This window comes from Vidua chalybeata, chromosome 2 (assembly GCF_026979565.1).
Source record: "Vidua chalybeata isolate OUT-0048 chromosome 2, bVidCha1 merged haplotype, whole genome shotgun sequence".
NCBI classification, from domain to species: Eukaryota; Metazoa; Chordata; class Aves; order Passeriformes; family Viduidae; genus Vidua; species Vidua chalybeata.
In genome coordinates, this window is record NC_071531.1 from 12,385,817 (window position 1) to 12,529,995 (window position 144,179).

The 144,179-nt window shown below is 36.9% G+C and overlaps 1 protein-coding gene across 1 annotated transcript; it reads right to left on the minus strand.

Annotated features, from left to right (window-relative positions):
* Window positions 1-12,355: 12,355 nt before the first annotated feature.
* On the minus strand, window positions 12,356-94,613 carry LOC128783121 (uncharacterized). The gene is made up of 4 exons (XM_053933712.1): window positions 94,453-94,613; window positions 66,111-66,399; window positions 13,522-14,053; window positions 12,356-12,728 (listed from the first exon to the last, which is right to left on the minus strand). Exons 1-4 carry the CDS (start codon window positions 94,611-94,613, stop codon window positions 12,610-12,612), a joined length of 1,101 nt encoding a protein of 366 aa, XP_053789687.1. The 3' UTR covers window positions 12,356-12,609.
* Between the last annotated feature and the right edge of the window lie 49,566 nt (window positions 94,614-144,179).

Consider the following 144,179-nt stretch of genomic DNA (forward strand, 5'->3'; position numbering starts at 1 on the left):
TAGAACTTATTCAGGTACACTGATTTCCCGACTACGGCCATACTCTGGTTTCAGAGTATTCCTGAACTCTGGTTCAGGAATACAAAACACATGATGATAGAAAACATAATGAAAAATTAGGAAGCATTTTTCCACTCACTATTTCTCATCTGAACCTTCTTGTGATGCAATGGTAGATAGAAACATGAGGAATTATTTCCATAGTACCATACAAAGCCTTTATGTCAGTGTAACTTATGCACATTTTTGGTGCATTTAGATGGGGAAATACAGATATCCTATAAAACATAAAGCCTGGTAGCTTCAGTTTTTTTATTGCAGTGTATTCTTAGACTCATTTTTTTGCTTACCTAACTCACCTAAGTTTGATAAAGCCTTTTAATTTTCCATTTGTATCAACTAAAATTTGTTTTACGAAGGACGTCATAAATCTCAAATGAAGTGTAGTCGAGTCTTCAGTTGTGAAAAATTCCCATAGGATTCTTCAGCATACAATTATTTTTGTGTTCTATTTAATTAACCATGTAAATTATTTGCTATTTTATGGACCTTTCACATTTGTTTGCAGAAAGCATTTATTACAGGTTAAGTAAAAAAACAATGAAGGAAAAAGAAACTAGCATTAGGGTAAGACACTCAGAGGACTCATAATTAATACTGGGTACAAAGTGGGAACATTGGTAACAGTTTGTGATCTATATTCAAACTTGGATGAGGAATATTATGTAATTTCTCTCAAAGCTCTGTAATACACATTTAAGTAATAACAAGGCAGTCAGTATTAAATAGGAAACATAAAAATGGATCTAAATAACATACTTGTGATATAACACAGTCCTGTTAAATAAGCTGGGATATGAAGGAGGAATACCCAGGTTAGCATCTATCTAGCTAACGTCTGCAGATTGTGTTCAGTTCACATTTTATTAAGAGTAAGAATAAATTTTAAGAATTGAAGTACATAAAAAATGCCAAAAGCACTTAGGTCTTGCAATATGCATCCAAAAAAAAAAAAATCATGCATCTTGACTGTTCTATGGGTTTTATATTTTGTTTGATTTAATATGAAAAAGCCCAAACACAAATCAGCAATGAAAAAACTTCCCTGAAGCTGAACGAACCTGAACTCTAACAGATAAGTAAAAGATAGAAGACTATGGCTTTGCTGGCCCCACGTTGGGCTTCTCCCTGGGGGCTCCCCTGATGAGAGAAGCCTTCCTGGAGCAGTTCTGTGTCAGGAACGAGAGATGCATTGGACTTTTCTGGTCTTCAGCTTCTGTTTATTGTTATCTCATCAAAACTTCAGCACGCCGTCTGCACCAGACTCTGCATGCAGGAAAAACAGCACAAAAATGGCCACAGATGTACAGTTTCAAGGTCTTTTAAGGTTGAACTAAAACTAAACTAAACCCAATTGAGAAATGACACCTAGATTATTTTCCCTTTTAACCCAATAACTGATCCCTCAAGGCCTGCAATGCAGACTTTTCTGTCCAATTGCAAGATACCACCCAAACCCATGAAGAAGGAAGAAGAAGGTAAAGAAGAACAACCTGCCTCCACCCTAAAACCTCCATCTTGCTTCATATCCATTACTATATTCTAAAAACCTAAACTCTAAGTTTTCCACCCACTGATATTACACACTTCTAACTAACTACATACCTGTAATCCCAGTGCTATTAATCAGTTTTGGAAGTCTTCTCCACAGCCTCAGGTCAAATGCAGTGCTTTCTTGCAAGTCTGTGCCTTTCAGCACAGAAAGTTTAAAATTCTCAGCATCCAAGATTCCAACAGAAGACCCCTATGAATATACTAATATGTAATGTATTTCCAGCACACCTGTAGAACAGCTATCTGTCTGTAGAGTAGTTCACCAGCTGTAGCCCAATAGGAAGAAAGAAATATTTACAACTGATTCCCTGAATTCATAGATGTAGTGACCAAAGGTTACAATCAGGGAAGATGTATTGTGCTCTTTATTCAGTGCCAGTTTGTGACACTAAGGTAAACTGGTAATGCCAGTTTGTGACACTAGGGTAATCCCATCTATCTCAGCCATACTTTAATTACCTAGAAATTAGAAAAAAATCCTTCATACTGAGCATTTAGAAGCATACTTGCACCCATTATTTAAGTGCTGAATACCAATACCATGATTTACACCAAACCCAGGTGCAAAGTTTGCTGCTTTCAAGGTACAATTGTAATGCAATTCAACTATAGCACATTGTTTCCAGATGCAAATTTTAAAAGCCTAGAATAGGAAAAAAGTGATAAACATCTACAGAAGGGACAAAAATATGCTTGGTACCTTCCTGGAGGTAAATTCCTGGAGGTGATAGAAAACAGAATCTCCACCCTCCTCTTTCAGCAGAATATGACATATTTGACATCCATGAATGTTCTCTCAAGAGCTTTGAAAGAGGCTGTATTACTGCCAATATTAACCAGATAATGTATTGTAAATCTGACACAGACTCCAGCTGAGTTACTTGAAATATTAAGCCCAAGGTAATATATTACTCAATTTCCACAATAGCCAATGCTGATCTCTACTTAAGCAGTCCTGTAGGAAACACAATAAAAAATCATGTAAATTGCAGTTGCTGCATGCTGTTCTTATTAGGAAGGTATACAAATAAGACTGAATGATACAGAAGATTAAGAAAGGTATTTTAATAATGAGCATTATTAAATTTTAATGTTGAAGATATTTAAATTTTGTTCATTTTTATTTAAGTTCATGGTGAATATTTAGTCAGTTTTTAAAATAAGTAGCTGCCTGAGTGCAATTTGGTTCTGAAAAAAATCTTCTATTTTTATTTTAAAAGAATTTTTAAAAAAACAATCTGTCTGAGAAAATCAGAATTTTTTACCTTCTAGCCTGGTGCACTTCTTTAGTCTATCTCAAGAACATCTAATATCAGTTACAGGTATCCCTGAAAGAGGAACCATAGGCCACCCTTCTTTCTCTTGATTTTGAGAATTCAAATTGTCTTTTCTTGGGCAGTAATTACTATACATGTGCTTATTTGTAGTTTTAAATCCTCTTTCTCTTTCCAAATGGTACTGTCTTTGTACTTATAATTCATTCTCTGAGATGGGGAGAAAGAATTGGTGTATGGGATCTTCTGCTGAGCAGGAAGGAAAAGGCAACTTTCTGAGTGCTCTTGACCATCATTACATCTATGGTATAGATCAATTTATCCTTATGTTATTCATTTTCCTTTAACAGTAACAAAGAATTTCACTGTTTCTATTTCACAAATATGCTTGATGTGAATTACATGGGGAAAGGTGTGAAGGGAAGAGAATAGAGCAGGAAATAATTGCTGTTTCAAAGAAAAATCCTTCAACACAGGTAATGGGGTTTTTGAATATTAACTCACCAAAATATCATCTAGAAAAGTGTATTTTAATAGCATGAAGAAATCAAAACTACAGCAACATCATTCTTTTTGTTCTTCATAATTATCCTTGTGGCAATTCTAATTAAAACAGATGTTATTGAGTATAAATAGCAAGTACATTTATCATTCTCTTGATAACAAAAATAAACCATTCTCTTTATGGCTTGAAATTTTCCTGGGTTTTTTTTTTGTTTTTTTTTTTTTTTTTTTGTTTGTTTGTTTGTTTGTTTGGTTTTTTTTAAGAACATCTGAAAATAAATCAGCAAAGGCCAAAAAATTATTAGGACATTGTTCTATGCTTCCAGTTTTATGCAAAACAATGGAGCGAATAGAGACATGAGGAAAAAAATAAGCCCCCTTTTCATGCACAGGTTTCTTTACAGAGGACTGTGCTTTTACCACAGGCAGAAAACCTCTAATATTCAAAGTACTTTTGTTCACCTTTCAAAACCATCTTTCATTCAGATGATTTTCTGTTAGAGATGAATGGAAGGAGTTTTGATACAGTTTTAATTAACTTAAGCCAAGACATACTCTCCTTACTTTGCTTTCCATGCTCTCAGAAGCAGCTTCTCTTGTGCTACATCACAAAACAGAGGGCTTTGGCAGACTGATGCCTGCAGAACAAAGATTCTCTAAAGATCAACTGGCATCTGCAGTCTGAATTTACTCACCTAAGACACATGTGTGAAATTAGTTCTCCAACACAGTGTGCTTCCAGTTTGTACAAGAGGAAGATGGTGATTTTAAATGCATGAAATACCAGATTTGTATTAAAAAAAAAGGTATAGCCTAATATAATCAATATAGTTAATAGTCTCATTGAATATCTTTTGCACTCTATTAATAAAGGCAATGACCAGTAATTCATGTATAGCATACATTACATTGTTTTTCTAGATTTTTACTTAAAAACCAGTTTGGGCTAAATATTAATTTTATTTTTTTTCTCTCTACAGTGGTAAGAAGTTAAATTCTATGTTGCAACATTGAAGCTGAATGTCTTTTAGCTCCATGGAAAAATTGATTGAAATAACACTGTACAAAGATACGCATTGCTGATAGAGGGGCCAAAGTCTTAGTCCAAAGTTCAGACATGAAGTTTGTAAGTCAGAGTCCATCGTCTACAGAGCATAATGGCTTTGCAAATATATTAATTTCTCATTGTTTTTCTTTGTTACCATCTTAGTTTGGTTTGTTTCCATGGATTGGGGTTTTTGGGAAATTTCATCTGGGTTCTGACTTTCTACAATGTCTTCTTTCCATTTCTGTTACAATGGTGAAGGAATGAGGATGCTCTAGGGCTCAGAAGTTTGGGCCCAGATATGCCAGTGTCCAAAGTCATGCTGCAGTTTTTGCTTACCTGATAATATGAGGCAGTAGCAATTTTATACTGTGAATCTTTAGTTTATGCTTTTCTTCATATGTGATTTTTCTTCGAAGAGGAAAAGCATACATCAATTTTTTAACTTTTGTTTAGACTATTCCATGTGTAATACATATAAGTAAAGTGTTTCCTGTGAGAAGCAACTGACTTTTATCAGGAGACCTCTATAATTATTTGGCCTCAAAATCCAATATTCTTGAAAGAACTCCGAAGGTATTAAAAGAAAAAGTCCCTTCAAAGGAAGAAAGGCCTAAGTGTAAAAACATTCAAAAAAAACCCCAACCAAAAAAACACAAAACACCGGTAAATAGAAAAATAAAAATTTTAAGTTACATTAATATAAAGAAGCACAGGCAAATGTAGAACAAACAAGCAGTAAATTGTAAACTTGCTATAAGGCTGTTTGCTGTTCATGAGTGATGTAGAAAGGTGATTTTTCTTACTTAAAGTAGCACAACTAATTAGTTACTTTAAGCGCAGTCGGCTAGCAGAGAAACAATGACTAAAATAATAGAACGAAAAAGAGCTAAATTAGATTGTGTGATCACAGCAAAGCAGGCTCTGGCACAGTGGTTGACAATGAAAAAAATGGAGAGCGATGCAGTGAAAAAGGAGGAGGAGTCAGATTGCCTGCCTGCTTCCTGCATGTGAGCATATCAACTGGAAATTAATGCATATAGGTCTGAAAGAAAGTCAAAGAGACTGAAAACAATTTTGTCAAATGGAACTGAATTAAAGAACTATTAAGAAAAATCACAGCTCCTTTGTTAAAAGAATAATTTTTCTGTGAATAGAACTGAGGTTTCTGAGACTGTCTATACTGTCCTGGTCCTGTCCAGAGTATAGGCAGTAAACATTTGAGTAGGGCAGTGCATCTAGTATTACATTATCCTTCACATGTCCTCTAAGAAAAAGTCTCCATTCATTCCTGTGATAGGACAAAACAGAGTGCACCATAAGGCAGACCTATCCATAGTAAAGGTGCAACATTGTTATTAAAATCAGTTTTCCATTTCCTAAGCAGTTTCTACCTTGGAATATCTATTGACAGGCTTTTATATTTATCTAAACCTTAGGGTTAAACTTTCTGGGGTACTTGCATGGTCAAACCTTTGGTGAATGATTTGGCTTGATAACCTGGTGAAATGAAAATTTAAGAAGTATTATGTATATCTGGACTGAATACTCAAAAGTTTCTAAATCCATTTGCCTAAATTGATCTTGTAAAGTGGAGGACAATCATCATCAGGATTAAAAAGTAATCAGAGAATTACGAAGCTTTTGGTACAAAGTAGGAATTAGCCCGATAAGATGTATAAAAACAACATGGAGAATTCATATCAGGAGGAAGAGGCCCTAGAGTGGAAACATCAGGAGTGAAACCTGATTTGGCACTTCCAGAGGACTCTTTGTGCTACCACAGATACTGCCCAGCCCAGACAGAGCAGCCTGAGTGGCCTCCCTGGCCCATGGGAGTGCCTGCTTCCTTTGGGGGAGGGTCATTAATGGGCACACGGAGCTGTGGCTCCCACATCTCCAAGGGTGTGACAGCAGGACAGACCCACTGCGGGGACACTGGGGTGTGACTGCCAGCCCACACGCTCTGCTACAGGAGCTCTGCCTGTAACCCTATGCATGCCTCTGCATTTGCTCACGTATAATCACAATCTAGTGTGATTAGAACCTCTGGAGATAAATTTGTGACAAGATAAAGGCATCTATAAAACTGTACAGGTTTAACATCCTGCATCCACTAGTGCAGCTATTCTGTTTTATTATCAGTATTGAGTCTGTATGTACAGTTCACTGATTGTTGGGTAACTGCGTGTTGTTTATGTGTCAAGAAATTGTTTCAATCCCGATCTCATTTAAGTTACTTTTACTTTGACAAATTCCAAGTGTGAGAGCTCATTTAGTGATATCACAAAGGTTTACTGGTGAGAGAAAACAAGATCTGTTAACTAAAAACTCTATATTAAAAATGGTGGTTTGTTTTGTGAACTATTTTATTAAAATATCAAAGAATATCATGAAAGAAAACTAGTCAAGCAAATGAAGAAGGATATCATCATAATTTACCACTGATCGCTATAGTCTTTCCTATTGACTGCAGTAATTGTTACTGTAGTGCAACTGAAAAAACTAAACAGCATGAAGTCATTATTCAGCACTCTGTTCACTGATGTAATAGTTTCTCTTCATGTTGGTGACCTGAAATACCTGGGCTTGTCTCTAGCTAGAGTGATGAAGACTCTAGGGAATCTCATTTACATGAAGGTCTATTTTTTCCATATATGTATCTAGAGAGAAATTTTTAAAACAACTTCAGTATTTTTTAATGAGTTTACAAAAAGAGAATCTGCATTTTTACTTAACTTTTCAGGAAATCTTTAGAGCTTTTGGTTTTCCTTTATAGCAACAACAAACTGCTAAAAATCATTAAATTTAAGAACAATTGCCCAATGTTCTTGATAGCTCATTATCACCATTCAACATTTATTTCTTTCTTTTCCTCACTTTGATGATACTTTAATAAATCTCCTGGATGCTTTCACTAGATAGGATGTAGGTTGCATCTGAATAAACCAAAATGACAATATTATTAATAAATTAAATTTATTATTATTCATTAAATTATTATTATCAAAACAGGAATATATGATAAAGTAGTGAGAGAACAGTCAGAAGAAAGTTGGAGATATTCAAGTTGGCAGGATTTGATTAAATTCTCCTAGGAGCACTAAAGGAACAAGCTGATGCAGTGTCCAAACTGTTAGTGATTAATAGAGTTCTTGGAATAGAAGGAAGGTCCCAGAGGGCTGGTGGAATAAAAACCCAAAACTTACTTACATTAAGAAAGACAGAAAAGTAGGGTAAATAGAATTACAGCGCAGTGGGTCTGATTTTGTTTTCAGAAAAAAAGTTCCTAGAAGTTATGGAATAAATTATAAGTTTATAGAGAAAATTATGGCAGTGAGGGAAAGAGCTCAAATTGATATATTTAGACTGAATAGAAGAAAACCATTTAATTTATTTGTTTGACAGGATAATAATGCTGTTGGGTGAAGAATAATCAGTAGATGGCTTAAACCAGCACTTTGGAAAGGCTGTTGATGTTTTTATGGCAACCTCTTCAATATTTGCCAGAGTAGGTACGTAATTAGGTGAAAAATTACACTCCAAAGACTATTAGCTTTCAATCAAGGTGGAGAAAATATAATTTTAAAAATCTAGTAAAGGATCATTTTCTATAAATTTTTGCTACTGCCCAGGTTGACTGGCCAGTTGACTGAATAGACAATACATGTATTGCATCTGCTGTGGTTAATGAGTTCCAAGCACTCTGTAGGGAAGAATTCGAATCTGAATCATCTTAACTATTTGGAAAAAGCATCCAAAATTAACAGTATAAGTTTAGTGAACACTAGTACAAAGAACTGAACTGTGGGAGGTTTGAGTTAAAATGAGAAAGATTAAGATTGTGTTGGACTTAGAACAGACAAAATGTACACGATACAAGAAGGAAAATCTTAATCTGGACTGTAATCAGCAGAATATTGGATGAGGAACATAGAACATGTATGTTTTTCTTTGTCCCGCTTAAGACTTCTAATAGTGTACTGCATCTGCTTTAGGTAACACAGTTTTTAGAAACACAGCTAATGGAAGTCCACAGAAAAGGGAAAAAAAACAAATGAAAATGTTCAAAGAATGAGATTTCTTATTTTGAAGGGTTGAATAAATGTATTTTAGCTTTAAAAAAAGGAAAAAGGCATAGGGATAGTGCTAATGGTCTTCTAGCATATAAAATATGACTAAGAAGACGATGATGCTGAGTCATTTAGTGACCACTGGATTTATCTATTCAGGAAAGGACAAGAAAACAATCTGGCTTTCAAAACAGAGGAATTAGACATTAGGAAAACTGTGAGGTTTTTTTAGTGCAACAAGTGACAAAATAATGAAAAAGGAAACCTAAAAAATATCTCTAAGTCTGGAAGTTTCAGGTAAGTTTAGCAAACCTCTATCAGTCACTGTCCAAAGGTTACCAAATACCACTGTTCTGAAACAAAAGACTAAAACATCCTTTGATATCTTGGTGTTCTTCTCTACACCTGATGCTGCCATTTTCTTGACATTCTGGAAAATTTCAAGTGGTTTAGAGTAACCACAGGATTTATTTTATTTATTCTTCAAATCTTGTACATTTTAGTTATCACAAATCCATTTGAGATAATAGTACTTTACTCAACATCATTGGTTGCACTCCAATTATGTTTTTATTCTCTGGAAAACCTTTCATAAAAACATGAGCTTTGAGGTCAATTTCAGTAATAAATATAAAACCAATTGTTGATTAAATTATCTATCCTGCAGAGCAAAGTACATTAGTAGCGTCTGATTTATTTGGTTTGTGTGTCAGTCTGCATTTTTTAACTGCATCACTTATTTTTCTAGAAAAGTAAACCTACAATTTAATTGCTGGGGATCGTTTTTTACTTGTAGATGAAAAGAACTGATGTTTACTATTATTTCCTTTAGAAAAATGTACACAAAATAATAAATCTAAAACTTTTAAGATCATTCTCAGTCTGAAACTACTGCTGTATTGAACTTCACCACAAATGGAAAGTAACTTTACTTGTCTAGAATAATTTCAAATAAAAAACCAATATAGGCATACTTTTTTTTCTTTTTTGATTGAAAAATTGCCTCATTCCTGGTGTGTATGTGTATATATACACAGTCATTTTTAGTAATTAAAGATCAAAATATGAAGATCATTCACCAAAGTTTACGTATAAGGCAGTGGAGAATTAATTCTATATGTCAGTGAATTATGAATTATATATGCATCTATGATAATACTTTATGCAGTTTTGCTTAACAGTGTGTTAATATTGTAGTTCTTCCAGAGGAATATATTTGACGAGCGCTGCACATTTAGCAAACTTCAGATTTGCCCCTGTAATTATGAAAAAGTAAAGAGACAATGTATTTATCAAGAGTTGCAAATCCAAAGTTCATTAATTTGTAAAATTGTTTCTCAGAATGCTGAAATTAAGCAGAGCAACTGCAGAGTGCAGATTTATTAAGGTGCACTGACACATCCCTAAACTGAGGTCTGAAGTTTAGCCAAGTGAACTGACCATGAGAAACTGGGATGTAGGAGTAAGAAGCTTTAATGGTTCTCTCTATAAGAAATGGTTGCATTTTTCTGGTGGTTAAGGGAGGGCAAGGCAATAGATAGGCAAACCCCACAGGTAATTAATTGGGAGAATTGGAGACCTCCTGGGGAGTCAAATCTCCCAATACCATGTGGGAATCTACCACAGCCTTGGTAAGCTGGCCTGAGCTGTGTCACTCACAGCTCAGAAGGCTGGAATGCCATAGGTAACCATAATAGAAGTGGCAATTTTAGCTATAGATATAGCAAAACTGTGACTAATTTAGAAAGGCCTTTGTACCAGGGAAGAGACAAGGGTGAAAAAAGGAAATTATCAATGTGAATGGAGGAAAAATAAGAATGGGAAGTGGAGAAGAAAGAGGATAAAGGGGTCCAGATGAGCAAGAGAAAATGCAGATGAACGCATTTGCTTAACTGAGGCACTTGACCACTGTAGGCTGTCTTGTTTTCTTATTAAAAGCACTCCTAGCAACTTTCTGTGTAAACTGCTGTGACCCCTCTCTGATCTCAGTGTGCATTTACATGTGTGTATGTATAGTTTTTGCTATTAAATTATGAGCTGGGCTAGCCAGTGAGAGGAAACAATAAAAAAACAGGCCTGAGCCAATGACTGCGTAAAGGGATGGGGATCTGCATAGGGATAGGTGCGGCGTGGGTTTTTCCTCTCCCCGGCTGCACGCAGCTCTTGGGAGCCCGGCTGTGGCGTAGCTTCCACGTGCTGCCGGGGTTTGCTGCCGCGGGTTCCCGGACACGGCTCCGTGTCTCGGGTGCGTGGGCCGGCCAGCCTCTGTTGCCGTGCGCTAGGGACCCGGTAAAGAGGAAGGAATTTGTCCATTTACTCCGTGCTTGGCAGGAACGGTTTATTGGTCACGTGGCGCGGATCGATGGAAAAACGCGACCGCTCCCAGCACTCGCATGGGAGCAAATGGCGTCTGACTGCCGGCGGGATAGGGCTTTATAGAGGGGCGGGGCGAGAGGATCCACGGCCTGCCGGCCAATAGGGGCGGCTGCCGTGGCGGTGACGTCAGCAACAGCGACCAACCAGAGAACCCCGCAGGGGCGGGCACCGAGCCAGAGCGGGCTGAGCGGGACCGTGTGGCTCGGCGCGGCCAGCACGGGGTTTCCCGGGGCCGGACGGCAGGGTGCTTACAGGAGCGGCAGAGGGGTAAGAGCCGGCAGCAGGCAACATGGGGGCAGAAACCGCGGGGGGGGGGGGGGGGGGGGGAACAACGCGGGGGAACCGCGGGATTACAGAACTTGGCTTATTTTAACATAAATTAAAAACCCTCATCTAAACCCAAACTCCGGGATGCAACAGATAGGAAAATAAATAGACTATGTGGTAACATTCCAGGTTGTTTGAGAATGTCTCCCCGCTTAATAAAATATAAAAAGAAAGCAGTGGTGTTGATTCAGTCTCTCAAGCGGTGGCCTCTTCTCCCAGCTGCTGCTGCAGCTGCGGTGACTGACTGCTACGCAGGTGGAGAGGGCCTGAAGATGGTGCTGGGGTTGGTTCTTTTCCGGGTGTTTAGGGATAGGGAAACTGGGAGGCAACTTTATTACAAACATGGGGATTTGGGACACACACAGACTGGGGCTTTGGGGAAAAACATTTTTTAAGGAGATTGTAGGGTCCTTTTTCTTTTGTGTCGCCTGCGGTTTGATGCAACCCCCCGATTGGTGGGGTCATCTGCCACGCTCAAAGGCACCCTGATGTTCTGAACTACCACCTGCACAGTTACTTGATAACTCACAGCTCCCCTTAAGGTGCTGTGGCCTGCCTTACTTTTATCTTCACGCGACGCAGGTGCGCGTTGTTTCTTCAGTTTTTTGGGGGAATGGGATCTCCCTCCCCCCCTCTCCCCCCTCCCACTGTCCCTGGGGGTGCCCTGCCCAGAAACGGACATTGAACCACAAAATGTCCTCTCTGATTGCAGTGGAAGCACTGGCGTCTTGCTGGAGGCTGCTTCGGACCAGCGTTCTTTGGGGGCACGGCATCCAAGGCAGCAGTGTTCATGGATGCTGCTTCCAGGACAAACTTGTCCTGAACCTCCGATCCCTCTACATGCCTCTCATCTGTCGGCTCGACCCATTCCACGGAACCTGGAAAATGCTCAGAAACCCACATCCCCCTGCTTCCCTCCCTCCCGGGTCTCCGGGAACCATGGGACTGCAGAGGCAGGGGCTCCGATTCCCCCCCCCTCTCCTTTTCTCTCCCGCCCAGACGTCTGGGGCCCATGGGAACTTGGAGGTAGGGGTTCCCGCTCCTCCCTCCCCCCTCTCCTCTTCCCTCCCGCCCGGCTCTCCGGGGCCCATGGGAAGATGGGGGTAGGGGTTCCCGCTCCTCCCGCCCCCCTCTTCCCTCCCGCCCGGATCTCCGGGACCCATGGGAAGATGGGGACAGGGTGAGGGCAACAGGACGGGGGCTGCCTCCCTCAGGCAGCGGGGTGGAGATGGCAGAGCTCTCCCCGGTGGGGGAGGGCGGAGTCGATGACTCAGCAGGGACGACATGCAAAGGACTGGAGGGAACACCCACACGAGGGGGAACAATGGGTGAGGGAGTAACCTGACCTCCCGAGGGGGCGGCGCCCATGCCCACAGGGAGGCAGGTGGGGGTTGGGTCAAAGGCGGGGACACCGGGAACAAAGAACAGAAAGGGGTTGTGGGAAGAAGAGACCCTGCCATGTGGCCGCCCTCCATCTTGGGAAGACAAAGGGATCAACCACGTGGCCTCGGCCTCCTCAGAGGAACAAAGAAAGGGGTTTAAAGAAACAGAACTGCGCGGGGTAGCGCCGAAACTGGGATTTTCAACTGGGGAAAAAGGGATTGGAAAAGGGGTTTAGGGTCGTGGCCTCAGCGAATCGACCGATCTCGCTAAGGCAGGGACGCCGAGATGGCTTAGGGGAGCCAGGAGCACAGTCCACATTTGTGGAGCTGCCCTGCGTCTCAGATCGGCGGGGTGCTCCCCCTCGCCCAACCGGGTTAGGGGAAGAAGGGGTAGGAGAAGGGGATGGGGAAACAGATTCAGAGGGAGTAACAGATTTTCTGGATGGTTCTTTCCTTTCCCCAACCGAGTTTCGCGCGTTCAGATGTTTTACTACATCTGTGATCAACAAATGGAATTTAGGGAAGCAGTCATCTATGGAGGGATCCCTACCGATCCCCTCTGCTAGCTTTTTTCCCACTTGCTCCGAAAATTCTGTTTTGCGCGCGTCCTCGGTAGACAGACGGGGGAAAGCAAAGAACAACCACCGGACAAATTTCTCAACTAAATTTTTTGGGTATCGGCCCTTCACCAAAAGGATTTCTTTAACTTGGGAATAAAATTCCTTTTGTTGGGAAGATAGCACGGTCCCCATGCTTCTTCCACCCAAACCACCTCACCCCTGGGGCAGTAAAAAGGAGAAAAAAAGCAAAAAAACGCAGGCGACTCCAGCGGCTGCCGTTCGTGCTGCGCGCCGCACGTCCCAACCTCGGGAACACGGCCAGCCCTCCCCGTATTAGCTGGACACGTTTCCACGACTAATACTTACCAGACTGAAGTCTCTGCAAAGCAAAGCTGCCACCAGGGTCCGGGAGTCCCGGGAAGTGTCCTTTCTTCTGCCCTCCTGGCTGCGAAAGTTTGCACTTCCTGTCCCACGCGGGACACACTGTCTGGTCCCCCGTGGGCGACGGAGACTTCACTGACGTACTTTGGAGAGCCCCTGCTCTCGGTTTCCGTCCGGCACGGAGCTGTGGTCCGGCGCGGACCGCTGCCCGCTCTGGCTTGGCGGCGGCGCTCCCCCCTTGGCGGCGGCGCGGCCCCTGGCCGGCGGTGGCGGCTCCCGGCGTTGTTCCTGAAGCTCCGCGGTGAACCTCCGTCCACGCGATCAGCTCAGCGCTGGCCTCGGCACCACGTTCGGGCGCCAATTGCGGCGTGGGTTTTTGCTCTCCCCGGCTGCACGCGGCTCTTGGGAGCCCGGCTGTGGCGTAGCTTCCACGTGCTGCCGGGGTTTGCTGCCGCGGGTTCCCGGACACGGCTCCGTATCTCGGGTGCGTGGGCCGGCCAGCCTCTGTTGCCGTGCGCTAGGGATCCGGTAAAGAGGTAAGGAATTTGTCCATTTACTCCGTGCTTGGCAGGAACGGTTTATTGGTCACGTGGCGCGGATCGATGGAAAAACGCGACCGCTCCCGCCACTCGCATGGGAGCAAATGGCGCCTAACTGCCGGCGGGATAGGGCTTTATAGAGGGGCGGGGCGAGAGGATCCACGGCCTGCCGGCCAATAGGGGCGGCTGCCGTGGCGGTGACGTCAGCAACAGCGACCAACCAGAGAACCCCGCAGGGGCGGGCACCGAGCCAGAGCGGGCTGAGCGGGACCGTGTGGCTCGGCGCGGCCAGCACGGGGTTTCCCGGGGCCGGACGGCAGGGTGCTTACAGGAGCGGCAGAGGGGGAAGATCCGGCAGCAGGCAACATGGGGGCAGAAACCGCGGGGGGGGGGGGGGAACAACACGGGGGAAACGCGGGATTACCGAACTTGGCTTATTTTAACATAAATTAAAAACCCTCATCTAAACCCAAACTCCGGGATGCAACAGATAGGAAAATAAATAGACTATGTGGTAACATTCCAGGTTGTTTGAGAATGTGGCTGTGTCAGTGAACCAAAAGATTTAGGGCATGTGTATCCTTCACCGAGAGACCCTAAACTCTGATCAGCCAGAGAGGAGGAACAGATCTGTGCTGTCTGTGTTGGCCCCCTTCAAGCAGTGCCAGTGAAAACACTGCTTTCTGCTTATGCTGGTTTCTGTGGCTGCCCAAGTTTACACCATGAGTGGGTGGGTGATGAGCACCTGCCAGGAATACTTGCCACTCTTGGCTGGACCTGGGAGCCATGGCGACCTGGTTATATCACACTGGGTCTGAGTGAACCATGGGGTCTGAGATAAATCTGACTTTATTGGAACAGGAAGGAAAATTTCCCTTTGTCCCAAAGCCCACATACTTGGCTCCACATAATAGAGTTTGTATGAGGGATTCAGGAAGCATGTTTCCAATAGTTTTCCTGGTCTGCTATGGACTCAGGGATGAGAAGGAACCCATCTCACTACAACCTCCTTTCAGAGAGCTGTAGAAGTAATAAAGTCTCACCTGAGCCTCCTACTCTCCAGGCTAAACAACTCCAGTTCTCTCATCTACTCTTCATAAAGCTTGTTCTCTAGAACCATCACCAGCTTCATTGCTTTTCTTTGGATGCACTCAGCTCACCACTAGAACTCACATAATGGTATCCCACAGCAATATTGGTCGTATTCCAATAATCCCTAAGGGGCATTGGAAATACACCTTCTCTGCACCTTAAACTAAAATGGATGGGTTACATCTGCAAGGATATTTAGCTTGAGATTTTTTCAGAACATACCCATTTCAGGCTGCAGCCTGCTGCTTTCCCTCACCTTGCAATAGGTGTACTTACTGACACCTGGTGCAACTTATGTTGTTTTTACAGTCCCTCAGAATTCTTATCTTTCAGTCATCAGGTACAGAAAGGATAATGCCACAATGGGCATAGGCAAAACAATTCTCAAAGTAAAAGTGTTTGCTTATTCATGTGACAGTCCTAAATACCATTTATAGAGCTATAAATGACAAATGTAAGGGATTGAGGAACTTGTGTTTCCTTCTGCTATAGAGCAACACATCTTTTGCAAACTTCCTGGAACAGGCTGAAGGATGCAGCCATAAGCAAAAGCAATCTAATAATTCTCTTCTGGACTGTCTTGGGTGTTCTGGCCCCTGATAATGATTAAAAATCATGCATTAAAACTCTGGACATCCAGATGAACAATTTTGAAGTAGAATTTAAGAGTGCTTTAATCAATTATATTGCCAAACCTTGATTAAAATGTGTCTTGGGTAAAAAATTAATAAAAATATTTTACATTCTGAAAGTAGGAGTGACTTTTTCAGGTGAAACTGATGTGAATTCCATATGAAATATAAACAGATAAAAGACTTGCTGTGTTCAGGACAGTAATAAATGTGTGATATAACTGTTAAAGTGCTGAGCAGTTTTATAAATGCCCAATTCTAAAAAGCCCACAGGGTAAAATAATGACTGCTAAAGAAAGCTGTAATTAATTAGGGGAAAAGTAAATGAATGTTTGCAATACTTATAGAAGAGTCTGCTGATGTTCAGAAGATCATGAGAAAAATAATTTATTTGTAGTGCTGTAATTCTTTTTCTAAGTTGGGGGGGGTGAACAAAGGAAAAGGAAAGCTATACAGCAAACATACTAATGAACGGAACTGAAATGTCTATCCCTTACAGCAAATTTCTATAAGAAAGGGAAACTTGAGAAGGGAGTGTCTAAATTTTATATAATCTAATTGTGTCAGAAGTTTCATCAATAAAGACAAGAATATCAGGAATTAAGTCACTACTTCTGCTCACCTCAAGATAGAGAATATTTTCTATGGTGAATTTTGCATCTTTGTACTCACAGCAACATATGGTACTGCAGCTATAAAGCAATTTAAATATACTCACAGTCAGCTGAAAGAGATTGTCAGTGTTTTAATGTAATGAGCTGCTATCATATTCCAACAAACTTTAAAAATTTTCACTCTCTTGATAGAAAAATAGTCCTTGAACATTATTACATAGATCTACTACCTAGACATTATTGTGCATTTCTTGCTTTAATTTACAAAATTGGTTTTATAGGAGTTTCTTTTTATTCACAAATACTCCTTCTGTTGGTTGATTCACTTAGTGATGTCACAACTCACTCTTTGTAGTATCATAGTTGCTTCCATGGAGATGGCTTGTGATACCACCAGCACAGACAGTTAAGGAAAATGACTCAGAAGGGAAATGCCTATGGATCATTGAGATATATATCTATATCTATATCTATATATACATATATACATATATATACACACTCATAAGAGAGATCAAATCAGAGCTATAACAGATGCAAATGAAAAATAGTAGGTGTAAAAGTTATCACTTACTACAGGAAGAGTATCACTATATCTATGTCTGCTGCTGTCAATTTACTCAATCTCAGAACTAAAGAATTAAGAAACATACCCAAGAGTCATCATTGTAAAGTTTTATGAAAATTTTTATTTATACTTTATTAATCAGGTACTACTGCACTTTCTAGTCTAGCAAAAAGGTTGTAGAGCACAACCTATGCAGTCCAGAAATTCTACAAAAGAGTCACATCTGAAACAAAGGGTAAATTCCTATATAACCATGAGGATAGAGGTGTAAAGGTTATCTGTCGTTGCAAGAAAATCAGTCTCTGGACATAGAAGCAATAACCACTGGGTGGGTTTTTTTGTTCCCAAACCAGTAGTATTTAAGGCCCATTGGAATTTAAATTCTAAATGGCAGTCTTTTGTAGGACCATTTGTACTCTTAGTTGATCCTGCTTTTGCTAAAATACTGTCTGTACACCAAAGAATAGCAGACATCCACATTCTCTGCTACAGTTGTAAACTGATTTTGATCCTGTTACTTCCAAATGTACTTTCTTTAGTGTTACCTAGTTTTAGTATATTATTGCATAATAACATGTAATTAGTATTTATAAACATATAATAAAAAACTCATATTCACTGGAAGTCAAAAGCCTTTCTCTTTGTCTTTTTGCTGAAGAGCTAGGCAAACCATATTTACATTCAAATTGAGCTGAAGTCCTAAAGAGTCATAAATGTGATTGGTAAGTGATCTCCCTATCCTTATCTCCTTATCTGTCTGCACTGTATCTGAAGAACTGTCCTGTTGATGGATGCAAAGACATTATTGAGACCTTGTTCTGTACAGGAAGATTATAAGAAAGATCAAAGTGTCATAGAATGGTTTGGGTTGGAAGGGAAATTAATGATCATCTGTTTCCAACCCTCGGATGAGAAAGATTTTATATCAAGGCGTGTAGTAAAAGACAGGACGAGAGCTGACGAGAAACAACACTTTTAAACTGGAGGAAGGTAAGTTTAGATTGTACATAAGGAAGAAATATATTATGGTGAGGGTGGTGAGATGCTGAAACAGGTTGTCCAAAGTAGTTGTGGATGCCCCTTAATGGATATAATCAGGGTCAGATTGGATGACACTTTGATTAATCTCTTATAGAGAAGGATATCCCTGCCCATGAAGGGGAGTTGGAACACATGGTATTTAAAGGTGCTTTTCAACTCAAACTATAATGTGATTTCATGATTAAGAACCATATCTTGTTAAGGAAAAAAATTCATGAAAGGATGTCTAAATTTTCTAAATAAACAAATAGATTAATTTCAAGACATCTATAATTCCAGTATTGTCTGTTTCTCTTAAATTTAATGCATTGTGAAGGACTATTTTCTTTAAAAAAAAATTTAAAACCCCATGTGCATAGAAGTTTTTTCTTTGAACAGATGGCAACCTAAACTATATGTCATAAGAGTGCTCATGCATGTTAATACAGACTACCTACTCCCCCAGGCCCCAGAGGAACAAAGCAGTTGGAACGATGTAAAATAAGGTTGACTTAAATACATGTCACATTGTATTCTGCAAAAAAACTAAATGCAGGAGTCTGTCAGGAATGGCACATCAAAATTACAAAATCTCTTTTTAAATAATCAAAAGCTCTCATTTTAAAAAATCTACAGCACTGTTAAGATGGCATTGCCTTAAAAACCTATAAAGTCAAGTGGACCTGTCCAAATGATTCCTATCATATTGAATTTTTGTCCTTAAAATACTTTTAATCTTACAGAAAGTTACTATTCCAATTCTGGATGAAAGAAAGTGTCTTCAAAGAATGCTTATTAATAAATCAAAATGAATGGACTGCTTAATATTTTACCGTTTCATTCTCCTACCAATCAGCAGCCTACTTTTACATAGTGAGAAAAACAACAGAAAGTAAGATATATTTTATTACTCTAGTTAATAAAATGTAGCATCCTGTCAATACCAAATGCGTGAAAAAAATGGCCATATCTAATGTAATGTTCAATAGTAATAAATTCAGGTAAAGTAAAGCCCATATATCTCGCACTGAGAATTACAATACAAAATGGGCATAGGCATAAAATGAATGAGCTACAGTAGACAATATGAAATGATTTTTTAAATTGAAATGTTAATTTCATGCTGTCAGAAAATAGGACTCTGGATATACGATCAAATTGTTTTAGTGGAAAATGTGTATCACCTACAACTCCCTCTACTGAAAAAATAAACAATAAAGTTTGGATGTCCCTAGACTTCTTATAGTCTCAGTGAATGGTCAGGTAAAGACAATAGTCTACTGATAAGTTTTCAAAATTCATATGGTATTCTAAGAGTTAGGATCCCTGTTGTTTATTTGAACATGTATTTTAATTAATTAGCTCTGCAGAAATCACAGACCGAGCAGTGAAGCTCAGTTGGCTTTTGAACAGAGGCAAAGCCTCCAGAGAGGTCAGTTATGTACAACATTTCCTGTAGAAGCCTGTGAAACTGTTTGCAGTCTTGCATTTAACCAACAGCCTCAGCATGGACAGAGATCAATAACTGTAAGGACAGGGTGACATTTTGGATATGACAATTATTTTATGGCAAAAGCACTGAAGTGAATAGAATTCTCTGCTGCAATAATATGTATTACCCTTATATTGACATTTTATATGTTCCATACTCAGTGACAGGAAATTGTATTTTATCCTGACCTATGCAATTTACATTATATGTTTAGAGTTAAACACAAGAGAAATTCAAATTTACTTTATGCACTTTACAGAAATTGCCAAGAGAACATTCCATCCTCTTTTTTTTTCTTTTTTACATTCTGTAGAAATGGTGACACAGCACTGGTGTGAGGTCTATTCTGCAGTACGTTAATCACCTTAAACACGCACATAGTGTGGCACAGCCTCCTGAAATACTTCTAGTGCTGCTGAAGGGAGAGGAACATGTCTATGTGTCACATGTATGCTGCTACATCTCAAAAAACCTCTGGTTTAATTCTTGTATCTACTAGAACCTAAATAGTACTTGCAGCTTTGGTCACTACCAGAATCTCTGCTGAGTCACACCTCTGAAAAAAAGCCCAGGTTGTAAGAAAGCAGTCCATTATAGGTACAGCTCAATTCCCATTTTAGAGAGCCTTCTTTTTCAAACAGTCCTGCATTCTCATGCCACACCCAGGGCATGGATCAGACATGGGGGGCCAGGAGGGTTGGAGTTCACCATCAGTTGTGTGACATCACTGGCTGGACACAACTACTGTCTTGTACCTTTGACTCTGGAGAGAACACAATTAAGGTTTATTTCTGATGTTTAGATGTAGAGAGTTGAGTGAGACACAACATTTCAAATATAATACACACATTCCTAACAAGCTAATAAATGGGTCAAATTCTTGGTCTCTATTTCTATGTTCCCATCAAAGTAAAGATGTCTATTTTCCACTTGTCTCAACTGAGGAACAAGTTGTAAGACAAAAGCCATAGAAACACACCTAAATTTATCTCTTCAATTGACAGATAATTAAATGGAAGTGGGCCCATAGACAGTTTTTGCAACATGATATGTACTTAACAGCAATCAAAAAGATGATGTGAGATGCACATGCAGGAAATTGCTTTGTTTCATCCTCTCAACATGCAAATTATGCTACTTACATGGATTTTCCAATGTGTAACCTGGTGTGATGGCTGCGAACCACTGTGATAAAAGTTGAGTAACTTTCTTTTCAGGGAACAGTTTATTATGGAAAATTGGAGAGTAGGGCAAATTGTGGACGAGCTTGGGAAATCAAGGCTGAATAATCTCTCTCAAAAATGTTTTAATTAAAATAGGGTACCCATAATACAATAGTATTTATCGTAGTTAAAGGACACTTTCATTTCTGAAACTTCCATCAAAGTCTGAACTCTAACTTTTACAAATATATTAAAAAACACCTTATTTGTCCTTCATCTCTTTTATTATTTTTTGAAAATTTCATAAGTGAACAAATGAAATAGACAAAAAAAACTTAGTATCCCATTAAGTATATAACTTTGTTCTAGTATGTTTTTATAACTTTTCCACTTTTCAAAGAAAGTAAATGAGAATGTAAAAAGCACCAGATGTATGCTTTTTTAGATTATTCAAACCCTTTATATCTTCAGAAAAAAAAAAATTAAAAATCCCCAAAAATCTCCTCTTAGGAGAAGAAACTGAGGGAGCTGGGTCTGTTTATTCTGGAGAAGGCTGAGAGGGGAGCTCATTAACACATATAAATATCTCAAAGGTGGGTGCCAAGAGAACGGTGCCAGACTCTTTTCAGTAGTGCCCAGTAACAGGATGAGGAGCAGTGGCCAGAAACTAAAACTCAGGAAGTTCCACCTCAACATGAGGAAGAACTTGTTTACATTGAGAGTGACGGAGCACTGGAATGGCTGTCCAGGGAGGGTATGGAGTCTCTCTAGAGGCATTCCAAGCCCTGGACACATTCCTGTGTCACCTGCTTTTGGTGACCTTGCTTTGTCAAGGGGTTTGAACTGGAGGGTCTCTTTTCCAACCCTAAAAATTTTGTGAGGCAGTGAAGTAGTAATTAAGGATATTAATACTGAATATACCTCAGTGTGCAAGTACTGATTTAGCATAAAAATTAGATCTGTGAATTGTCATATCTGTACTATTAAAAAAAGAAAGGTCAGGGAGAAGTCCTGACCCTGAAGCCAGATGGCCTCTGCTGGCTTTTATCCATTTGCTGAGGGCTACACCTTTCTAGAGCATGTTGTCTGTGAGCACTTCTGTGACCTCTGGGTACCACTGGTTCTTTTGTGTCCCTTATCTCAAGGTCACAAAAATGGAAGAACTACTGAAATCACTTGCATCAGTACAATGACAAAATTTTAATAGACGTGTTTGTTTGGAATAAAAATAGATTAGAATGGAAAAGAGGAGTTAATTGAATCAAATATATTGCAATGGTTTACAAAGGAGAGAAATATCTATATCATTGTGGAACTAATGGAGGAACTGAATGCCTAGAGGAAGACCTGTGGCAGTGATGGAAAGAGTTATTCTGCCATAAGCAATGCTGGAATATTTATACAGCACAGGAGAACTTTCTGTTAGAATAATTTCCTCAAATGAACTTGTTAGAGGCAACATTTTAAAATTGCTTTAATCTGATCATCCTATATTCATTAAGAAAAGCAAACAATTCATAGTCTAACATTTCACATTTCACCTCACAACTCAAATAATTACCAAAGAGCAACAAAATTTAAGTTGCACAAGCACTTGTGTCACCTCTGCATGTTGCAGTGGGTCTATGCTCCACTCTTCCATTGCAAGATGTTCTCAGTAATTTTTGTTTCAAGGTGCTGTTCCCTGTTTTGTACAAGTTGCACAGAGAATGAGGATCAGAGTTACTTGAGTGATTGCCTTAAAGACTGCTTCTCTCTTCACAAGTTCCATATCTGAAAAGTAGATATGGAATGTGCTCTTGGAATGAAATCCAAGTTGAGCAGGCCAAGGGAGTTTGGGTGTGCACTCCTGTCTCCTGGTTTTTCAGTGACACTGCTTCCTTGCAGGCAAACCTCATTACAGCTTTCCCAATCTGCTACAGGGAATGCTGGGACACCTGCCATCACAGTATGAACCTCATTTTAAACAAAAGCTCTTCAAATAAACCAGTGGAGGAGATGCATAAACTTTCTCTTTTCCAAGATCACTGTTTTTGGGCGCTGTTGATCATGATTATGTTCTTTCAGAGCCTGCATTTTCTCACTCCTTAAGAATTTCTTTCTGCCAGATTCACTAGCTAAATGGCCAAAGTGTTTGCACAGATATTTCCAAGCTCAAACAAGTAGCAAAATATATTTCAGGCTAAGGAGTTTTTTTTTTTTTTTTTTTTTTTTTTTTTTTTTTGTGCACATTTGCTAATACTTCCCTGTTATTTTTCTTCTTGAGCTTTTATCCAGCAAAGTGGGAAAGCACAGGAGAAGATACTCTGCCTTCTCATTGTGTGAAGATTTCATTTCCAAGTAAAAGCATTCTTTTATAAGTATGCACTAAACAAACATCATCTCCTTTGAGAGCCAACACTGCAACCAGAGTTAGCAATATAGGGGTACTTTTTAGACTGAAAAAGAGAGAGTACATATTTTAGAACATAATATTTGCTGAACTGAAAGCAAACTATGTTTCTTGGCAAAAGCAAACTACTAACATTTTAGGAAAATATTTAATTCTTAAGCTGTTACACTGAATCTTCATGATATTTTCATTTAAAATATGACTTTTAACTATTTTTAACTGTACCATAATTTCAAATATATTTACAGATTAACAATTATGATCATGGTAAATATTTAAAAGACAAAATATTTTCTACTCCCTGACTGAAGTCACTTAAATCTTTAAATTACACTTGAACTTCTTTTACTTCATATGGAACAACTTTGAAGAAAAATAAAAATTAAGAAAATTAAATGTTGCATTTCAACTTATCATAATGTCTTCTATTGTTCTTTCAATTTGCAGTCCTTTACTGCATCAGAGCTGCCTCCTCAGGAACTGTTTAAATATTGAAATACATGGGAAGCATTTACTCTTGACTACAATAAAAAAAAAAAAGCCCAACAAAATCTATAGTTTAGTCCTAATAAAAACATATAAAATATGTTAAAATAAAGAGATGGCAGGAGGCATGAGGGCAGACAGAGAGACTGTGGATCACAAGAGTCTAAAAGAAAAAAGCTAAAAAAGGCAAAAGCTAAAAAAGTTAGATGAAAATGAGAATTGGATACTCTACAAATGGAGAGAAAGACAAGCAAAAATAAGAAACATAAGATGAAGTCTACAAGTTAGTGACTGTTGCTCACAATTACAGTGAATTTTCAGAGTAGCCTGAAAGAACAGAAATCTGCTACAAAGATCATGGAGACAAATAGCTTATATTTATATTTTTGTAAATAATAGGTATCCAACACTGTGTACACATAATACAGTTGAATATTTTAATTAACAAGATTCAGAGGAATAGTTATGGAGGAATGGAAGAACTTAAGAGAAAATTGGGTATTTTACCATTTATTTTTGGGGTATTTTAACATTTATTTTTGGGGTATTTTAATCCTTTCATTTAACTGCAAGATATTTGTCCTTAGTCACTACAGACTTATCTGAGATTTGGAAGTCCCAGTTGCATCTTTTTTTTTAACCTGCTCATCTGTTGGATTCCTCTCACAGCCAGGTGTGAGGCAGTGAAGCATGGAAATCTGCCGCCTTCTTCACCTTCTGGGCCTCCTGTTTTGTGTTTTTAAGTATTTTAAAGGGATTTCTGTTCCTGCTAGTCACATGGTTCATTTACCAAACCATTTAGTGTATTTCAAAGGTGCATGCATAAATCACCAAAGAGATTTTTGTGGGAAATGCAATTTCATACATAAGGTGCACTGGTGATGCCAGCTGGCTGTCCAGATCTACTGCACTGCATACCATTTGCAGCATTTCTGGACAGCTCATGTTTACTAAAGAGCTTATTGCCAGAGGTTTTCTTCAGCTACTGTTTCCACCCCCTATCATATGAATTTGTAAAAACAAAGGTGAGTGTTTTCGGGGTGAAAATTAAGCTTTGAAATAAATGCATAATAAATCTGAATTGGATAGTGAAAAATATTACCTTATTATATCTTGCTTTCACAGTCTCATAATGTCACAAAATAAAACACTGATGACTGTTCTTGTTCGAGACTTATCCTCTGAAGTTTTTCCTTACTCTGGAATTTACATTTATCTTTTTCTGTGATTGTCACAGGCCTTTCTTTCTGCCTTCAAAAATCTTTTGCATAGTGTCCTGGAACAGCACTGGTCTGTGCTTCTGTCACAGCTCTGCATAATTTATAATCCTGGCATCCACCTCCTGAACAGTAGTGGAAAAGATTCTGAAGATTAATGATTGCATCTACCCAAGCTCAAGTCACTGTTAAATTAGGAATTTTCAGGTAGTTCCTTGAAATTGATTTAAATATGGATTTTCAAAAATATTTAGGTGGGGAATCCCTATCATGCACATTGTGATATTTTAAAAATGTGAGTTTAGGCTTTGGAAATCTTATTTAGCAGATGTTTTTTTATGGGTATCTAAGTATCTGGAGTGCTTCTAGGCATTTTTTTTAGGAGCATTTGCCAGAACATATAAAAATCTGGGCCTTGCTAGCACAACTGAAGAAATAAGCACATCAAGTGTCTTTGCAGTCACTTCTGCTGACTGTCAGATCCTCAGTGTGGTGACACAGTAACAGTGGCACTGTACTCTATTTAAACTCTCTCTTTGCTGAGCTTGTGGAGGGTGCAGTCATAGCAAAATACAGTGTCCCTTACTAAATCTTCCTCACTAGTGTTCTCCACTATTTCCATAAAATATTTGTAAATTATTTGCAGGGTTTTTTTTTTTTTTTTTTTAAGAAAATATTACATTAGGAAACATTCTTTTAGACAGATATGATTTTCTACATATCAACGGCAGACATTAATTAGTCATTTGTCCCAACATGTGAAAATATCATTACTTCGTGTGTAATGAATTAGTTCATTACTTTAGCCTTTGTATTTTAAACATTCAAGCCCACATGAATTTTAATTTTTTGATGAAAAAAGAAAATACGTGAGACATGTTTAAATGTGCTATTTTTTACTCTGATATAAATATGGAATCAGATTTATTGGAGCATTTTTCTCTTGCATTGATGATGAGTCTCAAAGCATGATCTCTTAGGTGCTGCAGCTTAACAGTTACTCCTTCCTAGCATCTGTTGCAGTGAAACCACTGCAAGAGGTGGCAAAACCTTCATTAGTTGACCCTTACCATGACATTAATCACTGTCTGTTTCATTAAGCTCAGCTGGTGGAGCAAAATGTTTCCTGGAGATCACTGTAGAATTGTATACCTATATACCATAAGAACCAAATATAAATTTTGTGATTGGATCATTAAGATTTAAGAAAATTTTACTTCAGTCACTCACTCTGGGCTGAAGAGATCCAGTGAATTCTTTGGGCTTTTTAAAAGATATTTTCCTTTGGTTCCTTTAGTATTTCAGCTTATCTCTTAATACTAAAACAATTATTTTTTAAATAATATTATCTTTAAATTTAACAGAATAGAATCAACTCATGAGTTGTCCTAGTTTATTTTCTTTTACAGAGCTACATTGTAATATTGCTACTAAAACCAATATTAAAAGCATTAGCTCCTGGCAATCATTTCCTGGGAAAAAGAAAAACCCTAATATTATCAGGAGACTTTTTCCATAATTAGGAACTTAAACCTCTGGATAAAAATGCGGCTCTGAGGAGTAAGTTTTTTTCCTAATAAGATCTTAGATTTCTCTATTCACATCAAAATCCTGTCTCGAGAGCTATAGAGGAGTACTAATATTATACTGAAGAAAAACATCTTTCACCTTTATCTGCAGATCTTTCTGTCTCAAAAGATTCCTTTATGTGTAGCATCCTGTCTTATTTCTCTGGAGTACAACACTAGCTAATTCTATGCAGAAGGCTCACAGAGAAAAGGGTATCTTAAGTAACTTTAAAATGCCTCTTTTGATACACCTAAAACATCAATCTACTGAAAAGCCTGTTAGTTCTGCCCAGTACAAATGCCATTTGTGTGGGATCATTTCTTCATCTGCTGTGGAACTCTCTTAGTTGTGACAGGGTAAATAATAGAAGATGTACAGATACCCTAACTCCTGACAAATGAAACAGGCCAGTAGTTTTATATCTAAATACACACACATACCTTCTCTGCAGAAACAGGAAATACTTTGCATAAACAGGATTGGAAACACAGACATGCCTTAACAAATCCCAGATTATTAAAATGCTTATAATTTATAATACTTTGCTAAAAGTATCTTTTGACCTACCAAATTATTAACTATTCAGATAAGCTCATACTTTGGGAAGCAGATAGCACCCTCTCTTTCTCATCTAAAAAGCCAGTTGCTGCATATGACTTGACAAAGAGGGCAGCATATTGTGTATATGACAAGTGGATGCTGACTTCAGCGTCCTGACTCCTGAAACTCATTGCCTTTTCTGTTTTCCAATAGAATATGGAACTGTTTACACCTAGGCTTTTTCAGTGCTCCTTCTGTAAGGGTCCTGTAAGTAGCCATGGATATCTGGATTTTCACTGTCCCATAGTTTAGTGAGTCAATCCCATCCTGTGACTTGGTTTTTAAAGAAGTTTTTACGCACACACACACACACACACACACACACACACACACTCTCACGCACACACTCACTCACATTTAGCGCCCTTGCATTTTTGTTGCTTCAAATACAGTCAGGTATCTACTCCACAGTTAGCTGCTTGGTTTTCCATGCTGTAATATGTGCTCCTGTTTTGCTTTCTGTACAAGTTGAAATAGAGAAATTCTGGTTTCACTGATGCATTATTGACAGCTTCTTCCATACAGTCCTTTTTCTGGATATTTAATATCTGATTTTCTTTCATATGTTGACACTAAAAAGAGATATGAAATATCACATTGAGAAGGCCAGCAGTCATTCTACCATAGACTTCTTGACAGTCCATGACATTGCTGCAAGATTAAGATAACATCTTACACAGCTTGATGGGTTTTTTTTTTTATGCCTAGAAAAATGTCTTAATCTCTTGTATTTGTGTTAGGTCATACAGAATCATTTATTCCACTTGAGTCTTTCCTGTGAGCTCTGTGATTCGTTAAGCCAAATTAGCATCCATCCCATTTGTACAGATCTGCTCACATCAGCTGCTTGTAGTTTTGATTTGTTTAATAGAAGAATTTGAAGAAATTTTAAGTGATTATTTAAATACTAATACTACCTACATTAATTATTGTTAGTAATAATAATTATTGTTAATAATAAACCTATTTGAAATTTGAACTGCATTGTTTAGGAAATTTTCACTAGTCTGTTTAGAGATCCACATGAGTATGGCTATCAATCACCTGTGAGTCTTTTCTCATTGCACTATTCACAAAATGTCAGCAATTATAAAGGCAGGTAACAGGAAAGTATTTTGACAGAACTGAATATATTCTCTGGAAATAAATATCACCTGAGAAATCTGTGGGAATTTATTAGTGTCAAATGTCTTAGAAACAAATTTACCTTAAAGAAGAAGAATTTTATGTTTTCAGAAACAGTAAAGGGATAGATATATTGCGCTTTTTCTGAGATATTGATAGTAAGAAAAATATATTAATCAAATTTGATTGTTGTTTGAATTACTCAAATCTGCTAGGGACAATATTGTCTAATAATAGAAGCAAAGAATTATAAGGTGGGAATAGAGGATCTCTAGCTTGTATGTATATAGCAATCTGCCATTGACAAAATTGCACAGATATTTAAGCATCACTATGCAAAAGTTTTCCAAAGCTAACAATGAGAGTACAAAGCCCCATAAAATTAACAGTGTATTCTGTACAAATTATTACTATGCTGAAATAATTGTAACTCTGAAATCAACTTAAAGCTGATGGTTAATGATGGTGACTTTATCCCCTCTTGGAATAAAGATCTGCTTTTCCATTCAAACTTTTCACATTTCTTATTGATACCTAAGGAATGGAACATTGTGCAGCATACAGTCATTTGTATGCTGCACAATGTTCTATTCCTACTTATACAGACTGAATACTACCATCATGTTACTTAAGCAGTGGCAAGCTTAAAGCTGAATTAAATCCAGATTTTTTGATAGGAAGAATTTTTTATGAAAAAAGCACAAAGTACAAAAAACCCATAATGGTGACATGTGCACAGACACATACAAATATGTATAGAAATTCAAGAAAAAACTAATGAAATATACTGAACTCACAACCTCAGTCACTCAAATACTCCTTAATATTCAGAAAAATTTATTTCTTAACTTGCACCTCTAACTTTCCCAGTTATTCGTGATGTAGAGGAAATATTTTCACTTTTGAAAAAGACACATTTAATTTCCACTTATGCTTAGAGGCCAGTAAACAGTTTGACTGTTGTTCTTCCAGCAGAGATGATAGCACAAGTTCCCTTACAAAGACGAGCTCATATTAGGACTTAATGGTTTTTATCACGCAGAACATACAGTCCTGCATAAGGTTTGTTCTTTGGTGAAACAATGTTTTTTTCCAGTGACTGCAGACCAAGGATCATATTTAGGATCAGCACTCTATATAGAGTTTATTTTTTTTTAATTTCCATTCTCTGCAGCCTTGCATAAACTATTTTCCATTTTCTGTTATCTTTTGGTAACACAGCTTTTCTTCTTCTGTCTCTTCAACCTAGAGCAACATCTTAGTGAATCTCCACCTGAACAACCTTCCAATTAATTTCAAATTTCTCCTGAAAAAAAAGAATATCAGTTTTTTTCCTCTTAATTTTTTGCTGCTTTTCCTGGTAGAGTTGATTCAGGAGCTACAAGATACGCATGGCAACTTGATTTCTTTTGAGACAAATTAGCAACCATCCCTTTATTCCTTCCCATGCTTGTGCTGTGCAAAACTGCAGCAGAAAAAAACTTAACCTGCTACAAGCTGACTATCCAAACCAAGAATAATTTTCATTAGTTGTCATTTTTATTTTTAAATAACTTTTAAATAACAGGATAGTAACCCTAAAGAGTCAGCTGAAGCCAGGACTAAAGAGTAAATAAGTTTCCATGACACTTAAATGCAAGATTAAAAGAAGTAGTGCCCACCAGTCATAGGAAAACCAAAATGTGTCTGTTATCCAGAGCTGTATGGGCTATGATAAGAATACAATGCAAAAAAAAAAAATTACATTTGTCATATATCCTCAGATGCAATCAAGTAGCTGTGCTGAGTAAACTGCATTAGGGTTTGTCTTTTGTTCCATGTAAAACATATGAAAATTAGTTTTCATTCTTCACAAGCTTAGATGTAAGACCTTCCAAGAAACCTTAAGGATTGCAAAGCTTCTGTCTTCTTTGCACCAACAAGAGAGTATAGAAATACCATGTAAAACATGAATAGCTGAATTTTTTCTCCTATAGTCAAAATATTTTTCTACTGCCTACATTAAATAACACTTTTCAGTACATCTCCTTGAGATGCTTTTTGTGCCAGGAAGATTTCCATAAAAATGAAAACAGGCTTGTAATATTTGCTTAGAAAAAAACCCTCTCTTATCAAATAATGATACTGGTAGGATATGTTCAAAGTTGTTGAGTGTGTTCTGCTGACTCATATCACACTACTGCAAGCAACTTGTTACAGGAGGCAGGATATGAGACAGAAGAAAGTGAGAAAAGATTTTTAGGAATTCTCTCTCCTTTAGCTCTTTCAAAACTAAAACTGTCTCAGCTGATTTTTTATTCTTCCATCTCATCTGAAACGATGGATTGGAGAAAGACAAATACCAAATTGTTGCTACCCATATTAAAACCATCTTAACAATTGGCTGCAGTGAAATTTTTCTCCCTTTTACAAGGGAGAACCTAAAGAGGTACATTAATCCCAACCTTAACATCAGAGGAATCATCTGAGTAGTTTAATAAAGACAATTATTATTGCTATTACTGTCTTTTGCAGGTAACTCGCAACTTTTTCTTTAACCTAAGCAACTATCATGAGTCGTTTGAATGGCTGCAATGTGAATTTATAGCAGAATGATACTTTTTAACTTTTCCTTTCCTGATCAGATATAGAGAGAAAACACTTCTGTTAATAGCCTACTTCTCAAACTTTGTGCTTCATTCCACCAAACTCCATAAACAAAGAAAGGCTCTTATATTTCTGATGATGTTCAAATAAACAGCAACTAAAAAAGATCAACTGGAAAACTGAATTATCAAGTTTTAAACATATTAGAATATCTTTCAGATATAGTTCATGCCAGTTAAAGGAGATGATTCTTGTGTAGCTCTTATCCTTTTTGAAATGCAAAATTATCATTCTGAGATGCAAATAAGATGCTGAGGCCAGATCACCTGAACGAGAAACAAAGACCAAAAAGGAATTTAAAAAGAAACAGCTGAAGGTTTGGGTTCAAACCTTATCAACTTATGAAAGAAGAGAAAATATAAATAAAGCCAATGAACCAGAGCAGTGCCACCAAGATTTTATTTGAAACTAGGGGTTATCTGTCACCCTGTTTAAGGCCAGCTCACTCCCTCAGTTATTGCAGGGTAACCAAGTACAGAGACAGGTTTTCAGGCAGTATTTCTCAGCAGAAACACAGTTACTCAGTTTGTCTTACATGCTTGTGTTAATGTAAAGACCTGGTGGCCAAACAGTTCAGCACACATTTCAAAAAATTCAAGCTCTGTATTCAACGCCTGTTTGTTTCACTCCTGCAAGCAAATGCATACTGGAAGTGTTTGTATTTATAAATTGAACAGAATTTGACCTTTAATGTGGCACTGTGTTAAAAGAAGTCCAGTTAGTTCAAAGACAATGTAGAATTTCTGGAATCTTAAGGCACACATTTTTCTATTTAATTTTCTTAAGATTGGGAAGATATTCAAAATTACACTTATTAAGAATGTTAACTGTCTAACCATACATTGTACAGCAGTGCTGTGAAGAAACAGAGATGCTGCCAAGAGCTTCAGGCTAAATTGTTTTTGATCCTAACTCATCAGGAGGCTTCTGTTCTGAAATGCTCCACAGAGCTGGCAGGACAACCAAATAAAATAAATCAATAAATTCTTAGAGCTGGTTTTAATTGAAAACTATTAACATTTCAGAAAAATATAGGGACATGAGGAATTTAAAAATAATGTAGTAGAAAAAAATGCACAAAGAAAGCAATGTAATAAAAAACACTGAAAGAAAATCAAAACAACTCAGCTTAATTCTGGCAAAATATCAAAATGATGAGAATAAAATTAAAAACATCCTGACAACTGTGAAGAGTGTGAATGCATAAAGTATGAGAAAATATGGGACACTAACAAAGGTTTATTTTAAAAACCTTGAATGTTATCAACATTGTACGAACACATTTTATGAATATTTCTACAAATACTTATATTTGCTTTAGAAATTAAAAGAAAAGCTAGCTGAGTTGTCATGGTTACTACCCCACAGATATAGCACATCAACAGTGTTGTTAGCTTCTTCTTTTTTTTTTATCATTACAACAGTTAAGACATTAGAGTAATACTATTTTGAATATTGTGTTTTCTGTCTGACAATATGCCTTGAGATCTTGCTATCCTAAGAAATCAATGGCAGGGAGTCAACATTCTGATCCACTCAAATGACTGCATTCAGATATGTAACTCATTCTTGGTGTTCATTCTATACACAATGGAACAGGGGGAATATACTCCTATTCACCTGATAATAAAATTTTGTCTTTAATGGCATAGGCATAATCTCTCTACATTCTTTCCAACATATATATTTTTAAAGAATATTCTAATTTCTGGAAATCTCTTGTCCACAGTTTTCCTTTCTATTCAAAGTAAAAGGTTCTCATCAGTTTTTCCAAAGTCTGTTTGGAAGACAGACTGTTTTGGAGAGGGGAGGAGGATTTTCAGGCAACACCTTTCTCTTTGTCTCACAGACTACATCTGTAACCAGATGTAAGGAATTTAATGCAAGATGGGGGAGTCCTAATGAGATATTTCATCATCAAATAATGGGGGGCTCCTCAGTAGGATAAATACTCCGAGGAATTTAAAGCACACTTCAAATAGACATCAAAATTATTTTCATTAGTGCCTTCCATTTGTTTTCTAGTAATAATAGTAATTAAGATTTTTAAAGACCACTTTTTCTTAAAAGACATTGTTGATCTCAGTTAGGGTAGTGAGCAGCTCATTTATGTGGCCTCTTGACGCACCCCCGGTGAATTTCTAACCTCACAGCCCAGCTGAGTCCTTGCCTCCTAAGCACTATTTGGCTTAGACTTGTTTTAATAAAATGACCACTTAATCAGATTTTATAGTATCTGCATGAACAGAAAATGGTATCTTTCAGCATCACACTATTACTACCAGTACAAATAAATACTTAACTATTCTTACTGTTAGATTATCTAGAGTTTATCACTATTATTATGCTGAGATAGGTACTTGTTAAATGGTTATGAGTCTTTATGAGTTTATGCATTTAAGAGTTTTCCATTAGGCATGTTTTTAAAATTGTATAAGGATAAATGCAAGCCTTTATTTATATATCCAGAACAGTCAATCCAGTTGCAACTAAATGTAAAATTCATAGATGAGAAAAATATCTTTAGATAACTCTGAAGACTAAACTAGAGTCAGTCCTTCACCTCTATTAACTTGCTTTGTGAGGAGGTGATAGTCAAGGACCAAGGATTCACACAGTGATGGTCCTTCTTCTCCTCCAAGAAATATATTTTCTCTTATGGTCAGTCTTCCCTTCAGCACATGCCAGGGATCCTACCCACATGCTCTCATTCCAGAGCCATCCAATCCTCTTTTAATGGGAATGAGAGGTTTTCAATTCCAGAGGGTTTTTTTTCTATAGAATTTCCACTATGTCAGAGTGGAAGTTCTCCCTTCTATTCTTAGATTTTCCTTTTCACTAGAATGAAAGACTTGGTATTCGTCATTGAGAAATGCAGAACTTCACAGAAGGTATGAATCTGTGCATTAAAAAATACTTAATATAAACTTGCAGCCATATGAATTATATGCAGATTACCAGGAAAACTTGGTTAGTACAGACACTGTGGCAATCAGCCACGCTGAAATGACTCATCCCCAGCCAATTCCTCTAGGCTTTTTATGACAGCAAGCAGTTGTATTTCTCCAGACAGAAGTGTTTTTCTGCAACTTGCAGACTATTTGCATCAGAAGCAGTCTCTACACTCCCACTATTTCAAGCATGTCTAACAGAGGACCTCAGGAATTAGATGCCAGCTGGCTGGATGCCATATTTAAGTTAAGCAAATTTTAATGAAACTATTAGCAGGAAGATCTGCTCCGGAAGATCTATCATTTCCATTGACTAGTGATGGGAAATGCTGCCCTTGACACAATCTGCCAAATCAGGTTGTAAAACAGACTGTGCATCTTGGATTCATGATGTATTGATGGTGTATCTATTTCAAGTTGTTATTTGTAATTAAAGCTTAATTGTCAGCAATCATAAACATTCGAACAATTCTTTTTATGACATAAAAAATATTCTTTAGAAGAGAAATCTGAAATTCAAGCTTCCTTATTCTCTCTCTTTCCTTCCTCTCCACTCATAAGTTTGAGTGGGGATATTTAATCAACTAAATTACAATTTAATTTCCCAATGTGAACTATTAATTTAAGATTTAAGTGTTAAATTTCATTTTTCTCTATGCATCTCCAATTCCACAATTTCCTTTATTTTTTGTGTCTAATGGGAAAAAACCCCAAACCCAACCAAAACCAACATACCACTCCCCCCAAAGCATTCCTTGATTTTCCATCTTCCAAACACTTTCATCACGCTCTAATACCGCAAAAAAAAAAAAAAAAATTACACAAGAATTTCCCTTTTGTTGATCCTGAAATGCTGAATCCTGTATTACAAAGTCAACTTATACATATTTGATTAAAACTAAAACTAGTTACTTCTATGAAACAGAATAATTTTTACTTTTATCAGTAAAAGTTCACATGTAAAGCTTTTGAGGACGGCAAATAAATTTATAAATCTAGAGTACTGTTATACAAGATGAACTAAATTATTATATAGATAGAGTTCCTTTTAAAAGAGAATAGCTTCACTTCAAGAACCAATAGAGCAGATGACAATAAATGTAATGTCCCTATTCCAAGAAATGGAACATTTCACACAATTAGCTGCTCTACTCAACATTGTTAGCTGTGGCACATGAGGACTGCTACTCAAAATATGATAGTAAAAGGCAATAGAGATGGTTATTCTTCTCCTTTCAGTAATTTTAATATTTTGAAATGTTCTGTGAAAGTGGAATTAAAAAGTAAAAATAAAATCTAAAAATGATTATGACATGAGACAGAAAAATGTAATGAAAAAATCTAATGTTAATGTTTTGACAAATTTCAAAATATTAAATACAAGATGAACATGAAAATATATTACACACTGAACAGCCTAAATGAGTTTTTGCACCCTTCTACAGTTTCACTACTATTTGGAAAGGATTTTGACTGTGAAAAGCTGTCTTTTCAGACAGAGAAAATAATTCCTCTGATTATGGCATATATGAGACACCCTACTTAGAAACTTTTAATGCATTCTTTATTCATTATAAATAGTCCAATAATGCTGAACAGTAAAACCACTACTTATTGCTTCTAGCACATCGAAGTTGGGGTGGTTTTTTGGGTTGTTTGTTTTTTTTTTTTTTTTTTTTTTTTTTTTTTTTTTTTTTTAACTAAGCACAATATTTTGTGGGAAAAATACTTAAAAACTGTTTTGTTGCTACATTATGGAAAGAAATATATTTAGCTGGAATTCCAGAAGATTTCTTCCCCAGTGTTGCATTCCTTACTGGGGCAGGTGGGTTGGGCATTACCTTTACCTGCAGCCAACAGAGAGAGGCATTGCCATCAGGGACTCAGCTAAAACGTGGTGTCCACACATAACTGGATGGGGATCTGCCATGAGCAGGTTCCTACTTCAGCTAATAAACAGATTTAGGTACTTTGGGTAAAATCCATGGGCCTGTGGGGTGGGGTTCTTTTAATGCAGGTTATCCTGAAGCTTTAGTGTCAGTGTTCCACAAGTGTCTATCTAAAGTTAGAGAAGTCCTAAAAATGTTAGCAAATATTGTCCTTCAGACCAACACTTTGATTGCTCTTAGAAGTTTTTGTTCGCAGGTATTAAATCACAGATGCAGGCTTCTTCTGTCATCTTGTTTGGCACCTCTGAAAAAAACCCTAAACAATACCTAGATAATCCTGTACTGTAATACCTTTATCCTAGCAAGCATAATTTCTGTATATCTTCTATATTTCTTTTTTCCCTAGTAAATTTCTAGAATATACATACACTAAATAAAATAACACAGACTATTTTTTTAAGATTGTAAAGCAAGATATTCCCAAAAAAAGATTTTGTGTGGTTTTTAATAAAATAATTTATCTTTTAATTCCAGTAAAATGTAAAACTAGTATTTTTTTTTAAAGTGAAAAGGCTTCTGTACATATCTGTGTGGCTGAACATGTAATTGCTTAGGATTTATGTTCTATCCATTTTAACTTTGTTCTCTTATTTAAATTTCTACATTAATTTTCAGATGCTGTGCTCCTGGGTTTTTTCCTCCTCCCTAGAACAGGATGGAAAGTTAAAATTCAAGCAACTTTCGCTTGTTCTGTTTTAGGTAGGAATGGTGGAGAGTTTTCTGAAGGGGAATATGGAGGTGCTGGTTCTCATCCATCGGGGCAAAGAGATGCTGTGGTTTAACCCTTGCTGTGCCTTTGCTGGCTGCTCTGCCCTCTGTGGAAAGCCCCACTGCCTCTGTTCAAGCTGTCAGGGGCAAACACCTGCCAAACAAAGCAATAGGAGCTGCATTTTGCCAGCCAGGGCTCATTTAGGAAGTAACCCTCACATGCAGCCACAGCAACAGGACCTCTGTCACATCTTAAAAGCTATTGCAGGGAGATTTTCCAGGTGTTATCTGTCAATGAAACCTTATCTGATGTTGTTTTTTTTAATTGAATATATGCTTTGCCTCAGTCTAGGAGTCTAAACAGCAGCCTATGGAGCAAGAGGTCTGAATTATCTAAAAATAAGAGAGCCTGAAATCTGACTGACTTTCCAGTTCCTAATAGGAATATCTGAGAGCCATAGTTCCACTGTGTTGAACTCTGTAAATACTTTCAATTAATTTCATTATTTACAGAAGATGATGTGTTGATTTATTATTCACAATGATTATTGTATTTTTCCTGCTGAAGAAACAGGACTGTCAAATGATTTTGAACCCAGTTGATGAAAACACAGTATAGATATTATTATAATGACAATGGAGGGAAAAAAGGTTTCCATCTCTCTGAAAAGACTGTATTATTACAATAGTAATGAAGTAGTACCTGTATAATTTTGCTTTTTTACAGTAAACACGCCCCAAATATTTTATAATGCAGCTTACATCTTATGTAAGAGGAAACTTTTACCACTAACTTGACATAATATATAGCAAAACACATTTTCTGATTTATGCATATGTGTCAATGGAAAGCTGAACATGAGTCAGCAGTGCCCTGGCAGCCAGGAGGGACATCCCTGTCCTGGGGGGGTATCAGGGATAGCACCAGCTGGGCAAGGGAGGGCATTGTCCTGCTCTGCTGTGCCCCTCGAGTGCTGGGGGCAGTTCTGGGTGCCACAACATAAAAAAGAAATCAAGCTATTATGTCCAAAGGAGGCCACAAGGATGGTGAAGAGTCTGGAGGTGAAGCCATGTGAGGAGCAGCTGAGCACACTGGCTCTGTTCAGCCTGGAGGAGATGAGGGGAGACCTCTCTGCAGTTACATCTTCCTCCTGAGGGGAAGAGGAGTAGTGAGTACAGATCTCTTCACTCCAATGACCAGTGACAGGAGTTGAAGAAATGGCATCAAGCTGAGTCAAGGGAGGTTTCGTTTAGATGTCAGGAAAAGGTTTTCCTCCCAAAGGGTGGCTGGGCACTGGAATTTGCCACAGGATTTCCAGGGTAGTGGTCACAGCACCAAGCCTGAGTTCAAGAAACATTTGAACGGTGCTCTCAAGTGTGTTTCTTGGGGTGTCCTGCACAGGAACCAGGAGTTGGATTCAATGATCTTTGTGGATCCCTTACAATTCATCATAATCTATGATTCTCAGATTCTGTGATATACTTTAGTACATTGCTTTGATGTTCCTGTAAGAGTGCTTAACATTTTTGCATTCCTCAGCATTGACGGGGGCATCTTTCTCACATAAAGATTGACCACAGCTTCTAGAATGCTGCCATAATCATGAGTGCAGACCTGGGGTGCTAACATCCAAGCTTATTGTACAATGAACAATTTAGATAGAAACTGCAAACATTTTTAACTCAGAATATGTAGTGAAACCGTCATTTGCTTGAAGTTTTCTTTAGGATGGTGCTTAAATACAGTTTCTTTTGTTTCAATAGAAAAATGTTTCTCCCTGTATCACTGTAGACTTTGACTCCAGATAAATTGAGTTCATTAGATACCTTGGCCTGTGCTGAGATTTGCTAGCATCGTTGGAAATAAAAATAAATTTAAATTCAGGCATTATTTGAAACAACTGTGTGATCTAACCTGCCAGATCCCCACATCAAAGCCTATTTTGGAAATATACAACATTAATACATTGTTGGAATTAAATAAAAATTAAATAGGTTTCTAAAAAACAAAAACAAAAACAATATATACTATCTACAGCCACAATCTGGTCAGTACTATCTAGTCCATCACTCCACTTTTCAACAATGGGGGAGCCTTCCAGAGTAAGATGAGCCAGAATGGCAGTCCTCACTTAGCTAGAACTAAATCCAAAATTCAGGAATCCTAGCCTGAAATCTGACTGACTTTCCAGTTCCTAATAGGAATATCTGAGACCCATATTTCCACTGCCATGGGAATCAACATTCTGACTATGCATCCTTTGATGATTGCAAAGTCCTGGAGAACTTCTCCAAAGTTGTTACTGCTGTTATATTCACAGAATAAAAAATTCCAAAAGGGCATAGTCCACTCAGGTCCCCTAAACAAACCATACTGATCTGCCTGTGTTTATAAATCTGCTGGCTAAGCACTGAGAATAAAAGCTGTTCTCTTCTCAGTAACCCATACCGTGGGGTAGAAAGGAAAGCTACTTTGCCATATCTTCCTCATGGGTGCCATCCTGTGGTTTTAAATGAAAATTGTTAAAGGTGCTCAAACACTTGGCTGAGTCTCCAATTGAACTGCTCCATATGAGGGCTGAGCTCACAGGGGTGCAACTTACAGTGCACCAACTGCACATGAACCTCACTGTTCATGTGTAGATTGTCCTACCCAAATGATCCATCTGATTCTAAAGAAAAGCTGAAACATATGAACTGGTTTAAAAAAAAAAAAAATAAAAAAAGCCTTCCAAAACCCCCAAACTCTTGCAGTCTTAAGCATCTCAACATGTCTTTCAGCACAGGGAGGGTGACAGAGGATGTGGAGGCTGGAAGTGGAATCTGTGTTTTTTTAAATGTTCCTTATGTTTCATCACCTTTGAGAGTCATTTTGCAGATATGCAGTGTGGCTTCAGAGAATTTTTTTCAAGCACAAGAGAATATATTAATTTTAAGTCTTAACATTTCCTTGGAAATTCATTCTTCTGAGCATTCTGAAGGAGTTTGAGACATCAGACTTGTTTGAAGAGAATAGCTATATACCAGAACAATACAAGCTACAGCAATATTTTGGAAGAAAAATAATGTATCAAACATTGAGTCTCTTTAACATGCATAAATTATACTCAATGAAAACGATAGGTAAAAATTTTTAGTATAATCAACATAGCTGTGCCAATACCCAAATTATATGAATCAACTTAAACTACTAAGCTTTCTCAGTGAGAATTAGCCAAAATATACCTGTATAATTTACCACCTCTGTTTTGCTAAATGTGCCCAGGAAGTTGCTGAAGCCAAGAAACTAAGCAGAAAAGCAATACTTTCTTTGTATCTCATGATTTACAATGTCTGTTTTAAAAGCAGACCTTTCGATTTGATGTACAAATAGTAAATGCACTCTGGGGACAGTTTCCAATGGATTTCTCAAGCTTATCCATCTACTTGAAACACTTAAAGGCAAATCACTTGACAAATATTTCCTCTCAAATACTACAAGGAAAACTTTTAAAAAAGGCATTGCATCTTTTTACAGTCCAGGAACAAATTTAAGCATTCAGTCAACCCTTAAAATAGGTATCTCATAAAATAGTTCAGAAAAAAAGAACCCAAACCATTTTAAACCAAGTTAAATCAAAATTGTTGCTTGAAGGCTCAATATGCCATAAAATTAGTAACCATCAGTACCAAGCTATAGTAAGTACTCTCAAATAATAGAAAGGCAATGTAACTTGAAAAAATCAGGGCATGGAGGAGATGTAGAGACAACTCTTACAAGAACAAATAATTCTTAAAATATGTTAGAAAACTTGCAAGGACCAAATTGTCATAGTATGAAGAACATCACAAAGCAACTGATTAGATTTGTGGGCATGGAAAGACTTGAAAATTATGATATTAGAATTCAGCAAATATAGCTATTTACAGTGGTGCTATTTTCAGCTGACATTCTGCTATTAAGGTGTATGTCTAGTGATTAAAAAAACAACAACAGCAAAAAAGAAATCTGGAAAACTGGTCGTGTTTCAAGCAAAATTGGATAGCAGAAAGCACGCTTGACTGGGCTGACTATCTCCTCTTTTCTTCTGCCAATAATCTTCATGCCAATGAATAATAAAGGATGACATGTAAAAGTATGACTGCCAGCAGCCAGTCACTCTAGGGTTTTCAGTTTAAAAAATTGGAAGAAAAAGAAGCATTAGACTTTATAAGTTATTGTTATATAGCAACTGCAAAGCAGAGTGCATCTTTCAAATGAAGATGTAAATATCAAGAAAAATACATAAATGTTTCCAGTCAAGAAAAGGATTAGTAAGAAAAAAAATTCTGATACACACCTTTCATATTTAATATTCGCCTTTTTCTTCTTTGTTTATCGACTTTCTTCTCTGTTTATTGGAATAAAATTGAATATTTTGAAATTTTATTCCAAAGCATCTTTCAGGTCTCCAGATATTTACCCATTGCTTGAAAATGAGTATGGAAGTTCTCCAATAATTTTACTAGTAAGTATTTTGTTAGTTGACTATACCAAGATAAAACCAATTAGAAAGATGTATTTTATAAATATTAATAACATCCAGAGAACACATTATGCCAAAACTGCATAGAAACAGAAATTATATAGTCATTATCTTATCTGAAAGAAAACATTACCCATTACTTTTGTGAAAACCAAGAGAGAAAGAATTAATTCAATAAAAATATGATGAAATTGCAGTGATTAATTTCACAGCCAGCCACTCAAAGGCTTGATTTACTTTCTTTTCTTTTTCAGTAGAGGATTATACCCCCTTAATTTAAAAGTTAGGAATTAAAATTGATTTTTTTTTCTACTAATATTACTGTGAAAATAGACAGAATTGTGTAAAATTATCACAGACATTATGTCTAAGTCATAAATATGCTTTCCCTATGTATTCAGTTGTTTTACCATGTTAAGAAAGTTGGTATCTTAAATACTCTATATTTTCCATATTATATGCTATATGCTTAGCAGAAAAGGAGGAAAAATGAAAGTTTACTTACCAATGTAGAAAGGCCAAATGAATAAAAACCTTCTTTTGAACTCATCTCTGTATAATTTGAATTAAAATAACTTTAAGAACATTACAGTCAGACACTCAAAGGCATTTAGGTGTCTAAAAATAGCTGTCTGTAGGGTTTTCCCAGAGACCTTAAAAAAGTTAGGAACTCCCACCTTAGAGCTTCTTAATGCCTTCGGCAGTGCTCATTTGCTGGAGAGAGTCCAGCAGAGGGTCCCTAAGCACATTAATAGATTGGAACACCTCCCGTAAAAGGAAGAGCTGGGAAGGCTGAGACTGCTTAGCCTGGAGAAGAGAAGGCTCAGGAGAATCTTAATGTGCATAAACACCTGCAGGGAGGGTGAACAGACGATGAGGCCAGGCTCCAAAGGTGCCCAAACTTAAGCACAGGAGGATCCCTCTGGACATCAGGAACCAATCTTTCAGTGGAAGGGTGACTGAGCCCTGGAACAGGTTGCACAGAGAATTTGTGAGGTCTCCCTTCTTGGAGATGTTGTTAAAAATTTATCCAGACGTGGTCCTGGACAATCTAGGTGGCCTAGCAGGCCCTGCTTAAGAAGGGGGTTGGATCAGGTGACCTCCAGATGTCCCTTCCAACTTCAATCTGTCTATGATTCTGTTTACAAGGCTCAGAAAAGTGAAAAAGGAGCTTAAGCAAAAGTACAGCAGACACAATAAACCTTATACAAAAATATTTTTACATTTAAAAATATTTAATTATCCACAGCACCATGCTGCCATGCATTTCAGGGAGAACAAATATACAAGATCACAAATGCAGTATATCTTCCTCTGCCTATGAAGAATGCATCATCATTCCTTGAATTTATTCAATATCCAAATAATCTATATAAGGAAAACTACAGCAATTAAAGGAAGTTGATGGTAAGATCAGTTAAACACAATAATTTCTAAAGTAAGGTAAGATTCTATGTTACTTTCCAAAACCACATGATTAAAAGCAGTGACTAAGAGAAGACTGTAAATTAAATGTCTCCTGTAGGCAATGACAGGGGCTTTTTAATTTCTCCAGATACCTATGCAGGTGACTAATCAAAGCACCAGTACTAGACCAGAAGGGTTGTGTTGTGTCCTTCTCAAGGCCAAATCGCTCACTAATAGAACAATTCTTGTAGCTCCACAGTTTTTGGTTGTGGCCAAAAGATGCTCAGGACAGGATACAAGAGCAGGGTAAGCATGGCATAGAACTTCCTCAATGTACATAGGTTTTAACAGCAGAACACTGAGGTTCAATAAGAAGATTTTTATTATTAAATATTAAAAACAATAAAAACAACCTTACATGCATTTTTCCTACTTTGCTTGTCTAGACTTTCTTTGATATTATATATAGAAAAAAATCTGAAGTATAACATCTTGTGGCAGAAGATTTCATTATTTAATTATATATTTTTGTTAAAAAGTTGTCTTTTAAATTCATTCTGGAGTTTTGTTCCTATTCTTTGCTTGCTACTTAAACAGCTACTTAACATCAAATACATACATAATCCTTTCATGAGAATGTAAATTAATTATATGCTTGAACATAAAGCTGAATTATGGTTTGAGTGTATAAAAGTATTTTCACTCTGCTGATTAGCAAAAAGTTGCAATAGTTACAGGCAACTAGAAAATCTGGAGAATGGAAAAGTGATGCCTAGTTTTAATCTTGCTCAAATTGTTCTGTGAGAGATTAGATCACACTCCTGCTTTGCAGCTTATCTTTTTGTATTGCTGAGTTTTACAATCATTAATTGTGCAATCATTTAGAATCAATTTCTTTCAGAAATTAAAGTTTAAAGATGTTAAACTGCAATGTAGAATCAATAGGGAGGATGTGCTGATTCTCTGAAGTTTCCCTTCTCAAACTGAGAGCAACATAATTTCTGATCACACAGGACTGAACAGGAGCAGGTCACTTACTGATTCACAGAAGTAGTGCCCCTGCTTCTCTCATGTAGCACTCTGGGTGAACTGAAAAAGGGAGAACAAAGAGCTGCTTGTAACCCAGGATTTCCTCTGGTAGATTTGTTCCTGAGAGCAGCTCAGACCTCAGGTAGGCATCAGAAAGAGACACCATCATCAGTACCTGAACCCCATTAACTTCAAATCACTTGAATCCAGGAGCAGCTTCACAAGCTGGAGGCACAGGCTGTCCCAGTCATTCCCACTGTCCACAGACTTCAGAAACATGGACACACAATACAATGGGCTGGAAAGGTGCACTAGGAGCTTCAGGGATAGTCTTCCTTTTTTCCAAATATAAACTCTATGTTTCAACTGATTTTTCATATTCTTTTCCTGAGAACTGTGATAGGGCTTAATATTTTATATTTACATTAGTTTGCATTTCAATTCCTTACTTCAAACTCAACTACTCAACTGCTGTCATTGACCATTGAAACAAAGCACACAATAATACTCAGAAAACATGGCAAAATCATAGTCAATGCATATACTTTTTTTAGTATTTTGTAATCTTGAACTTTAGCCATAGAAATATCTTGCACCAGAGCTTGCTAGTTACTGACAAGGTCTTTTTTGGTCCCCTGCTGTTGCAGTAATGCATTGATAAAGACATGCATTTCTGAAGGAGTTTTATTTTTGTCTCCCTACAATTTACTTGCATGGGTAGACATTTGAGTATCACTTAATAGGAAATCTTTCATTTGCACATTTTTAAATGATGTTGGGGACTTAATTATTTCTCATTGATGCCTTTATTTTTTTTCTTTTTTTTTTTTCCTGAAAGAATAGAAGAAATAAAGGAAAAAATATGATGGAGAGCAGGGGAGAATGAAATAAGAAGTTGATATAATAATGATCTGATACAATTACAATAATGAGCCATTGTGATTCTAAATAATGCAAAATATACTGTTCAAAACAAATCTTCAGCTATTCAAGAAAATTAGTGCACCTTTTAATCCACTTGCTGAGCATTTGATGAATTCAAGGTCCATATTTTAAAAAGTCATTGAAGAAAAGCTGAGAGAGATAAGAAGGATGTGAGTGTTTTTTTTTTTTTTTTAATTGAGTCATCATATGGCACTTCATCCACTGTGCACATGCCAACCTGTTTGGGACCAATGGAAGACAAAGCTCATCGATGCTAGAGAAGTCTATTGTGTGACTCAAGTGGTGGTAATTAAATTAACAGGAAATTCAAACTGGTGATATGATTGATCTACTAAAATTATATTAATTTACTATGCTATATCTATGGAAAAAATAAGGTTTTGCTCTAAGCAGAACCAAACAAAATTTAATATCTGTTTTAGTAAATATTTATTCATGCAGTTTCCATTCCTTGCACCTGCATTATTACTCTCATAAAAGACTTAAAATATATATAAATTGCTATTTTCCCTCTGTAGCTGTACTCTAAACTACTATTTATCCAGTTTTCTGCCTTCTACAGCCCTGTGCTTGACCATGTATGACATTTTCATATCACAAATCAACAATATAATGACAGATAAAGGTTGAATACACTCGAATTGGCACAACCAAAACCAAGGTCTGCTTCTTTGTCCAATGGATGTTGTTTTGAGTAACACTTCAGGTTTAGCTATTGTCCTGACCTCCACACAGCTTCAACTAATGTACTATGTAAAGCAGAAGCTAGAACATTAATAAGGCATCTTAATTTTCAACAATTATTTCAATTCACCACTGCTTTAAAGATAAAACTTGGTGTTTTGACTTTGCATATTGCCTTTTTTTTTTTTATTTAACTCCTTTTAGAGAGTTTTGTTATTGCACTAAGAGCTGAGGTATGGAGGATTTCTACAGAAGCAGCCTTTTGTGATTCAGTTTTTATTTCTCATGATGAAGCCATGATTGCTCTTGGGGGGACCTGGCTTTCCAGAAAGGAAGAGAACACTACAGTGGGAACAGGGACCTATGCCAAAGGCAATATTGCTCATTCATACTACACTTGTATCTCTGAAAGCCCAAGTAACTGTTCATATCTCTCCTTTTGTTGTTAAGCATTGCAACAAATCACTTGTTTTTCTTGTCCTGAGGCTCCAACTGCTTTCATGGTTATTTCATTGCTCTGTTTCTACCTTGCTGCATGTTTTCTGCAGATGGGTATTTTCTTGACTATACTGTCAGTGCATAATGGCCCTTGGCACTTCCACTTTAGTGCCATTACATTTAATGGGAAAATGCTTCAAGCAGCTGCAACTTGGCTACTGTATCTTCGTAGGGCCAAATGGTTTCCTGGTGCACAAAAATCGTGAAAAAGAAAAAATGCACTCAGGATCTGTGTGGATTGCCATGTCAATTAAAAGGTGCATACATATGCACCTAGTCACTCTAGAAAAAACATTTCTGTGTCCTGAGAACTGCATTTTGCATCTGTTATTATAGCAACTATGAGTTATCAAGGACAGTCTACTGGGTTCAGCATTATCTTTTGAACATTCCAGGATGTGTTCTGACTTGAGATTCTAATCCCAAACTTAGTTCTAGATTGCTCCAGGACATGCTGATCTGTTATGATCTCAGTAAGAAGGAAACTCAGAAAATCCAATTTATTAGAGCGTGTACCCCAAGGACATAATAGTATGGGCAATCTTAAATCTCTATAGAACTCCATGTGGTTTTGCCTCTCATGGATCTCCAATCCATGTACAGCACACTGAGCAGACCTCATCCATAAAAGTTCTCCCATTTCAGTCACTGGAATTTGTTCTTATAAGATAATGCATTTACAGCACAGTGAAGTGCAATACAAGCATGAATTTCCCTTTTTCCCTAAATGTACTTACAGAAAATTAACATTATTGAATTACAGTGTCTTGAATAACATTACTATGAATTCAAATATACAATTTTTTATTTAAAATTAAAAAAAAAAAAAAAAAAAAAACCTGAAGGTTCTACAATAATTGTGGATTTTTTAAATTATTATTTTTCTGGAATTTCCAGCAAATTAAATGAGCCATAAAGTCCTTTGGAGTTCCCTTCTCAATTGAAAAACAGATTGAATATTCTACAGCTATTGCAAATCATATATTGCATCTAAGCAGTAACTCACTCAGCTATTGCTTCTGGTGGTAAGGGAAATCTCCTAAATTCTATGTGGGATACCCAAAAGATTCAAACAAAGGAGGTATGTTTCAGATTGCCATATTAGACATTATCTATTTATGCACATTTCCAAAACAAGATAAAGATAACACAGATATTTATAGTGAAGGAGATGTAAACCTGGGACAGTTTCATTTAAGAAAAGCTGGTGTGATATTCTGACACCACACCACCCTGCATGCACACCACCCTGCATGCAATTCACAGTTGGTATTTTCAATACAAAAAGCCATAAAAAGACACATGTGTCCCCTTCACCTTCTCACCCATTAACCTTATTCATCTGTCACTGGCTTCCCCTCACCCAAAAAATCTTTCTTGTTGGCAGAAGCCAAGTGACAGGCAGCAAAGCTGTAGTGTATTCATGTCCACTTGGCATCTCTTTAGAGAGATCCCCTTATGAACTCTCTCCCACCATTGCTTCATCCCTGCCAACACAGCTTTAAAAGTATAAACCCCATATTTTACAAAGACATCTAAATAGGGAGCTATTTTGAGAGTGTAATATGTCAAACTGTCGCAGCAGTTTGGACATATTTTCTATGGACAGGTTACATGATTTAAAAATAATGTAATTATATTTATTTTAAGACATTTTCCACAATTAATGTCCATTTCTTCTATGATAGACTTCCCAAAGACATTGCTACAGACTGGATTTTCTCACTTGTTAATAAAAATTTATATTTGTCCCCTATCCCATTTCAGCAGGGTATATTAGAAAAACACTGAGCTGGTAAAAGTAAATAAGAAACTGTAGAAAGCAAGTTATTTGTATCGATAGTTTTGTTCCCATACATATAGTTTTGTTCTGGAACTTGTTAATGGAAATAAAATACACAAAAATCTAGAAAGAAAACAAAAACAAAAACGATACAAAATCTCCTATAAAAATGGACCAAAACAAGGCCATGGAAGAAGGACTCTTCCATCTTCTGACTTGTTATCTACATTCCTAAAACCAGCAAAAAGATTGAATTAGAGTAGAGTAAATTAGACTAGATTAGAAAGCAGGGGGAGGAGGTAAGGAGGAAAACTTATGGAAAATTGTCCCAAAGCTCTCTTTTAAAAAGGATGAAGTCATTGTCACATTAGGTGAATGACAATTCAGTAACAAAACTGCCATCAACTTGTATAAGACCAAAATTTTCAATCTATTGACACAAATAAATACACACTGAAATACACAGATATTAAAAGGGAAAGTGTGGGAAGCAAAGATTCCCCCTAGCTCTCTAATCATATTTTTGTCAAAGTTACAGAGATAACACTGCAGATTTGTGGATTTTAAATTATGTTGCATTTGTCCATACATAAAAATTTCCACTGGTCTCTAGAGAGGGTCCTATCACTGCCAAAGGCATTGGGTGGCACTCAGAAAGAACTGCAATCTCACCAGAAGTTACAGACACAGCTTTTTAATGCTTTAGCTTTACTTTGGGACACATTCGATCCCACATGTTTCATTTTCACCAAATCTAAGGTGTTCTTGGGAAGAATGCGACAGTCCTCCAAAATCCTCCTCTCAAGACAAAAGCAAAACAAACAAAACAAAACAAAAAACCAAAGCAAAACAAAACAAAACACCCAAACAGAAAAAAAAAAAAAAAAACCAAAAAAACACAACAAAACAACCAAGCCAAACAAAAAACCCAAACACAAAACACAAACAAAAACCAACTGTCATGTTTCTGCTACAAAACGATGCAAGTCTTTCTGTTTGTGCATAAAGTGTAGTGCACAATTTCACTGTCCTCCTGTGGAAGTGATATGGAACATGAAATCACATGTAACGGTCTATAAGGAGGTAATTCTAAGGTGAGTATTGGTCTTTTCTCCCAAGTAACAGGTGACATGATGAGAGAAAATTGCCCTAAATTGTGCCAGGGGAGGCTTAGATTGGCTATTGGGAAAAATTTCTTCACAGAAAGATTTGTAAAACATTGGAATAAATTTCCCAGGGAAACGAAGGAGTCACCACCACTGCAAAAATTCATAAAAGGTGTGGGAATGGCACTTGAGAAAGGATTTGACAGCATATATGGTAGTAGTGCTAGGATTACAATTGACTGATAATCTTAAAGGTCTTTTTCCAATCTTAATGGCTTTTTGATTCTATGATATATGTCCACACTTACACTAGTCTTTCTAGTTCCACTTACACTCAGTGTCAAACAATAAACTGCTCAAGCGTCTGAATGTTAAGAGCATGATTGACCATCTTAAGGTAGATATTTAAAATTAGCCAGCTTGGTAGGAATCTGTATGTTGTTTTGTTTTTTTTTTTTCTTTTTTGATGTTAAAGGGACCATAAAATTACCAGTTCATATATCCAGAAACTACATACTGTGCATCTATTTATACATATGTATTCATATAAAAAGCACTTGTAATGTCCTATGAACAGTTTCAAGAAGCAAAAACAGCTGCCAGAGATTTATTTTATATAAATGCTCTCTCCTCACTACATTTCAAATAGCTATGGTCCATTCACCAACTGCAAAATGGAAGAAAGATAGAAAGATCTTATAACCACCAGAGAATCCATCTAAAATTATAATCCTCAGAAAAGGGACTGTGCTTTCACAGCTGACCTGCTTCACAGGTATAATTCAGACTCCAGTATGTAAAATTCACAATTTCAACATGTTACCAAGAATTCCTTCAATGCATCAGTAGCTATCAGGAACATTCAGATACTAGAACTGAATGTATTTATTAGCTCACAGTTTACACCATTTCTGAGTTCAAGGGGTATGTTAAAGGACTTGTACATATCTGACTCACCTTGCTTGATGCATGATCTTCTGCAGATGGCATAAATGCAAGTTGTTTTCTAGATATATTGGCTACTCTGTACATACACAGGAAGCTGGGCCAGTTTGCCCCTAAAACCAGATGAAATGTGTCTTTAAGCTGTATGTGCTACCCTACCTTTCAGTCGTTATGCTAGCCTAATCCAATGAGACACAAGCACCTAGTCTGTTGCTACCAGAGAGCTGGAATATGGGTTTGTTGTCTGTGTTAGGTAAAGTGCCTCCTCTTTAAGATACTCTTCACAAAAATAAATAGTAATTTATATATTAAAAAAAAATCTTGCTTTTCATTCAGTTCTTAAAATCTTTCCACCTTTTTTGTAAGTAAACAACTTGTAAAAGAAAATAAAGTTAGTCCTTACAGATTACAGTAATAACAATATTTATTTGTCTTAATCTGCATAATTTTATCAGAAATAAGTATTTTCTATTCTTGTACTTTGTCAGAAATATTAAAATAACACTGTTGTTCAAAAAGGAATTGTGGAAAAGTGTAATAACTTGTGGATACTTAAACTACACATTTTACACTTTTACCATCTGAAAAACTCTGAAAAACTTGTGTAAATTATTTGGCAACAAGAGTAGAATTATTGAGATACAAGCATAAAATTATGCTTGCTCTGTAGTTATATTTTTGGTGCAGGTGAGCTTCACAGCAGTTGTGCCCCCATGCATATTCAGGACACTTAAGTGGTCAATTCCCTGGGTAGACCAGGAACACCCCAACTGTCCCCAGATGAGACAATTTGTTGATAAGAGACAATAGATTGACTTTAGCCAAGGTGCCTGATTTAGCTATTCTCTGCCTACACCACAAATTATTGGACTAATTCATACTGGATGTCTCTAGGTGTGAATTTCAGCCAGTTTTAGAAATTCCCCCAGGCATCTCCTGTTGGATTTAGTCCCTTTTGTATTTTTCAAGTGATTTTCATGGCAGAGAGGACCAAACTGTGGGTACGTAAAATGCAGCCAGGTCAGCAGAAACTGTTCCGACAGATGCAGAAATGGACAAGCAGGATATTCCTGCCAGGGATTTGCAAGAACAGGGGTGGGCCAAGGTGAGGAATGAGCCAGGGGCACAGCCTTGCTGGCCACAGTGCAGTCCCTCAGGGCATCAACAGGGCTGGCAGGAGCAGGGGCTGGTAACACCATCTGCCAACATTCAAGACAAGCCATTATCAATGAGATTTCAGAGTCCATCCAGGGAATCTTTTCAAAAGCAGAAGGAGATGGGACCACGGGTCTGTTACAGCTTTTTACTTCAAGTTAAATTCTTGATTTATGGAAGAAGGGAGGTTTCTAAAGTCAAATAATGTGACTATTAAGTGTGGGAGTAATCTTTCTGTCTTGTACAGGAGGCGGGAGAACACAACAGGGAAGGTGATTTTCTCAGGATGAGGTTCATTCTTTGCAAGAGGGCTGTGCTGGCCCCTGGAGTTTCCCTAAAGGACAGCTCAATTGCACAATTCATGGCGGGTGTTGTAATGCAGAGACAGAGATTTTGAAATTTGTCTGAGCTTGCATGAACAGTTTCTGGTTTTGTTGTGTTTTGTCAGTAACACATTTTAGACTATCTTCTCTATAAAATATCACAACACAAAAATGGAGGTAGTGGCAGAAAGGACTTAAATCCTGTGTCTTGTATTTTACCCTCTATCTTCCAAAATATATTCTGAGCACAGCTGTATCTTTTTGTCCTGAGTGAATAAGGAATGTCAACAAATCTGTCTCACAAAGAAAAGCAAAATAAAACTTTGAAATGAGAGGGTGAGACTATTACGGCATTGTTGGTCCTTCAGTCCTATTTTCTGGAATTATCAAAAACCTGCTAATTCCCACCCAACCCAAAAAACTATGCTTAGTAAGTTCAAGCCTTCAGCAGAAAATAACTATGGGCTTCTGAATGGAAAACTATCTTAATAAGATTCAGTTAAAAAAAAAAAAAAAAGATACATTTAATTTCATAATCACAGTCTGCTTACTATCATTAATGATGTTTTGCTTATATCCCCAAACAAATCATGATTAATAGCAAAAGGCTCCAGGATATAAAATGTAATTTATTAATTATCAGAGTTCTGTTAATTAAGAGATATTTATATTGTACCAACATTAGTATAACATTGTTTTAGTATCACTGACATGAAGAAGAGCAAGATTTAAGTCTGAGACTCATCTCATCCGTATGAAAACTGCATAAATTACTACTTAAAGCATTAATATTCTTCCAATATATCTCTATGGCAAATATGCAAATTAATATGAATAATGTCATGTACAGACCAATGTCTTATTCTAATATAGAAACATTTCTATATACCAGTCGTTATGAACATGTGGCCTCACACGTTATAGCAGAGGAAAAACAGAGGCATGCATCCTAATTGTTGTCTTGGATCCCATAGGGATTGGATCCCATCTGTGGATGAAGAAGCATGCATCTTCTTTCAAAAAAACATTTCTAGTGATACAAATCCAGTAAAAGAATGATGAGAAACCAGAATTGAAGCCTAGATTAAAACCATGTGGTACAACAGAAAAAGAAACTCAGTATTTTATTTTACTGAAACAATGTAAGGAAGGATATTGCACATAATCTCATGTACCCATGCCCACATTACAGTATCAAAATCTCTGCAGAGCAATCCAGTAAATGTTTATTTCTGCTGTTGGTAAATGTCTTTAACAGGTAATCCCCTTTTCCTTGTAATCCATGTTATGAGTGTGGAAGGTGCATTCATAATATGAGCCTTAGCTATCAGCAGAAAAACATGGATCAAAAGCTCTGAAAAAAAAAAAGTGAGAGAAGGTTCCTCTGAAACTGACATCCAAACTGCAAGTAAATACGTGGTTATATAATAATGTGTATTTATTATATTCATGGGTAAGATTTTATGCTGTTCTTATTTGAATGCATGAAAAACTAGATTCAAAATTAAGTTTTTTCACCACAGGCTTAAGGGAAAATGGCAGAAGACCTTTAAAATTAATTTTGTACATAGTTATTTTATATCTAAAGCTCTGACCTGTAGTTATTCAGGGAAGACGGGCACTAACAAACAATGACAGGGGAACAAAAGGGTTTTTTCCCATGTGCAAGATTTTCATTTTTCCACGTTCTTTTTCTCTAATCAGTTTTTGAGTGAGATGAACAAAAATATCCAATAACCTCAGAATTTCCTGTCCTGCTCTTTTCAATGATACAATTTTACATGAAAACAATTCCAAAATCATGTCACTCATGCAAGTACAACTGCAGTAAGATCAAACTGATTTTCAGGAATATGGCCTACCTACAATTTACAACCATACTTCTACCACTTCTCAGGGACTAGCACAAAAGGCAGAAAAGCAAGGAAATTATTTGATTTTTGGACAACAGCTTTGCTTTGGCCAGTGATACAGTGATAAAGCTGTTGACTAGAAAAGGTAGAGACACAGCAAGAGAATGCTGCTAGGTAAGGGACATATTTCCTTCAGGCTCTTCTGCTCTGAAGTAGGGAAACAGTTTACCTGCTCTGACAGCTGAAAAAGAGGAAAATCATTTGTCTCCTGGGTGGTAGCGTAGCAGTGTCACAGTGCCAGGCAGAGAGGGCAGAGCTGCCTCAGTGCCACCGCAGCCCTGGGACTGGGCAGGTTGAAGCTTCCTGCTGCAGACATTCCCTGGGTTGCCACTGGGCACCAAGGGACGTGTCCAGGGCCAAACCGGGAGCTTCTGTGCTGACTCCAGCTGTGCCAAAGGGCTTTGCAAGCCTCACATGAATGGATCTGGGCTGAGGTAAGTTTTGCTTTTGTTTCTCCCTTGGAACACAAGACCTCCGACTTCATCCACCTTGCATCGCTTTTGGTTCTGCCGCCAGAGGGCACGAGGAGCCAAACTTAAGTGCCTTCACAGTGAAACTCTTCCTGCAGAAGGAACAGAGTGACTACACTGTACACTGAACATACCCTTGTGCATACCTTTATTTATGAGTCTTTCAGTTTGCACGTTTTATCTTCTATATCCCAGATGTGTTCGGGAAACAGACACTGCTTTGTCCCCCTAGCTGTGGGAATTAATTCCTCCAGAAGGAAAAGGTCACATTATGCACCTGTCAATGATCTTTTTTCTGCTGCCTTGTGAAGCGTGCCAAAGGGAATGTGGCCCTATAGTGGTATATTGGCTTTCTCTTCCATGTGATGCGTGACTACTGCCTTTATCATGACAGAGGTGATATCCACAGGTTGGATATTCAGAAATTCTATAGGAAATTGGGGCTCATCAGTTTGGTGACTACTTAGCTGAACTGTCAAGTAAGTTTCAATTTGATGAACATATCACCTCATTAATTTTTTCAAGATCAAAAACATACAGGTCCTCACAGCTAGAGGAATGACTTCCTTAAATTTAAGGGTATCATTCTAAGTGCATCTAACAGAAAATTAAATTCTGAGGTGTGGAGGAGCTTCATGTTGGTGTCTGTGATAAATCCTTATTGTGCCCTCCTTAATAATGTTTTCACAGAAGAGGAGGATGACAGGAACCATGCCCCTTCTGAATATGCAGAGGGGGGTCTGTAGGAAATAGGTAATAGTTGAAAATGGTAACAGCAGCCTTTACTGTTTCTCTTGTCTATTTCTGATGACCTAGAAGTTCTAGAAACACTCTTTTATCACTATTCTTGCAGGGTCACCTAGCTACAGAAAGTTTTTTTGAAATGTTCCTTGGAAAATGATGATCAGTTACTTTCTTTAACACCTGAAAATACTGTATGTGTTATAGTTTCTCACAATTAATAGATTAGAAAGCTTTCAGTAAATTGTAAATGTCTCTTTTTCAAATTTGTGGGGAATTTAACTGAAGTCCTGATGGTAAATCCCTTATTTCCCCAAATAAAGTAAATATGATTGTAATGATTTAATTAATTCTGCTTGTGAAGTGTCAGAACTGAGAAAGACTTTTCCAAGTATGCATATCTTAGTGTCCTTTTTAGAATCCAAAATGATTTTGTCACGTAGAAAGAGTTGCAGCATCAATCTCAACAAAATACATAGTGCTCTTTATTACCCCTGAGAGACGTTCCAAACCTTATCTCCAGACAGATGTGTCATGGGAAGACACACTCTTCTTAGAAGTGTCCAAAGATGTTTCTGCATAACCATATGGGTAATTGTTTGTTGTTTTAAACATTTATGACCAGAGGTTTTAGGCTGAGAACAGGACATTTTTACCTGAAAAAGCAGCTTTCCATTTTCATATTTGGAAAACCAACACTCAGAAATAAAAATATTTTGGTTTGATCCAAAATACTTGCATTGATATCAAGGTGGGAACATGAGTATGATGTCCCAGTGTCTGAACAGCTTTTGCTCCTCCTGGAGCTGTTGATCTCTTCCCCACAGACAGAGGAAAGCTATTCTTTGATCTGTTTTTGATGACCTGATAAAAGACATTTCTGAATTTCCCTGAATACCTTGAAAGAGAATGTCCTCTTAATGTCTTGCCAGATACATGTGCTGAAAAGCTGTCACAAATTCATTAAAAACCAGGAGACTAAAAGTATGCTTTTCAAAAGAAAAATATTGTTAGTGAAACAAGCTGGAGGGTTTATTATCCTCTAGGTTTTTAATTTGCCCATTTCCAGGTTTTTCTGTTAAGTATTGATAGAAAATATGAAAAAAAACTACTTGGTATCTGCAAACCAGCAGGAGCAGCTAAGGATACCACCCATACCTGGTGAAGACACTAGGGATGACACTTCACTATTTGGATGTAGAAATAAGGGAAAGTTTCCAAAACCTAGGCTTAACAGGATGTAAAAGAGCTGAGATGTACAGCAGAGCTCTTCAGCAAACCTTGATACGTGGAACAGAATGATCAGGAAAAGTGAGATGAAGTTTCAATCTACTTGGACAACTAAACAGAAGTTGTAGACCATGAGAAGAAACATGTGTAACCTGACAACATTTTTCAGGAAGTATTGGACAATGTGCAGGATAAGTCAGGGCAACAGAAGCATATTCCTTCTTGAGACAGCCAGGAAAAATTCTGTATTTAGCAAAGAAGTCCAGTCACACCACTACACCAAATATTCATTTGTTCTTTCCCATTCACTGAAAGTTTATTGAATATTTTTGTGAATTTTTAATTAATTTTATATTTTTATCCTTCTCAGGGCTCACTTTCTAGTTCCTAGGGATAAAAATTCCTTTGCTGTGTTTGTGACTGTAATCTGCTATGTGGTACATATGTATTTAATGCCCTTTCACCTGGTTTCACATACCATAAATATTTTTTTCATAAAATGTTTTTTGTAATTTCTTTTATGAACTGATTGATGCCACATCTCACTTTAGCTCTAGTTATCTTCCTGTTCTCTGTCTTTCAAAGATGTATAATTTCTTTCATTTTAAACCTCACAAGGATTGAAGGTTTCACTTCCATAGGTCTGTATCTGACAGTGCTGTGGAGGAACATACCCATGTAACAAAAGGTGTTACATGTAAAATACATCCACATCATAGGCTTTACTGTCTTGTTAAAAGAGTTGAGGTGGAAGTTTTTTACTGTATTATTAGTAAAAAAAAATATTCTGCTTTAATATCTTCTTTTAATTTTTTTACAAGTTATTTTTCACAGTCAGTCTTTACTTTCTGAGGCACATGTTCCTACTAAAGCTGTTTTTAAAAGCCATGTTTTTTTTCTGAATCCATCTTGCCTTTTGAAAGTACAGTCCAAGAATACATGGATACTATGTCTATCAGAAATATAATGTGCACAGTGTTGTCATTCAGTTTGGAAAAACAATGTTTATGCACCAAATGCACCTACTTTTGAGCACACAGATCACAATCACTTTATTACTCTCAAAGTTGTTTTTCAGTGAATTAAGAAAATTGTACACATCCTGGTTTGCAAGCCATGGTGCCACTTGGCTTCTTCTAATATCAGCTGTTCAGATGCTTGAAAAATTGGAATTACACCAACAAAGTTTTCTACCTCCCCAGGAACATAGGAAATGTCTTTTAATAGATATTCTGGCAGACATATCTAGTAAAACACAGCTAAAACATGCATGTAAAAACTTCAAACAGAAGGTGAAGAAATAGGTGTTGAAGAGCCTTTATTAATCAGGGACCAGAAGAGGTGATGTTATGTTTGGTATTTTCAGCCTTTTTTCTTTCTTCCTTTCAAATATTCCTGTATTTGCTTTGATAATTAGGTCGTCTTTATAAAATGAGAGTTGGCCACAAGCACATGTTCCTGGGAATTGCTCCTTTTTTTCTGGCTTTCAGTTTCTGTAGGAAATGTGACCTGTATATTGAAACAGAGGGAAGTCTCAGGCACCAGGAGGTACCACCCACTCTGGCTGCCCCTACACAGTTGCTGTGGGACTCCTTCAACTCTGCCCATGGCCTAGGACCCCATGTCAGCCCCCTCAGCTACCATCTTCTGTCCCACTGACACAGTAGCAGAACTGGTCCCCAGTTCCCCACAGCCCTGACCTGACCAGAGAGGGGCCATGTCAACCCAAACCCAGTGGGTCTACATCCTGGTGAAGCCACAGTCCCCTCCTGAGCAGCTCATGGTGCCCAGGGCTGAAGCTGTCCATGTGCCCCCCAGGTGCCCTGCTTCTGGCTGGGTGTGGAATGGACCTTGGCTGCCAAGTTCTATCCCGTAGGAAATCCCTGATGCTCCCAGTCCCTGGCCACAGGGAGCTGCCAGCCTGGTGGTGACAGGGCAAAAAGACCCCAGGCTGTTGCACTAATACTGTGTGACCACAATAGTGTGTGGCTGCCTTGGGATGAATGAGGAGGTGCCTGATCAGATTCAGAGAATGGTCTTCTTCTGTGGATAGAAAATGATGGGATAGGATGGGGTGGGATGGGATGGGATGGGAGGCAATGCGATGTGATGGAACAGAGTTGTGTGTTGGTCTTCTCAAACTCACAGGGTCGGACATTACCCCACACCTCCTCCATGTCACTTCCACACGGAAGAGTTAAACTGGAGTGGCAGCCTTATAAAACAGTGGCCCATAGCCTGTAGTTTGCTATTTGATTTTATTTTGCTTTCTCAGTTAAACTGACTTCATTAATGTCACTAAAAGTTGCTAAATAGGTGACAACATCACTAAACAGAAATTTTCATGGCACACAATACTGTGCCAATAGTCTGCATAAATTTGTAAAAAAGGCCTGGCCCTGATCTCTTTCTTAAATCTAACAAGGTCCCTGGGAAGACATCCCTCTGAACTGATCTGAACTCTGGGACACAAATGGGTCCTCTTCCAAAGGAAAGTCTTCCCACAGCAAAAAAATATGTTCCCTGTACTGAACATATGGATTACAAAAGGGGAAAACAGAAAGACTCATAAATAAAGGTATACACAAGGGTTTCCTTCTTGGATTTCCTTCCTTCAAAAGGAAACCTCCACTTTCTTCCTTCTCAACCAGCAGCTGATTAGGGACTGCAGAGATGATAAAGCACAGTTTAGTCACTCTGCTCCTTCTGAAGGAAAAGGAGAAAGGTTTTGCTGTGAAGGCACCAAAGTTTGGCTCCTCGTGCCCTCTGGCGGCAGAACCAAAAGTGATGACAGGTGGATGAAACCAGAGGGAATGTCTGCAGCAGGAAACCTCGACTTCCCTGACACCAGGGCTGCGGTGGCACTGAGGCAGCTCTGCCCTCTCTGCCTGGCACTGTGACACTGCTACGCTACCACCCAGGAGACAAATGATTTTCCTCTTTTTCAGCTGTCAGAGCAGGTAAACTGTTTCCCTACTTCAGAGCAGAAGAGCCTGAAGGAAATGTGTCCCTTACCTAGCAGCATTCTCTTGCTGTGTCTCTACCTTTTCTAGTCAACAGCTTTATCACTGTATCACTGGCCAAAGCAAAGCTGTTGCCCCAAAATCAAATAATTTCCTTGCTTTTCTGCCTTTTGTGTTAGTCCCTGAGAAGTGGTAGAAGTATGCTTATACATTGTAGGTAGGCCATATTCCTGAAAACCAGTTTGATCTTACTGCAGTTGCATATGTGTGAAATTATTTGGGGCATAATGTAGTCACTTCCCTAATTTTTCTGCTCTCTCGTGTTTGATAATGTTTTTAAACTGACTTGGCCAATCCTGTTGTAAATGTGTCATTCCTTATAGGTGGATTATTCCAATAGGCTGGCTACTGCCTCTGCCATACTCCATTTCAGAAGCAGCATGCTCTGAAAGAGCTTAAATCAGCTGTCCAGCCATGCTGGGAAGGGCAGCCAAGGGCTGTTTCAAATGAGACAGGAATGGCTGTACATTGCATTATTATCCCATGACTCCTCAGGGATGCCAGTAGAAAATTAGATTTACACAAAAAAAGTGTCACAGAAAAGAGCAGGTCAGGAAACACTCAACATTTTGGACATTTTGTCTGTCTCATTCAAGAACTGATTACAACAAAAGAAACTGGAAAACTGAAAATGTTGCATGTGGGAAATATCTTTTGTTCCCTTGCCTTTGATTCTTGGCTCCCCTCTTCCCAGAGGAAATAGCAAGAAAGTTAGAAAGAAAAGAGAGCAGCTTCTGATCAGAATTTTAGGTAGAGTAGCTATGCTGATGGTAGATTTCAAAGTCCTTCTGTCATTTGCCTTTAGCCCTAGAGTGCAACAGTTTCAAACCTATCATTAATTTATTATGAAACAAACTGAGTGGAACTAAATCCCTATGGGAATCTATACAACTACAAAAATGCATATTATTGTAATTGTCATGTGTGACTGCATATTGGAATTTCACCATGTTGAGTTTATTTCATGCCAGAACATTTCTATGTTTTGAAATGTTTACTGTTTCCTTATTACTCTACCATTCTATGGGAACATTGTCCTCAGACCATCATGTCAGTGGCAAAAATACCACTTGAAGATGCTCGATCATGTTCTTGACTGTAGAAACATATGTCATGGCCAAAGACAAAGTGTTATGAACCAATTCACAGAATTAGAATCACTACAGCTAAATACAAATTCTAGCCTTTCTTTGCATTATTTACAGAGGAAGTTTTGAAGGAACAGAATTTTTTTTATCCAGACTCAAAGGCTATTACACAGTATCCTGGTTTTGTGAGGAATAGACTTCATTTTTCACCCTAGTAGCTGGTACAACACAGTGGGTTTGATTTAGTATGAGAATAATGTTGATAGCACACTGATGTTTTGGCTGTTGCTGAGCAGTGCTTACCCTAAATCAAAGGCTTTTCAGTGCCTGATGCTCTGCCAGGGAGGAGCTGCACAAAAAGCTGGGAGGCAGCACAGTCAGGAGAACTGACCCAAACTCCCCAAAAGAATATCCCATACCACAGAATGTCATGCCCAGTATTTGAACTGAGGAGAGTTAGTTGGAAGGGGACTGTTCATGGCCCAGGGATTGGCTGGACATCGGTCAGCAAATGGTGTGAAATTGTATTGTACATTACTTGTTTTTCTGGTTTTGCTACTCTCTCCCTATTCAAAATATTTTTACTATTATTTTTGTTATTGTTGTTGTTGAATCAGTAAATTGTTCTTATCTAAAACCAAGAAGTGTACCTTTTCTTTTAAATTCTCCTCCCCACTGGGACATGGAATAGGACATGTGGAGAGTGGGCAAGAGGCTGGCTGTGGTTAAACCATTTCATAAAGACATATTGCTCTCACCAAGATATACAGAACTGGGGCCTTCTAATTTACTTCCCAGACCTTCGTCCCTAAATTCTTGCTTTCAGTTTTATAGGAATTAAAGTTTAAAAATTCATTCACTTGTCAATAAAATTATAAATAAAACAGGTCATAAAAAACCCAAGGAGTCCATCCTCTGGCTAAAATTGGGAAGAAATATTCTCTCCCCCAATGACTTTTGTCTCTTCCTTTTTTTTTATCTGACAGTGAGCATTTGGAAGTAAATATTGTGCACAGCCACACATGTGCTATTCCACGAAAATCAGTCAGCTCTTTTAAAATAAGTTATTTCCTTAAAGCAGCAAAAATGTGTTAATGCCACAATTTACATTGCAATGCAGTAAAAGGAAATTATGTTTTGCTATTTAAAACATACACGGGTGGGATTCAAGAAAGTACATTTTGATAAAATATGAGCCCCTTAAGTCTGTTTCAAAAATATATTGAATAAAACCTTACAACTATCTTTTTCTGTTTTTTTTTTTTTTTCATATAAGACTAAGGTATAAAACTGCTACCACAGGAACTTTATTTACTGCATACCAGCTGTCATAATTATTCTCTACATACTCCTGTACTGATATTTGTCACTAAAACAGAGCAGCAAACTGTTAAGGCATGTCCTGGGAGCTGAGACCACTGGGGATGCCCTGGGAGTTCCCCACGGGGCAGGATCTGGCTGTGGGCAGCTGGAGACCCCCCTGCAGCAGCACTGCTGGCACAAGGGCTGATGGCCCTGGGGGCTCCAGCCAGGCAAGGATGGCTACTGGGGATGCCCTGAGAGTCCCAACAAAAACCATACTGGCATATAAAACATACCAACATGACACCCAACAGTGTCAGACATCACCCGGGAATGGCAGATTATCCTGGCCACCTAATAATAAGGCAGAAAAAAATCAGAAAAATCAAACAACTCAAGACAATTTCCTCATTCTCCTCATTCTTCTATTATAAATCTGAGTCCTTATATTTGTAAGAAGCCTTAAGAAAGTTCTTAAACATTTTGGATGAAATTTACTCTTTCTTTGATATCTTTAAATCCAAAGTCCTGCTGCATTTATAGTGTTATGACTGAGAAAAGAAGTTTGCCTTTCTTGGAAAGCATTTTCTGCCACAGTGCATGAAGAGTGCTGTTAAAATAAATTACATTTTAGTTTCATAGAGCACTTCCTTCTTACACAAGTGCTCCCATTAAACTAGTAAGGTTTGGATATTCAGCACTTCTGAGAACTGCATCTCTATATGTCAGTTTCTATATATAGTTTAAAATGCCAAAATTTAGCTATTCATGTTGGACAATCCTGGCCTATTTTTAGAGATGTTATAGCAGCATTCTAATTCTAATCATGACCCAGGCTGAAAATTACTGCTAACCGGAAAAATCAAAATGCCTAATGAGCTTGTAAAGGGTTGGTCACCAATAAATAAAAGCTTGGACACCAGTAAGTATGATCTCTTAAAAGAGAAACAGTTTCCAAAGTTGGCCATTTTTTCTTTCCTTCATGTCTATAAAGCAAACTCTAAAGAACTAGCTAGCCAGCATTTCTTTCATTGTTCTCTTGGGTTTTGAAATTGGAGTGCAACCTTTTCAACACATGTCTAGCTTGAATCCTAACCTTTTATGTCTAAAGATGATGTATTAGAAGGCCTGGAGGTGGAGAAAGGAAGAAGAAAAAATCTTCTATTATTTTAGTATTACTCTAAATCCTTTGGATATCTGAATGTGTTGCATGCAGAAAAAAAAAACATGCAGTGAACCTGCAAAACACGGAATGTTTGCCTCCTAAACAGGCTTTTTTTGTTTTGGTTGGTTAGTTTGGTTTTTGTTTGTTTCTTTGTTTTTGTTTGTTTGGGGAGGGTTGTTTTAGTTTGGTTTGATTTATTTGTTTCAAACACTGGAATTGAATTAAGTTGTGAAGATCCCAAATATACTTCTCTAATTTTAAGAAATTTATTCCCTTTTCAAAATACAAAAACTGTGTTTCTGTAATTCTTGCATAGCTACATCTTCTTTTACTGAAGCTTGTTGTGATCTTCTGAGGTAACTGAATTCTATCTTTATACTTAATTCTTTCATACTTAAATAAATCTAGTTAAAATAATTACAGGTAAATTCTAATTGTCTTTAACACAAAAACAGACTAGCTTTTTAATTCTGAATCTGGTGCACTTTGAGAGTTCATGAATTTAAGAAACCTATAACGCAACAAACCAGAGACTCCTTTCCTCTAATTAGTAAGAGTCAGGTGACTTTTATATCTACTGCTTTATGGTCACTTAATATTGCCAGTAATGAGAAATGGAAGACATTCTTGCATTACTACTACAGGAATTATCCTCATCACTGGAAAGCCAGAAAATAATGCTGATGTTGTCCAGACAGAACCAATCACAGAAATTGCTGAGACTGCCGTGAATTGGGGAACAGCTGTCTTAGCAATCTGCCTACCTCACTCTTAGTCATCGTCAGAAAAAAAACCCTGATGAAATTTTTGCTTCCCTGTCAAGATATATTAGAATCTAAATTTACAAATTCAAATCTATACTATAGTAAAAAAAAGGGGGGAAGGAAAAAACAATCACAAAACAAATTTACAGATGTTCCTTTTTATCAAAGCAAAAAAGGATTTTTTGTGCATGGTGTTATGTAAGTGGTTAGGTTTTGGGTTTGGATGGGTTTAAAGGATTCACACAATAAAAAAAAAAAAAAAAAAAACCAAAAAAAAACTACTCACCTGACAAAAATCCCTGTTCCATACAGCCTTAATATTAATTTTTTAACTGATTGAAAACAGAGACAATATCCAGTACAGGATACTGTTCAGATGTGTTGCACTCTGTAAGCACCCCCCATGAAATTAGACATCCAGCCTTCAAAGATTGTCATAACTCTAAAATTAAAAAATACATTTCAAATTACAGAGGATTAGAATGTGAGAAAACAGTAGAATGTACATGAAAACCTCCTTCGAGACAAGGGAAACAGCCTCCAAGAGTTGTTGTAGAAGGTTGGCAGGTGTGAATACTTGCAATTCTTAAATAGAGTAGCTTGTAACTAAGTATTGTTTCAGACTCTCTTTCAATTTTAACATATTTTCTCTGAAATCAACATGATTTCAAATGAGACACCTATACTTTTGCACAAGGAAATAGAAAGCAGAGAGAACCCTTGCCTTTGCACTGCCTCTGCTTTTTCCTCATATCTCACCAGCAATATGCCCGGGTTTAGAGGAGATACTCCTTTTTTTTTTTTTTTTTTTTTTTTTTTTTTTTCCCTAGTAATTAAATTAGAAACTGCACCAAAAAAATTGTGCTTTTATAACCTTTAGCCATTCTTTTCTCTTCATTATTCTGATCAGGTCTTTGAAGGTGAATGAGGTTTTTAAATGCAAATGGAGGCCTGTTTCAGCTTAAAATCTGAAGCTGGTTCTTGAAGCACATAAAGCTTTTCTCTCTGTTCCTGCTAAATCAAAATTTTTAAAAGAATTTTTCTAACAAAGCTACATCACTAGCAACAACCTCCTGCAGTGTGGTTGCATCCAGGGAGTGAAGTAACAGAAAAGAAAGGATCTCTCTGAAAAATGAATTGATTTGATGAGTAGTATAAAGATGACACCTAACCTCTAAACCTGACTGTAGGTAAAAGCTTTTTACCCAAAACCAAATACACAATAATAGAATTTTCCACTCCGTTTGGTGCTCAGTCATTCTGCCTGAACTCACTAAACTTCTGTTCAATGACTGCTCATAATTATACAGCTTCACATCTCTGGTGTGCACATCACATGGAAGACCAGCTGCAGATTTTAATGTCAGTGGAAAGTTTAATTGAATTTATAAACTCCACAAAATAATTTCATATTTATCAGAAGATGAGTAAAACAAGATTGCCAAAACTTTACTTCCCAATTCCTATCTGCGTATATCTTGTATTTTCAGACTATTTTAACATCTTTTTCTTCCCCTTTCTTTGTTCTGGTAGTCCACTTGTGCGAAGTGACTTTTCATAAAAATGACCAGATGTTGGAATCTTAGAAGTTGAGAATTTTAAACTTTCTGTGCTGAAAGGCACAGACTTGCAAGAAAGCACTGCATTTGACCTGAGGCTGTGGAGAAGACTTCCAAAATTGATTGATAGTACTGGGATTACTGGGTATGTAGTTGGTTAGAAGTGTGTAATATCACAGGGTGGAAAACTTAGAGTTTAGGTTTTTAGAATACAGAAATAAATATGAAGCAAGATGGAGGTTTTAGGGTGGAGGCAGGTTGTTCTTCTTTACCTTCTTCTTCCTTCTTCATGGGTTTGGGTGATGTTTTGTGATTGGACAGAAAAGTCTGCATTGTGGGCTTCGGGGGATCAGTTATTGGGTTAAAAGGGAAAATAATCTAGGTGTCTGTTCTTTATTGGATAGTTTAGTTTTAAAAGACCTTGTAACAAGAGTTAGCCATTTTGTGCCTTGTTAATGAAAAGCTGCTGAACTCATGGTTATGAGACTTTTTCACTGATAAGAAATAATAAACATCTGAGTCCAAACATGGAATGGCATCTCAAATGCCTTCAATCCCAATCTTGAGAAACCGATAACCAAACACAGAGACATTTTTTGGTATAAAAGAGCTATTCCTTGTAAACTAATATTTGTATAATACTTCATTAACTCCCTAGAAATATATTTTTCACAATATTTTTTAAAAGCTGAAATAAAAGAGACCATTTCCAGTAAAAATGGGAAACCCTTCTGTTGCTGCTAAAGAAAAAAAAAAGGCCACTTCCTTCTTCATAAAAATAACTCTTCTCCTTTTGTAAAATTTAAAAATGTCCCCCAGATGCTGTGCACACTACATGCTAAACAATACTAGGATTTATAATAACAAAATGAGGTTGAAAACAGACTTAACAGACTTCGGGATTATTAATTAAATCTAATAATGGTCTAATAACAACTGAGCTTCTCATCACAGAACTGAATCCAAAAATTCTTAAGTCCTAACTCATTCCTGATTCAGTTCTCTGTTGGTTTCAAACCCCTGAAGTTTCATTTTGAATTTCAATCAGCTGCACTTGCCTGTTACATCTACCAGATCCAATCGGAGCAATGACAGTTTGTAATAACTTTGGTGGGTTAGAGTTAGATGAGGGAAAAGGAGAACCATTTATTAGACCAACTAAGGCTAGGTTTTGTCTAGAGAAGCTGAGAAAAATAGTGCATTATTAAATGTACACTTTGACACATCTTGATTCCATAAGAATGAGACCTACATACTTTGAAATTCTTGATTCCATATAGAGAAACAATTATTTTCTCATACATGGTCTTGTTAAAGTTGTATCATTCTTCAGCTGTCCATTCAAGAAGATTGGAAAATCAAAGCCCTGGAGCACAGCCTGATGTAGTTTATAATAAGAAGGAAGACTTGAAAGCATAGAATTTTTTGTTTTTCAACTGATAGCAGTTCTTCTATTAAAGGTTTTTTTCATTCTTTAGGAAAAAAACAAAAACAAAACTAACAAAAAAACCCAATTAACCACCAAACAAAAAAATTTTAAAAAACAAACAAACAAACAAACAAACAAACAAAAAAAAAAAAAAAAAAAAAAACAGAAAAAAAAAACAACCCCCCAAAAAACCAAGAAAAACCAAACAGGAGAAGTTCAGCCTCTTTTTCATGACAATTTCTAGATGAAACATGAGAATCGAGTTCTTGCTTTATCTCATGTAGCCAGCATAGTCAGTGGAGTCCAGGGATCTGTTGATCTCCTTCTAAAGCAGATATCTGCTTTGGGAGAGCTGAATAGTTTTCTTTCTCTATTGATTGTATTGACTAGATGGCCATTGACTCTAACAGGAGTTTAGATACCTGGGCACGTGTCATCATTTATGTTGTAGACACCTAAACATAGCAGGATGACTCAGCTGCCCAAACACAGGTTCTTAGTACCACTGCAGTGTTATCCTGCACACATGGATAAATCTGTGTGTTATGTGTGTTAGCCACAGCATGACACACAATAATGGCACTAGAAATGTTTGTTCAAGCAGCTTTCTGTGTCTGACTCAGGAGGTGAGTCCAGTTGTGTGTTTTTCTTAGTTGTTAGCAAAGTTCAAATGTGGACTGGCTGATGAGCAGAAGGACACCAGCACCTACAGATGTCCACAGTCTGGCACAATGGCTCGGTAAGTACCTTGGTGTTCCATGGGATTAAATCAGTGGATTTTCCATCTGATACAAGTGTGGAGATACACTCTGCAGAGTGCAGGTGCTGGCACTGCCCTCCAATAACCTCCTGCTGATCAGCCAGTGGTGAGGGATCCAACTGGGTTTCTCTGCAAGAGGTAGGTCTGTAAGAACGGCTGCTGACTGGACCCACAGAAATGAACTGCAGAGCTGCATCCATCTGACCAAGGCAGCAGGAACCAGGAACCCCGAGCGTGCCGGAGTCAGCTCTGAGCACACTGGGAAGCAGCACTCCTCTGGATGTTGAAGTCAAATTGCATTAGCTCTTCTTTTACATGGAATAGTTAAAAGAGGAAAATGCAAACTTTGGAAGACTCATAAATATATGAAATTTTATCCTTAAATGTGTCACCGCAAGCCCCCAGACGGGTAATAACTAGCATTGACTCCATGATTCCAGAAGGCTGATCAATCACTTTACTATACTGTACTGTACTATACTATACTATACTATACTATACTATACTATACTATACTATACTATACTATACTATACTACACTGCACTACACTACACTACACTATACTATACTATACTATACTATACTATACTATACTATACTATACTAAGAAAAACTCATCACTCTTGCCAACAGTCTGATACCATCAGACCAGATGAGATTGGTCAATCAATCCAAACACCATCACCAGTGACCAATCAAGAAATCACCCTTTGGTAAACAAATCTCCATGACACATTCCACATGTGCACAACAAGTGCAGCAAGTGGAGATAAGAATTGTTTCTCACTATTTTCTCTGATCTTCTCACAGCCTTTCCCAGGAAAATGCCTGGGAAAGTTCTGCCTGCTGCTCTCTGTGGAGAGAGCTGCTGCCGCATAAATTAGACCAAAATAAAAATGAGCAAAATAATTACATATAGTTCTTTTACTTTGAATGAGTTTTTAAAATTTTTGGTCATTCAAAACAATCCCAGTCTTACTATTTACACCTGATAGTCAAATCACAGTGTTGGACATGTTCAGGATTCAGTGATAAACTGCCATGTTTTCTTAATACTTTGACCCTTCTATTTGTACTTTTTTCATTCATTATTCATTTTCCTTGGTCATACCTTTTTTTCCCCTTTGATGTGCTGCTAGAATCTGCCAAATTTAACAGGGTAGAATTATAGACATATATAATATATAATCATGGCAGTCTTCAGCAGTAGTGACATCATTGATATCTCTTCCAGTTTTATGGCCCACCAGTTTATCTGTGATCATCATGGCAACCTGCCATGATAACTGCAACAAAAACTTTCCTTCTGAAGTTTAATTCCCAAACAGTATCTATAAATGAGTATTTACAATTCTTGATTCTATTTTAAAAATTTGACTATATATTAAAAGCTGTGTTCTGTTGCTGTTTGTACTCAGTATATCTCTGTTTTCTGTATAACTTACTGCAATAGTTCAGAGCCATCTCTGTTACAAAAACTGCTGTATCATGCACAAACACAGTGGAAAAGAGCTGTCTCAGAACTAATAAATGAAAAACAGTTTAGAAGTGCCATTACTTTCCAAGGAATATAATGCCTTCAGCAGAATGTGGTTTTTGATATTTAACATAGACTGCTAAATATAAGTAGGTCAGCTTCTGTGTATACAAGATTTTTCTCCTAATTCCTGTGCATATACTAACAGCTTAAAGATGTTAAACCTCTCCTGTGTTTTCACTGTACATTATTGTGCATTTTAGTGATAAAATCCATGAAACTATGCTACTGGTGAGCTTGGGAAGAAGCAACTTTCAGTTGTGTTCCAACTGCCTAGTCTTCTAGCAGTAGCAGGGAGGTGGATCTTTCAATTAGGATTTGTATGCAGCACCAGATCTAGCTAATAGCAGTCATCTCATTGCAATGAGGCTATTCAGGTGTTTCAGAATAAATGGCAAACATTGCCATAAAGACCAAAACAAAACTACACAAAACCAAATCAAATCCACTGCCAAACAAACCCAGAATTCAGCAAGTGCATAATAACCAGTTTTATTGAGCAAGGCTTTACTCAATTATTTGAATTGCATTTAGCAGTAAAAGCTATGCTCTTCACCTCTCTAAAATGTTTATCTGCCTCTTAAGTGTCACCTTACTTTTGAATTCCTGCACATCCTAGTTTCTTATTTGTAGATATTTACATTATTAAGTGCTTTTTCCAGTAAGTCTTTGGTATATATTCAGATTCTCCACTTTAGTTTAATCTACTTTCCTTCATTTAGGAAGACTGTCTGCTTTCTCTTGACCAGTACAAGGATAATGTTCATGTAACTTTAGTGATTTCCATTGGGTTACCTCAGCTTGTACTGACACTGTAGATGAGGAAGGAAATAACAGAGAAAATGAGATTGATGCAATAAATCCTTAGTAGAAAATGCATTCATTTTTTAGTCCAGATTTTTAAAAAATGGTAAGACTTATGAGGTATGGATTTATAAAGAATCAAAGTCATCCAACTATCTGTATCTAAAGGAGAGATAGAAACAGGAAAACCTCTGTGTCAGTGTTTTCCATCAGTTATGAGTGTCATATTCTACAGAACCTGAACGTGTGGGAGTTTAAGCCAGAAGAACAAATAAATGAGGAAAAAAATCCAATGCAAAAAAAACCTGCAAAGTTATTGCAATTTAAAATAATTCAGGATTTTTTTTCTGTATAAGTTTTGGGGGAAAAAAATCTGGACAAGGACTGCGGGTCTCAATGTCATGTCAGATTTAATTTTAAAGTTTCATCAGAGCCAGAGATTCTAAAATTCATGGCCTTCTGTGCTTTCAGTTTTGTGCTGTACCATAGTTACCATATATTAATATTACCATATATTAATATTACCTCTTTTCCCAGGAATTTTTTTAGATGTTTACCATTAGAATAAATATTGTGTTCCTAGGATCCTAAAAGCACAAAGGACAGATTTGCACTCATTTAGAATGCTCTTGCCATCTGCTAATCTGTTAGAATTTGGACTGATCACGTGAAATGATTCCAACACAGTATTTCAGATATTATCCTCTTCCTCTTTCATAAAATGAACTGTTTACTTTCCCTTTATATCCTTTGACTCACTTGATCTTATTAATTTTCATTGGATTGAGAAAATCAAAAGTAAATACTCAAGCAGGAAGGATCAGAGTAATCCACCCTTCTTATGAGAAGAGAGAAGTACTTAGAAGAGTGGAAGGAGAATCAAAAGAAAAAATAATTCTTAGAGAGGTGTGAAAGGTATAGGACAGACTGGTTTTTAGCAGCCACTCCAAGGAGAGAGGCAGGTCCTAGAAGGATGTTAGGGGGCAAGCATATATTTATTACCAAACAAAATTCTGAGGTAGCAACCTCATTTATGTCTCTGTAGGATGACTAGGAGGTCAAAGCTCAGCTCCCTGAGGCAACAGCCCATGCTGAGATTAGAAGATGACCCCAAGTGTGTAACCTGTCAGCACTTCTTTCATGGAAAAGGGTACACTAGCAAAAGCAAAGAAAAACCCCAGAATTCAGCTTTTGCTCCAATACCGTGGCTCCTACACTGACTGGAAACACTATTTTAAGACAGCTTTGTAGCTCTGAACTTAATTACCTGGAATAGGAGTGTGTCCTAGGGAAATGTCACAATTTCTGTCTAATGTTCTTCCCAAGCAGTCATTGAGGGCCACTGAACTCACCACTGCACTCAATCGACCTTTGATCAGGACTTCTAGAGACATTCCTAAGTTGTTAGATATCTTGGCCTAGAAGCTAACCTGTGATGGCAATGACATGATCTCAAATAATTCCTGAGACTGTTGGTACTCAAAGCATCCAGAAACAGCCACCTGATGTCTTCCTTCTTTGCTTAGTAGAGAACACTCCTGGGGAACTTTCAAGGAAGAGTTGAAATTCAAAGTGTGATGAATGCTATAACTAATTGGTTTGTTTAGAGATTCTGTGTACGCATTGAGTGTTGTGGAAAGAGTGTGATTAAACAGCAGAGATTTTGCCTGTGCTAGTCCTAGCTGCTGTCTAGCTGTTTAAGATATTATTTTACTATAGTTGACTGGTTTAACCCCAGACACTAAGTACCATACTGTGTCTCACTATTTCCTCCATCCCTCTCCAGTGAGATAAGGAGAATAATCAGGGGAAAAAAAGGAAAAACCTTCATAGGTTGAGAAAAATTTCATAATTGAAACCAAGAAAAATGTAATACTAATGATAATACCGATGCTGATGCTGACACTAATACTAAAAATTATATATTGAACTCCCAGGAAATATTGCAGATTTCCTCATAATTGAAAAGTTATGATATTGAATTTGAAAAAGTCTGCATCAGATTTATAGGCATGAGCAATAACAGGTAGAGGGCATATTTGTAAATTAATCTTTATTTTTATTTTCTCACTCATGAGATCAAGGATTTGTCTCTTAATAAATTACTGTTTTAAATTCTGCTCTAATAATGCATACTTTAAGAGACAGAAAATCTGTTTCTTGATTTTTACATGTGTACTTCAACAAAAAGTGTGGACAATTCGGTGTTAAATCTCTGATCAACCCAGTGTCTATCTCATGTACCACAGAGAAAGGAGGTCTGTGTGCGAAGGTTGCTTTGGAGAGTGTTCCCATCACAGCTCTCTTCTGTGAAAAGCTCTGTTTGGCCTCATTCTTCTGTGGAATCTCTGATTTCTCTGTGCTTTGACCCTGGCCGAGGGCCCTGAGACATTTGTCATGAGATCTGCTAAAGACCAAGGTGGAATGATCGTTTGTAGGAGAGTTCACACAACAGCCCTTTAGAAACCTCCCTGGACTGAGACTCATTTCCAGTGCCCTGAGTGCACTAACAGGCCTTAATTGTTCTGAAAAAATTCATCTGGATCCTCCACCCCAGCACCCTTCACCCAGTGGCCTGGGAGTTGCATTAAAGTTCAGAGCTGGGGCTTGCCCTTTGCCTAAGTTGAATTCTGTGTTTGTACATTATGTGTGCAAGCATTTATTTTTAGTTAGATATAAGCAATAACACTGAAAAAATAAAACAAATATTCTAATTTCTTTGTGCTACAAGACAGAAAGCTACACAAAGATATGCTAAATGTGTTCCTAATTTCACTTAATGACAACACTAAATCTCAAAGCCTAGGGGAGATTGTCCTGAACCTTTGTAACATTTCAGAGTGACTTTTTTTTCTTTTTTCTTTTTGAGGAAATAAAAAAGGAAAATGCTAAATAGACTAAAAGACTAAATAGGCTAAGCAAAGGAAAAATTACTTCTAAAGTCCTTTATGTTTGCTAATACAAGTAATGTTGTCATGATAGTCTCTGTTTTTTTTGTTTTTTTTTTGTTTGTTTGTTTGTTTTTTTTTTTTTTGCAGAGGCAGCTGCAAAAACTAAAGAGGTAATCAAAGTGCAATTTTTGTTTTGTAGACAGTTTTCTCCTTTTTATTTCTGATTTTCTCACTGGAAACAAAGAAAACTTTGGTTTATTGCCTAACTTAATTTCAGAAAACTTGATTGTTTGGAAACTGCATAGAGCATATTTCAAGAACTTTTGTACAGGGATTTGGCTGCTCAGGTGGAAAGCTAGCCAGGAAGCCAGGCAATTGGAGCAGGCTGCCAGGTGGGAAGCAGGGCAGCTGGACAGCCATGACAACCATGAAGTCCAGTGAGATGGGCAGGCAGCCCCTCACCCAGCACAGTGCCAGCTGGCTTGCAAGAGGTAGAAGGGAAGCCTCCCTGTCTGCCTGGTTCACATAAAAGATGCAGAAAACCCAGCTTGTTTCCAAGGAAAACAGCATTTTTGTTGAACCAGAATCCTCAGGTGGGAAATTGTTTTAGAAATTGTTCAGCCAGGAGCCCAGGCAAGGCCAGAGTCATCACACAGGAGGCAGATCTGGGGGTCCTTCCAGAAAGAGAAGGGCAACAGGGCACAGGGCTGAGCAGAGGCACAACTACAGTGCAGCTCAAGCCAGAACTGGTTGTCTGCTCTAGGGCTTACTCAGAGCTCCCAGAAAAAACTGACTGAGAATGCATGGATAGTCCTTCCAGGTAAGGCTGGAAATGGCAGACAAAGGAAGTTAATGCACTCACAATCATCACACCTGGATAGAGGGAAATTGATATTTGTGAAGTCACATATGAATTCCATTATGTGGTGATTTGTTTGCATCTTTTTATTGTCTATATCTGTTATACCTTAAACATCAAAGGCAAATAGAAAGAGAAAGGATATAGAAAGCTAAAATAGAATGTGAAGTTGGTAAATCCAATAGTAATTAATATATTATCTCTGTAACTGAAATGCAAAGTGCAATGGTCATGTACATCCTATATTTTCCATCCACAAAATAACATTACATAATGGTGTACCTTTCAGAATATGCACTGTAAAACTGAGTATTAAAATCTATGAAAAATAAAAGACTACTGCATCTTTGAAGGCAGCTCTGATCTGTAGTATATTTTTCTAATAATGAACTAGTGTCTCTCTAGGAGAGTACTCACTTTTATTCATAATATTAAGCCACTGAAGATGATGAGTGTGCACAGGGCATTCTACTGACTTCAGTTATTCTAAATACCATTAAAAATATGGGCTACCTTTCCATTATACGCTGAAGAGATGAAGATATTTCCACCAGTACTATGTGAGTCATCAAACTTTACAATTCCAAAGCAAACTAACTTCTCACTGAAGTCAGCAGGGTTCAAATGGATGCTTACATTGAGTTATCTTTAGTTCCATCTGTTTCACTGAACAAGAACTAATATAGGTGTGTGCTTGAAAGTGGGTGTTTCATTGAATCAAAGTTGAAATGAAAGTTCCTTTGCCTTCAGTGTGGAAAGCCGAGATTTTGATTTGCAGTGAAATTTGTTTCACACAAAAAAACACCTTATTATGCAGATGCAGCAGGATTCCATTCCTTCCCTCTGCCTCCTTCTATCCCTCTCTTTTTTATTTTTTTTCAGATAATGGTTCATTTTCCTACTTCAGATCTTTAGCCTGCTGTCTCTTAAATCTGCCATCTAACTTGTGGAAGAAAAAATGTGGAGGCTCTACATATACAAACTTTACATTCACATATATGTAAGACTCAGTGTGAATATACTGCATTTTTGTGGCTATGTAACATTATTCATACCAGAATTTATAATGAAATAATGCAGGAGGGCAACATTAAGGGAGAATACAGAGGTCCAATATTACACAATTCAGGGAGCTGCACCATCACTCAGGATTCCAGTTGCTGGTACCTGAAACCTTTCACAGCAGGTGGTTACAATGAGCCAATAGCAGCCCCTTTTGACTCCTCACTCACTCAGATGGGATTCCTCTTTCTTCAGGCTCAATCCTGCATTTCCTGCAGAAGATTCTCAGGTGTCAGATTTTATAAAAAAAGAAATAATTTAATGGTGTGGTACAGCAGTAGATCAGCTCTAGCTGGGTGTCTCCAGAAAGGGATCCACAGCAAAGAAATCCCTGGGCAAATAGACCCTTGCCATTCATGCACCCATCCCTCACATGCTCTCCACACACCTTTTTAGTTCAATGGTGATTTTTGGTCTGGGGTCCTCTAACACCTTATGGGATTCTTTCTCTTCTTTCCATTCAGGTGGACATTAACTGCTATCATCTTGATGAATTGCAGCTTCTGCTGACATTTTTAGCCTCCCTCCTCAGCTCTGGTTTGTGCTTCTTGTGTACCTGCTCTATGGCAGAGACTGGGAAACTAAAGTACTAGATTTGGAATAATCATAACTTAGCAACAACCAAAACATCAGCGTGTTATCAACATTCTTCTCATTCAAAAGCCAAAACGCAGCATTATACCATTGGAAAATTGTTAAGAAAATTTACTCTATTACAGCAGGAAGCTTATCTAGGTGAAGGTCCCCAGCTTATGGCCTAAGGCTTCAACAAACGCAGCTTCTCTGATAAAGCAAAAGAGCTAAGCAATCAGCATAACAATAAGTGACTCATTCTGTTTAAAGCTTGTTTATTTAAGCCAAACAACTAATGTCCCACAACAGGCACAGGAACAGAAAAATAGAGTTTTATTTTAAAAGGATTTTTGAAATGGCTATGTATTTGTTTCCCATAATGATTAAGGAATAGAAATAACTGTCTGTAAATGCCTGGCTTGTGGAGATCCCTCCAGAATGAATATTTAGACAATGCAGTGCTTTGTATTGTATTATTCATCCAAGTCCTAAAGAACTTGGTGCCTGAATTACAAGGTTATGGAGGAACATGTGCACCTAGCTGGCTGATACTTCCTGAAATTTCACTGTCTATCTGAATCCCTTAGCATAAAATAATGAGCAAAAAATCTAACTGTTCCAAATCCTTCCAGTAATTTCCACTCTAAGCAGTGTGATAAGCAACAGAGTTGCCAGACCAGGTGGACAGGTGGGATTCCTACAGCTACTGAGTCTGAATGTCAGTCCTGTGACGCTCCTACAGCCGGCAGACCAGCATCCTGCCCTGTTTCTGCTTCAGGGCATGGTTAAACAGCCACTGTACTGGGTGTAGGTAGCAAAGGGTTTTGCAGCAGAGGGACAGTGGGAAGGGGGAAGTCAGCACAAGTTCCTATTTTCTGTATTGAGCCAATCACAGGACCATTTTCCTGTTTCTTTGGGAAGGCATGTTTAAGAAAAAGGAAAAAAATTGCTGGACAGGTGGAGGAGAAGGGGGAGAAAAGAGTGGAAAACTGAAGTGTGAACACCGAAGTCAGAGAAGGATAGAGAGGAGGAGGTGCCCGAGGTACTGGAGCAGGCATTCCCTGCAGCCTGTGAAGAAGACCATGGTGAAGCAGGTATTTTCTTGCAGCACATTAAGGGACTCCATTCTGGAGCAGATGGATACTTCCTGAAGGAACTGCAACCTGTGGAGAGCCCACACTGGAACGGAATTTTTATCTGAAGGACTTCAGCTGGTGGGAGACCATACTTGAAAAGAGGAAAGTGTGGGAAGGAAGGAGTGGTAGAGAAAAAAATATGTTCTAACTCACCTCCGCACACGTTCCTCCCTGTGCTGGTCAGGGGCAGCGTAGAGGCATCTGGAGTGAAGGACTGACACTGAGTTTTAAGAGATTGTTTTAATGTTTGTCTTCATTCCTTATTACTCAAATCTGTTTTAATTGTCAACAAACTAATTTGGCCTACAACTGTTAACTGTTTGGCCTACAACATAACTGCTAAGCAATCTCCCTGGTTTTGTCCCCATGTCCCAGTGAGGAGGGGACTGTGAACAGCTGGGTAGACATTTGGCTCTTAGCCAGGACTAATCCACCATTACCAGAAAAATAAGATTTTATTAATGTCCTCTTTCTAGGAGAAGGAAAAAGGCTCCTAGAGTGACTTGGAGGCATAATTTGGATTGTCTTTATTTTCTGTGTTCATAAATAGTGCCTCTTCAGATTTTAGTGTTGCAAAATTAAATGTATATCCCTACTTTTCAAGAAAGATCAAATCTTTGTGCTGTACATCACTTATAGTCCTACCTACAACATTTTCCAACAATGTCACTGTATATGAGTCTGATGTAAAGCCCATTATCATTTAATTTGATAGGCTTTGAATAGCACTTGAAATTCCAGAACAATTTTAAGAAAAAAAGAGCACTGTTATAAGTAATTAGAGGAGTTATGGAAACAACTTATTAGTGAATATAATAGAACTTTATCTAAAAGATACTGCCTTATAGGGAAATCAGTCACCTTTTCTGTGTCTTTAGTTAATGATTTGAAAACAAAAAAAGGCTGAGTTTCTATCAATGAGAATGCATTATCATTTTGCAAGTCTTGAATTTATTGTGACTAGATTAATCTTGATTGCTGTATGGATTCCAAAAACTATGAAACCACTGGTTTCAGTCAATACTAGACAGGTTTCCACTGCCACCGGGAGTATGTCCACATGAAAAAAAAATCTACTCATTTATTATTTCATATTTTTCTTCCCCATTTTATTTTTATGAACAGAGTGAATAAAAATACCTATATAAAAGGTAGGTGGTTTTTCATCTGTGTAAGAAGCTATCAAAAAAGAGGAATTGTTTGTTTATCTCCCCTAGTCTTTTCAATCACATCTGACACGTTGCCTCAGATACTGTACTTTCCAGAGTTTGTTCATTGTGAATACATACAGTTCTCAAAAAATCAATGTAAATACTTCAGGAATACAATGAAGATGGTTTATCCTTAATGTCTACCTCGAGGGAAAAATCATAACTCACCATCCTTGTTGAGATGCTTAGTTTTGTGAACAAGGAGAAAAGAGTGGATGTTGTATACCTTAACTTCATCAAGGCCTTTGACATATTCCTCCAGAGTAACCTTAGAGCTAAATTGGTCAAATAAGAACTCAGTAAATGGGCAGTTGAGTGGAGGTGACTAAAAAATTTGCTTTCCTATGGGATCAAAGGGTAATATCAGCAATAGAAACTCCAGTTGGCAGCTGGTTACAGGTGATATCTCTCAAAAATCAAAACTGTGACCTTTTAAACCTGGACAATAGGATCGGACAGATTTGAGGGCAGAAGCTGATATGCTGACAAGGCTGATATTCAGAGGTACCTGACAAGTGGGATTGGACAAATGGGCTGATGGGAACATCAAGAAGTTAAAAAAAAAAGTAAATAAAAAGTTGTGCACCTGAGGGGGAATAGCTCCATGCAGTGCCTGCTGCAGCCTGTCTGGAAAACAGCTTTCTGGAAAAGGACCTGAGTCTTTTTCCACAGGGGTGGGGGATCCTGATGGACAGAATGGGAAACAAGGACAGTGTACCCTGAGGGGAGTGGCACTAGCAGGCAGAAGGATCATTCCTCTCTACTGAGCCCTGCTGAGAGCACATCTCATTCAGATCTGGGCTCTGCAGCAGAAGATAACATTGAGTTCCCAGAGCTCTCCCTAGGTGCCCTGGCCTTGCCAGTGACAAATGCTTATGTACTGACCCTTATAAACTTTGGCTGTAAGAAAGAGGAGATCCACTGGTGAAAAGAAGTGAAAAATGTTTACATGTAGATTAGTAACCACAGCAACCTAGAAGGAACGTGAAGTAAACAGCATCAGTAGGTGAAAAGGCTGAATGAAATGATCCAAACTAGTATGTAATTGAGTGATGCACATACTGCAATGGAGCCTTACAGGAGGAAGCATTGGAGTTGGTTTTTTATGGCTGGATCCACAAAAAAAAAATTACATGTTTTACCCAAATATGGAGTGCAGAATAATAGAATATCCTGAGTTGGAAGGGACCCACAAGAATCATCAAGTCCAACTCCTGTCTCTGCACAGGGCAGCCCCAGGATCCCACCTGTGTCTGAGACCATCATCCAAATGCTTCTTGAGCTCTGTCAGGCTTGGTGTTGTGACCATTTTCCTGTTCCAGTGTCCAATGACCCACTGGATGAAGAATCTTTTCCTAATATCTAATATAAACCTCCCCTGACACAATTTCATGCAGACAGCATAACTCCTCCCTTTTCACTGCTTTGAGCCAATACAAGTGCTATTTCCCAAATGTCTGATGGGCTAGGTCCAGGGAAGCAGGACTATGTATCTATGGCTGGTTCTGAAGGTAGGCTGAATCTGTAACAGATCATGTGTGAATGGAATAGTTGTGTTTCAAAAATTATTAGAGGTCACTGAATCTGGTAGTCGAGGTTAAATGACAAATAAGGCTGAGAACAAAGTTCTGATGGGTTCTGATATATGCAAACACACACAGAGCAGGCACTCTGACACCATTTATACACTGGAGAGAAATCACCAGGGTGGTCAGGACACTGGAGAATATGGCTTTGAAGAGAAGACTGGGGACCTTGGCTTGTTCAGCCTTCAGATAAGAAAGATCAAGGAATTCTTTCTGTTGTACTGCTCTACAACTGCAAGGTGATGATGGAAGGTGTAGAGCAGAGTAGGACACTTTTCAGAAGGGTGAAGTGAAATAAGAGGGAGCAGACATATAAAATTTTATAAAACGAACACAAAGCAAACACAAAGCTATGTGTTCCACATAGCATTTTATCTTTACTTTGTATGAGAAGTGAGAAGCAGTAAAGAATCAGGTTATAGAGTACACTTTTAACTTCTCATTTCTTTTTAACAGGAAAGAGCCAGTGCATCAGAAAAATTCCTCTGGGATGCTTTTTTATGCACATCTCAGACTTCCATACATTTAAATTTATATTCAAGCAGCCAAATACAACTCCTTTATGATTCTATGATTTGTGGACAAAAGAAACTGTAATCTGTGCCGTCTTCAAAACATTAAAACATTATTTTACTAAAATTAGGGTAAAAGTGATGGTGAAAATCTGACTTTTAAAATTATCTTTTCTGCTAAAACACCATGGAGAGGTTTCATTGTCCCATCAGCTCTAATACTGAAAAACATAATTATACATTTAAAAAAACCCCAAAATGTAGATATTCTTAGGTTTCATCATCAATAAAAAATTAACAACTCATCATCTGATTTGCATATTCTCAAAGAAAAATAAGCAATATATTTAGTGGGAAAGAAAGGAAAAACTTGAGTGCTATTCATTGATCCCAGGGTTTAGACCATAAGTTATGATTAGCTAACTGCTATTTGACCTGTAATCCCACTGCTAATATCTGTTGCTTCAAATCATTTTTAGGAAAGTAGCACTTTGATTTTTAGGATTATCTAATGTAGCTGTTTCCTTTTTCTCCTTATTCATATTGTTACAACTAAAATCCAGATGAATTGATAAAAAATATCAGACTACTTCAAGAGCACAAGCAATTTTATAATTTTTTTCACACTATATTTGCTTTAATTGGTAGATGATTATTTTTAGTGGTGTATATATCAGCAGACTTTGAAAGACTTTTTCTCTAACAAGTCAAAGCTGCTGTCAAGCTTTCTGCTATAAGAGGGTCAATAACTGATCTCGAAGTTGTGAATGACAGCATTTCTATTTCCTTTGAGTTTTATAGAGACATATTCATTAATTAAAAATAAATAGAAAGAAAACTGAAGTAAAGGTGTCATATCAGTTCAGGGGGTAAAATTGAATTATTTTTATCTTTAAAAAGTAACATTTACTATGAAAAGAATATGTGAAAATAACATTTGAGAATTTATCTACTAATACTTAGAAAGAAGTTTATTGTTCTCCTATCAACTCAAAGGTGCTTCCAAACCTCTTAGTTTTGCAAAATACCCAATGGTACTGCTGGAAGTCATTCATCCTGGGAATGTTCAACATGATTACAGAAAATCTGTGTGAGTAAGAAGGGTTCTTACTGCAACTGATTTGAAAAATTTCTCATGTAGCCAGGATTCCAAATGGGTGACAAGCTAATCACTAGGACTACATACAAACTTACATTCTATGCCTTTCCATATCCTACATATATGCATGTCTGATCAGATGTCTATGGAAATTAAAACACAGGAGGCTGGTTTGTGTTGGAGTCTCTTCCATGCGTCATCAGGCCGTGCCTAGTGCTGACTTTCAGAGCAAAAATCTTGACAGTGTTCCTGGGCCTAACATTTACAGACTTGAAATGTAAAATAGCATTACACCAACAGCTGCATGAATAAAATACCAATTCAATCACCATATGCACAGAGTGTGAGCTCAAAGCACTTGATAAGCCAGTCAAATAATAAAAAGCCCAACTTTCTAGACCTTTGTCACCAGTATCAGTTTCATGATCAAGTATTTGCCTGCTTGCTCCTGGCGCAAACATCCTTTGAAAAGACATCGTTACTGCAGCAATAAGCTGTATTTCTTTGTCCTCTCTTGCAAGTTATTGCTGAAGAAAACAGGATTCTTACATTGATTTCAATGAGTTGTATGTAATGTGCCACTTGTTAAATAATGACTGGCAATTTCTTAAGTCGGCAGAAAATCAATTTTCATGTAGATGGTATTAAGTGTGAAGTATAGTTACCTAAATCAGGTATTTATCTGAAAGAAATTGAAATTTTGAAGCATTACTTTTTTTTGTTCTTGTTTAAATCCTGTAGTCTTCTGATGTTAAAAAAAAACCCCAAAAGAATGCAAGTTCTTGTTGCTTGAGATTATATCAGTATTTTATCATAATATTTTCTACTAAAAGACACTCTCTGTAGTTCAGAAGTACTTGGTCATATACTCCAACAGAACAGAAGGCAAAGGATCTTCACTATTAGTCAGTGGCAGACTAAAAAGAATAGAGAATTCTTGTTGCTAAATATAATAAGATACAGTTTAGGATTGAGATAACTGGGCTGGGGGAAAAGCTTTAAGATATGAACAAGATTTCATTGTAGTGAGGCATATAAAGGCTGCAGGATATAGGACAAACCATCTAATTTATCTTCCCGTATGAGAAAAGGATCAAAGAAAGATAAGGATAATGTTTTTTTTTTTTTTTCCCAGGCCCAGGATCTGAACACAGGCAGGGTTTTTTTAACGTTTATGACATGCTGGCCTAGATGAGGGATTGTGTGGGAGCTCTAGGCAGGCAGCAGCTAAGCAGCAGTAGGACTGACACTGCATGAGAGCACTCAGAATGCTCCATCCCAGGGCAGAAACCCGGACAGGTGGGGCTGCAATTCAGAAGGACTGGTTCACATACTGCCAGCATAACACACCACTCTAGTCATCAATACTACAGGGTTCAGAGGAGACTTTAACCATGTGGGCAGATGACAATGGCTGGGACCCTTACAACAGGTGAGACTGAGGCAGGCTGGTGCAGGCTGCCAGCTTATCCCTGTCTTTGTTCCTGCTCCTTCAGCCAGTGCTCCTGGGGATTTACTGACACAGACGCTCCTGCTTTGGGCTGCAGCTGCCAACCACTGCCCAGCTCCTCTGGCTGCACACCACGAGGGAGGATGGAGGAGGTAAAGGAAAGGCAGAGGAGAGCTGCTGCTGCTTTTGGGAGAGCCACAAGGGCTTTTTGGAAAGTTGAGAACTAGACTGAGAGGCTGACACTGAAAGGAAACACCAGCAAGGGGGAAGTGTGGTGACAGAGAAAAAAAAAAAAATTCCTGGCATTTACCATTTCTACAGGAAAGTGAGAAGAATCAGCAATCTGTAGATACATTATTAATTATTCACTCTTTTCTCTCAACAGGTAACAGCTCTCATATTTTACCAGCTACAGTGGTAGTTGATACATAGAAACTGAAAACACCTGCTATTTTTCAGATCAGAGGACACTGGCTAACACATATTTTCTCACAGAGAAGTGTTTATTTTCCTGTGAATCAAACAATTTAGATCTTTTACCCATGCTGGGCTGTTTTTTCCTCCACTTCTGGAAATGTTGTTCTCCTTTTACCTCATGTGAAGTATTGTGATTGAGTTTTCTTGTGAATGAGAATGATCTTTGTCTTTTACATGAGGCTTACAAACATTACAACATTATGTGGTGTCTTCAGTCAGCTCACAAATTCACGGTAGCAGCACCACTGCACCATCACAAATATGGAGGACATGTTTTATGTCTTAAAAATAAAGCTTGAGCAAAATTTAAAAAACAAACAAAAGGAACAAATTATGACAGAAATACTGGTGATACAAAAACAAACAAACAAACAAACAAAACAAAACAAAACAAAACAAAAACCTCAAACAACCAAACAAAAAATCCCAGCACAAGATTCATCCTGGCATGACAGTAAAAGAGATATTATTTGAAAAAAACTTTCTGTACTCACTATGGATGGATGTTAGAAATATTAATAATCTCTACACTTTTTCTTTCCTCTTGAGCTTAATGTTTCTTGTGATTTTTAGAATCACTCCTTTTTAAATGCTCTCCAAGCAAATGCGTATTAGCAGGTCCCTACAACCTTCAGCTTTACTAAGATTTTCTTATATATGTATTTTTTCCTGGAAAGCTTTAAGACCTGACATTTCTGCATGGACAAGTTTAATTCCTTTGTCAATAATCCTCTATCCTACACAGGCTGTAAAGACACAGTTTAATTAATTTCTGGTTTGCAATTCAACATGCAAATACAAAATGAATGAGTTATTAAATTGAATTATATTTTTCTTCACAAATCTATAAGTTTTGTAATTATAACTATTTTTGGGATTTGTTGATGTTTAGGCCTAAATTATTGATCATTTAATGTCTTTTAGCTTCTAGGGTTAAATTTTTAACATTTAATGTATTAACTTCTAGGGTTTCTCTTCTTTCTTTAGCCTAAATTTCTCTTCTGCCTACTTTCTAGTTTGTTTCTGATACAGAACCCACTGGACAAAAATGTTCTTCCAACTTATTTATTTGATTTTGGATCAGGACCTTTTTTCCTTCAACCTCTTTACTCTTTCTTGCCTGACTTTTCTCAAAGTCTTCATCATCTCTTCTTTTTTTTTTTTTTTTTTTCCATTTAGCTGATAGTCTTCCTCTTTTCTGATACTCCCATGAATTCAATTTTTTTTTTTTTGTCCTTCATCTGGTAATTTTATTGCCTTCTACCTTATTTTCCAATATCTTCATCAGTGCTTCCTTCTTCAAAGACACTTCAAAACCTGTCTCTCTTCTTCTGGTTTTGCTGTTCTCCTGCTCTTTGTTTTTCTTACTCAATCCACCATTCATCTTCGAATGCACAAGTGTAAATAAATAAATTTAGATAAATAATTGAAGCAAGAATTTTTTTGTTTGGTGGCTCTTCAGCTGGAAGTTGAATTTCTGGACCCATCTCAGCATTGTTGACACTGGGAAAATCTCTTCAGCTCCTGAGGCCTCTGTCCATTTTCTTCTTCTCAGTGCCAGGAAGAACAGTTGCTGTCTTTTTGATATGGCTTTTAATATGAGAATAAACAGATGTAGGATTATATCACAGTCAGACAGTACAGTAGTGGGGTTGTGTAGAAATCTTAGAGTGATGAGAAGTTTTTTGCATTTTACACATGTTTTGCATGGGTTTAGGTCAGCAAAGCGACACACTTGTCTTGTGAATTCACAAGCAGAGCAGAAGACTGCAAAGGGCCTACTGCTACATTCCAGAGGGTGCAAACAATGTCTGCCCTTACCCAGCTTATTAATAATATCAGAGTTATTTCTAATTTGTGAAGAACCCCAGCACTGTCATTAATTATCCCAAGCATGCTAGGTGTGGACCTGACCCTATAAAAATATTTACTTTAAGAGCATCTACAGCATGTTCTTCATTCTAGATTTCACAATGTAGAGATTAAATTCATTATAGCTTAAGAAATAAGAGCAGTTCTACACTTAATTTCAAATTATTGAAACAAAGAAAATAAAATTATGGGGACTTTTTTTTGTTTTGTTCACCATTGTCTTTATAGAGCAAAGATGGAAAATTTTGAAAACTTTGAAATTTGATTCTGAAGCATTATGAAATTCCAACCCCAAACATATTATTCTCTTTTCAGACCACCTTTTTCTATAGTAACAATTTCTAATCTGTTTAAAATATCTTTTTCTCTTCTCCAAGATATTTCTGCTTCCTCTCTTATTTCATCAAATCACATTGTACAAACCCTTTTTTTTTTACAACTGATTTTAATTTTCATTTCACACATATAATTTCGTAGTTTTAGAAGGAGGGGAAAAACACAAGCAATAATTAAACACTTCTTCCATAACTGTGATTATATACTTATATATTGCCCATAGAGGTGGTTGAATTATTTTTTGCTTTGCTTTGTTCTAAAAATCTAAACAAACTGGAAATTGACCTGGAAGCAACTTTTCTGGAGGGAAATCTGTGGTTTCTGCTTTTCATAAATGTTGATGTTTAGGACTGATGTTTAATGAAAAGCTATTTTTAGCCATGTAGGAGGAAGAAGAAAAGATAAGTCATCAAGATGTAGGCAATTTGTAGGTTATTAAACCTTAGGGAGTCTTGGTATACCAGACACTGACCATGTCCTCCTGGTTACAAATAAAACTACATTATCAGCTGTGTCCATATGCACTTAACTAAAGAATTAATGCAGAAGTTGATTAATACCATAACAATGATTTCCTGACCACTGGTTTACATTTGAAATTTATGTGTATTTCAACTAGACATTTGTGTAGAATAAATTTATTAGAAAAGCATTTCTTAATTAAAAAAAAAAATCTAAACAAAAACAAACAAACAAAAAACCCATGTACTTCTGTATCTCCAGTATGGTACTTTCAATATGTTAAGAAAAATCAAACTCTCTCTATGTGATCACCATAAGAAGATTCTCTGTCTTCCAAGACACACAGAATAAATCATTCAAATACACTAGCATGTCAAATCAAAGTAAATTCCTTCAGGGAAGAAATCTTTCTTGTGAAACTAAAGGAAGATTTAAAAAATGAATAATAATTGTGATATGTAGGTCATAAATCTGTTCCACTGGTTTTCATAGTAAAAGACTGGAAGATATGTTTGCAAGTGTATCAGTAGCTATACCATACTGAAATAAACATAGTATGGGTCATAAAGGATTTATATAATTCATTTTAGAGAGCTTCAATACAAAGTTTAATACAGTGTTGGAAAAAAAACTGTGACTAAATTCTGACGTCTTTCTCGTCTTGTCTTGTTGCAGTTTTGTTTGTTTGTTTGTTTGGGTTTTGGGAAAAAAATACTAAGATCTTCACTAAACATTTTTGGCCTTTGCTTGTAGCTCAGACAGAAAGCTCTGGGAAATAATACATTATTCTTACAATGTATTAATACCAGATGATTTTCACAATATGATCTTAGTAGAGAACTTTCCATCTGTCCATGAATTCCTCTCTTCCCAGCTAGAAAGGAATGATTCCACATTATTGTCCCAGTTCTTCCTCTTGAAGCTGGAGATGACTTTGACTGAATGGCTTTGTAAGTAGATGGATGCCTACGTACATGATGAACAGAATTTTTTCCCTTCTTATGTACTGCTGCGCCCAAGAAAACACATTCTGCACTAATTCTTTATTTTATGTGGTGCGTTTAAGTCCACTTGAAAGCTGAGGATGGATCATTAAAGAGAGAATTAGTACAACTGCACAAAACTATTTGATATGGAGTCATGATTTTCAATTATATGGTCCCGTATCTGCCAAATTTGGGGTGAAAGACAGATATGTTGGTCTGTGCTACACCAAAGTACAACAATTACTAAACTGCTGTTAATTAAAGTCAGGTACAATGCATGTGAAGTTCTAGTGCAATAAAGGCCCCGTGTGTGATCACTGCATAAACATCTAGTAGGATGAAGGACTTGACCTTCTGCAGAGTGAAAATGCAAAGCAGCAACCATGAGAAGACATTTAGGTTGCCCAAGTCTTCCCCTCTGCAGTCCTGTCCTTGGACATACACCATCTTCCAAAATACCTAATTAGGCTAAGATAATGATGATGATCACATTTTTGGTCTTTGCAGGTACACAGGTGACATGATACCAATGAAAGGCAATCCTAATGTCTCCAGATTTGGTGTTGAAGGTCTACCTATATTTTTACACAAGATGAGCAATAACTGACCCCAGGGCCCTGGAGACAACTGGGCAAGGGATCTCCAGCACAAGTTGTACTCTCTTCTGTCTTGCAGGAAATGATGGGGCATGTGGGGTGCATTAGGAAGAACATTGCCAGGAGAATGATCCTGCCCCTCCACTCTGCCCTGGTGAGGCCAGTCTGAAGTGCTGTATCCAGTTCTGGGCTCCTTGGTACAAAAGAGACTTCAAGCTCTTGAAGCAAATCCAACAGAGACTGACAAAGATGATGAAGGAACTGGAACACCTCTCCTATTAGGAAAGGCTGGGGAAGATAGGCCTGTTCAGTCTCAAGATGAGACTACTAAGAGCTCAATAGCATATTTCCAGAGGTTTATAATAGAAGAAATGTGAATTGAGTAAATATCTACTTAACTACTAAAGAAGTTACAGTTACGTAAATACATACAAAGATGAATTGTTAAATTTTGTCAAAGGAGGAACGATGAAATGGATGTTAGATTTCAGGTTTCAGTAGCCAAGCATATATTCTCTTACACTGTTAAAATAACTCCCATTATTAATATTTTTAAAAATCCTTCTTAATAATAACTGGGTGCTCTTCATTATCCATCAGTAAAGTTAATCTTGACAAATAATATAAATGCAAATATTTTGATATATATAGAAAATGTTCACCTATGTTTCTTAGACTTACATGGATCTGTAAACATAAAAGAGCTGATACCTGCACTTCCCAGTTTTGATTGTGTTCTGAAATGAGACAGTATGCCTTATAAACTTGTAGAACATGCTGATTTAGTAAGGAGAGTTTATTGAAAGAAGATCACAAAGAAACTGTTACAACTTTAAAACCATAGAGCTAAAACAGTATTATTACTTCATAGTGGATATTACTTTAGTTCTTGGCATCAATAAAGTTTGAAATACTCATAAGGAACTGTTCATTGAGTTAGGCTTGTCTTTTATTTATAAAGTGTTTGCAAACCAGTAACTTTGTTACAAATTAGATTAATCTTTATCAGTTTTCCATTAATGGCTATTGTAGACACATGGTATATTATCCTATAGATTGTTAATCTCGGGATGTGAATACTTCTTTGCTAGTCAATATTTGAAATCTGCTAATGGAATTCTGTGACAAATGACTCGCTACAGGCATGGTTTCTCTACGCTGATTAGATAGAAAATTAGGATTGGTGCCTGATGGTCAATATTTCAAGAACAGCATGCAGGAAGTGTTACTATTGAAGACTTACAAAGAAAACTAAGCTTTATAAAGTGCATCATTCAGCAGTATTTCTAGCCTTCATTTGCACAAGTAATACTATGGCCATTTATGTGATGTGTGATGTAGTCAGAAGGTATCTTTCTTTCAAAAGGTGTCTGTGAAGACAAGATGGTCCAATGACATTTTCACTATACTTACGAACCCCAGAACTTGGGGGTTTGTTTGGTTGGTTTTTCTCTGGCCAATAGGGATGCTGCAAATGTTAATATCTGCAAGGAAATCTTAAAAAAAAAAAAAAAAATCCATGAGTATCTCTGGGCTCTGCAATTGTATCTTAGAGTACCTAAAACTAAAATGTTATGACAAAACAGGAAGATCTTTTTCAAGTGTTTAAAATCTCTTCTCAATGTCTGGTCAAGCCTTATTGCATTTTAAAAAGATATATGCAAATTGCTGACTTTTCCTTCGACTTTTGTAAATTTTCTCCTGGGTATCTTATACAAATCTAGCAGGCATTCCTCTGGAGATTAATTTTTATTCATTACAGAAGATAATACAAACACGAGCACAAAATTAGGGCTTCCTAGTGAATCAGTAGGATTTATATGCATTGTGGGTTTTAAACGAAAACAACCTGAAAAATCTTAAATGGTAAAAATAGCAGTACATTATACAGTATTTCTATTAAATAGGCTGAAACACAAGGATGTTTCTCTTGAATATAGGCTGCTTATTCTCTGCAGATTTCAAACATAATGTGACCTGCACATGTGGATCTTTTCAAAGTATTGCTGAGCAAGCATTCACACCCGAAGTTTCTCACAAATTGCCTTCTTCTCCACTCAAGGTCATGTGCTATTAAGACTTTGATACTAGAACAAGCTTCCCAGAAGGTTTCCTCTGAACCATTATCTGCACGTAGCCAGACTGCTGCAACATCAGCCTTTCTCCTGACTGACTCCTTACAGGCGAATTTTTTATTACAGAGTATTGTATGGATCTGTTGTAAGCACTATTGTTAAATCAGGACTTGTTAAGGTAGCACAGTGGTCTCTTCCACAATAGATTAGAGAAATAGAATGTGATATGGCCTCATACAGTCTCAGGTTTCTGCTAACATTTTTCAGCAATAGGTAGTGTTTTAGTTCTAATACATATTTTACATCGTACCATGTCAGTACCACTGATTTCAAATCGTCCAAAAAAACCAATTACAATAAACCTACAAGCTCCTTCAAAACATTTCTGGGTTTGGCTAAAGTTATATGTCTGACTTTTACCTGAAAGTTGGAATATTTTCAAAACATATCTATTTGGTTTTAGTTGTTCAGGTTGTTGTTTTTTGGTGGTTTTTTTTTTTTTTCCATTTTCAAATTAATGACCTGAGTCAGATTTTCCGTCAAAGACAATAAAAGATACTCAGTGCTCTCACTTCTAAGTCATATTGATTAGCATGATTGGTTAGCATGTTCCAAAAATCTTTTGATAAGGAATTTGCATTGCCACCTTGTGCATTTCTTCTGAAATTTTAAATCTACTGCTTGGTCAAAATTTGTTATAAGAAGTCTTAAGAAACATCTTTTTACTTTCTTATGAATGATGTCAACAAGGCAGGTTGCAGTTCATGTCAGAAAGACAGAGTTAGAAGAGCTGCATAAATGCTGCCCTTAAACTTTTGTGAAAGTCCATGGAGATCTTCTTTCCCTGATCTCTCACTGGGAATTTCCAAAAGTTTTCTAGTTTTAAATTAATTCTTCCATTGAATGTGTTCTTGTGCTTGTGGTTATGTAATATTACTTATTGTATTTCATTTGTTCTGCTTTGCTTTTATTGTTTAAGCCCTGCCTTGCCAAGATGAACTATTTAAAATAAATATTGAAAGGATGGAGCTAGAGGTAAGCTGCTTACATACATTTACCACTAGGAAATGATATGCTATGTTGAAATTTTAAATTTTTCTGTTTCATATTATGTTCATAGCTTAACTGTCTGATTTTTTTAAACAATAATAACTTGCATTTTAGGAACTGTTTATAGAACATTTTCATTATTAGTGTCTCATCTGTCGCATAGCCAAGAGAGAAGGAAGAATCTGTGCAAATGACAAACCCAGCAAGTTAATTTTCTATGACCAAGTCTTGTTGATAATTAATCATGCTGAATTCCTAAACTATTATGGTTTAAATAGAATGAGGCTTTGACTCTTAATTGAGATGAGAGAATGGATTAGGAAGAGGCTTAGAGAAATAGAAAAAAGAAGAAGGCCATATCTGAAATTCAGTTGTGATTCTTCATTAGGAAGGATGAGCAGACAAAGATGCTTATGCATCACAGAAAGTGGTACTTTTAAAGAAAAGCAAAAGAGAATATATTGAAGAATAAGTCCAATAAATTGCTGCCTATTAAAACTGTCTCCCAGGCTCTCAAAGCAAGAGCACTTTAGGTGCTGTGTTATTATCTACTTTAACGGTAGTGTCACTAAAAGACATGGGATGTGTGCTGAAATATGTGTGATTTGCTGAATATGTATTAAGTGAGCTACAGCTAAGATTTCTGTCCATCTCACAGCTGTAGACATGGCAGTAATGAGAAGGTCATCTCTCAGGCATAATTGAGGTCAGTAGATTATTGCTCAAACCAACAATATAGTGTGACAAGGGAAAGAGCTAGCAGATTTAGTTCAATTCCTTGTCAGCAAAGATGTTGCTTTTTGTCCATTTAATGTAGGACAGGAAAATCTTTACAGAACAAAAGCATGTCTGAATGAGGCTGTAAGAGCACCCATTTCTTTGTTATACAAACCTCATCATTAATATACCAATCTCCAAATTTAACTTATGATATAGAGAATGCTGCAATTTAGTCATAATTACCTAGAGAACTTTTATTCATCATCACCTAGGTATTGCAGAAGAAACATAGTACGGATGCTTAATGGAGATTTAAATAGGTAAGCACTATGCTTACAGCAGCTGTTTAGCTTTTTTGAAGCTATTATAATACAAGCAAAGAGAAATATTTTCCCTGCCTATGATCTATTTTCAGTTACTGACCTACTCAAATTGTAGCATGCCTATAGAAATGATGCATCCTTTCAGTAATGAAGATGCAAACTTAGGGGTTGCTTTTTATTTTCCTCCTCTTTTTCACTTGGAGCAATTATTTCTGCTCTACACATTCTGTCCATTATGTAAATAAAACACTCATATCAAACACAACCTGAGAACCACTTAAGATGACAATGTTAAATGACTTGATGAATGTCAAGAAGCTCTTAAAGGAAATACAGGAAAATTGTGGTCAGAGCTATGTTGCATTCATCATCAAAAGGTGAATAAAGCTGAAGATCAAGATCATGAAGTCTTCCTTAAAGATACTCTAAGACTATTCAGCTCTAGTCCAGATGCAATTATAATTAGTCAAATTTTCTAGCAGCTTGACAGGAAATCCTCACAATCTAGATATCAATTTCTGTTTGAAAGCAATACTCAGCTGATCTGGAAAGTTAAGCCTCCTCTCTTGAGTAAAGGGAGTTGGTCTGACCTATCTAAAGTGGGTTGCACTTGAACTGAAAAAATTACCTTATCTGTACAAAGAGAGCTAATCACTGCAAAATCTACTCTTTGGGGGTTACAATAATACTACATACAAACCCTTAGTTATGTTAGTACTCTGGGATTTCTAAGCACTTCCCAGTTGACCTGGATATGCATTCTGGTCATATGCAGAGCCCAGCACAAGCTGAAGCCTTGGAAGCCTCTCTGGCGCCCTATTGCCTTGTTTCTGATATGTGAGCTGATGGGGCTCACCCCCAGATTGGGGTGACCCCAAGAGGTGGAAAAGTCTCTCTTCTAACCCGGGCCTTTAAAGAAAGACTTAGTAGTCTTCAGTCATCTGGTTTCAAGGTAATTTATTGTATGTTATCTAAAAGATTTTTTTCTTGAACTGCTGTGGTCCATTCAGCAGGTCAGACAAAGGCACACACCACACACACACACTGACACTGTTTCTGACACCTTCTGACTGCCTAGGGGGCTGGTGCCATCTTTTATATTATACATTGCGTGTTAAATGTTTATATTTTTTTCTAATGCCTATTACCTGTATTGAAAGGTGACTTTCTATTCTAAACTAATCTGTGAGTGCTAACCTCACCATGAACATGGAGGATAGGAAGGAGAAAGAAGGAGGACAGGGCATACCCAAATCTCTCTATCTTAGAACTTCTGACCCCTCTATACAAAACTCAGACCCCTGTGTACAAGGCTTAAAACCCCCCTGTACAGCACTCAAAGATTCTTCTTTTTACTTTGTGACTACTTTTACTATAATATTTAAACTTTTGTGATTTCTTGTTCTTCCTGCAAGGTTGGTAAATCGTTCCACAGATCAGATTTCAAAGCCACAAGGATTTCTGGCTGCATGCCAGGGTCTCAAATGCTTCTGACTTGGGCCCAGAACATCCAAGAGTGTCTGAGGGACACTTTGTGTTCTGACAGTGAGCCTTGTTGCAGAGGTTGGTGTGGGAGGAATCCCTCTGTCTGGGGGAAGGAGGAATCAGGTGGCCAGCACACTGTGAGAGCTGTCAGCAGCATGACTACTGGGCAACAAACCTCCCTGGAACCCCATGTGTGACTATGAAACAGGAATGTTGACTTGTAAATGCAATGAAGAAGCTGCTGAACTGAAAAATTAATCTCTTTAGGTAAATGATCATTTCTAATATTCTTATATTAAATATTAAATAATTAAATATAATATAATTAAATATTCTTTTGACTGAATGACTCAATCTCCTTTTTCCTTTTGCTTTTTCACCATTTCATTAGCTATTGTTCTAGGTTTAAACTCATCAATTCTGCCCAATAAACCCATTTTTCCTAAAAACCTGTGTTTCAGAATTACCTCACTGCTAAGGTAACTGTTGGGCACCTGTTTCACTTTGGCAACATTTCACTTTTTACTGTTACAAATGTAAATACATTATTTAGGAGTACTCTTTCTATGTGGCTGCATTCCAGGTCACAGTGAATCCCACTAAGCAGAGGTTAACTAATAAATCATGAAGTTCTTCACGCATTGAATTCACCTCAAAGGAAAAGGGTTACTTATGGCTAAAATTTAACAGGCAAAGAAAACAATAAACAAAAGTATGCAGTACAAAAACTGTCAAAACTTTGATTTTCATTTAGCAATCAATTTTAAAAGGATTTAGCTATACTGCTGCAAGCTGTGTGCTTGACATTAAATCAAACTGGCTATATCTTGTCAGTATAAGATAATTTATCAGGAAACTTCCAGAAAGGCCTTTAAGAATTTGTTATTCACAGAATCACAGAACTGGTCAGGTTGGAAGGGACCACAGGTCATCTGGTCCAACCTCCCTGCTCAAGCAGGGCCATCCCAGAACACATGGCAAAGGATTGTGTCCAGATGGCTCTTGAACACCTCCACTGAGGGAAACTCCACACTGATCTGACAGGAAAGAAGTTCTTCCTCATGTTCAAATGGAACTTCCACTTTCTGCCCATTGCCTCTTGTTCTATTGCTGAGCACCACTGAGAAAATCTGGCTCCATCCTTCTGACACCTTCTGAATGCAATCCTTTGTTGTGTTTTTATATACCCTGAACAATTATTTCAAATAATGATAGCAATTCAAAACCAGGACACTGTTAGTGAACAAAGGATAGAATGATACTGTCAACCAATAACTAACATGTTTTTACATCTTATACAGTTGAACGAGGATCAAAATCGAGGATTTTTCTTCACAGGATCTCCAAATACTAGAACAATAGCTGAGGTGCCATGGCTACACCAAATGGAAAGAAAGCCATGCAAAATGGAAAGGATGGAACTGCAGAACTGGAGAACTGGTGCCAAGGATCTGATGTCCACACTACAGACATCAGATTTTCATTTGTCTCACTTCTAGTCTAGTCCCATAAAATGCACATATTTGTATCTGGACTATCTCTAGGAGAGTCCCTGGAGTTTCCAGTTTTTGCTTCCAGATCTTGGAAGACAAAGCTGTATCACACCCTGGGTTCAACTCACTTCCTTTAAAATAAGCAGTATGGCACCTCTGGATATTTTTGGAGGTCTACCTGGCTACCAGCTGCCTTTGAAAATCACCCCAGGCCTCCTGTAGCATGTCTGCTTCCTGTGCCAGGACCCTTGAGGTTCTTTTGTGTACTCTCAGGGGTCTCACAGTTGCACTGAACACTTTCACAGGGATAACTGAATAAAGAATGGGTCTCTGTAACTAAAATGGAGAAATAAGGTGGAGAATAATTGTGATGAGCTCACTTTTTTAACAACTTGATACTTTTTCATATTTTATTGGCCTGGTTGTGTGGTGGCAAAGGGTTCCTTTAGAGTACTTCTATCTCTGATTAGAATAATCAAATTTTTTTTTATTAACTCTGAGGAAAAGACTGTATAGGCTACTAAGAAAATACTGTGGAATGATTCAGAAAATAGAGATGTTTATTGAGGAATTTTAATGACCTAAAGTCTCCATACTCTAAATATAATCTGTTTTTCTTTTGGAGCCATATATTTGGATATTAGTGAAGGTCTGGCAAAACCTGCAGGATGTACCTGAATGGAGTAGTACTAAACTGAATAGATATGGGATAAAAATTTTTAGATTAACAGAGGAAAAAGCGCATCTTTTATTAGAGAAAAAGCAAAGACTAAATGCAAAAACTGTTCCCCTCCAATTAAGCTGTAGTATATTTTATATACAGTAAAAGTTGCTGTATATTTAGTAGTATGGCCATTATGGCTTCAGTACTAAACACATCTCACAAAACCATATTTAAATGAGTTAAATTTTCTTTAATTATTACCCAGATAAGCTTCTCAATTTAATATATTTCTGAATATAAACAATGTTAAAAAAATTAGAACCTGTTTTTCATACTCAAGAATGGAAAGTATATTGTATCTCAGGAGTTGCAAACCAATTAAACAAAGGAAGAAGAAAACAAATAAAGATTCCATGTAACAAAAGATGAAAATAAAAACTCAATCAGGGGAAAGTAATGAGCAGAATCATGATTTGCTTATACCCATCTCTACCAAGTGAAAAAAAGCTGCCTATTGAGAATATAAATAAGACAAATCAAATACCTCAGGACGTATCTGAAGAAATTTTATTCTTATCAGATAATGAACTTGGGTTTTGTGATGAGAATGCTAATTAATTCATTTGCAATATAGATAGCAGTAATAAGGATAAAGTGACTCTCCTGGAAAGATGGATCTAATTCTTTGCTAAAGTTAATCAGAAATTAAAGTGACAGAAAAAACATAATGTAAAGTCTGATATCTGACTTAATAGCAGAAGCCTATAAGTATGAAAGCAAACTTTGATAATATCAATATTAAGATGCTGAGACAAATATAAGGAGTTAGTACTTTGAACTTTAATTTGTCTCTTAAACTCAAAGATTATTCATTTAGAGGATGATCCTGAAAAGTTTTGCTAGAATGAATTTTTGCACAAGTATATTTTCAATTTCAGACTTTGTTTGTACAAGACAAATTTATATCACTACCTCTCCTGTCTACCTCTTACCTTCCTCAACAGGACAGGGGGAGAAAATGTGATGAGAAGGCTTGTTGGTCAACATAAAGACAGAGAGGTCACTTACCTGTTGCCATCTTGGGAAAAAAATACCCAGTTGTGCTGATCTCCGTTGTTTCTCCCAGCTCCGGGCAGCTCCGGCACCTGGAGAGGCACCGCTTTCCTCTGGAGAACAGGTTCACCGCTTGTTCCCGGGCACCGCGTGCTCCAGGGAGGTGGGCCGGCCATGCTTTCCACCACCACGCACGAGGGACATTGGTAAAGAGGCAAAGGAATGTCCAATTCACCCACGAGAGAGGCTGAAAGGCTTTAAAGGCCATGGTGAGCTGCGACGGAGAGCCTGCGACCCGCGCTCCCAGTGCCCGCGTGGGGGAAATGGCGGTGGGACTGGGGCGGCGTGGGGTTTTATCAGGGGCGGGGCGAGGGGAGCAGGAGCCCCCCCGCCCAATGGGGACAGGCGCCGTGGCGATGATGTGGACCACGGCGCCCAACAGGGATGGGACAGGGGCGGACCCCGGGCTCTGGGGAGAACGGGGTCACAGGATCGGGGTGACAGACACCAAATTCTCTGGACAGGACAGGGAGTGGTTACAGGAGTGATGGGGGGGAATCTCCAATAGCAGGCAGACTGGAGCGAACCACCATGGGGAGGGGGAAACACGGGGGGTGCACGGGGGTACACAGAACTCAGCTAGATAACATAGATCAGAACCCCTAATCTGAACCCAAACCTGGGATGCAACACAGTTGGAGGAAAAATTATTTATTTTTTGTAAGCTAAAACAGATTTGAGTGGTAAGAAACAGACACAAAACTTAAAAAAGTGCCCTTCCCCATCCCTCCTTACCCAGCTTACTTTTACTCCTGCACTCTCAACTCCTCTACATTCCACCTCCTCCCAGCCTGTGCAGCACACAGGGAATGAGGAAAGGGGGATTTATGGCAGATCATAAAAATTTCTCTCCTTATTTTTTTTCCTCGGTAGCACTACAGTCATGAAATTAACTTCCATTCCTAACTGGATTAATTTTTCATGCATTTTAACCTCTTTTGGGGAGATAGTATGTTAAGAGGGACCATAGATTTTTTTTTTTTTCAGTACAATTGCAGCTGCCTGGCATCAAGGAGTAATTTTTCTTTCAGAGTAGGGTAGAGGACAAAAAGTAAACCCAGTAGGGTCAATTTTAGGTCAACAATGACAGCAAAAGAAATCATAAACGGTCTTGTAATTAGCGCACAGGGATATAATAAATAAATAAATTTATATAATGTAAGTTCTATAATATTCAGTGATATTTACAAATTATACATGTCCTGTTAAATAACAATTGTTCAATCTATGGAAGAATCTATAAGAAAATGCAGCTGTGCCATCTCACTTGATATTGACTATCTGTTAAAAAGAACTAATAGAGAATCCTGATATTTTATATTGGTGCATGCCTAAATTGCTCTATTTTGTCACAGCAGTGTTTCTTCTTAGTACTGGAATACATATTTATTTATTTCCTTTTTTTATGGGGTATTTTTTAGTTTATTGTATTCACAGTCTTTAGAGCCAACTAAGATAAAATGAGTGTCTTCAAAAACACTTAGTAAACAAGGACAAGAAGTTATTCCTGGGTCATGAGTGCATTCAGCAAAAAGCATTGTTGTGTAACAAGCCAACGGAAAGGGAAAGGGAAAGGGAAAGGGAAAGGGAAAGGGAAAGGGAAAGGGAAAGGGAAAGGGAAAGGGAAACTCCAAGTTGCTGGCCAATAAAATAACTGGTGTGGGTTGCCCCAGCTCATCCTCATCTTTTCATACTCTCCAATGCAGATATTCCTCTGAATATTTTTTACACAGTAACAATATGATTTCATCAGGACTGTTGCATTGCAGTATGAGACCATGCTTTTATCAGGCACAGATATTGCACTCATCGATTGGCTGTTTAGCTTTCTGCATGTGCATTATCAGCAAATGCTTACTGGCCACCTATATCACTATTTTATACTAGAGTTATCTATTAAGATTTATGTGTTCCCTAACATAAGGTTATCAACTAAAAATTCTGAAGCAATGGCTGGAAAAGGAAAATTCACATTTCAGTGACAATCGTTTCCTGTGCATCCCAACTTTACGGATGGGATAATATTTTTTGAATCCTCCAGCATGAGGCTGTGAGGCTAACAGCACTTTGGGATAAAAAAGCAAAAGGTACTGCCACAGCAGTCTGGGGTTGTGTGCATGTGTCAGGTTGAATACAAAATTAAAGGCAGACTGTAGTCTAAGAAGTGAAAGACAGCAAACTTAAAAATGTAAGCTTTCTACAGAGCAAAGCACTATGCAACACCAGCACTGGTATGTGGTGGGTACAGGAGTCTCCCTCAGTTTCCCTCAAATTCCATTGGTCTAGTCCTGAACAAAACAAGAGAGAGTCTGGCAGCCAGCCCATTTACCAGATCCTACAAAAGGGATCTCATTCATCATCCTTTATTTCCTGAGGAGGTGCCTGCTATGAAATTGTACACACTTTTGCAACAAACCACTGCCCACAGCCAGAGCTTTCAGTGGCACTAAGTCAGTAGCTCAAATGAGCCAGGTCATTTGCAGCAGGAACAGATAACTTCAAATGGTTCATGGATTAATTTGCAGATACAGAAGACAAAAGGGGTGCATGTTGCTGGCTATCTAGACAGGAATTATTTTTTTTTTCCTTATATTATTGCTGATGCTTGCCTTGATACACCTCTGAATGGTATTTTCTAAGCACATAATTTTTAGGCCTATAAAATTAAATCAAGTAAGCACATATATAAAGTAAATGAGCTCAGAATTAGCCCTAAAATGAAAATAGTCCCAAAATTATGCTTGGTTTTGTTAGAGTTGCACCCACTCACCCTGATACTTCAGCTGGTGATCTATCTCTATGACTTTTTTTTTTTTTTTAGTCATATTTATTTAGCTATTTTAATTGTATGTGTCTGAGTCTCTCTCATTCATGCACAGTGAATACTGGGAGGACTGGTGTGTCTTTTGGAGGTATGTACAGGAATCCGTAAAACATCCTGGAGAGTTTATCTGCATTTAAATAGACACAAAATAAAAAGGTCACACCCAGAGTTCTCAGAATTCTTAAAGCTCCTGTGATAAACTGTGTACAATGAGGCATTAAAACATGAGTAAGAAACGAAAATGTCTTTTTAAGCTTTGTTATTAGAAGCAGATAAATTATACTATTTTCAGTTCTGTCCTATACACACCACAAGAAAGATAAGAATTTTTGAACATATTTAAACTAAAATGAAGTTAAATAACTGAGTTTTACTGTAAATTAATTCTAATATAAAACACTTTTTGTTCATAATAGCTAAAGCTTTACCTAATAATATTTAATCTTAACATAATATTAATAAATTTAAAAAAAACAATAATATGAAGTCTTAAGATTTAATAAATAGGTACAAAGCAATTAAATAATAATGTAATCTAATTCTTAAGTTTTCATGAGCATGTGTAACGCTTTCATAAGTCTAGGTCTGCACATGCTTTAGTAGTTTTTGAATGCTCAGAAATGTAAAGTAAGACCACGCAGTCAAACGAAATACGTGATTCTCTGCAGTTCAACAAATGAGAATCCACACAATGGGAAGCCTTGTCCCCTACTTTCACAACAGTCAGGGGCTACTTCTTGCATACCTACCTTGTTTTCCTACCACTGCAGTAAAATCTGCTGCCTTGTAAAGATCATCACTACCTACTGGCAATGGCAAAACATGAGAAGAGCTGGATGCAATTTCCTAGCATCTGACTGTGGCTGCCAAAGGCCTTTCACCCATCAGCTTGGGAGCAGCTGCTTTCAGCACAAGCACAGAGTTCTCACACTGTTTCTTGTCTGAGAGATGAAAAAAAATAAAATTCTTTGGCTAGAGGAGTGACAGTTTTACAAGGCTGAAATAAACAATTTTAAACATAATGATGATTACCTATCGAGCCAGAAAATGTGCATTGATCAATACAGTAATTGGACTACAACCCAAATATGAAAAGAGTAGTCATGCTTTTGCAAAAGAAGGTAACAGTTCAGGTCATCTTATATAAGAATGCCATGCTTCATGTATCTACCCCTTCTTTCTTTTCAGTGACATTCTACTGGAACATGTTCCTTTCTTAGCACAGCCTGGCCTATTATCAAAAAAAACAGTGTGTAATACACATGTTCATGGTTTGGTACTGATTGAGGTTAATTAGTGGTTCTTCTTACATTGATGTCTGGAATTATAACAAAAGGTTCAAAACCTACAATTAACAATGGCAAGTAACCTATAATTTTTTTTTCCTACTCCTCTACTAATTCTGATTATTATCAACTGCACATTTGATTTCTTGCCATTTTCTTTGACCTCTTCACAGCAGAGATGAAAATTTCATTGTTTAGGTAAGAGAAGTGCCATGTAGTTCCTTTACCATCAGAGACACAGCACGTTAACCTCTCACAGTCAGTTTGGGAGTACTGCCCCACCAAGACATAGACTATTAATCATAATTCTTTATCAATTGCATTGCATTAAATATGTTTGAATTTAGATGCCCTGACATTCATAACTGTCAAATGAAAAAGATATTTTAATCACAGAGATAGCACTGCAGAATTCAGTTTAAAGCTAGTATGCACATTTTATCTCACAGTTCCTATATGAACTATTCTGAAAAAATTATTTAGGATAAAATTATTTATGCTGCATTTGCTGCAGTATTCTCCATGGACGGTATCCTGAGGAACCATTCTCCCATGAGTATATACAGATATAAATGTTCCTGAAATTTGAACTAGAGATCTCTAAGGTAAATCTAAACCTTGACTGGCTTTGGACACTTAGGATTGGCAACCAAGACTGGTGTGATTGATTCAGTGTCTCATTTCAGGGCCCTTTTGAACTCCTTCTGTTAATGCTTGAAATCTGCAAAATATTCAGAGAACATTGAGATATTAAAGTTACATCTAGTTAAAACAAAAGTAAAAAAGGATCAATGAATCCTTTCAAGCTCATGCTGTCAGGTAGTCTGCATGTCACTCTCCAAAATGCACACTTCAAAAAATTGAAGATCACACTACTCCTCATCTCTGAAGGGAGATTAAACAATACATGGCACTGACATTTGTCCACTAAAGCTCATTCAGTCTTTTTCAATCTTTTCAATAAGGGTCAAGGAGTCAGAATTCCCTCCTGTCAATCACAAAATTATATTCTATTGTGCTGTACCAGAAAGTGCTCACAGCAGGTTAGAGTTCACAGAAGATGTCTCAAAATTCTGCCCATGTTCCTGAGCTTGCAAGAAATATATACAAATACACATACACCAAATTATACTAACATAGTTCCTCCTTTCTTAGCTAAAGTCTGTAGTCTACATCGCTGGTCAGGGGAATTATCATAAATATTTCAGACATGTGACACAATGGATCCACAACAAAGATCCTCAGACCCTTCTCACAGTGAAAGAGAAATGGCTTAGATCCAGTTGCTATATTCCTTCTTAACTGAAGTTGCTGTATGGATGAAAGCAACCCCTTGCCTGGTATGGCAGTCCAGTGGGCCTCCCCTGGGAGTCTCTGCACTTCCTCACCTTCCTGTGTGACTTTCAGACATTCAGAGTGACCTCATGGTGAGCTGGACTCCTGAGCCAGCATCCAACCCAGGCCCTTGGTTTGCTGGTTAAATTGTGAACCATGTGCAGAACCCTGATGCAGTTCTGTGAGTATTCTGTGATTTCTTGACAGGTTGTCACAAGCGTAGACTCTCAGGAGCCAGTAGTTTATTTCGGGCAGTCCATACACATGAGGAAAGTTATTGACAGTATGCTCCTCAGACATTACTGACAGGGGACTTTCAGCTTCAAATAGTAATGAAATGAGTCATTCTGATTCAGAAATAGGAAATCAGAGTCATGCACCTCAGAAAAATGTCTTTGAGTTCTTGGGACAACAGCCATTGTTTAAAACTTTAAAAATTAAAGAAAACTTTAAAAATTGTGTGAGTCAATTTCTATTCTTATAATAAATTTGAATATTTTCATATCCAAATGATTAACTGCCTATACATGTTCTAAATTCAGCACATAAACACTGTTATGCCAACCATATGGTAGCTCTTAACACATAATCCTTCCTACCTCTAAGACAACTTTGTGTGCATTTATTTGGAAGCCCAATAAAGCGTTCCATTTTTGCCAGTTAATGTAGGGACAGCAACTAAAACTAGAGTTCATTGATGATAAATGCATCCTTTATGTTAGTTGCAGATTATTTTGAATCTGCTGCCATGCCTGTCCTTCCTAGTGATTCTTAAATAAGAGGTGTTCTCCAGCATGCCACATGAACTCCTAGAATAGTTATGTTGATGTCAACAAAGAGGTACTGGAAGATACATCTGTGAACAAATGGAATTTTGATGGGCATAATGCAAAGTTCTCTTTAAAAAAATGCAATTTTGAAAAAGGAAGCCAAAGCACTATGTGAATTTTTTTAATTATACTGTCTATACTTCTACTGCTTTTCAAGTTCTTCACAGTCTTTACCACAAGTAACTCAAAAACTTGTAGATGTCATGAAGATTGTCATCCTCCGGTCAGGACTTACCAGTTTAAAGAAGATAATCTATCTTTGCTTTATAATTTGTCTCTTCCTTGTTTTTATGGCTGTACTTTGATTTTCTTCTCCACTTCTTAAATTTATTGAATAAACTCACCAGAGATATTTCTAGGACTTTGTGAACGTTCAATTAAATTATATCATCTTTTTTCCTGACAGTTTTTTTTTTTTAGCACAATCATAATTTTTAAAAAGATTTGGCAAGAATTTGATTAGAAAAAATGCATTTTATCATATTATTTCAAACTGCCCATCATCATTGTAAGGTCTGTAAGTTAAAAAAAACTCTCAGGATTGAAGCTTGGAATGCCAGTTACTGCACAACATTTTTATCTCATGTAAATACCTCCCTCCATAAACACAAATATTCTGCCAAAATTGCATAAAACCTAAATCTTCTAATTTCTATTTTAGGACATGAGGGCAATTTAGGTATAAAAGATAAATTCAGTCTGTGAAGCACAGTGGTCTCTCCACTGTACTGCTGCCTCCATGAATCAACTTTCCATTTCCCTCCTTATCCAGAAGATATTTAGATGTTTTGTGCAAAGTGAAACAACTTCAACAGGGCACTGGAATCTGGCTGTCCTGGTAGGAAGCAAGAGCTGGAGCTGGAGTATTTGGATGGCCTTTAACTCCTCAGCCAGGACATGGATCTGGTGCTGGCAAATGCTCGTGATCAGTAAAGGTTATCTCTAGGCTGAGTACTCATTAGGCTTTCAGGCAAAGTAGAAAGTTCTGTAAATTACATTGAATTTCAGGCAATCTGAACTTGTCTCCCAATTCCTTGCTTAAAAAAAAATTCTTAAAGAAATACATATACTCATGAAATATATATAATCATGAAAAGCTTATATTCAATGTCCTCGGAGATTAAGACTCTCTCTTATGTTTCTATTGAACATTCCTTTGTCCCCTCCCTTTGCTACAAACACCAAATCCCTGTCTCTCAGAAAATCTTTGCCATTCTTAAGTTGAACATCTCTTAAATTAGGTTGGAAACACAAATGTAGAAACAATCTTCTCCATATGATTGCTTGCCTTAACAAAGTTTTTGGAACAAGTATTTGGGTTTAGTTTTACACTATAAGAATCCATTATGTGTGCTCTGATATTGGTCTGTGATAAGAAAAAAATATATAATAAAAGTAATGTGTTGTTTTTTTTTTAAAGTGCACTCCTTTCCTGAACTATTTGATGTAAAAGTAACCATAGATGCACACTGGTAAAATAGGTACCTTTTCAATTTTCCAAACACTGGGCAATAAATTTGTCAGCTAAAACAATATAAATATGACAAAATAGATCAAAGCAATACTTCAGACTGTTAAGAAAAATTCTATACTGCATTTTGAAAGAAATACATCTTCACAGAGATGTTTGCATGCTCTAGTTTGTTCCCACATAAGCAGATGGAGTTTCAAAAGATAAATTTTTCTTGTTGTAATGCCAGATATATTTATACACACCTGTTGCTAAGTGGAAGTGGGAGGGAATTCCTCTAGGATTACTCTGCAAATAAGTGCTCAACTAAAAGGATCCTTGAAAGTGTAGACATATAAATAAAAAATAAGTTACTACCAGTTGTACATGAGGAAAATCCATTCAAATATATGGGACAGGATGTTTTCAATCAGTAACATTATGTAAAAACAGGAAGATTTTTAACAAATCTTTGTGAAATAATCAAGACACAATATTATGATAGTCATAAAAAAAAAATAAAATCATCAATTTCTAAAGAAAAACTACATTGATTAGAAAAGGTTCTTGTTATGAAACCAGATGAGATTTTGAAGTAACCAGCTCTGCCCACAAAATAGTGTTGGTAGTGGATCCTCAGCCTCACTTGTTTTACTCAATACATTCATTCCTTTTGGTCTGTGCTGTATCCTAATGCAGTCACACCTTTTCTCTTCCTTCTCCCTTCCTCTTCCTTCTGAATTAATAAAATGGGAAATTAATCTGAGAAACAGGTTTCTCCCTATGGAGGCAACTTCTTTGAGAAAGCTAGATATGTATTAAAGTTTGCTTATTGAAGATACATTTCCTTAGAAAACAACTTAAACCATTTTTATCTTTAAGAGCCTGACTGGACAGGGACAGTTTTGTCTTCCCCCATGCCCTTTGCAAAGCTTTGGTGGGCAGGAGTGCAGCTGCATTTTGGACACATGTTGCATTGCTGTGCACCCACCAGGCAGGCAAAAGGAAAGCTGCTGCATTGGTCCTTGCCAGAATTTTCCTAGCCTTCTTACTCCTCCTGCTTCCCCCAGTAATTTTTGTTCAAAAGCTGGACATTTCTCAGATCTCCAGATAATTGTTGATGCACAGATAAAAAAAAGTCACACACTCAAATGGAAGAGCATAAGCCACACCAAGTGTCTCAGAAGGTATGCGACAAGGTCAGTGTAGGGTTACTACACTTACCAAAAACACACTGGAGACAGAGCAGCTCTCTGCCTAATTTAATAGAGAGGTTGTTGTTTCCATGTTTGGGTGTCTTTACTCTGTGATTGCACATGTAGCTTTGATTAGGCAAGAGATTTCAGTTTTGTTTTGTGTAGACTGATTGCTATAAGTCATGGTGGCCTTAAATACCTTTCCACACTCTCTCAATTGACTGAACACAAATCATACTTGTACAAATGTATGGAATAAAGCTTGATTTAACTCCTCTGTTAAATCAACCTGTTTGCTAGGCTTGAATAATATGAGGAAATTTTATGTCCTGAAATTATGCAGAGGTAACTTTCATATAAAGTACAACATTTGTTCTTTAGCTACATCGTATGAAGAACAATTCCCAAACTTTGATGAAAAACAACAAAGACCTTGTATTTAGAACTTTTAATGGGGGGAAGGGGGGAAGAAAGGGAATACCTTTATATTTTTATCAAAAAAAGGAAATACCTTAAAACTGCACCGCAGTTCACACAGTAGTACCATATCTCTCCACATATGATAAAATAACTTTCCATGATTATTAATACTATATGTCCACTGATCAGATTTTTAATTGCAAATTTAAGATAAAATTCACATCAGAAAATGTTCTGTGTTCAATAAAATACAGCCTAATGTGTCTCTAGCCTGTTGTGCAATATGCTGCACTTTAATAAACATTTGTGTCCACAGAAGCAAATTCAGTTTGCATTGTCTAAGCTGTAGTGGATGCAGTAGAATACATTTACAAGGAAGATTTGTTACTTAAACTATGCATCCATGGCTCAGAGTGTGAATATAGTAAATCATTTCAGTAAAGAGGTGTTGTCTTTGAGCAGCACTCTAGAGTTCTGTTTGCACTGAATATTACATAATAGCAATATGCATACTATTTTTTTCCTTTCTCCATTTTTTCTCTACTCTGCAACAAAGGTGATTCTTCAGCTCGCTGTCATCTGCCTCCAGTCTTTGAAAAAAATCTGAAACTTCACACAAGATAAAAAATAAAAGGCAGATGGAGGTGGAAACATGATTTTACATTGCTTTCTCTTTTAAAGAATTTTTAATTAATAAACAAGACTGGACATAAATAAATTAATAAAACGGCATAATTATGTCATTTTGGTTATGTTTTGTTCTTGTCATGCACTTCAAATGGATAATGTTTAGCACAAACAAGTGTTATTTTATTGAATGCTATTATTTATCCCCCTTTTCTTCACTAAACATATTAAAAAGAGAAGCACATACTGTGGAAGTATCTGTAAAGGTGCTTTGACAAGCTCATTCAGCAGATCAAAGCAACAACCTTGAAAGGACTCTTTTCATATAACTGTTGTGGCTACAAGACTTTTTGTGGAGATTATTTTGAAGTTTATGGATTTGAATAAGAAATAAGATCATATTCAAGGCTTCCCAAAATGTTGAAGTGTTTCTATGATTTTTGAAATGTAACAGTAAAAATTCTGAGAAATTATTTTTTAGCCACTTTTTTTGCTATTACCCAGAAATACTCAATATTATGCCTATATCCAGATGTCCAGGAATGATCACTTTGGTTTGAGGTCCAACTAATACAATGACTATGTCCACTTTCATTAATATCATAATACTATCTATGAATAGCTATGCACCATTATGTATGTACTTTAAATAAAGCACTTTAAAGAAACAATCTATTTCTTCCCATTGACAAAAATGGAAGTCCAGCTAGATGGTTCCCATATAAAATGACTACATTCAGTCAGATGAATGTAATTTCAGCTGTTCAGATGTGGATTCTTGATTCCACATGACGTGTTGTAGGTTAGGATCCTGGGATCTGACACTCCAGCTTCTGTAGCTCTTTTCAAAAAATAATAGCTGGCATTCATTCACCTTGTTCAAACAGAAAAAATAAAAGCATGTAGTAAATCTATGTGTATATTATTAATCTTTTGCAAGTCCATGTAAATGCTGATTATATGTCACACAAAAAAGGAAGACATCTACCACCTTTGGCTCATGGTGCTTCAGCTGATTGCTCTGTTAGCAGACTGCTACTGACTTCAAAGACTGATGATTATGCAGCTACTGATGGAGAGTCTCAGCAGAAGGAAGGAGGATCGTGTGAGTATAGGCAATTAGCAAATATTTTCACAGTCACCAAAGAGGGTGAGAGCAGTATCTGAAGTTTGCACTGCATTATATTACATTACACTGATGTTTAAATGAATGCCACCAGCACTATTTATACAGTGCTTTTGTGGATTATTTTTCTGGCATTGTTGGGTTTTGCTTTGTTTTTTGTTTTTTTTTTTTTTTTTTTCCAGCAGCTAGTAAAATGTTAATTCTCACTGTATTTTGGCAAAATCACAGGCAGATGTGATAAAAGCTGCTTTTCAGCTGCCTGCTGATAAATATTATCAAACATTTGATAAATAACTTAACATTTTACAGCATATTTGCATTTTTTTTAACCGATCAGCTGTGATTTGGCAACAGGTAAAGCAAGAAAAAACCACAGTAAATCTAAGAAATTAATGTGCCCAAAATTTAATATACCTAAAAGCAAAAATTATTTGGTAAAGAAAATCTATAAAAGGCTTTAAATACCTAGGAAAGACCTTAGACCTTGTCTGATTACACTGAATATTTAACTAAGCACAGACAACTCCTGATCTGAAAGGTTAATATAAATTTCAAAATTTGAGAGGAGCCAAAGCACAGATTCAGGAAGCTGACAATCAGATTCCTTTTACAAAGATGGGACAACACCTGGATGTGTTTACCTTGTAAACATATGTTCACAGACCTTATGTTTATACCTTGTAAACATAAGACTACACCACACAAGTGCATCAGCTTTTCTCCCCTGAGCCTCTCTTGTCTGGAAACCCAGAGAAAGTGTACCTGCTGCTGCTCACTCTATCAAACTGAAACCAAATACTTAATCAAGTCTCCATTTAAATAACTGTTTTCTAACATATCATAGCATTATATAGTAACCTGTATTCCAGCTGTATGATATGCATGTTTTATTTTGCACTTCAGGAAACTACAGCTGTCTTTGTCCTCAATCACAGAATCATGGAATGACAGGATATGCTGAGTTGGAAGGGACACACAAGGACCATCGAATTCAGCTCCTGGCCCTGCACAAGACCAGTCTTCTTGCTCTGAAGGACAACTGCCAAAATTTCAATGTTTGAGTCTCAAGCATTTTCTTAATTCAGACTCCACTGAAGTGGAACAAACGGTGACTATAGAATGGTAAAAAGTGACAGGAATAAAGCAAAAACCAGGATACAAATCGAGCTTTTATTGGTTTTTCTTAATAGAAAAGCAAGAGCTATAATGGAAATGCTACCATGTATTCTTACTATGTTTTCCTCTCTCATCTGACTGAAATAACTTTTAGGTTCCTGGAGAAAAAACAAATAATAATAGGAACATTTCAGTGAGAGAGATTGTGGAAAAATACTGAAAGACAAAACTCAGCAAGGAGAAGTGCCATAGTGGCAATAGTTCACCAGAAACAGTCTGTAAACCTTAGGGGCAGGGACTTTAAGGGAACTTGGTGTACTGCCCTGGGAGAGGCAGGAAACAAAGGATGGAGTGTCTTTGAGGAGTTGTGGTCATGTTCTGTTTAAATCAATGCAGGTAATGGGAATTAAGCCAAAGGAATGATCTAAACAGCAATCGAAAGCTGAGCCATGTTTCATCAACTCGAAAATATATATGATTTTTTATGCCCCGGATATGTTAGTGAAATAAAAACCTGCACATGCTTTACAAATAATTACTAAAGTCAGTCAAACTCCACCTAATGATGAAATTTTCTCTTCAGTCTCAAAGAAAACAATATAAATGTAATTCAAGGGGAAAAGAAGTACCTCTGTGTACTGGAGGTCAAAAGGATGTACCCATCTCCTCCCCTACAAGAATGCCTTTTGGATAAGCTTTATTCTGCAGTAATATAATTGCTTATGATTTCTGATATCAGTGGATTTATCAGTGGCAATTTCGGAAACTAATCCTGTCACACTAATCAATAAATTGCAGTATTTGTGATTCTGAAATCTTAATGAATGTGCCCAGGCTTATAGTGGAACTCATGCTATTTGTGCATTTGGGACTGCAAATGTGCTCAGACTTAGCGTGTCAACACCACCCTATTTTTTTTTTATTTGTGATCATGAGAGTTCTAATGAGACCAGACTTGAAGTGCCAAATTGGTTACCCTGTAATATTATCTGTGAAGTTTTCCTGGGTTCTTGGACAGATAGAAAATATGAGTAAGAAGGGGAGGACTCAGCTGTCCCTCGTCTGGCTGTGTTTGCAGTTAACCAAGAAAAAATCGAGGACTCCATTTCCTAAATTTTTACAAGAAAGAGGTGCAGGCAGTGGTTACAGTGTGGTTCAACAACTGACTTTTTCTCCACATGAGAAATATGTGTTCAGCAAGTTCCTATGCAGTTAAAATAGTTCTGCTAGAGCAATTACAGACATGCTAATTTTTCAGAAGATTTTTGTATGTTATGAAAATTTCCTATTCTACTAATTCTATTTGTATACAATTGCATTTGCTGTTGAAATATCTTGAATGATAAAGTTTTGAAATATAGCTTTCCTTTTCTCATCACCAGAGACTTCAGGACTCCAGTTCATCAAAGGCAGATCAGAACACAAGACCTTGTAGCCTCAGCAAGCAGAGAAGAGTTGGGAAAAATGTAGAGAAAAAATTGATCATGAGTAAAGAGTTTCAGGATAAATTTGCATTTTGAAAAAAAAAATTGTCACTTTTTTTGGAAAATGGACCTTGTTTACTTAAATATATGCAGCTCATATGCCACATCCATAAGAGAAATGTGTGAGATAATGAGACAATTAAAAAATCTTTTGCTGTGTCTTATGACAAAAACTATTGAACACAAAATGCAGAGATGCATAACCTGGTTTTGAAACAGTATTTTAAAGTAATGGACTGTAGGGTTTATTTCCAGTGCTGTCAGGTTACAAAGCCAATTTCAAGGAATATGCTTTTTATGGCCAGTTTTGAAAAAATAGAAGTCTCAATGGTTAATGAAAGTGTCTAAATAATGTGGCTCAGTATAAATTTGCTGTACAAAATCAAAGGCAGAACAATCATTTACTACTGAATGTTAAGGGAGCTATGATTCTAACAGTTCTCCGAAAAAGAAAAAATGCAAATTCAAGGAATAATTGATTATTTCTTTCCAATTAGTCTTGACCTTGTAATCTAATGTTAAATCACAGCTGTGTAGCAGGGCCCTTTTCACTTTCCTTTTCTTGGAAAGGAAGCATTAAAGCAATAGAGATTTGTGCAAAGGTCCTTCCTTTAGGATCACTGTCAGCTCCAATCACAGAATCACAGGATGATTGAGATGGGCTTGTATCTCTGGGGATCATCTAATCTTAACTACCCTGCTCAAGAAGAGTCTCCTAGAGGCAGTTACTCCAGATCCTGTCCAGACAGCTTTTGAATATCCTCAAGGGTGGAGACAACAACCCTGGGCAACTTGTGTCAGTGCTTTGTTACCCAAACAATGCAAAAATGTTTCCTGATATTCAAAAGAAGCCTCATGTGTTTAATTTTGTACTTATTGTCTTTTTAAAGCTTCTTTAAAAATTTAAATATAATAATTTGGGATGGGAACAAAGGAAGAAAAATTCCTGGAAATTACAGTAACTCGCAAGACTGTTTTAAAACAATTATCAATTCATTCTTTTTTTTATATAGAATATTTCTGCCTTTTTTGCCTTGTTTTAAGGTTTTTGGTTCCATATTATCTACTGAAATAAAATTCTGAACCCTGCCACACTGGAAAATCTTTGCAGGAATTTATACTTTATATTGAGATGGCATCAAAAGACATTGAAGTCCAAGCATATTTCCAAGCATATTTCCCTGATGCTCGATGAGACAAATAGGTTTAATATGTCCCTAATGTCACTCCAGTGACGTCTCTAGAGTTACAGAAAGGATCAGTTTAATCCACTTAATATTATTGTTGAAAATAAAACAGAAATGAACCAAAAAAGATTTACCTTAGCAACTTACTAAAACTCTATGCAAAGTAGACATTTAAAAACAATAATGTCCCTGAAATAAATGCATATCTGATAAATCTGAACTTTTGCTAAAATCTTTATCTAACATTTATGTCAAGAATATTAGAGCATTGGAGAAAGACAAGCACTGGTAAAACCAGATCTAGATGGCTTTTCTGGGATTTGAGATGAATTGTAAATCAAATCTGAAGCGTTCTCTCTAAGGTGGCTAATTCTGTAGCTCTGCTTGGATTTGTCCATTGAAGTGACATTAAAAATTATTTATGTGAGTTCCTTGAGCCTATGATTTTGAGTGTATATATTCAAGAGAACAGTTGTAACATAATATTTTATTCCCATGATTACCTGAGGTAAAAGCTGATGGGAAGCTCCTAACAAATATGTGTTTTATAGTAATATCATGCATCTTTTCAGCTGACTCCAGAAGTTAGGCAATATTGCTTTCAGGGATTATAGATATCAGTAAAAATACCCGAGCTCTCTATTTAAATTAAGTAGATTGTTTTTTCCTAGAGCTTCAGTGAAAAATAGCAAGCACTCAGCTGAGCAAGGGGGCAGAGAAGAAAAAGGAGTTTAAGAAGTAAAATGGGCAATTAATCTTTTTTTTTTTAATGCTCCATTGAATTGCACAGCTCCTGTCATGACACCTCATTTGCAAATGCTGATTGATGCTACAGTAAATACCCACAAAACAGGAGCAAGTTTTCAAAATTATTTATGTATATATTGAAATTATACACATTGATTATTTTAATGCAAATTATCTTTATTTTTTTTTTTAAAATGCAGAATATTCTTGGTTTCCAGTGCAGTTGGAATAGTGACAAACAGGAAAGATAAAGTCTCCTTTTTAGGTCTTCTCTAGAAAAGTATAATTCTCAGCTCTTGGAAACAACCACAAAATACAGCACAAACAAAGGTAAAGTGAAAATATTACAAACATTTAAAAACAGTCTCTTGCTTGTGAATTTTTCATCAGATTAGGAGCTCTGGTCATTCACTGTCCCTAAAACACTTAGTCTTAAGTATTCAGAATCTTTATCATAGATGACATGCACATGACAGGCAGTCAAAATCCTGCCCTCAGATAAATGAACACATTTTATCTGGCAGAGGCTGGGACTGGAGGCTCCATACAGTTCCTGTGCTTCTTGCTATTGCTGCAGTGCCATGAGTGACACAAGTACCATAACAGGAAAGGGCTTATGTCTTTTTTTCAACTGCATTAGAAGCATCTGATCTCATTTCAGGACCCTCAGTAAACCTGCTGCATTGTAGACACATTTTACCCACAGCAAAACCCTTCCTCCTTTATATTTTTTTACTGAATAAGATGGAAATAAACACTTATCTATTCTCATCTTTTTCTCTTCCCCCCCTTACAAAATAGGATAGAAATATTAATTGTATTCTTCAAGCAGGACAGCTGAGCTCCCCCGAGGCAGAAGACAGAGTCCAGAGCACACCACAGAGGTTGACCAGTGCCAGGCAGGAGCAGAGCTGAGCCTTGCAGAGCTTGGTGAGCAGTGCAGTTTCCTTGCACAGTATACCAGTCTCTAGCAGCCTAGACCACATCATGTTTGCAATCACACATAATAGAAGTCTTAGAAGTCAAAAATAAGAGGAAATAGTTACAGCTGAAAACACACAAGAATTTCATCTAATCCTACACAGAGAATTAATAAAAAGACAGAAATTTCCAAGAAGGTTAGTGACAGTTTTTCCAAATCTAGAAAGTGCAGTGTCATTTTCAGGAGCCATGTAAACAAATATTCCAGGATCCCTCCAGAAGAACCTCATGAAGTCCTTTCCTACTCTCATCACCCCATTCTGCTGAATGTTCTCATTCTGTGGGGTCAGTGGGAACACACACCAGAGGACCATTATGCAGAGGGACCAGAGAGGAATGGGAGATACATTCCTTACAGTCTCTTTGAAGAACAGTGCATAATGAGGAGTCCCTCCTCGAGGAAGGACTAGAAAACTTGCCCTTCATAAGTGCTGTGCCACACTGCAGGATTATGTTAGCCATGGGAGGAGTGAACTTACATGTCAGCAAGAGCTGTAAGTTTGTTTGTCATCTATAGGAATCAGTCCTATGGAGGCATGGCCTCATTCCATCACATTTATCTGATCAGATGTTGATGCTGTTGAAGCAGAGACGGAAATGAAAATACTCAATTCAGAAGACAAAAGAATTATCTTTATTAGGAAGTAGTGTTTCTTTTTTATAACCAGGATCACTAAGGTGAAATATGATTGGTCTCAAAGTGAAAACCTTTCACACCATTGGTTCCCTATGAATAGCACACTGTGGTAGAACATATCTATAAACAATATGAACAGAAAGAGATATAATAATTGTTTTCATTCCTTCTCCTAACTTTCCCAGGCTAGGCCTGGAAAAATTCTCTCTTTTCTCTCTGACTGAACTGAGAATATCTACAAGATGTTGCAGATAATGCTGGTAAGCACCAGAGTCTGGCCTATTTTATGTCCTGGTAATGCTTTTCTCTCAGGGAGCTCAAAGAGTTAAATGAGTAGGCACTCCCCAGCCAGAATCCTTACATGACCTTTGATTTTGAATTTGAACATTAAATTCATGAGGCTGGGTTCACAGCTATAAGAAGCTGTAGTTTCCATGCAGATAAATCTTCCCCAAAGAAATTTTTATTCATGGTGTGTAATTGTATATTTTATTTTTCTGGGAAAACTAAAATCTTTAATTTCTAAAAAGGCTCTGCAGAACATTCCTTCTTCAAGCAAGTACACTGACAGACAGACAGTCTTCATCAATTCCTTAAGATAATATGGGTAAGGCCTTTTCCTGGCTTGAAATGTGATATAAATTTTAGGTTTCTTACTGCAATCCTATCAACATACTTTCATAAAAAAAAGGAGTTGGACTTTGCTAAGCAAATGTGATGAAACAGTTTCTTTGGGTGATGCTGCTCTGTGTGTGCTTTGAGTAAGAAACATGTCAGTGCATTTAATAACTTTGTCTGCTTGATACTCACAAATAAATCTGAGGTTTTCTGTAAAGAAAGACCATTATTTTTTTCATTCTGGTTGACATTGGGCCATTTAGAAGAAGTTGGCTGCAAAAGAGGCTAAGAACTGTGTCTGGTCAGGAAGTGAAAAGTTTCACACTCAAAGAAGAAAACTATTTCTTTCCTGTAAAATACATAATACATGTCCCACAGAAGTTTGTGATGTCAATAACATATCTTACTGACTATCCATTAAATCAGGCTTAGTCTGTTTTAAGTTAATTATTTTTGGTTAAAAGCAATTGAAGAGTGATATAAAGCATTTATGCAAACAAAAATATGCTGTATAATTCACTCACTGTGCAGCTTCACTAAAAAGTGGACTAACAGTTTAAAACAGGGAAAGACTGGCTCATGGATTTTACAGGCACTAGAGTTCTCAAAGGAAGCATTAAGGTTCAGGGCATCAAGGCATTTCAAAATGAAGTGCCTTATGGAAAATTAATAGCATGGCACCAATAAGGATCTGCATAAAGAAGTATCTTTGGTGCAGCTTTACACAGTCTCCCCTGTCTCTCAATGTGTAAAAAGGAGTTCACTTTGTGCTTCAGAGAGTCTTAAAAGAAGCACTGGGTTGAAGAAACCCAAAATAAAAATGTCGACAGCATGGCACAGCAATTTATTTACATTACTGATATTGTTGCTCTCATCTTTGTGAGAGCTCAGAAAACTACTCTGGATGAAGCATAGGTTCACAATTTCCCATTTGGGGTTGTAATGATTTTTTAATGATAGTTTGAAATTCAGCTGCACAGTCAAAGGTGATACCTACTACCAAAACAAATGAGAACACTGGTGATTCTGCTGCTGGGGTGCCTGCCTTTAGTGGTGATAAGTGGTAGAAATGACCTGTGCTGTGCTGTGATGACAAGGCACTGTATAATCCCTGAATTATTTTGTTATCCATGGAGAGGTAGCCTGCTGTCTTTCATCCAGCATTGATCTCTTTGATGCTAAAGAATGAACCTGCTGAAAACAAAATGCAGTACCTCAAAAAATACATTTTGGGTAAAAAAATGAAGATCCAGATTTTGAAACACAAAACTTCTTGCAGGTCTGGAAGAGGGAGGCTGTAGGACAGAAATGTTTGGTCATTATAGTCATAGGAAGAGGATGAATTTTGACAGCAGCTAGCAAAGATGTTTTCTGTGATAATTTTTTTTCTTTCTTTTATGTACAAATGCCACCCTGTTTCTGTGTAGTTTGAACAGTTGAACAGTGAAAGGCAAAAATAAAATAGTCTATTTGTGGCTTCCCTAATAATAACAAAGCAGGTTTTGAGGATTCTTGGCAACTGGTCCTCAAATCAGTTTTCTGGTGTGTTCAGACTTCACAGAAGACTCTCTGTAAAGTCAGTTTCAAAATAAACCTTTTAATTCTTTTAAATGGGCAATGAACACTAAGGTATTAAGCAAGGAATTTGCCAATTAGGGTACAAAATAGAAACATTTTTCAAGAAATTTAGGAAGAGAGAAAATTATCTGAACATTGTTTCAGTGTGGGATGTCACACAGCCCAAGAAGAAGCAACAAGAGAATAAGTTTGTTAAAGGCAAATGATGCATGTTCAGCTTCAAGATAGAAAAGAGCAGTACATATAGATTTAATGATAGAAAAATATGTTTCATAAATATTTTCCTTTCTTATATATAGTATATTAAAATATTTTTCCCTTATATGTTTTAAGTGATAAGACTGACTCAAAATATTCTTACACATAAGCTCTCATACCACGCTTCTAGGCACTGCAAAATCATTTTCCAATGGCAAATTCCTTCAATGTCTCTCACCATACAGATAGTTGGGCTTGCAAGAATATACAGAATGGTCTACCACTAAATTGCAGATGTTTCATTGCAAATTGTCAGTTATAGAAAGATACATTTTTTGTCAAGGAAGTTTGAGTGTCTTTGGCAAGGAGTGTGGTGGTAAGCGGGAAGGAGCTGGGACGCTGCACTAAAGATGCACTGAGTGTCCCTCTGAACTTTCATTATATTGGGAAAAGGTGGATATCTTTTCTCTTCCCTATGTAGACACACCTGAACATCTTACAGGATATTGATTTGGGTGGTGAGGTTTCTTTTCAAGTCAATATCCAGCAAGAATTTAGGTCACTTCTCCTTTGAAAGACCACCACTACTAAGATATTGTTTATTCTGTGCTTTGAGCTGTGGGATCTTCTCTCTCATTTTGGCCAGGATATTCCATTATGAGGTAAAATCATAGTCATTGAAAAGGGCATATTCTTGCAAACATACCAAATAGCAGCTAAAAACTAGCAGCATTTACTCCCAAAAATGCCTTGGTGAAAATATCTGATCACTTCTCATGAAGGATTTTAACCTCATTTTCTGTCAGTGTCTTGGCTATTCCTTGGAAAAGAGTCACACCATTAATTTATTTACATTGATGTAAATAAATTATATCAATGATGGCATTATTATCCTGCCCTCAAATCAAACTGTGTTATGGTCAGTAGAGAAGCAGACTGCTCCTTCCGCTCTCTGCATAATATGAAAATTTCCCCTGGCTTTCTAAGATGATGAAATTTGTCATAAATTTAGAGGAAATTGAGATAACACAGGCAGGATTGCTAGTGCAATCCTAGAGAGAACAAAAAGCTAACCACAGTGGAGGTTCAAAAATAGAAATAACTCCCAGAGCTAGAGAAGAGCAAGGGGCCAGTGAAAGTCATCCAAAGGTGAAAAGTAACCACAGCAGAATGAACCAAAGCCAAGCTGTTTGGAGCAGCCAGAACTTCTATCACAAAAAGTAATAGTAATAAAAATATGTAGGAATAATTAAAGCATGCTAACTAGATCAATACCATAGTTCCATGAATTGACTCCCCATCTTATTCTCCTACACCAAACCCACTCAGCATCACGTCAGTGCCTTCTCCCCAGTCATGGCACATTACTGAACAGTCACATAATCAAAGGAGTGTTGGCTCAGCCACGGACCTGGTAAACCTTGCAGAGGACACTTAAATCAAAGGATACATTTCCCAGCCTGTGCTTCTGCATCCCAAAGTCATTGAATGCGTTATCAAAGAGGCTCAGGCTCCAATTCCATTTCATTTAAATTTTTGTATTGATGGAGTTCCAGCTTAGGCACCTATGTTTCATTTGGGTAGGCAGCATAATATTAGAAAACGGAATTTCCTCTTCTATGTCCCCCATTTTACAGGTAAACCCCTCAACCTTTTGAAGAAACAAAGATAAATCAGAGATCCCTGAACAGCCAAAAATTTCAGATGCCTAGGTCAGGATCTTTCTGATTTCCACAGGTATTGCAAAGAGGTATTTGAGTAGTTTAAATCAATAGAATCGTTTTTGTCACTATAAGTTCATAAATCCCTATTAAACTACCTAAAATGAATGACTGCTGAACAAAATCTCAGCAGCTGTTCCACTTGTGTCTGTTGCTATAGGCTGTATTGCTCACTGTATTTAGGCTGTACACCAGAGATAATTTTGCATCAGACTTCCTTTTCACAAAATAAACTCACTGGTTCAGATGGCTAAAGTTCAGCATCCGTGCTTGGTGTCCTTGGAAGGAAGGACGTACTGTCATAGAGAGAGAAAAATCGCTGCCTCCTCTTTCCACAGATCAATAACACTTCTAAATGAAAAACAGTAACTAAGGTTCTTCCATAAATGCTTGCTGGTTTATTTCATTTAAGGTAGAAAAAAAGAGAAGATTTGAATTTTCTTTCATGTGTTAATTATGACTTGTTTTAAATTTGTACATTTCACCAGACAAATATAGATTGTGCAGATGTGTGTCAAGAAGCTAAGGGCAGATAAAATTTCTTTCTCCATCTCATTTTTCCTATGCAGGATTTTAGGGATTTTTCATCCTTATAATTACTTGCACAGAAAAGTATGAATTTCTATATATTAGTAGAAGCTTTCTTTTCTGTTTTATATATTCAAATAAAATTTGGAGTTGCTTATATTTAAGTAGTTTTACAAATTGAATTTGCTTTTTACTTGGTAGCAAATGCACCCTAACTACTTCCCATCTTGCAGCTGTTCTGTACAGACCTCATAACTTTCCTCTTTGAAGCAATCTTAAAATTTTCTAAAAATAGTTTCCCTGCAGTTAACAATATTTCACTGAGATGTTTACTTTGACCTTGAAGCAGGTATATTTTCAAATATAAAAATAAATACAATGAATAAATGTGCAATTTATTTCATACCTTCTGTATGAAAGGACATCCAGTAAATTTTCCACTGCATAAAAAAAAAAACCCTAACTATTAACCCTGGTTTTCATCTTAAGGTAAATCAAAACGCTCCATATTTAGAAGAACTGAAATTATTCTATTTGCTTATAAGCCTTCTCTCTAATTCCTGAAACAATTTGACATGCATGAGGGTTTAACCAGGTGCCAAAAGCAAAATTTTGTGTGTGTGTGTGTCTGCTTGTGTGCAGCTGGTGAGAAAAGACTAATAATGATCATGGTGATTACAGTCCTTGGTATTTTGGGGATTCTCACCTCCCTCTCAGATCTAGAATAGATAATAAATGAAGTAAACAGCTGCACCCTGCAATTTATATGTCTTCTGCCTGCATTTCTGTGATCTGATTATCAAAGGCAGTTGTCTCTAACTCCTGCAGAATTCTATATGAAATTTAGGTGTTCAGAAAATATTTTATATTTCATGTTCCTCTTTTTGTGTTTTTTCCACACTGGACACTTACACTATTGTAATTATATTTGTTTGCAATTATGAATTAGTCTAGATTATCACTTAATAAGACAAATTATATAGGGCAGCTAAAATTATCTGCAATTTTACAGCTGTTACAGATGGGGCTCTGAGTCCTGTGATGGCCGAAAATGTGAGATGAAAAAAGTGAGCTCAGATGCTTTCAGGTAAATGAGAAAATGAAACCTATCTCCCGTGCCCATTAAAGCATTATCCAGTAAATAAAAAATGGAAGCAACTTCCTCCTCTAGAGCAATTTTGAGTTATTTCCTAAATAGAAAATTCTGGAAAAACAGTGTTGAACCAAATACCAAGCATCATGTGAAAATTGTTCCAGGATAACATAAGAGAGGAGAAATAACTTTGTATTTTTGCCTCAAAATTCCTATAACTGAAAATTTATTCGGTAGATCTGAGTTTCAGAGACCTGACATCTCAGTGTTGCCCGCACCTTGTATTAGGCAAAACAATGGTCATCTGAGGGCTGACTGCTCTCCACTAAAATGACTCCTGCAGACATGGGTTGAAGTAACTGATTCATCTCCAATCTCTCTTCTTTGGTAGTTGAAAACATTTCAGTCTTCCTCCATATGAACAGACCATACTCACACATATATAGAAGGAAAAGGCAAAGTAAGGTTCTTGAGTCCTTTTTAACACTTCAGTTAAAAAAGATAATGACTTATTCTCTTACTTCTGATACCTGTTTGCTAGTTTTGCTTTTGTTTTTGTTTCTTTTTTTTTTCAAATCAATTTATTTCAGCTATATCAGATATAAGGAAATCTACAACCTGAAATTCCATGTAGTGATCTTTGGAGATATATTGCCTGAGTATTTTCTACACAAAATATATTTTGTACATATTTGTATATATTTGCTCTGTGGTCCAGGAGCAGTGTACAGCTAGTCCTGCCTTCCAGAAAGCTTTCCCACTCTCACAAAAACCCAGAAGCCCAGGTATCAGAAGCCACTAGACCCCAAAGTTTGCCTCACACTACTGATGCAAAGAGAGGACAGATTCTGCTGCCTTATTTTCCTTCTACTGACAGCAGAAAGCCAAGTATTTAGAACCTTAGTGATTAAAACTTAACAGTGAACCTTCTTACCACTCTGTGACAGCAGCAGATCAGCATCATCATCTTCTTTAAAAGCTTGGTGTGAGAATGCACCCCCTCAGGAGAGATGTTCAGTAACTATCTGCACATCATTATCTTGATTCAACTAGGTCTGACACTGATTACTGAAAGGGCATCACTTATGCTTAGAGGTAACTGCTGTGTGCCTGTTGCCACAATGGATAAATCTGCTGCTTCACCATCAATTTTGATATGATGAAAGAACAACCACTTTGAACACACTTAAATACTTCAGCTTACATTCTAATAAAATTCAATAATGGGCTTTAATATCAAGAGTATTTCTTTCCTTGTATCATCCCTCATTTATTTGGGGAAAAAAAAAAAAAAAAAACCAACAAAAAAAAAACTAAATTAAGTTTAAAGATTAGTAAATCTCAGTGTTACACAGTTTTGGTGATTCCTATCAAAATTAATGTAACATATAAAAATAAAGTGTCCTTTTCTCCTGAGGGGTGTACTATAAAGCTGTTGTACAGGTTCAATTCCATCACCCTTCATTTAACTTGTAAGACCCTATTTGCCACTCAGGTTGTAAGTTTTCAAGGGATCAGAGACCCTTGGATTTAGTACTTTCTAAGTACTTTCTAAGTACCTTTCTAAGGCCTGTAGAGTTGACACATGTTGTATCTTCAGCTCTGAAAGAAATGTTCTCTCTCTGCTAAGAGACTGTGCTGGCTGGTTGGATCAGCCAAAATAAAGTGTCCTCTAATAGCTTACATGAAATATAATTTGCTCATTCATTCATAGAGACAGAGGTTCCAGACAATGAAGGATAATTAATTTTCAGAAGAATAAAAATGAATTAAATTGATACTTTTATTGTATATGTGAATATACTTTTTTACTAAAATGGAAATTAATGAGTGAGCAATATACATATTTTCAAGAAGGAATTCATAAGAATAAAAGCCTGCTTTTCTATCGAGGTATGTTAAACAAAATGATTAAGAACCTATAGGCTGTGAAACACAAGTGAAAATGATTGACAAAATGTCAATACACAGAGAATAAAAAACAAGTTTCAAGTTTCCTGGTAGCTGTTATTTCACCTCAAGTATTTTTGGAAAGTACTCTGATATTCATAAATATCAGAGCTTTCCTTGAAGTGATTAAAACTTTTCAATATAATTTGCAGCTTTTCTACTTCCTTCATTCCGTAAAAGTGGTAATACCCTTAAGCATTTATTTGTACATTCAGACATTTATATTATTTAAAATCATGTCCCATTCCCCTAGTGTGTCTCATGGAAATGTTGAGTATTACAACTGTACAAAACTGTGAAATAATATGACACATTTACTCATGTACTGTAGGAAACACTACTCTGAACAGATGAAAATTAGGACTGCATAATATATATCCACAATCAAAAAAAAAAAATTCTGCTAAATTATCTGTAGATGGAAAGCAATAAACCTTTCAGAGATGTTTTAGGTACTGTAGGATACAGTAAAAGAACTACACTAAGGATAAGAGTTCCCTAATAAACAGTACTGCAGAATTAGCAAATGCAACTAAAAAAGTAATAAATGGCAAATGAAGAAAAAGAAGATGATAGAGCTCAAATCTATTAATAACAGAGAAAATCCAACATAGTTAAAGCCAGAGGATCATATTCCCTCCACAGTGTTTCCAGTGGGATTTTTTTTCTGATTAATGATCTATTATGAAAGGCATAAGCTCTGAATAAATTGCCTCTTATAAACATACAGGCCTTATTTATCAGTGCATTGTATCAGTTTTTCTCTGTTTTATTCCACCCCTTTCAGTGGAGTCACAGTGATGTACGAGGGCTAATCACAGTAGGATAGCAGTAAGTACAGGCTTTCTCCTAAATTAGAGCATGGTGAATTATTTCTCCTTTCCCAAAACAGAATAAATTTTGAGTGTCCATTTTTTATTTTGTCTTATTTGATCAACTACTTGCATAGATAGAAATGTGTGGGTGGGGAGAAGATGGATCTGAGTGGGAAAAGGATTCTTTTATTTTTATTTATTCCAATCTCTGTTTTCATAATCATGGAAGATTAGAGGTTGGAAGGCAAACCTGGTCATCACCTGGTCCAGCTCCACCTGTTCAAGCAGTTTCACCTAGAGGTGGTCATTCAGGGCTATGTCCAGACAGAGTTTGAATATCTCCAATGATGGAGACTCCAGAAACTCCCTGAATAATCTCTTTTAGGTCACATTCAAAGATATTAACAAATATCACACTGAATGTATGGGGAACTATGATAAGTATCTCTGATGTTTCTGATTGAGTTTTGGTTGTAGGAAGACAACAAGTTCAAAAAAAAAAGGAGGATAATTAATATTAAATTCATAATTTGACACTCTTTAGACATAAACTTCCTGAATTTTAGTTTTCCAGTGAGAAAGGACAGATAAAACAAACAGATAAAGGTCCTAATGAATCAGCATTTCCATCCTGCAAAGTGACTCAAATTAGATATTTCATCAATTTTTTTCCCAAACTGAAAGAATCCTAGTAAGAGTCAGAATAATGCATGAGATGATGTGAAATAGAAAATAATATCTCAATCAATCAATCAATCAATCAATATCTTTGTTTTAAAGTTGAAAAAAACTAGTTATGTATCATTGATGTGAAAGCAAAAGAAAATAATTTCTACTGTAAATTTGAAAACAAATTGTGATTTTTCTAAGAATCATCATTCTCTAAGATTGCAAAATATCTTTAATAATCTTTTTAAAAATGTAAAAAAAATATATATTTTGTAATGTCATTCTCATTCATCTCTTTTTTCCTTCCTTCTTTCTTTTGTTTTTACTCATTAAGAGAGTAGCAACTGAACAGACAAGATCCTGAAAATAACAAACTCTTCTCTTCAACACACTGGAAACATTAGGAAAACCCTATAATTATGCACAGTAAAAAAAAAAAAAAAAAAGTTCTGTTTTCCATTTAAAAGTCTATCCAATTTCTTCAGGAGCATTCAATTTCTTCTTTCTAGCTAAGCTGTTAGGCAAATCTAATCAAATCACACTAATTTCTGTTGTCAGGGCACTACCTGCAACTGTGCAATGGTTCATTCTAACTCCCCAGGTTACTTGACTGCTCTTAAATTTGACACAAGTCTGGATCAAGATTCACATGTAAAGGAGGCCATTAGTGTGCCCCTGTGAAATAAATTCTTCCAGTTACAAACTCAGCTTGCCTATTTATCTGTTAAAATAGCTGGCACTGAGCCATTCTGCTGGATGATCACCTCCGGACTATATAATTTGGGACAAAATGACTATTGGCCTGTGAGACTCCTGCATGTTTTGGAAGGGGTAGGACACCTTCCCTCCTGCACATGGCCTGCTAGGTGTGTTTTATAGGTGAATGGTCAGATTTGAGATTCCCAGAAAGGAATGATCCTTGTTATCACTCTGTCTATGGCAGCAAGTGTTAAGGATATCTTTCTTTACATCAACACACACCTCTTTATGTCCACACCAGTATTCCAGCTTTTTTTTTTTTTCTGGCTACTTGAACGAAACTTTTATCTTTATGTTCTTATTTCCTGAATTACATGCTATTATTATCAAGAACAGTGACAAGTATTTTTAGTGCCTGGAATAGGAAAGGGCATGCTGAGAGTCCTTCCCAGCTTTGGAGCTAGACTGTTGTTGAATGAAGCAATTGTGAGCCAGCAGCAGATGCCTTTCTACAAAAGGATCTTTTTGCCACTTGTGAGAGATGGGAGCTCCATTCACCCTTTCTTCTCACTTCTGAGCTTTAAGGAGGCAAGGGTTTCATCCTCTTTATGGGATCTGGGGTGCCCTAGCTCTGGCACAACCAGTGGGTTGCCTTCTCATATTTTACCAGGATTTCCATGAGGTTAGGGTCTTAGCTGGATATTTCAATGAATCCAGAAACATGTATCACAAATAAATACAATAAACTACACAACACTGAAAATAGCCTTTCTGAGCTAGTAGTAACACATTTCAAATGACCCTGTAAACACCACAGCATACACATGGAATGCAGGAGCATGATTTTTTTTTTTTTTTTCTGTTCTGAAGTCTACTTATCTAAGATGATTTTATTGAACTAATAAATGCAGCTTTTGATATCAACAAATTACAACAGCAACTCATTTTTATTCTATTCAGAAATCACCTTTCATTTGGCTGGGAGAATAATGAGATTTGAGCTCCCATAATAACATTCAGAGACAACCTCTTCAAGTCCTTTCAGGCAGCACTAGCAAATAGAAGTTGTTCAAGTGTGTCACAAAGCTGTCAGCATATGAGTCTGGCTCTGAGAATGCTTTCAGGAGTTGCTTGGTATGTGTGCAGGACGTTGTGAGACCTAATTCAGTTTTAAAAGAAGTACCTAGGAAACTTCCCTCTGATTTAAATGAAAGATGACTATATAAGATTCCACTTGTTGTGGATGAAAATAAACAGTCTCTGGTTTTTTGTTTGATAAAAAAAAAAATGTGTTTAATGTTGTTAGTCTTCAGCAAGATGAATCCTAAGGCAGAGCTCCTACTATATTAAGCCTACTACCAGTTTCTGTGCAGACAGAATTGACATGGAGTGTTTCGGAATTGAATTCTTATCTCCCAGCTGAAGAATTTTCAAGACATAATTACAAATGCAGCCATGTAATAAATGAAGAAAATGATGACCCAGAGCATGTAAGTGATACAAACCAGATCAAATACTAACTGCCTAATAAAATTCTATTTAGGTGAAAAGCATTTAAAATATTAGATATTTTTGATTGAGGTATGGATGTGAATTCTAATGTTAAAAATATTTTTAAACAGTCAAAGAAAATAATTATTTACTCTGGCGGATCATAAATATGGATAGTTCTGCTGCTGGATGTCATTAGGTTTCTGGAATTAACTAAGCTCCTATTTGACATTCTTTATGCACAAACTAACTTAGGCATGTGATAATTTTAAAGTGTGTCCATAAACCCCATTGAACTAAATGGTGTTTAGGGATATGTGTAATGTTAAAGACACACTGAGTTGTATTCCTCAATACATGTTTGCTAGCAATGAAGTCTAGTCTAAGAGGATTTTAATAGCTTTGGGTTTATTGATTTAATGGGAAACAAACATATTTTTTTCTGAATATAAATAGCATGAGTTAAAAGGGTTAGAAAACAAACCATAAATTTAAGGCACCACAAAGAAGTACTTAAAACAAAACAAAACAAAGCAAAACAAACCCACAAGCCCTTTTCAAAACTGACTGGAACCCAGGAGAATCTTCCTCCTGTTTATGAAAAAAAATAGTTTTTATTTTAATTGGTAATTAAAAGTCAAATGAATTGTATGCAATTTATTCAATTAACATATTTTAAGTTTTAAAAGACTTTGGGAAATTTTATGCAGAATTGTGAGAAAAAATAGTATGTATTTTTCAATGTTTCAAAAGGAATCATTTAATTGCAGTAAGAGGATGTATATGTGCAGTTACATTGTCTCTTTCTCTTTGAACCTGTTTGTGGGTGTATTCATTATGTTTGTAGTACTGATCTAGAGAAACTTTATAATTGCTTTTAAAACTACAGAACAATTATGCCAGGACAGAAAATCTGAGAGCTTTAGCTCTCTCTTGTTCATTTTTATGCACATTTATGTTATTTTCTACAGATCAGAACAGCTGTCAAGATATGGCAGTGCAGATATATATTGAGGAGTACTCAATGTTCTACATTTATCTAAAAAATGTCCCTACCTCCAATTTTAATCATCTTGATAAGATTTAGAAACCATTGACTTGATTCAGGTGACCTATGCCATACACAAAATGAAAAGGTTTCAGAATGGTCCATTATAGGAAGCAAATTTGTGAAATATTACTAACTAGCAAAAACAATCAATTCATTCATAGAAGCAAATCTTTATGATGAATGATTTTAATACAAATAAAATATTTGTAAATTATTTTTAAACAGGATCACTTCATTGCTTTGATTTACTAGGTAGATTACCTCAACCCTTATATCAACAAAGCAGGGTAGGTAATAACATTTAATAATGGAATAGGAATTACATGCCAATGATGATTACTTCTTCAATCAATTTTGTACTGAGAAAAAGATGAATATCACTGTATCTTGAGGAAACATTCAAATACTATTTAACTTAAAGTTTGTACTCCTTGAACTAAAATAATTTGTATTTCCCAAGAACAGTCAAGTGTTTTATAGTTTAATATATTGTACCTTTGTGGTCGACAAAGGAAAATAGATATGAAATCAAAATACTCTTTTAACAGTTTTTATTTTTGTTTACCAGTATAAAATTACTACCTTAATTTCATTTTTTGTTCCGGGGTATCGTGAGTAGATAGACTATTAAATATCACTTAGTTTGATAAAAATATGGTTTCATTTTTAATTACATTAACTTTATACTAATAAGTAACATTTTTATTGCTTGAAGTATGAAAGCAAATTACCACATCTAGTCTTATTTTCAGAAGTTCAAATTCTAAGGCGTCCTATTTTACATCTTGTTCTGACTGAAAACTTTCTTGTTGGTTGTGTTTTCCCATGGTTGCCTACATTTCTAGGTTTCACGAATTATCAAAAACTATGTTTTGGTTAGCTGAGTGGCACTGAACTGTCAGAGGAACAAGCAGGGAGGAAATCCCTTGATTTAGTTCACGCATGGAGAAAATACTTCTTCACATGCCACTTGACTGTTGAGTTCGTCTAGTGCAAGACTTGTGCATCTTTTTCCACTTGGCATGGCAAAATCAGCCAAGTTGAGGTTGTTTCACAGCTCATTACCTCCTCTTCGTGGTATCCGGCAGACACTGGATGGAGGACCTGCAATTTGTCTCAGAGGATTAAAAGCACAAGAGACAATCCAGTCCTAGCAAGCCGTGAATTACTTCACTTTTATCTTCCTCTTGCTGTGCACAGACAGTGTGACAGAAGATGTTGTTATTCTTGGCAATTATATGATTCTTTTGCCCTTCCCATGATGCCATTCCTCCTTTTTAAATATTACAGGCATTTAACAAATATATTATTGCTCTTCTTCAGCATTTTGTGGTTCAGAGAAGATGTCAGTTGTTGCTAATGCTGGGTAATGAAAAGGAGTTGATTAATCAAAACACATGTGGCGTAATCATGAATGTGGCAACAGCTTAAAATGAGTTTAAGATAAACTGCCAGTTAAACAGCCACGAACTATGCAGGTATGAAAGTTGTGTTCCAGTTGTTCTCCCTTGTAAAGAAAATAATTAATAATATTTTCATAGATAGTAAAATTTCATAACCTCTGGGACCTGAGGATGCAGCTAAAAGCTTTGATCTCCAATTTAATATGGAGAGATCATCATGAACAATTATATGCCACATTTGCTCCAGTTTGCTTTGAAACACTAATTCATAGGCTTGCATCCTGCATTAGCACCTGTGTTTTAGAACCAAGATTTCTAAAACTGAATTTTTTTTTTTTTTTTGGCTCTCAGTAAACTCCACTGTAATCTTGGACATGGAGCCAGCCAGGCTCCTGAAGTAAAAAATCGGAAGTATCTGTGATGAGTTTTTTTCCATCTTCAAATGTAATTGAAACTTTGAAATTACTGAAAAGGAGAATTTGCAACATTATAATTATTCTTCTTCATTTTCAAAGATTAAGGAAAGTGTGTTTACTATTTTAGAGGCTATTGCCCTCTCTTTAATTTTAATCTGTCATCCATTACTGATGCTCTTGAATTCATTTTTTATTTAACAAGCCTATCCAAACCAGAGCAACAGTGCATCTGACTGAAGACATAGAAATATATATTTGAAGAGTTCATAGAGACATTAAAATATGACAACTTTTTCTTTTAAGACTTGCACTGAGGTAATGAAAAGTGAATGAGCTTTAATCTAATCAATGAGAGTGGCAGCTCTGTAAGTAATCTAAGCAATGCTTGGGATTTGCATAATTTTTTACTAAGAGAATTTCACATCCCTGACGATTTGTGTTTTTCTCTACACAGTACTTTTGTCTGATGCAGAGTTTTCCCCTGACAGCTTCCCAACACATTTTGGATCCAGACTAAAAAGATGTTGAAAGCCCAAATATCTGCTGATTCAAGCAGCATTGTGTTAATCAAGTAATAGTTTTAGCTGTACTTATCAATGATACTAATTACAAAACCTCCTCACATAGATGTCACTACACACAGGTCTGAACACTTAGGAAGCCTGCTCAAACCAGTGGGACTATTTATTTAAAGTTATGGCCCTTTGTAAGAGAGGATTATATCTATTCTGAAATAATTTTATCCTGGTGTAATGGTAAGCAAGAGTTTTGGACAAACCTTTCTCTAATAGTTAATGTGCTTCCTTGTAGGAGAGACACAGAACAAAACCAATATCATGAGGATTCTTCCTGTTGAAGTAAAATGAAAGCATGCACTGAAATTCTCAACATGCAACCATATAGAAGATCATAGGGAATCAAAACTTTTCTAGTTGAAGAATTCCTGTTAGCCTCCACAAGAGGAAGAGAGTTTTTTCAGGCAGAAAAGCTATGACAAGCAACTTAAATCAGCCCTTTGGAGTCCACTCAAAAAACACCAGTTAGGCTACAGATTATGGAGCTATTTAAATGTGATGAAACATTTTTTTGTAAAGAGTACAAAATAGAGTAGCCTGAATTTAACCAGTTCTGCAATGCTGCAAGAAGCAACAGTTTCAATAGGAATAGACAAGCTACATTTTTAATTACAGAAGTCATTTTATCTTAAGAGCATTTAAAGGCACCAAAATGAACAAAACCTGTTGTGTTGCCCTCACTTAAAAAATAGAAAAGATGTTATGATTAAGATCTCAAACCACTAAACTCATTATTTTTACAGCAAAAAAATTCTAATAGCCACATTGGGACAATCCAGATCTGTTATACACATGACCAGTAGGTTGAACGCTTTAGCATAACAAATAAGAGTTCTACAGGTAAGAACACATATCTAATTATAATGAAAATATGTGTGTGACTGCCAAACCTGACACAAATACCAAATACATTGTTCTTATCATGTTTATAATAATGTGGAAATCAGCATTTTTTAAGAATAAGTATGCATATATATTTCTTTCTGACTCTGTGTCAGTCATTAAGCTCAATTTTATGACTGCTGGCTTAGTTTATATCCCTTCACATCAGGAGCAGTTAACTAATGATTTAGATGCTACTTCTAGTTTAGAATACCATAATGATCTATGAGTTATGTGAATTATTAATGAAAGAGCCCATTGCCTCAAATGGGGACAAACTAGTTAAGTCATGTTGAAAGTAGGAATATCTGTCTGATATTATAAATAAATATAATAGAGAAATAAAACTGTATTTAGGCAACTGACACAGAATACTGCCAGCAGGAATGAATATCTTTATATTTTCATTCATACCAACAGTGAAATTCTCCTGCTGTGACAGCAGCCTTTTCATGACAACATTTTCATCACAGATTTGGAGATGGATGAAGGCATTTATCCAAAACAAATTGTTATCCAATACTGAATTTAAGCCTTTGTTCCAGCTCCCTCAGAGCTTTATAAGACACTTAGCTCACTAGGTTCTTTTATATCTTTCTGTGTCTCCATTTTGTGGGATCAGAGCTTAGTAAGTAAAGTTATACAAGCCCTCAGCTGATCTGCTCAGAGATTTCATTTTCCTGAGTCCATCAAACTGAAATATCTTTTAAAATTTCTAGCAGCACATTTGGGAATCTCCCACTATCACAACAATTCTGGAAATACCAAGGTATTGGAGGATTTTTCTTAAAGGATTTCACAGAACAGAAATTCTTTGAAATTCTACAAAAGAGAACTCAGATTTTATGTTTTTTTTTCATTTAAATTTAGGGTTCAGAGTTTCAATGTGTTACTTCTTAGCCAAGGAGACAGTTCTGAGACCTGTCGCGTTTGTATGTCCACTTGAGAGGAATAGAAAACTCATCTCTAAATTTAACCTGAAAAGATAGAAGGCTTTTTCACTTGATGAGGTGCATTTGTGCATGTAGCAGAGGAATTTCTTTGGATGATTAAGAAAAAATTAATCTCTGTACATTTGAAAAATATGTCCCTCTCCCTCTTATTTCAGTAGGTTACAAGGCAGCCTATTTCTTCCTTGCTGCCTGTTGGAACACCCAATAGACAAAAGATGAGTTTAAAAAAAATTGTGCACAGAGTTAATATGTCCAGAAGCCCTTAAACATCCAATTATCAACACATCTGTTATTCAGAGTGGGAAAAAAACAAATAGAATAGGAATAGGAATATACCTACTGATAATAAAGTTACAGTGCATCAGATGTATCTATAAGTTACAGATACTGATAATTGTTTTGAAGCCTCTGTTGAAATTTGTAATGTCAAATAATAGATAGTTCTCCATATGTGTCTCAAGCTGGAATGCTCAACAAGGCTGCAGTTTGTGGCTGACAGAACAGAAAAAAGCCAATTTTTTTCTTTTCACTTTTAATTAAGGCTCTGAAAGTTTTACACAGCAATAAGACAGCTCCCCACATTAGCTGTGCTGCTATTCTGCAGCAAACAGCACATTCGGACAGGGATGCATTTTATTCATGTTATTTTCTTAGATTATCTTCTGCATTTGGCATCTATATTTTTAGCTAATCAGTTTCTCCCCCCTCCCCCCCCACCTTTGGAAAACCACTCTAAAAAATTGCTTTGAGGGAGCAAATAGAAGTACTTGGTTGGAAAACAACCTAATTGTTGCTGATTATTAATGTTGAAGATATAGGCTTTTTTCCAGATCTTTATGCTTTAATATCTATTATTATTATTATTATTATTACTATTATTATTATTATTAGTTTGGGCACATATAACTTGTCATTAACTTTCTACAAAGTTTCCATTCTGTTTTCCTAAAGGGATGTTTCTTTTTTCATGGTATACTCAGAGAATTGAAATCAAATGGAATCCTGCGCTTGATACTTCAAAGCTTTGCCCTTCTCAATATTGAACAGTTTCTTTGGAGGACCCTGAACAAATATTTTTTATTTTCCTAGCTCCTCTTGCTAACAGTCCACCTAAATTTTCATTAACACTCTTACAGACCAGAAAAGATTTTTTGTGTGCATGGCTGGCCTAAATACACTGTATATATAAAACTAATTCTGCATATCTGTATCTCCAGATTAATGCACATTTCATCCACTAATTTTAAATATTGCAATAAAAAGTGTGGTGTTGCTTTTCTGCAAAATATTGTACACAGGTTATTTCTGACACTTTATTTACAAACACCCATGTAACAGTGAGGTATTTACATAAAAGCAGCATACAATTAATTAAATTAAGCATGTAAAATCATTAATTTCTTTAAAATAAGACTGTTCGATATCTGTGGTAGGTTAACCTTTACTAAAAAACACCACCCAGGCAATCAGTCACTCCCACTTAGTGTATACTTGAATGCAAAATAATGGGTGGAATCAATGATCAGAAAAAAATTAAACAGTTCTTCCTTACCTGTTAAAAAGAAACTCACCTAGCATATCTAATGTTCACTTTTCTTTGCTACATTTAGCAAATTGTCAAGGAGTCAGACAAGTACTTTCTTACAGCCATTTTTGCATCAATGATTGAGATCTAAATTTTAAAGGGCCTAAATTATTCCTATGTTGAATATGGGACTATTTTACCATTTCTACACTGTCATAAGGGAAAGAGCATTATCACTTGTCACACCATAATCAAGAGTTTGGGAGCAGCTGGTCGAGGCAATAGCTTTTATTTTTCTCTGAAAAAAAAGTCCTGTAAAATACACATACCCTTCTGAAAAATAAGTTGCAATCTTCAGATTGTCCAGGTGGAGTGCATGGAGCTCTGCCTGAGGATGGGTGAAAAGCTGACCTGGAGTTTATGGGTAAGGACTAAAGGGACAGCAGGGACAGGAGACATTATAGTGGGGATCTGCTGCAGGCTGCCTGGCCAGGAAAACTGAGCAGATAACGCTTCTGTAGACAGATAGGAGCAGCCTCATATTCACAAGCTGTGGTCCTCATGGGGAATTTTAACCACCCTGATACAGGATGGAGGAACAAAACAGCAGGGCACAGGCAATCCCAGAGGTTCCTGGGATGTGCTGATGATAACTTCCTTCTCCAGGTGACACAGGGGACAACAAGGAGAGGTGCTATGCAGGACCTTGTTCTTACCAACATGGAGGGGCTGCTCTGAAATGTGAAGGTGCATCTGTAAGAGCCTGTCTGAAGCCCCTCGTTCTCCATTCTGCCTTCTGATTGCCACGAGAAAGAATCCTTTCCCCCACTGTAGTTGGGACACAGCGCAGGTGGAACCACTGAACCGTCATGCTGGCTGTTCCGAACAAGGCCTGGCAAGAACTTGGCAAGGAGTTGGCAAGGACTTGGTAAAGACCTGACATGGACCCAGCATGGGACAGCCTGATGCGTGGCCTGCTTCTAATCTCTGTTCCTTAAGCCAAATGAACTTTTGGGGTGACTCCTGTGGTCCTTCATTGAAGACCCCTCATCTGCCTTGTTACCATGGTGACAAACAAAGAATGAGAACCCTCCTCCCAAGGACTGAGACTGAGACCCCTACTATAGGGGGGAGGGGAAATTGGTGGTCTGACCCCCTAATGACATGACCTGTTTCCCTTCTGTAATTTCAATGGACTTACTCTTCATTGTATTCATCTTGCTTTGGTGGTTTCTGTGAACTCACCTATTCCCTTGTGGCGATTACAATGGACTTTCATTGTTACACTTGTTCCCCCCTCTTTCCTCTGTGGAATATAACTGGACCCCCGAGTCGACCAGAACTTCGAAGACTTCCCTGACACGACAGACAGATCCCCATCGTCTGGACCACTGAGGATCTCGCCTGTGTTGGTAGCTACTCCCATCCCCCTGCTCTCTCTCTCTCTATCCTTTTATCTCCTTTCTGATCCCCACTATCGTATTTACTGGTTTGGCCCCTAATAAAGGTGCTTTTTTTGTGACTAACTGATAGTCCCTTGTCGTTTGCCTTTTTTTGCACTTTTGGGATCAGTGAAAAGAACCATCATGACACACCGCAATAAGCAGATCGTGACAGCATCCTGGGCTGCAGCCTGGGCTGCAGTGACCATGAAGCAGTGAAATTCAAGATCCTTAGGGATGTGAGGAGGGTTCATAAACAAGCTCACTACCCTGTACATCAGGAGAGCAGACTGTGGGATAAAGTCCTGCAAGGAAGAGAGGTACAAGAAAGAGATGATCAGAGGGCTGGAGGAGCTTTGCCATGAATATGGGCTGAGAATTGTTCATCCTGGAGAAGAGAAGGCTCTGGGGATATCTTCTAGCAGCCTTCCAGTACCTAAATGATGCTTACTAAAGTTGAAGAGGGATTATGTGCAAGAACATGTAGTGATAGGACAAGGGACACTGGCTTTAAACTAAAAGAGAGTAGATTTAGATTAGACGTAAGGAAAAAACATAACTCTGAGGATAGTGAGACACTGGAGCAGATTGCCCAAAGAAGCTGTGGATGCCTCATTCCTGGTAGTGTTCAAGACCAGGTTGAATGGGGCTCTGAGCAACCTGGTCTAGTGGAGTGTTCTTCCCATAGGAGTGTTGGAAGCAGATGATCTTTAAGGACCCTTCCAACCCAAACCATTCTGTGATTCCATGAGAAACTATTTGTTGTTATTTTTATGTCGATTAAACAAAAGCTAACCGGGTTGCAAGAAGAATTTTGTAACAAGATTAACGCTCAGAGACTGAGGCAGCTCTTCAGCTTGCACAGGCTTTCTATTGTATCTGTTGGGGAGTGCAGGCGACTCCCTCCCACAGCTCTAGGGGCCTAGAAAACCTTTAGACTTAAGGAAGCGCCACCAAATCATGTCACTTTCCTGAGTGAATTCATTGTTCCTGTTTGTAGTCAAAGTTCCTGTCTCTTACTCCACTAAGAATTACTGGTAGTATTTATCAAGTGTCCAGCTAAGAGTGCAGCTGACAGATTGCTGTCAGTACACTGTATCCATTATGTATTGAATTCAATGCTTTGTGACTACTGCCCTACTTTCTGCTCTTAATTCCTTAGTTTTATACGTTTGTCTCCTCCAAACTCTTCTAGGATGAATACCAAAGCACAATAGCACACACAGCAGAAAGAACTCACCAAACTCTTGCTTCAGTGTTGTTATAACATCTATTCATCCCTGGTCTCTGTTCCATAAATTTACAAGTTTCAAAAAAATATTTGTATGAAAATGAAGTGTGAACAGTGGAGGAAAAAAAAAAGGCTGATTTCTACCACAAAAAAAGCCTAATAAAATAAAACAAAAAACCTCCAGCATTTTCAAGGGGCCTAAGTATCACTGACAATGCTAAAAAGAGATCAGTTTATATGAATCTCCTATGGTTCATCAAATCTCTGTATATGTTGAATTTTAATCTTAATTTAATACAACAACAAAGCCATCAGGAAGTCAGTGGTCAGATGTTAATATCCTAATTGTCAGTGGTATTGCTGATCTCAGTGACAAAGCTTCTACTGCAGGGTAACACAGTTAGCAGAGGAACAGATTTGTGTTGTTCAAATGTCTTCTCACTCAGTGACTCAGGACATGCTGGAGATGCCACAACCAGGTAGTGGTCCATAGTTAAGTCAGGCATTCAGATGAAATTTAACTCCATAATATTCTTTCAGCACACAAGTTTCTCTCTTAAGAGATAACACATTAACCCTTTTCCCAAGTAGAGTTCTTTGAAAAACTACTGTAAATACTACTATAATACTACTAAATACTTCTATATTAATGACTTCATAACTGAAAGTATTGTATTAAATAAAATATCTTTTCACCAACAGAATATGAGGAGAAGATAATATTTTGCACTAAAGACTTCTGGAATAAAACATTGACTGAAGAAGAGACAATGCAAACATGAAACCAAGAAAGGGTTTCCAGTAGGATTCTGATGAAGCTAGAATAACATGTAAAATAGCAAAATACTCATTCTGAGTCTACCTGATAAGGTCTTCTATTTCTCATGTATCTATAAAGAAGTTTTTTAAATTAAATGTATTCCTTTTATAATAAAGTCAGCTGATTACAAAATCCCAAACAAACAAAAGAAAACCCTTTCAGAATTGACAACACAGAAACATTTCCAACCCAAAGCCTTTGAAAATATTTCTTCACAACTGAGAGATATAGAAATTTTTTTCAATACTTGCTGGTAAAAATTTCTCATGAGTGTTGCATCCCGGGTTGCATTCAGATTAGAGGTTTTTATAATGTTAGTTAGTCAGATCTGTGTACTCCCATGTTCCCCTCACGATGGTTAGCTCCAGGTCACTCACCATTGGAGTTTCCCCACATCAGTCTTGTAACCACCCCCTGTTCATTCCTGAAACTTCCCTGTCAGTTACTTCATCCCCACGTCCCCGTTCGTCCCGGAGCCCTGTGTCCACCCCTGCCACGTTCCTGTTGGTTACTGTGGTCCACGTCACCGCCACGTTGCCTGTCCCCATTGGGCAGGGGGGCTTCCGCCCCTGTCTGCCCACCCTGTATAAAATCCCACACGCCCTCGGTCCCATCACCATCTTGTCCACGCAGTGCTAGGGAGCAGTCTCTGCTCTCCATTGCCGCACCATGCGACAATAAAAGTTCTCCAGCCAATCGCATGACAGGGTGGTCATTCCTTCACCTCTTCGTCTCCTCCCACCGCGGTTACAGAGTGCGGCCAGCCCACGCCGGTGCGCTGAACGCCAGAGCGCCCGGGCCATGCGGCACCCCAGTCCGGCCAAGAAGCAGCACCTTTAGCCGGGCTCCCCAGAGCTGCCTGGGAGTGGGGAAAAGAACACAAAGCCGCACATGAGTTTATGGATTAAGAGGGAATAATCAGACATTGAATAAAGCTTAATGAAAATGTCCATGAGTCATGCATGCTTTGAAGAAAAACAAGTGACTTTTGGTAGTTTTATGATTGTATGACATATGACTTTTAAAAAGACATAGAGGATTTAAATACTGCCAAGAAATGAAACATCAAAATATATGTTATTAATGATCTTCAGGATCATAACAATAACATGTAGCTAACTCCTCACATGCAGAGCATTTGTTCCAACAGGTAACTGCAGAAAATATTTAGAATAGACGCATAGCAATGTTTTCCATGTTCAACCTACATTGGTGTATTTACACACAAAGAACTGTGGCCTTGTTTTTCTGTTAAAACAGTCCCCTCTGAAACATTTTATAAGGCTCTGTGGACCCCTGCTGAAATACAAAGGTTAGCACAACTCTACAACAACCAAGTACAAGAAAAAAAATCTTTGCTTAAGGGGATGTGACAAAAATGTGATTTTTTTTGACTGTAAACCTAAGTACATATCACATTGTACTCCTTTTACAGCAGTGGCTGCTCACGTTGATTACCCTTCCTCATAGTGTTCACATATGTAATAGTATCTTTACAGATGAATGAAAAATGAAAAGTAGATGTAAAACTTTTAAAAAACCATGTCATCAGAGTGGCATAGATTATGATGGCCTCTTTGCTTTATTTTGTTTGGGTTTTAGTCAGCATTATAGTTACTGCGTATCAGATCATAAGCAAGAACTAGATTTTTTTTTCCTGGTAAATAAATAATTATCTGAAAAAGTTAAAAATTTCATCAATTCTTCAGGAAAAGGTCCACACTAAAGTTACTTGTGGTTTGACCATTTCTACAAACTCTTTGTCTTTTTCTTTCCTGGCACTGTCAACCTTGCAGGCTCCATTGAAGTGGGGGACATGTTCATGTCCAGGTATTGCTGCTGCAGCTTGGGAATTAAAGGATTATTAAAGTACTAAACTGCAATTTTTGATTGAGTCTACAATATTGTGTCATGGTTGTAATTAGTAAATTACAACAGGAGTCCTGAGGGAATCACGTATTAGAGCTATGTGATTACTCAATTTGTTTGCTCATGATTAATATTATTGCACTAAACATAAAAGGAAATGATTAATGACTTATCTACAAATTACTTCATACTGCTGGTAATGGTGCAGGATAGAAGGTAAATATGCTTGGAAACTGGTTTACAGAATCAGGGAAACAAAATCAGTGCTGGTAAACTTTCTGGTAAAATGATACAAAAATAATTGTCCTTCAAGGAATAATAAATACATATAAATTTTATGCCATATAATTTCAAATATATTTGTCAAAATACTTGCATATAACAAAAAAAAAAAATGTTTCCTGTCAGACTTTGCAGCCTCCTAAGACACTTCGCAAACTTAATTTCTGGCTTGCAGCAGAAACCAGCAGCAAAATATAATAAGGTTTAGAAATAGGCCTGTTTAAATAAATTACATAACCTAGCTTTTTTCCTAGTACAGAATTGACTTTCAAGTGTGGCTATATTAGAAAATAAGATGGTATATTTTGTATAATTTGTAACTAGTTAAATTTCTATGATGTTAGGGGCCTTAACACAAATGGTGAAAGTAATTACATCAAGTATGCATTGTTTTTCTCATGAAAAAGTCAATGTTCTCTCATTTTTCTACTGAAGACTCTTTTAAGGATGAATTAGAGACTAGAGGACAATGTAGCGTTCATCCTGATTAACATGTGAAACCTACAGTGGAAGGCAGCCAGACCTGTTAGACCTTGTGACAGGGAATTCTTCCTCCTGGCCATGTAAAGAGGATGTTTGTCCCTCTCAGACCTTGTGGTGTCTGCCATCCAGGACTCATGGATGCAGAGGCTCCCTGTGGCCATGTCCCATCAGCAGTGAGGTGGAGTGTGAACACATTACTTGCCTTCAATTAGCCTCTCTTGTTCCAGCTCCTCTGCATTTCCCATGTTTGTTTTCCCCATCCATCTGCATCCCTCCCTTTCTCCACCTGCATTTCATCCCAAATAAACGCCCTGTTGTTAATTACACTTTCCCTACTGGACTCACTTTTTTTACACCTGTACTCCAGTTTAGTATCTCACAGACTGTGGCTGCTGAGGGTTTGCTGACCTTGCTGTATCTCACTTCTGAAAGATCCCCAGCTGGCCCTTCAATTATTTATGAGATTTGGCCATGTCTCCCCTCGCTGGTGTGTAACTGTGTGCAAAATCTGGCCATTATTCACAGTGCAACCCATAACACTTGTCAGCTTCTCCTTCTGTTATCTGTCATACCCAGCAATTTCTCTTGCCATGTCCAGCAGCTTCTCATGGCCAGTTTAGTTAGTTAAACCCCAGGCCATGTCCTAACATGTGCCTGTGTACATTTATTGTGCTCACTCCTTACAAGAATTTCACTTATGTTTGCCTGCTGGAATGAGTTAAGAATAGACCTTTTTGTAGCCAGGCAGGATTAATCATTTTTAACACTTACTGCTCAGCATCAGAGGACACAAGAAATGAATTATTAAACAGTACATCTTCTCAAAAGACCTTCATATTCTCATTTTAAAAGGGTATTTTAATTTGAAAATTAGATTTAGAATAGGAAAGTGATGCTTTTTGTAGGCAGAAGGAGAAGCAGATCAAAATTTGTGTATGACTAGGCATCTAAATTTCTGGAATGGATGAGCATTCTTTTGAAATATCAGCATATAAATGGAAATCAAACAATTCAAATGTATTAGATAATGCACAGGAGAAAATGAAGAAGCAATGTCAATATACTAAATGTATGCCTCACATTTGAAAATAAGATTTATTTCATTCTTTGCTTATGTCCTAGCAGTAGAAATATCACAACAAGTAACCTTATTGAAGAAAAAACAATCAAACTAACAAAAAACAAAACAAAACCAGGGCCAGATAATTACAAATTTATACAATCAGTTCACGTTTTGAGGTTAAGATAAGTTTGGAACACAATTAAAGAACATAATGTCTTTTTTGCTAACAGTGTCATTAACAAGGATTTTCACTGAAAAGATATTGATGCCTTGCCTAACCTTTGTAATTGCTAAATTGAAATGCCACCTATGATTTAATTATGTGCATATACAAATGTAATGATCTTTAAGAAAGACTTCTTGGCTTTAGTCAAAGAAAAAAAATAGGATTTCCATTTCACCTAAATCACAATATTTTGAAGAAATTTATACTTTTCTCAGTGTTATTGATCTATGTTTCATTAATAATATAATTCACATTTGAGATTTTACTAGTGAAACATAAAATAATCATTGCTATTTTTATATGCTAAAACCTCTGATAATTTAGAGGGTCACAAAGCCCTGATATGACTCGGCAGTAATACCAAAAGTTTTCATCATTAGATACATAAATAATATCAACAAGATTATATTTTACATATGAAAATTTCACCAGTGAATGCTAGTTAGACTTACTGATCCTGAAATCACTTTGTGTATAAAGAAAAGGGAAAAAAATATTTTCCTAGCTACTACCATAATTTCCCCCAATACCAATATTTTCAGATGATGTTGGATTAAAATTATATTTGCCTGACATAGATGAAGTGCTTTCCAATGCATATAGAGTCTCCAGTTGTGCACTTCACTGAACCCCTTGCTTGTAAGACAAGTCTGGGAACAGAATTTATTTCAACCAAGGTGCACTTGTTATGTGTATCATTATTTACACAGAGGATGGTGTTATTTTAATTCTCTTTGCTTAAAACCCCACTGGTAGGTCCAAATTAAAGGGAGAAGAATATGTAGAAAGTGAAGGAGTTTCTAGGAAGTGTTCAGTCCACTAAAGCAATAGAAAGGTGGAAAAAAGAAAAAAAACGTGAAATTTGAGCAGGTGCAACCATGTGTAAAGTTTGGAGAGTTCACTAGCCTGATCTCCTGTGCTGTACTTATGTGACACTTGCACCACCTCAGCATTTTGGTTGGTGTCTACAGCTATTAGAGAGCAGCCTCATGTTCCCAAGGCAATCAGTACTGTGGAATAATCTGTTAACTCCAAGGCACAAGTCTTCAGCAAACCATGTGGATTTTTTCCCTATGTTTTATGTTTAGCTTTATATATTTCTCATTATTCCTAAACAGTTTAAATTTGCAAGCAAGTCCATGTGTTGTTTCTTCTGAACAAACCAAGTCCAAACAAATGTAGAAAAAAAAAAAAAAAAAAAAAAAAAAAAGCATGCATATTTTTAGAAATGAAAGCTGGTGGAGATTTTCAATTATGCTGGAAATTCTTCTTAGTTGCTTAGCAATTTTTTAATTTTTTCATCTCTCTCTGAACTCCATGCTTGGAGCTGTGATGCTGACCCTGCACCTGCCTGCAGAACTGCAGATGGCTGGTGTAACACCAGCTATTGACTTCAAAACAGGAAGAAGGAGGAGGAGAACCAGATTGCCTGTGAGATGAACACATAATTCCAAAATGCTAATTATAGGTTCCCTAAAATATTATGAAGTCTTGTGCATTTGCAACTGGGATTCATCTTCACACATCGTTAAAGTCCTAATGTATACCTTTGGTGAAGGAAGAAAATCTGGTCAGAAATTACATATTTTAGTTGTACACAAAGTGACTTGCTGTGTTACTCAATAGTATATTCAGCTTCTTTCAGTGAAAGAGTCAGATGCAGAAGGGAAAACAGCATATACAGTCGCTTAAATAATGACCCAAGTATGTATCTATTTTTTCTAGTAATGAAAAAGAAACTCAAAGTAAACATAACTCAAATAAACTCACCATCTTCAGCTTTAAAAAAACCCCAAGGAATTTAGCTGAAGCTAAAGGCTATGTTACTGTCCTTATGCAGTTAACAAGAAAATATTTAATTAAGAATAATGGACTATTTAAGGCCTAAAAATAGAACAAAATTTGGTATTTTTCCAAAGATATAAAATGGCAGAGCAATAATAGCCCTACCAGGTAAAATAATTACCACTTTTATGATAGAGGTTCACATTCTGAGTACAAAGACACACACATACATATGCATAATAAAAATCTGAAAAACAGTGTCTTTGAACATTGTTCATACCCAATTTTAATATAGAAAATATTTCTAGTCTCTGTTACCTATATATAAAAAAAGCTTAAAAATATGATTGTAACATCCTGCAGAACTTCATATTTCTGAGTGCAGAATTCAAGGCCAGTTGACATACTCTTATTAGGAGTTTGAAATAATCCTTGTGAAGCTGAAGAAGATACTTAATTTTTTTTTTTTTTTTTACTTAAACTCTACCTTGAAATGTAAGACTCATTCATGGAAACTATGTGTTCAGTCTCTTTCACTACCTTTACAGTAAAATGGAAATTACAGAGAGGAGAACAGGTCTAGAGACATTAAATCATCTTGTTTGAAGCAAAAAATGCTGGATTTTAAGTGCATGATCCATTGAGGCATGTCCTATGTCAAAGAAAACATCTAAATTAGAGGAAATAGGTTGCTCATGTACATGCTGTGCCCCAGACTAAGATTAAGAAACACAGCAATTGCTTCCCATTTGAGGAAAGGAAATCCAGGTGTGTAAACTGTACATGACCTTTAAATGACCTGTTCAATGGCCTAAAACACTTGGAGACCACGACATGTCATGGACTACATGTTGCCCTAATTGGTCTAAAAGCAGTCTGTGAAATGAACATTGAAACAGAAAATTTTAAACCTGCACTTTTTTTTACTGTAGTTATTGTACCTTAGGCCCTAGGACGTGGAACTTCAAAGGCCAGCCCAACAACTGCAGAGTCCTTTCACTGCTGGATTTAGGGCACTTGAGCTTGACTGAGCTGCCCCCTTTCATCCCATGGAGTATCATGGTGGAGGAGACCACACTGCAATTTGATGTCTACCCATATTACAGAGATATTGTGCAATCCCAATCCCCTATTTTTAACACTTTTTTTTGGTAAATTTTTGTTTGGGCCTTTAGTTACTTCTAAGTGAAAATACATCATATTGTCATTTGATATAATAAGATATTTAGGCCATATAAGCCACTTTAGCTCCATCTTTCAGTGGCAATAGAAGGAAGAAATATTTAATTTAAAGCATCTCAAATTTAACAGGAAATAATAAATGCAAAAATGCAGAACAGAAATTATTAGTGTTAATTTTATGTATTTGTTGATTATACTTAAACTTTTTTTGACAAACTTTCTAATTCTTCTGTTTAAAAATATTCTTGAGTATTATAAAAATAATTAGTGTAAACATAAATTTAACAACAAACTTTGACAATCCTTAATTCCAGTCCAATTATGGTTTTTGCTCTAAATTGTACCAAGGAACAAATTCAAGATTTGTATCTTAAAATATTTGTTAAATCTACTTTTACTTATATTCATACTTTCTCATACATACAGAGCCATAGTTCAGGGAATATTATAAAGAATACACAGAACCCTACAGGCCCTGAGAAAAAGTATTTATTGGTGTTGCTTATAAGCCCTTTTAAGTACTGAAAGACCACAATAAGATCTTTCTGGAGCTTTCCCTTTTTCAGACTAAATATCAACTCCCTCATACTTTCTTAGCAGGAGAAATATTTCCAACCTGTGGCCATCTCCATGGCCCTCATTTGGACCTGATGTAACACTCATTACTGGTTTCCATTTGGACATTGAGAATATTTAAATGCCTATATATTATTTTATGTGTTCATATATGAATAGTAAACTTCTGGTGCTTTTCAGCTTGCACGCACATATATATGTATTTTAAAAATACATACTTTGCTTCAAGAGATATTTTTCTAGAGTTTTTTTTTTTTGTAAACTTCTGCTAGTTATATTCTCCCATTATTTTGGGGAAGAATCTTCAAACCACAACTTAGACAGCTACTCCAGCAACTATCACTCTGCTGTTTGCAGCACAGTACAATCTTATTTTTCTTGTGGGTATCAAAGAGAATGTAGGCTAATAAAAGACACAGAAATAAGGAGAGTTCTGACATCCTGTGAGTAAGACACCAAAGTCGGCATCAGCTGATGTAGCAGCTAAACAAAAACCTCTTAGTGAAACCCAAAACATCCAGTTTTTTACACATGCAAACCCGACTCTGCTCCTTGGTTTTCATTCCCTATCTCTTCAGGATGCTTACAGCTCTCAGTAATGTCTACTGACATAAAGTCTTAGAGTCAGCATCAAATCCCATTAAAATAATCTGAAAGCCTCCTTTGAGTTGAATGGTTTTTAAATCAGACTCTTATTAGACTCACCTAGTAGAGTAATAAATATTCATAGGTGGATGAAAGAGAAAATCTCTCCAGTTTTGAGTCCAGCAGGAAGATAATTTGATTGTCGAAGGATAATCTACTTGTTGATCAAGAAAGACTCATGGAAATTGACTTTTAGGGCATGTGCAGGACACGGGCAGGTAAATAAGGCATTTGAAAAACAAAATCATAGTAGCATATGCCACATCCAAAGCAATCCCTGCAAGATACTTAGATTTCTTATTCTTTCTTTAAACTATATATAATTGGAATTCTTGTGAATATTAATTGATAGTTTTTAACAAGCTATCTGACTACTAAATATCATAAATTGACACAGTTTAGGTAACCAAAAGTAAAGGAAAGACATTTCCAATTCTTCTTCTATTTTTTCTCTCTATGCACAGCCATTCCATTTATAATATGCAGCTGTCAATGATACAATCTGTTTCATCCTCATGTCATATACTGAAGTCTTACTGACAGTGGGGAAATCAATATTCTCTTTTGTACATAATAGAATTGAAAGACTGGTTAGTTTGAGTGGAGACTTGGCTAGAAAGCCTCAGCATGCCTTTTTAATACATGGACTTTTCATTATGCAGGGTGATTGAGATAGGGAAAGGCAGAAAAATTGAGAGAAGTGGAGGTTAAAACATCATATGCTATTAAGAAAACAGGAAATTGGTGGGGGAGACTATTTCTGCCCCAACACAAGCAAAAGGTGTCAGGGTGCAGAAGTTGCACAGTTTTGACAATATTAGTCAATATTAGTTTCATATTAGCAGCATTCAAACCACTTTTAAAAATGTGGTGCTGTGTTTCTGGAGCGCTAACTCGGACAGTATGCTAAGGACAGCACACAATAATGATATCCTTAGTGTAAACAGAGGCTTCTTTCTTCCATCACTCTGATCATAGAGTCATCTGCAGGTTTGGAAAGAGAGAATCTCTTCAACAGGCTCAATACAGGCCGAGCACCCACCTTTGAGGATGAGCATGGTGGAAAAACCCCATGTTAGCTTCTGTTGTAGTTTAACCCCAATATATATCTCTGCCCCACACAGTCCTTATCACTGCAGGATGTGCTGCTCCCTGCAGATCCTGGGGAAGAGAGCAAGGAGGGTAAAGCAAGACAATTCATGGGATGAGATAAAGGCAATTTAGTAGGTAAAGCCAAAGCTACACATGCAAGCAAAGCAAAAGAAGGAGTTGATTCACTGCTTCCCATGGCTATGCAGCTGCTTGGACCCATCCCCAGGAAAACCAGGCTCCATCATGCATAATGGTGACTTTGAAAAAGAAATGCCATAACTCCAGACATCCTCATTTTTCTTTATGATGTGAAATATCTCTTTGGTTAGCTCTGGTCATCTGCCTGGTCATGTCCCCTCCTAACCTATGGCACATCCCTCAACATCATCTCTGGCTGTACAGTATGAGGAAAAGACCTTAATTGACATTGAGTAAGCATTGCTCAGCCGTGGCTAAAAGATCCCTGTCTTATCAACACTGCTTGGGTGACACAATCTAAACATAGCACCAAAACAGACACTCTGAGGAAAATTAGCTTAATCCCAGCCAAAACTATCAAGATTCTCAGAGTGCAAGATTATGTTGTGCTGTGTTTTTTGACACAACCTTGTAACAGCAAAGTACTCATAGCATAGTAGTGCATTTTGTATCATAGGCACTGCGCGTTATTGCTTTTGTCACTTAATGTCCTTCCCTCAATTGAAATGCTATGTGTTTATATAGTATCTTCTAAGTGTATTAAAAAAATAGGTGAAAAATTATGCTATGACATGTCTAAGGAGCTACAAATTATAATGTACACATATAACTGTAGGCCTGTCTAGGTACAGAAGTAAATGCACATTTTATTTTCTTCTTGTCATCACTATTCATTCTTCAATGGATTCACCTGGCCTAATACAAGTATACAGTTGTAAATGCAGTTTCAAAATAGGGTGTAAGTGACTATTTAAATACAGTCACAAACATCTGTACCAACAGAAAGAGAAACCTAAATGACACTAATTGTCACCTTATCTGCTAGTCTTAGCAGAAAGCGAAAGCAACAAATTAGTCTGTCTCAGATGCTCTATCAGCTGTAGGCATCCTCCCTTATTAACAGACAGTAATTTTATTGGTTGGATGAGAATATTACACTAACTCTATAGCTGCATGTGCCATGGACAAGAAAACAGTTTTTCTCTTGTCATGTGTGTCAGTTCAGTGACTGTCTAAGATTATTCATTGAAAAATTGTAAATATTCATTTGAAAACTGTATCACAAGGAAAAGTCCAAATTCCATGAGTGTTCTTAACAGTAGCCAGTGATCTTCTTCACTATTGTTATTAGATTTAACATTCAAATTTGCTTTGATTGAAAACCAAAAATTCTTTTTCGTTGAAAATCTAGATTACATGCTCACAAAGCATTAATAAACATCCACCCCAGTTTTCAGACAGATTTAATTAGTATTATCTTTACTTAATTTAAAAAAGCAACAACACAATATTCTCTTTTAGATAAGGCCCTTGAATATACACAGACTTAGAAACAAACATGTGATAAAGACAATAAATTGAGAGCTTAATTAATTA

What these genes read in the sequence shown, in the direction of transcription:
- LOC128783121 (XM_053933712.1), bottom strand. Translation starts at nt 94,613, where the DNA reads ATGGCCGGCCCACCTCCCTGGAGCACGCGGTGCCCGGGAACAAGCGGT. An exon ending in TAATCCCATGGAACACCAAG is followed by an intron (nt 14,054 to 66,110) that starts GTACTTACCGAG and finishes CCGGATCCCTAG; the next exon opens with CGCACGGCAACAGAGGCTGG. An exon ending in TTTGCAGAGACTTCAGTCTG is followed by an intron (nt 12,729 to 13,521) that starts GTAAGTATTAGT and finishes TGTTCCTCTGAG; the next exon opens with GAGGCCGAGGCCACGTGGTT.